This window comes from Protopterus annectens, chromosome 1.part2 (genome assembly GCF_019279795.1).
Source record: "Protopterus annectens isolate FY-2018-M chromosome 1.part2, PAN1.0, whole genome shotgun sequence".
NCBI lineage: Eukaryota > Metazoa > Chordata > Ceratodontiformes > Protopteridae > Protopterus > Protopterus annectens.
The window spans coordinates 10194-154372 of NC_056727.1; positions in this window are offsets into that span (position 1 = coordinate 10194).

The following is a 144179-nucleotide window of genomic DNA, read 5'->3' on the forward strand; positions in this document are numbered from 1 at the left end:
ACCCTACTCTAAAGGTCCGAAGAGTGGGAAAATGTGGTTTCGAAAATCCCAGGGAATTTCGCCTGACACATGGGGAAAATTTTCCCCCAGGGGCAGAGGGGGAAACAATAATGGAAGACGCCGGCCTTGCGGCAGGGTGACAGAGATACATTCTGTGCTAGGCCCTTCCAGCACTCCTGAAGGGAAGCCCAACTGTCCGCCTTTGGAGGCAGTCGGGGGCAAAGTATCATTGTACCCAACAGCCTGGCAAACTATTACGAAAGATGCATGGGTACTGTTAATAATATCCAGGGGTTACAAAATTCCCTTTTCCTAGTTACCCCTCTCAAAAACAAAATGGTCAATCCCAGGCTTTACTCCCAGTCTTTGGGATCCAGCAAACCTAGAAGTACAAAGGTTGCTAGAAAAAGGAGCCATCCAAGAAGTCCCCGCAGACCAAATTGAATCCAGAACTTACTCAAGGTTCTTTTTAATTCCAAAAAAGACAGGGGACTAGAGACCCATCTTGGATCTCAGCAAGCTAAACAAATCAGTAAAAAAAGCAAAGTTCCGGATGGTAACACTGTAGTTCATTCTCCCCTTTTGGGTCGATCTCCAGGATGCATACTACCACATAAAAATGGATAGGCGGTCCAGGAGATTGGAGCCAGTCATTATCAGTTCAGACCTCTGCCCTTTGGTCTCACCACAGCCCCCAGAGTGTTCACCAAGTATATGGCAGTGGTCACGGCTCACCTGAGACATCTAGGATTCCAGGTGTTTCCATATCTAGACGAGTGGCTCCTCAATGCTACCACTAAGCATCAACTGATCAAAGCACAGGACTACACATTTCAAACCTCTTCCCAGCTAGACATCATCATAAACTATGAAAAGTTTGCCTTCTTGCCTTCTCACTGTATTACCTTCATAGGGGCAGACTTAGATACAAGAGCCATGATAGCAAAGCTGCCCCAAGAGAGGGTGTCACCCATTTGTCAGCAAGTTTCATTCCTCATGAAAAAGAAGAGAGTTCAGGCAAGAGAGGTATTGAAAGTCCTGGGCTCAATGGCTGCAGTAATTACTCTAGTCCCTATGGCTTGTTTCCACATGAGAATTCTGCAGTGGGTTCTTTTCGCTCAATGGTCGTTCCAGGATTCAACAATGTCACATATGAGCTCAATCATGAAATCCTGCAAAAAGGACTTAGTATGGTGGCTTGTCTCCCCCCAGGTGACTCTGGGCAGACCCTTCCTAGACCCCCATCCAGTAGCCTCAATGACCACGAATGCCTTGCAGATAGGTGGGACATTATCTGGGACAGACTGTCCAAGGAATGTGGCAGCCACACTGGTAACACTTGCACATCAATGTTCTAGAGATGAGCACAGTGCTTCTGGCGTTGCAAGCACTTCAAGACTCTCTACCTACTGGAACTATTGCAATTCAGGCAGACAATATGTCAGTGGTATGGTACATCAACAAACAAGGCAGGACCAGATCTTACCCCTTGTGTCGGGAGGCCCTTTGAGTATGGCAATGGGCGATGTCTTCCCAACATTTTCTGATTGAGATGCACATTCCCAGGAAATCCAACGTGATAGCGGACAGTCTCCACAGGGCTATCCTCGTGCCTCATGAGTGGTTCCAGAAGCAAGAAGTTGCAGACTTGATTTTTCGCAAATGGGGCCAGCCATGCTCTGATCTTTTTGCCACTCCCCTCAACAACAAATGCAGCAGCTATTTCACCTTAGTTACCCCCACCGGCACAGTCACCCAGGGATTCATTTGTTCACGATTGGCCCCTGGGACTACTTTATGCCTTTCCACCTTTTCCTCTGATCCCCAAGGTACTTCAGAAAGCAAAATCACTGGGTTGCAAGCTTATCCTCATTGCTCTTTACTGGCCTCATCAGATATGGTTCCCGTTTCTCTTCCATCATCTACAAGTGGAGCCTTGGATCCTGGACCCAGTTCCGGACCTCCTGATTCATCAGTCAGGCGTGCTCCACTCCTCCCTCCAAACTCTCAAGCTGACAGCTTGGTTTCTCCACTTCCAGTCTTAGCCAGGCTCCCCAACATTTCTCTGGCAGTACAGCACATCCTGGTTTCTTCTCACAAGCCCACTACCAGAAAGATTTATGCTAGCAAATGGAAGTGGTTCTCTTTTTGGGCAAAGAAAAATGACATTGATCCCTTCACTGCTGCTGTTTCTAAGATTCTTGATTTTCTGGCTGAAACTTTCGAATGAGCAGCAGCTGCAGCTTCCATCAGGGTCCAACTGACTGCCATCTCCAATTTTCATGTGGGAGAGTTGGGCTCTAATATCATGTCTCATAAGCTGTGCAAAGCATTCTTACGAGGTACAACCCTTTTACAGCCCCCGGTAAGAGAAGCCCCCCCCCCCCCCCATGGGATCTAAACTTTGTTTTAGCCTCTCTAGTTCTTCCACCCTGTGAACCAGCATCATCTTGTCCCCTGCCATTTCTGTCTTGGAAAACCCTCTTCTTGATTGCCATCACCTCAGCTAGATGGGTTTCAGGATTACACGGTTTATATATTCGCCCACCGTATCTCATCTTCCACAGAGATAGAGTTTCTCTCAGAACCAATCCCTCCTTCTTGCGAAAGGTGTATTCAGAGTATAATTTAAATCAGTCCATTGAGCTTCCTGTATTCTTCCCCAATTATGGCAACAAGGAAGAGTATAGACTCCACCAATTGGATGTTCATAGACAATTACGCTTTTATTTACACAGGACCAAGGACTTTAGAAAATCATATCAATTGTTTGTATCCTTTGCTGACAATAAGCAAGGTTCTCCATTTTCAAAAATGACCTTATAAAAGTGGCTGTTAGATACAATTATCTATACTTATGATTTGCATAACAAGAAGCTTCCAGGGAAAGCCAGAGGACACTCATCCAGGGCCTTGGCTACCTCTGTTGCCTTCCAAGCCAAATTGCCTTTAGATTCAATCTGTGCAGCAGCAACAGTAACATGGGCAAATCCTCATACCTTTATCACTCATTACAAAGTGGATGTGGTCTCCCAGAACAGGGCATCTTTTGGTTCCACTGTCCTGAAGAGTTTATTCCAGCGAGCCACCCAAGAACCAGGTGCTGTGGACGCGGTCACAACCAGCAAGAACAAAGGTGAGATGGGGACAACATAACATAAAGAGGTTATGTACCATCCATAACATTCCATGTTTGTTGTCCTTCATCTTGCCTTCGTTCTTGTGTCCCCCTCCCTCCTTCCCCTTCCTGGAGGATCGAGAGGAATTCCTTCATTGGTTTCACTGGCTGTTTCCTGTTGACATACCGAGTTAGTTGACCATGCCTTGTTTTTCCTTTTTCCTTCCTAACCTTTGAATGTGTAAGAGCTTAGTCAGTTTTGCATTTGCTATGATTATCTAGTGTGGGCTATCACAAATGAGATCTGGGTAGCTACCGCTAGGCATGTTGGGATAGGGGATTAGCCTCAAGCTAGTATAAGCTCTTGAGCTATAGTAAAACGGCTGATTCAGAGCTGAAGATCGGCTCCATACCCAACCAGCAAAAAGGAAGGCGAGATGAAGGAAAACAAACATGGAATGTTATGGTAGGTACATAACTTCTTTTTTTTTATTGCTATCACTTCTGCTAGAAGGGTTTCAGAGCTACAAGCATTATTGATTAAGCCCCCCTACATGCTTTTCCACAAAGACAGAGTATCCCTCTGAAGGAATCCATTCTTCCTACCAAAAGTATGCTCACAGTCTAGTTTAAATCATTCCATAGAACTGCCAGTGTTCTTCCCCAGCTATGGCAGCAAGGCAGAATATATGCTACACCAGCTAGATGTACACAGACAATTACATTTCTACTTGCATAGGACAAAGGACTTCAGAAAATCAGACCAATTTTTTGTTTCATTTCTGGAAGCAAAGAAAGGTGCTCCTGTATCTAAGATCACACTTTCAAAATGGCTGTCAGATTGTATTACCTTTACATACACATCTAACAACAAAGATCTTCCCTGTAAAGTCAAGAGCCACTCTATGAGAGCCATAGCAGCCTCTTCTGCCTTTAGTGCTTGCTAGACTACCAGTTGATACCATTTGTGCTGCTGCAACATGGGCAAGCCATCATACCTTTATCACTTATTACAAAGTGGATTTGGCCTCCAGGTACAGAGCCTCCTTTGGGTCCACTGATCTGAAGAGTATTCTCTCGTGAGCCACCCAAGAAATATGGTGCTAGGGAAACTGTCCCAACCAGTAAAGAATGAAGGTGAGATAGAACAACATAGCATAAAGAAGTTATGTACTCACCATAATGTTCCGTGTTTGTTGTCCATCTCACCTTCATTCTTACATCCCACCCTCCTTCCCCCAGCCTTTCGTTTTTGGAGGACCGAGTGGTCATATTTTGATATATAATGTTTTTTCATTGTGCTATAAAGTGTCAAATAGTCCATTGGAAAACTGTAGTTATCAGCAAACCAGATCTGAGGAGCTCTCCTAGGGCATGATGGGATAGGGATATAGGCAGGAGTCAGTGGAAGACCTTGAACTTTTGTAAATTGCCGAGTCGGAATTAAGGATCAGTTCCAAACCCAACTAGTAAAGAATGAAGGTGAGATGGGCAACAAACGTGAAACGTTATGGTGAGTACATAACTACTTTTTAGTACCCTATCATCTTTCTTGCTGTCTAATAAACCATTAACTTTCTAAGTTAACACATTCAATATATACTCCATCATCTTTGTTTTCCAACTTCATCCCTCATCCAGCTATTTTTACTTACCCTTATTTTTTACTAACTGTCTTTTAGGGCTTGCCACAGCAGAACTCCGGTCTGCTAATGATCGGCAGTGAGTTTTTACGGTGTCGAGTTGCCAACCTGGTGCCCAACATTCAAGGAAGGCACACCCACACACACATGCACCTACCTGCATGTCTTCAAATTCAGTCAACCGCGGGGAGGACATGCAGACTCCACACAGAAGGCGCTCCAGCAGAGAATCAAACCGGATAGCCTCTCAATAATGTTTCAATAAGGCATTGAAAGTTCTGCTGTTATAAATATTTTCCAAATGTAGACAGCTTTGGTAAGTGTTTCTGCTCTATTATTGATCTGTAGCCATTGAGATCACTTGAACCTCCAATCACTCACAAAATACCTGATCTGATGTTGTCAGTCTTCATGTAATCCTTGACTGTGGGCTCGGTTCTGAGCCACTGAACTGACTCAGACATTTATTTCAGCTCACACCTTTCAAAACTCTTGAGCTAGGCTCTACCCATGATGCTCTCAGATCTCATTTGCTGCTTTGTTGTGTCAGATGCGTCTGATCTATCTCTCGAGCTTTGGCTGTATTTCAGTAAGTGTTTTTCCATATTTCTCACTTTTTTCTATAAAGTTCTCCATACTTCCTTTTCTCTTTTTTTCTACCCACTTCTCTGTCTAGCTTTAAGTGTGCATATGAGTGTCTTTCCTCTTTATTCCTTTCTACTGTTAGGTAGCCTTTTTTCATGCCATTGTTGGTAATTTTCTTTCCCTTTAGTTACCGTTATGGTATTCTTTTAATTACCATTGCTGCTAATTTACTTCCCTTCTCTTTTTTATTTAAAAAAAAAAGAAGAGGAGACCCTTTTTGAGTTACAGTTTTGTGTGTGTGTGTGTGTGTGTGTGTGTGTGTGTGTGTGTGTGTGTGTGTGTGTGTGTGTGTGTGTGTGTGTCTCTGTATGCTTACATGTGCTAGGCCCCTTTTTCTTCCTAACAAGGCTGACAAGACTTCTAAGGGCGCCTCTGGCTTCAAGAGGTGCCAGAAGTGCAAAAGAAACATGCCTAATTCTGATGGGCATGTCTTTTGTGTGTACTGCCTTGGCATGGTCCACCTCCAGGAGGACTGTGCAATCTGTCATGGTTTCTCTGCCAGAACTTTAACTGAGCGGAGAAACAAATTAATCTTAAAAGGTCTTTTGAAAGGAGAGTTTGAAGAGGCCATTTCTGCTCCAAGAACTGAAGCCAGTTCATCATGCTCTTCTTTGTCCTCTTCCAAACCTAAAAAGAGATCTCATTTGGTTCCGAGAAGCTCCTTGGAACTGCCTTCAAAACTAACCAAACAACCCTCTGTGTCAACAGCTTCTTCTGCACCAATAGCCACGGACAATTCCACCTCAGTAAAATCTTCGTAACAGAAATCTGCAGCTTTGGTGCAAGTGGTTTTATTGGTACCAGAGCAGACTACTATTATAACCTTAACAAGGACCACATATTCGTCCTCATTGGATCCTTTTGCTGATAGGCCACCCAGTCCATTCTTGGAAATGAGACCTCCCAGTTCTCCATCTGTTTTGTCCATTTGATACACTAAGAGTCTTTTGGAATTGGACATTATAAGACTGGTTGATCAGCTCCTGACAGCCAGTGGATTGCATCCACCTTTGGTCCCAAACCAACTTGGCACCGGCACCGGTCCTTCATCGACACCAGCACAGATTTCTCCTCCAACTCCTACTGAGTCTTTGGAGCCCCTGGCATTGCTCTACCCATCTCCATCTGTCTCTGTACTGGCTAGAATTTCTTCTCCAGAACTGAGGATCTCCTTGACCTCTACCGGTTTGTTGGAACCAGAGACCTCCCAAGGTCGAGGCTTCATTGCTGGTTTCAAGGGGTAGGGTTTGACGTTGATTCTTTTGGAGCCATCCATGCCCCTCAGTGCTTTCAGCATTCTTTAAATTTGACCCAGGCTTCTGCTTCAGAGGCAGCTTTCTCGGTGTGGGGTGAGATCATGGTTCCAAAGGAGTCTTTTTCGGTTCCGGGCTCCAATCCCTCTATGGGGGGCCAGCCTTTCGAATCACGAAGAAGGCTTTGTCCATTGTGGACACACAGTCCTTGCTACCCCTGTCATGCCAGGTATCATCCTTATCCCCTCAGCAGGAACATCCTCCAGCCTCATCCCTGGGACAGGAGGCACAAAAGCCTTAGGAATGACCCACCTTGGTGGTTTCCTCTTTGGATACTTCCCCAGACCTTCCTGCTGACGACATACCTGTGAAGAAAAAGTGCAAGAGGAAGCACTTCAACTCCCCTGAAGGGTCCTTCATGGAGAACACTGATTTCAATGAAGGGGAAGGATCCCCAAAGTCACCCCTGATGATGTTTCCATGTTAAGTTCTCAATCTCGCCTTCATTCTTGCTGGATGGGTTTGGAGCCGAACCTTGGCTCCGACTCGGCCTAATACTAAAGCTCGAGAGCTATTTTTACCGGCTTGAGGCTATGCTATGTCCCATAATGCTAGGCGTCATATACCCAGATCTCGTTTGCCGCTTCAGCTACGAGGTTGCGTTTTCACCGGCTCCAGGTCGTATTTAAGATTTTTTATATTTATAGTTAGTTTTTGATAGATATTTTTCCCTGAGATCTTTTCTAGTAGTGTTAGTAGTCTCTCGAATAGTCATCCCTCCCTTTATTAATAGTTTTCCTTACTCTTCTCCACCCTTAAGGTGGTTAGGCCTTCACCATCCCCCCTTTTATAGTAGTTTTGTACAGGTTCCATTCGGAGTGTGTGTGTGTGTGTGTGTGTGTGTGTGTGTGTGTGTGTGTGTGTGTGTGTGTGTGTGTGTGTGTGTGGAATTTTGTTTTGTTTTACTGTAGTAAACTTAATTTTTCTTTGAGAGTGTCTTTTCAAGTGTTGTGTGTGTGTTTGTTGCGTCTGGTATACTTGTCTAGACTTTTTTGTCCCATTCCTGTGGTATCATGTCTAAGGATACCAAGATATCGGGATTCAAGAAGTGTGACTCGTGCTGTCAGAAGATGTCTCTGACAGACGGTCACACTTCTTGTGTGTATTGTTTGGGCCCTCTGCACCTGCAGGACTCTTGTTCCATCTGTCATGCTTTTAGCCCAAGAGTCCTGCAGGAACACATAAATAAGCTCATCCTAAGGGGCTTATTAAAGCTCAAAGGTTCTCCTACCAAGCCTCTGTCAGGAAAACCTTCTAAGCCCACCAAACCGTCGGCTCCATGTCTGGAGCCGGCACCGAGCGTACCTTCTTCTGCCTCGTCGGTTCCGGCCGGAACCGATACATCGAAGCCTCAGCCGGCTCCAACCTTGGTGTTGGAGCCATCTCCAAGCCGAAAGCGTTCTCGATCTCCTTCATTGGAGTCGGTCAGGTCGGCTCCGAAGCCCCCTTTGCTGTTGGAGCGGAGCCATAGGTCTCACTCCTCTAGATCTTCCAGGCTTTCGGACCATGACCTCGAGAGGGTAGTCAGTAGGCTTTTGAAGTTCCAGGCGCTCGCCCAGTTATTGCATAGCCCGTCTCAACAGACAGCGGCTTCCCCAACGCCTACTCCAGTTCCTCCTCCAACTATTCCTTCGAGCTCGGAGCCGGAGGCCATCTGGGTTGGTACCATGGGGGTGTCGGAACCGATTCCACCCTTATCGGTTCCTTCGTTGGCTCCGATCCCTTCATTGGCTCTGTCCTTGAAGGGATCCGGGCGCCGGGACTCCCTTGTCGGTTCCGAGGGGGCGAGTGACATCGGACCCTTGTCCGACCCCGTTCTCCCTCTCGGAGCATCGGCGCAGGTGAGTTCGGCCCTGACATCAGCCTCGGAGCCATCCCCCTCGGTGCCAGGTGGAGCTCTCATCTCTTCAGAGCTGGCTCCTTCTCTGCCTGATAGGGGCGCCTTTGAGGTCATGAGGAGCATGCTGACTCCTATACCGGTGCCACGGTCGGCCCCATTGGCCCCTCCTTCCATGGTGCCTGCTTCAGCCTCTGCTTACCCTCCCAAACCCAAGCGTGGAGAACCAGTGCTCCAGGTCACCCCATTGGGTGTATCCTCCTCTTCTGAGGCCTCTCCTGATCCTGCGGGGGAGCCCCCTCGGAAGAGGACATGCAAGAGGAAGCATGTGGACTCCCCGGAGTCAGTGACATCTGACACCGACCTGGATGATTCGGAAGGGTCCCCAAGGTCCCCCTCTGAGGATGCCTCATTTTCTGACATCCTAGAAATCCTTAAACAGAGGGGGAACTGGTCTGCCCTCAACCCTTCCGAGGACGAGTCGGTGTACCTGCATGCATTCGGTTCTCGCCCTTCCACCTCCTGGGTGTCCCCACCTTTTGACCCACTCATGGAGGTGGTGGCTCAGAAGGCGTGGACGGCTCCGGATACTATGGAACCAACTCCCCGGAGGCCCACAAAATTTATTACAGCCCCTTCGGACAAGCAGTTTCTCACTAAGGGCGTCCCCGTTGATGCCATGGTCGTGACGGCGGCCACTAAGAAGGAGTTGGCTGACCCTTCAGTTCCTGTCCATCCTCCTAATAAGGAATCTAGGACTATAGATAGGTACGGCAAGCGGATGTTTTCTTCAGCGATCTTTGCCATGCATTCGCTGAATTATTTGTGCCATTTCACCCATCTTCAGAGAGACCTTCTCAAAGAACTAGGTGATACCTTACAGGACCCATCAGCTGCGGGGCCTCAGGAAAAGATCAACTCCCAGCTGGGGACCCTGAACTCTATTGTAAACTCCTCCATGCGGCTCATTTCCTATGCCACCGATGGAGCGAGTAGGGCTGCAGGCACGGGCGTTACTCTAAGGGGACATGCCTGGATACGGCTTTGCAACTTTACCGATCCCATCAAGGCGTCCTTCACTAACACCCCCTTTGATGGTTCTACCTTGTTTGGACCTCAAGTGAAGGATACATTGACCAGGTGCGAGCAGGAAGGCAAGAATCTCTCTGCCATGGAAGTCCATTTTTCCACTCCTTCTAGACCATACCCTAAGGGTCAAAAGGGTGGAAAAATGTGGTTCCGGATACCCCAGGGAGTACTGCCTGACGCACGTGGCGAGCTTACCTCCAGAGGCAGAGGAGGGAACAATAACAGGCGTCGCCCTAGGGGCAGGGGGTTCTGCAAAATCAGGGTAGCAGAGAATCTGTCTCTGACAAACCCTTCCAGCACCCCTGAGGAGCTGCCCGACTGTCCACCTTCGGAGGCAGTCGGGGGAAGACTATCACTGTACCCAGAAGCCTGGCATTCCCTCACACAAGACAAATGGGTACGGTCAATCATATCCGAGGGTTACAAAATTCCCTTTATTCACACCCCACATCAGCCAAAAGGGCCCCTTCCAGACGTTCCACCCGGTCTGAGAGATCAAGCAGCACTAGAAATTTCAAAGCTGCTAAGAAAAAGGGCCATCCAGCCAGTCCCAGCAGACCAACAAGGATCCGGAATCTACTCCAAGTTCTTTTTGGTACCAAAAAAGACAGGGGACTGGAGACCTATTTTGGATCTCAGCAGGCTGAACAAGTTGGTTCAAAGAACGAAGTTCTAGATGGTCATGCTACAGTCCATTCTACCCTTTCTGGGTCAGGACAATTGGATGTGCTCTATAGACCTTCAGGATGCGTACTACCATATCAAGATGAACAGGCGCTCCAGAAGGTTTCTCCGCTTCCGGCTGGGAGCCAGTCTCTACCAATTCAGAGCCCTGCCCTTTGGCCTCACCACAGCCCCCAGGGTGTTTACCAAATGCATGGCAGTGGTTGCGGCTCACCTGAGGCGACAAGGATTCCAGGTGTTTCCATATTTAGACGACTGGCTCCTCACTGCCACCACCAGGCACCAACTACTCCAATCCAGAGATTATGCTGTACAAACGTGCAACGCGCTAGGTATCTCTATAAATTTTGAAAAGTCTGCATTGTCGCCTTGTCAGTCTATTACCTTCATAGGCGCTGTTTTAAACACAGTGGAGCTTTCAGCAAAACTACCTACACAAAGAGTTTCAGACATTCGCAACCATGTTCAGATCCTATTACAGGAGATCAGAGTCCAAGCCAGATTTGTACTAAAAACACTTGGTCTCATGGTAGCAGCAATCACTTTACACCCCCTAGCATGTTTTCATATGTGGATACTGCAGTGGATGCTATTTTCCCAGTGGTCCTTTCAGCAGCTTCCCATGTCACACACCATTCTAATCACTCAGTCATGCAAAAGACACATTTCTTGGTGGACGGTCTCCCCTCAGGTACTCCAGGGCAGACCTGTGGTCCTTCCTCCTCCTGTTGCCACTGTGACAATGGATGCCTCCCTGATCGGGTGGGGGCATTTTTGGGGCAGGACATTCCAGGGCACATGGCAACCCTTTGAATGCCACTTGCACATAAATGTCTTGGAAATAAGAGTGGTACTTTTAGCGTTGCAGGCCCTTCAGGACTCTCTACATCCCGGGACTATTGCAATTCAAACAGACAATATGTCTGTAGTGTGGTACATCAACAAGCAGGGCGGAACCAGATCCTACCCCCTATGTCGAGAAGCAATCAGACTTTGGCAATGGGCGATCTCTTCTCAACAGTTTCTGGTAGCAACGCATATTCCCGGGAGGTTCAGCGTTATAGCGGACAGACTGAGCAGAGCCATTCTCATGCCTCATGAGTGGTCTCTCAACCAGATAGTAGCGGAAAGAATTTTCAGAAGGTGGGGTCAGCCTTGCTGCGACCTTTTTGCAATCCCTCTAAACAGCAAGTGCCCAGACTTCTTCACCCTCTTCCAGGTCTACCCCCCAGAGATGCTGTAGTTCACGATTGGCCCCAGGGTCTTCTGTATGCATTCCCCCCTTTCTGGCTTTGACAAATTTGGTTTCCGTTCCTGCAATGCCATCTACTGGAGCAGCCCTGGCATCTGGACCCAGTGCCAGATCTTCTGACCCATCAATCGGTTGGGCTGCATCAGTCCCTTCGATCTCTCAACCTCACAGCTTGGTTGCTCCACTTCCAACCCTAGCCAGGCTTCCCCTTATCTCTCAACCAGTTTGCGATATCATCCTCGCTTCTCACAAGTCTACTACCAGAAAGACTTATGCTAGCAAATGGAAGCGTTTCTCTGTCTGGGCAGGGGAAAAACATGTGGACCCCTTTACGGCTCCTGTCCAGACAGTTCTAGAGTTTCTAGCAGATCTCTTTCGATTGGGCTCCTCCTCAGCCACCATCAGAGTTCAACTGGCAGCTATTGCAAATTTCCACATTGGCTTGTCAGAGACCAGCATCATGTCCCACAAACTTTGCAAAGCCTTTTTAAAAGAAACCCTTTTACTTAGACCCCCCGGTTAAGGACCCTCCCCCACCGTGGGACTTAAATTTGGTACTGTCTTCTTTAATTCTTCCTCCCTTTGAGCCGGCGGCTTCGTGTTCATTGAAGATGCTCTCATGGAAAACACTCTTCTTAGTAGCCATCACCTCAGCAAGATGGGTCTCGGAACTTCAAGCCCTTTGCATTCGCCCTCCTTATCTTGTTTTTCACAAAGACAGAGTGTCACTTAGGACTAATCCATCTTTTTTACCCAAAATAATCTCAGAGAAAAATCTGAATTAGACCTAGATCTTCCAGTCTTCTTCCTAAATTATACCAATAGAGCTGAACGAAAGTTACATTGTTTGGACGTTCACCGTCAATTACGCTTCTACCTGGATAGAACTAAGCAGATGAGAAAATCAAACCAGCTCTTCCTGTTTTATGCCGAAGGGAAGCAAGGCCAACCAGTCTCTAAGGTAACCTTGTCCAGGTGGTTGCTCTGTCTTATCATGTTGGTCTACCAGTTGAGGAACAAGGAACTTCCTACTAAGCCTAGAGCCCACTCAACCAGAGCTTTAGCTTCTTCAATAGCCTTTTAGGCAAGATTGCTGATGGATTCCGTTTGCGCAGCGGCCACTTGGGCCTCTCCTCATACCTTCATTTCTCATTACAAGCTCGATATGGCCTCCAGAAGTCGGGCTGATTGTGGTTCCACTGTACTCAAGAGTTTGTTCCATTGAGCCACCCAAGACTTAGGTGCTAGGGACGCTGTCCCATCCAGCAAGAATGAAGGCGAGATTGACAACTTAACATTGAGAAGTTATGTACTTACCATAACGTTCCATGTTAGTTGTCTTCTTCTCGCCTTCTTTCTTGCGTCCCACCCCCCATCCCCCTAGCCTGGGAAGATCTAGAGTACCTTGTGAGTGTTATTGCCACCTCAGTTATATCCCCAGCTAGCTCCCTTGCTCCCTTTTTTCTTTTTTTTGCTAGCTCTTCTAGAGGGGTTTATATATATATATATATATATATATATATATATATATATATATATATATATATACATATACATATATATATCTTTATTTTTGTATCTATGATTAGGTGGATTATTCTCTGTTGTGGTGGGATGTATATGTCCATAGTGTTAGCTATCAAACGAGATCTGGGTATATGACGCCTAGCATTATGGGACATAGCATAGCCTCGAGCCGGTAAAAATAGCTCTCGAGCTTTAGTATTAGGCCGAGTCGGAGCTGAGGTTTGGCTCCGAACCCATCCAGCAAGAAAGAAGGCGAGAAGAAGTCAACTAACATGGAACGTTATGGTAAGTACATAACTTCTCATTCGGAGACATCCATGAAATCCTGAAACAGAGGGGTGGCTGGACCTCCCTTCAGCCTTCCTCAGAGGAATTGGTTTACCTGGAGGCTTTTCGTGCCCAGCCCTCTATCTCTTGGATCTCTCCACCACTGATGAGCTTATTAAACTTATCACTCAGTGAGCCTGGAATATCCTGGACTCCATTGAACCAATTCTCAAGAGACCTGACAGAATTCTATTTGCCCCTAAGGATGATCAAAATTGGGCCAAGGGTATCCCAGTTGATGCCATGGTGATACTGGCAGCCACAAAAAGGAACTTGTGGAAGAAAGTCCTACTATCCATCCTCCTAACAAGGAGTCTAGGACTATGGATAGATTTGGGAACCTCATTTACGCTTCATTGACCTTCGCTCTCAGGTCTTTGAATTACATGGCACACTTCACCAGGTTGCAGAGAGATCTAATTAAAGATCTTTCAGACACTCTCATAGGAGCAGTAGCTGAAGGGGTTCAAGACAAAGTTATTTCTCAGCTTGCCACCCTTGAATTGATTGCCAACTCATCCATGAGGCTTACTGGTCATGCAGCTGAAGGGACGACAAGAGCATTGGGTTCAGGTGTAGCAGTTAGAAGACACACCTGGATGCAATTGTGTCACTTTGTGGAGCAATTTAAATCTTCGTTTGTCAACACTTTGTTTCACGGATCATCCCTGTTTGGACCCAAAGTGAAAGACACACTAGCCAGATGTGAGAAAGATGGGAAGATTATTTCTACCATGGATGTATGCTTCTCTACTTCTCAATGGCCCTACTCTAGAAACCAGAGAAGTGGGAGTCTATGGTTCAAAAAGTCTCAAAGGCCTTTCCAGGACTCATGTGGCAAGGACTTCTCCCAGGGCAGAGGGGGAGGTAACATTGGAAAGACACCATTCTAGAAGCAGAAGTGACCCACAGAACCAGGGGTCCAAAGATTCTTTCTCTGGTAACTCCTACCAGCGCTCTTGAACGGAGGCTCGATTGCCTTCCTCTGGAGGCAGTTGGGGGACGATTATCCCTGCACCAATCTGCCTGGCTACAAATGAATATGGACAAATGGATGCAGGGGATCATTTCCAGAGGTTACATCATTCCCCTTACAACCAACCTGAAAATATAAAAAAATACTTCCAGATGTACCACCCAGTCACAGGGAGGCAACAGTCATAAAAATTCAAAAACTGCTCAACAAAAGAGTCATCCAAGTAGTCCCGCCAAACAAAAAAGGATCTGGATTTTATTCAAGACTCTTTTTAGTGCCCAAAAAAGACAGGGGACAGGAGACCTGTGTTGGATTTCAGCGAGTTCAACAAGTCAGTTCAACAAATCAAGTTCTGGATGGTCTCAGTGCAGTCAATAATTCCATTCTTGGAAAAAGATGATTGGATGTGCCCGATAGATCTTCAGGATGTGTATTATTACATAAAAATAGACAAATGCTCCAGACAATTCCTGCGCTTCTGGCTGGGAGCCAGTCAATATCAGTTCAGAACACTGTCCTTTGGGCTCATCACAGCCCCCAAGGTGTTCACCAAATGCGTGGCAGTGTTAGCAGCTCATTTTGAGTTTTTCCATATCTCGATGACTGGCTCAACTCATAAGAGCAAGAGATTTCACACTTCATCTTTGCACTACCTTAGAAATCACAGTAAATTACGAAAAGTCCCATCTGGAACCCACTCAACAGCTAGAATTTATCGGAGCCCTATTAAACATGGTCTTGGGAATAGCATCAATCCCATTAGAAAGATTCCAGAAAATCAGATCACAAGTAAACCACATTTTTCAGAATAGAAGTGTTCCAGTGATGCTCATTCTGCAGGCACTAGGGCCAATGACGGCCTCCGTTATCTTAGTTCCCCCTAGCCAGATATCACATCCAGATTGTTCAATGGCTTCTAGCCTCACAATGGTCATTACTGAATCACCCAATGTCCCATCACATCTTGATCATCAATCATTGCAAACAAAACCTGTCTTGGTGGCTCCATTCCAATGAAATCCTTTTGGGCCTCCCACTCCTCCTTCCACAGCCCTAAGCCATAGTGACCACAAATGCTTCCCAGATAGGGTAGGGGGGTATTATCTTGGAAGGGCAGTCCAAGGTACAGTGGATATAAAAAGTTTACACACCCCTGTTAAAATGCCGTTTTTTTGTGATATAAAAAAATGAGACCACAACAAATCATTTCAAAACTTTTCCTACCTTTATTGTGACCTATAATCTGTACAATTCAATTAAAAAAGAAATAAATCTGTTAGGGGAAGAAATACAAAAAATAAAAAAGTACAATAAGCCGGTTGCATAAGTGTGCACACCCTTAAACTAATACTTTGTTGAAGCACCCTTTGATTTAATTACAGCAATCAGTCTTCTTGGGTGCACACGTGCCATCAATTAATATCTGTGCTGTTTGGCTGGCTGCTATATACCTACATCAACTGTACTACAAGCAGAGATAAGTGCAAACTTGCAGTATTAAAGATAATACTGCATTTTATTTTTCTGTTTATTTGTTTCATTGAATATTGTGATAAAGATAGTATTGCATTTTATTTTTCTGTTTATTTGTTTCACCGAATACTGTGATCTCTCTGTCTCTCTGCAGTAAGTGGGGGTTATTTTCACTTCATTGATATTCAGCATTGAACTCTTAGCTTAGAGGGTTTCTCTGTGCTTATAAGTGTTAGTCACTTATCTGTGCATTTATTTCTGCTGAATATCTGTGCTGTTTGGCTGGCTGCTTTATACCAACATCAACTGTATTACAAGCTGAGATAAGTACAAACTTGCAGTGTTAAAGATAGTACTTAATTTTATTTTTCTTTTTATTTATTTGTTTTATTGAATATTGTGTTAAAGATAGTACTGCATTTTTATTTTTCTGTTTATTTATCTATTTCACTGAATACTGTGATCTCTCTGTCTCTCTGCAGTAAGTAGGGGTTATTGTTTTCACTTCATTGATATTCAGCATTGAACTCTTAGCCTAGAGGGTTTCTCTGTGCTCATAAGTGTTAGTCACTTATCTGTGAATTTATTTCTGCTGAATATCTGTGCTGTTTGGCTGGCTGCTAATACCTACAATAACCGCATTACAAGCTGAGATAAGTACAAACTTGCAGTGTTAAAGATAATACTGCATTTTATTTTTGTGTTTATTTATTTGTTTCATTGAATATTGTGTTAAAGATAGTACTGCATTTTATTTTTCTGTTTATTTGTTTCACTGAATACTGTGGTCTCTTTGTCACTCTACAGTTAGTTTCCTGCCATCCCTCCCTGTTGCTGTTGTGGTATTAATCTTGGTGGCTTTGGAATTCCCCGCCCCTCCTTTAAATTTGTGTTTGAACACTCCTCCTGGGTCCATCTCATTTGCTTACTCAACTGAGTACAGTGAGGTCATATTTTGATTTCAGACACTCCTACCAGTCCCATCTGTTCAGCTCTATCCCATTCTAGTGTCATTAGCTCATTCTACCTAATACAGAGGGAACATTTGAGAAGGCCAATCCACTTAGGTCCTTAACCTTGAATTATCTTCTGTTTCTCATTTCTTTCTTGCCACTTAACAAAAAAAAAAAAAAAAACTTTGCTAGAATCTCCTTGTGTCCTGACTGAGTGTGTTTCTCAGCTGATAAGTATATTTTTGGCACTTTTTATCTGTTCAGAGTTGAATAACACAATAATTGAATTCAGTTCATAATACAGTTTGAATAAATTGCATTTAATTAAACTGTATTTGCTTTAATATTGCTACACACTCAAATGTGCTAGCTTGCACTGCACTTGAATTGTTTTTAGTGCTGCTTTAGCTGCTTTTCTGTAAAAAAAATTCTAAGCTTGTTTTCTGCCTTTCCTGTAACTAGTATAGTCCAGATACAGATTTGTTGTATCCAGGACTGTTTGTAAGCGTCTGAGAGGTAACAACGTCTGCTCTCAATTTTTCCCTTAGATCTGCTAGTTCTCTCCTCTCCTGAACTTTTACTAGCTTTTTAATCTAGGACTTTACCATACAAGACTTTTTGCAGCAATTATTGTAGCACACAAAAGTGCTGCCAACACTAAAAGTTCTACAAGGAAACAGCTCCAATGCTTATTATTAATGCCCACCCCTCCAGGCATGTCTAAAGGTCAGTTCCCTGTGCTTTCTCCTATTAGCCTGGTGAACTTGGGCATCCTGAGGCAATGTAGCAATTGCCTTATGTACACCGACAACCCTCTCCTCTTACCTCCCAACACTCAGACCTTCAAGAGATGGAAGCCACGCAGTCTCCAGCCAAGACCGGAATAGCTGGTCAAGAGGAGAAGATCAACACTTGCACCACACCACATGGAACACATAGTCCTCCAGAGCACACACCAGCACGTAAAAACACTAACTTCACACCCACCTTCATGGAGGCTCTCAATAAAAATCTACCCAAACAGCAGAGACCTCTAAGGCAGAAACGCACTTGTCCACCACAACACTAATCATGAGACACATAGCTTTCCTAAACAGTGTGCCACTCAACCAAAAGCCCCCTAAGGCAAAACAACATGCTCAGCACACTAGTCATAGGTGACTCGATAGTGAGGCACGCTGATGTCCCACTCACTAAGCTGAATAAGGAGAAAGTAACAGTCAGCTGCCTGTCAGGTGCCAGGATCTATCACATAACACATGCACTCAGGTCCCTCAACAACAGGTACAAATATGACTCTGTCATTGTACATGTGGGTGTGAATGACCTGAGACGTACTTCCCTGTACTACATGAAAAGAGACATGGAGGAGCTCTCGGAATATGTAGCCCAGGTGGCTATGTCTGTAGCCCTGAGCAGCATCGTACCATCACCCAGAATGATACCACAGTACAAGCAGGAAATTGATTGATTTCAACAATTGGCTTATTTTCTGGTGTCATTCTAAGGGGATCCAGTATCAGTCTGCCTGGGATGACATGACTGACAGACCTCGATGCTTTGCCAAAGATGGCCTGCATCTGTCACCTCTGGGATTCTGGATACTGGACAAGGCTCTTGCCACCCCTATAGTGCCTTTTTTAAGGTGGTGTTCCAAAGACCAAATTACCACCATAACAGCTACAAACAAATGCAATCTGAAGGTCATGCTGCTCAACGCTAGAAGTCTAAATCTCAAAATGCACTCAATCAAAGCCTCTTTAAAATGGAGAACATATACATTTGTGCTGTAACAGAGACCTGGTTCAAGGCAGCAGAAAGCACCCCTGCATTACCAGGCTATAACCCATTCCACACCTTTTCGGCCCCAGAACTTGGAACGAAGCTGCAAAGGCAGTGGTGTTTCCATATTCATAAAGGATGCACATACCTCCATACTGGTAGCCCAACATAATGCATCAGAGATACTTCAGGTGCAGCTAACGGGTAAGACAGTGATTCAGGTCGTAGCCTGTTATAGGTCCCTGACCATGTCCCAAGACTCACACTCCACATTCCTAAGCACCCTGGAGTATATTAGGGAACAACCTAACACTCTCATACTGGGTGACTTCAACTACCTCTCCATTAACTGGGAAAACTACTCATGTATCAATACACTTGCCCAATGTTTCCTGGAATTCAGTAATTCCAATGACCTGGACCAGCTCATTCGTACCCCCACTAGAGGTAGCAACATCCTTGACCTGGTCATTACTAACATGGGGACTGTTGCTCTACACCAATAGTCAACTCTTTCCAGGTTAGATCTGAACACAAACTAATTACCTTGAAAATCCACATCCCTCCCAACCACCCCCCACAAAGGTAACTACCATGAAAAACTTCTCCAAAACTAACTTTGGGCTCCTGAAAACAGAGGTGGCTAACTTCATGACACCCATGCAAATGGAGAATAGTTGCATGACCGCCAAATCATACACCAATGCACTGTACGAACACGTACACAAATGTATGGATCTTGCCATACCCAATAGAACCAAGATCCTCTCCTCCAAAAAAGGGAACCAATCTTGTGGTCCCCTGCCATAAACAAACTGTACAACAGAAGGAGGAAACTGATGCGAAATAAGGTGAAGTCCCAAGACTGGAAAAACTCCCTTATCAGCCTCAACAAAAAGTTGAAATACCTCATCAAATCCTCTAAATCTAGCTATGAAAACAGAATTGCAGCAGATAGTAAAGACAACCACAAGGCCTTCTATAGTTATGTAAAGAATCTCCACGTAATACCCAGATTTGCTCTGAACTACTGCATAATGGTGCCTCCTATACTGAGCCAACAGATATTTCCAGTATACTGGCCGACAGATTCAGTGCCAACTTTACCCCACCAAAGGACCAATCACAATGCCAGTAGATTGCCAGGCTCCCAGCATTACTGTTGCACAGGTTGAAACAGCACTGTCCAAGGCCAAGAATACAGCTTTTATGGGACCTGACAATATCCTTGGCTGTATTCTACATGAACTACAGAGTCAACTGGCACCTCACCTGTGTGCCCTGTTCAATCACAGACTCTCCTCAGGCTTTGTCCTTACTGAATGGTGCACTGCTAATGTCATCCCTCTCCACAAAGGAGGAATGACTACAGACCCTGGGAACTATTGCCCCATTAACCTGATGGGTCTGATATGCAAAGCTCTGGAACGCTTCATCATGGACCTAATAAACAAGGATATAGGAAATCTCCAAACTCTGGATCCCACACAGTTTGGTTTTGTGAAGGGCAGATCATGCCTGCTCAACTTGGTCAACTTCTTTGAGTCAGTCAGCTGAGCTATGGATGAAGGCAAGGTGGTTCATACAGCCTTCCTTCATCTGGCCAAGGACTTTGATACCATTCCCCACTCAGGAATCATAGAAAAACTCACTAAGCTAGTCATCAACCCCTATATCACTAGTTGGGTTGCAAACTGGCTCACAGATAGAACCCACAGTGTGAAAGTAGCTGACTCCAAGTCAGACTGCTGACCAGTCACGAGTGGAGTCTGACAGGGATCGGTCCTGGGTTCTCTCCTGTTTGGTATCTACTTCTCAGAAGTCCAGGCCAACACGAAGGGACTCTGGCTGACAAAGTTTGCAGATGATTGCAAGTTGGGAGCCATTATTAACTCCCCAAGTGATGTTCACATCCTACAGAAAGGCCTCACTGAGACCAACGACTGGTGTCAGAACCATGGCCTTAAGCTCAATGGCAAAAAATGTGTCGTCATCCCCTTTGGGAAAAACCCAGTTCCCATAAATTACTACATCGATGGTAGTCCACTGAACACAGAAGGTGTTATAAGAGATCTGGGAACACATGTTGACAGCAACCTCTCTTTTGACCACCACATTGCCCCTGTCGTCAGAAAGTCCTTCTGTGTGGCACATCTCATTACTAAGGGTTTTGCATCCAGGAAAAAAGAGGTCATTGTCTCCCTCTACTCTTTCCTCATTAGGCCAATCATCAAGTACAATGCCCCATTTGGCATGTACCTCACTAGACACCTGCAACAACTGGAGAGGCCACAAAAGTACCTCACAAAGAGGATACTAGGCCTTAAACACTTGTCCTATATGGACAGACTCAAAAATCTCCAACTATTCTCTGTCTCAGAGACGATCTCTGCTTGACTTACAAAGCCATGTCTGACCCAGCTCTGTTATAAATGCTATATCTAAAGAAATCCCAATCCCTCTGCACCACACACTCCAGAGACCTCAACCTCATTACCATAATCAACAGAACATGCTGGAGGGACAGGTTTATAACCCAGAGACTACCCATGCTATTAATTAGACTTCCCATACATGTCAAACGGAGTACCTCACTGGCCCTCTTCAAAATAAATCTTGATGAGTGGATGGGAAATAGAAAATTCACCCCGGGGATCACTCCAGTGGCTCTACTCGATAGAGGCACTGGCAACTAAGGTCGGGTGGCACAATGCCAGGGTAATCCTATGGGCTAGGCTTGTAAAGGCTACAGGGCCATTAGCCTAGTATACACCTATGAACCTATACTCTGATTAACCCCAAATAAAGTTTAGCTGTCCTAGTAGGATTTTCCTGACATCTATTCAGTTGCCAGCTACAGCAAAAGCCATGGTTTTCAGAGAGCTTACAAAGCATCAAAGGGATCTCATTGTTGAAAGTTATCAGTCAGGAGAAGGGTATAAAAAAAATTTCCATAGCATTGGATATTCCATGGAACACAGTGGAGACAGTCATCAAAAAGTGGAGAAAATATGGGACAACAGGGACATTGCAAAGAACTGGACGTACCTTCAAAATTGATGAAAAGACAAGATGAAAACTGGTCAGGGAGGCTGCCAAGAGACCTACAGCAACACTGAAGGAGCTCCAGGAATTTCTGGCAAGTACTAGTTGTGTACTACATGTGACAACAATCTCTTGTATTTTCCATATGTCTGGACTATGGGGTAGGGTTGTAAGATGGAAACCTTTTCTTACACAGAAAAACATCCAGGCCTGGCTAAAATTTGCAAAACAATATATCAAGTCTCCCAAAAGCATGTGCGAAAATGTGCTATGGTCTGATGAGACCAAGGTTGAACTTTTTGGCCACAATTCCAAAAGGTACGTTTGGAGCAAAAACAAACTTCGCATCACCAAAAGAACATCATCCCCATGGTGAAACGTGGTGGTGGCAGTATCATTCTTTGGGGTTGCTTTTCTTCAGCTGGAACTGGGGCTTTAGTCAAGGTGGAGGGAATTATGAACAGTTCCAAATACCAGTCACTTTTGGCCCAAAACCTTCAGGCGTCTGCTAGAAAGCTGAAGATGAAGAGGAATTTCACCTTCCAACATGACAATGACCCCAAGCATACATCCAAATCAACAAATGAATGGCTTCACCAGAAGAAAATTAAACTTTTGGAATGGCCCAACCAGAGCCCAGACCTAAATCCAATAGAAAATCTGTGGAGTGACCAGAAGAGGGCTGTGCACAAGAGATGCCCTTGCAATCTGACAGATTTGGAGTGGTTTTGCAAGGAAGAGTGGGCAAATTTTGCTAAGTCAAGATGAGCCATGCCGATAGACTTCTACCCAAGAAGACTGAATGCTGTAATTAAATCAAAAGGTGCTTCAGCAAAGTATTAGTTTAAGGGTATGCACACTTAAGCAACCAGCTTATTGTATTTTTTTTATTGTTTATATTTTTCCCCTAAAAGATTTATTTGTTTTTCAATTGAATTGTACAGGTTATAGGTCACATTAAAGGTGGGAAAAGTTTTGAAATGATTGATTGTTGTCTCATTTTTTTTATATCACAGAACCTCGCATTTTAATAGGGGTGTATAAACTTTTTATATCCACTGTACGTGGTCCCAAATGGACGCAAATTTGCACATCAGTGTTCTGGAGATGAGGGCGGTGCTCTTAGCGTTGCAAGCATTTCCAGATGCCCTCCCCTTGGGAACAGTGTGAATTCAGATGGACAACATGTCTGTAGTCTAGTATATAAACAAACAAGGGGAAACAAATCTTAGCCCTTAGAGTTTGGTAATGGGTAATTTCTTCCAACTGCTTTCTAACAGCAACACACATTCCAGGCAGTTCCATCGTGATAGCGGACAAGCTGAGCAGAACTATCCTGATGCCTCACGAGTGGTCTCTCAATCTGACAGTGGTGGAAAAGTTTTCCTGGCAATGAGGCTAACATTGCTGCAACCTAAACAACAAGTGCAGCAGTTATTTTGCCCTAATTCCCCCTCAGGGGGAGTCACCCAGAGACACTCTTCTCCATGATTGGGCCCCCTGGTCTTCTATATGTATTTTCTCCCACTCTTCTGATAAGTCAATTTCTAAAGAAAGCCAAGAGGTCAGAGAACGCAATAATCCTCATTGCCCCGTTCTGGCCTTGACAGGTATGGTTTCCTTTCATTTGGCGTCATCTACTTCAGAAACCTTTCATTCTAGACACAGATCCAGATCTGCTATCTCACCCAGAAGGAATGGTTTATCCGAATCTCCAGCATCTCAAGCTCACGGCATGGCTTCTCCAATTCCCATGATTGCTTGGCTTTCTTCTCTTATATCACCGGACTGAAAAATGATTTTAGCTCATCACAAGCCTTCAGCTAGAAAATTGTACCATAGTAAATGGGAAAAATTTGCCAGATGGGCTCTTGACATTAATATTGACCCTTATGCAACTACTGTGGATAAAGTTTTAGAATTTCTGACATGTCTTTATCAGTCTGGCTCTTCAGCTTCCACTATTAGAGTACATCTAGCTGTGATATCCAGCTTTCATATTGGTTTTGATTGGTCTTTTCTGATATTGCAGAAACTGTGTAAGGCCTTTTTGAAAGGAACCCTTATGCTAAGTCCACCCTTTAAGGAACCCAGTGCTTCAGGGGACCTTATCCCCTTTTGAACCATCGGCTACTTGTGAATTAAAAATTTTGACCTGTAAAACTGTGTTTTTAATAGCGATCACTTCAGCCAGAAGGGTATTAGAAATTCAAGCTTTCTCCTGCAGGCCCCCCTATTTAATATTTCATAAGGACAGGGTTTCTCTCAGGACTAATCCTTCCTTTTTGCCGACGATTGTTTCACAATCTAATATCAATCAAACTTTACACCTACCAGTCTTTTTCCCTAATTTCTCCAATACTGGAGAGTACTATCTGCACTTATTAGACGTCCACAGACAATTACATTTTTACTTTCACAGAACAAAAGATTTCAGGAAATCAGACCAATTGTTTGTTGCTTTTTTGTCACTTTCTCTAGGTAACCCAGTTTCTAAGGTTACTTTAGCTAAATGGCTTGGAGACTGTATCGCCTTTATTTAGAATTGAAAGTGACTTCAACCTCCACATTTTGTGAAAGCTCATTCAATGAGAACTGTAGCTGCTTCTGCACTTTTTCATGCCAGAGCTTCTTAAGAGGACATTTGTGCAGCAGCTAAATGGGCATCCTCTTATATTTTTATTACTCATTACAAATTGGACCTGGTCTCTAGGGGACATGCATCATTCAGTTCAATAGTGCTCCAGAATATTCTTCCATAAGACCTCCCAAGACTCTGGTAGCTAGCGACTGTCACACAAACAAGGATTACATGAAGCTTGACAACATCAGATAAAGAAGTTATGTGTTACGATAAAGTTCCATCTGTGTTGTCAATCTTTACTAATCCCTGACATTCCCCCCGTCCTTCCCCCTACTTAAGGCTCTTAGTGGACCGAATATTCCAAAATACTAGCTTCATAATACGGAATCAGATTTGGTCTCTTATTTTTGGCTTTGGTCTGTCTCTATTATGTGCAAAGTCAAAAGGTTCACTGGAGAGATCCAAATAAGGGTCCGAGTCCAAAAGGAATAAACAATTTATTTTGCCACTACAAATGAAAATAATAAAAGAAAGTGTGTAAAGCACCAAAACACAATGCCTGCCTTTTTGTTGTTAACATGTACAAAGTACCCCCCTCCAAGCTCAAATAAATTCTTGATATTTCTGTCTTTTCTATATGTAAATTTTAAAGGGTGTTTATCGTTATGTCTGCTTCCCACCCGCTATCACAACGGAACAGCGCACAGGCTAAGAATGCCACGGGGAACGAATTAAGTGGTTTTTCGAATATTTTAATTACAAATCAGGAAGGTTCAGATGAACAAGAGAAGGAGGTTACAGGAAGTGTCAACAACTCCAAATCAGGTGACTTATTAAGACCTAAAACTGTTTTAGATTTCAGTACTATTTTAGGTAGGAACTATGATTTGAACAACAAGGTTTTTAAAAGCAGCATTGAAACAAAACCTTCTTATTCTTTCTTATGGATAAATACAAAGGGATTGATTGTGATAGTGGGTATTTAAATGAATGTTTAAAGCGGAACATTGTACCCAAAGGTTTGCGTATTTGTAAATACCCCAACAGAGTCAAGGAAGACTCTGAGTTTCATTCTGATTTAATTAAAATATTTGATAAATGTGGCTTAGTTCTTATTAAGACCATTATTGATGAAAATGAGAGAGAAAAGGTTGCTTTATTAAAGGAAATGGAAAGGATTAATGAATGTATTTTAAATTATCTTTTATTTACAGTGGAAACAGAGAAAGCCAAGTATCATGATATTTTTGTTAAAGTTGACAAAAATTGTATTAACAAAGTAAAAAGGAAAGAAGGTAAATTACAAAGGGATATTAAAGAATATAAAGAGGGTGTAGCATACCCTAAACCCAGACCCTTTCATAGTTTTAGGGAACAAGCAACAATGGGATTTGATTACAGGGTTGGCATAGTTGAAACCTTTCAAGGGGCAGATTTGGAGGCTAGGCAGAACATGGATGATAGGGACATCCCTTTAGAATATTCCCCGTTACAAAGATCAGACAGGATAAGGAACAAAGAACAAGTTCATTACAATCATTATGCCTACAGGGGGAATCAAGGGAGGAAAGTGCAGAAATGATCAATCAAAGTCGTGATATTATTATATAACATGACAATACCTATACTTTTAAAGACTACAAAATATTTAATTTCAGTGGTTTATATATCAACATTGAACATTTCAACCTATTTTCAAAAGGTTTCAAATGTATTCCTTCTAGGAAAGCAGATATTTCCAGAGCTATAGTAGATTTCAAACTTTTTATCAGGAAAAAGAATTTAGCCTTTTTTTTTTTGCAAAGAATCAAAGGATAGGCAACCCTTTACACCTCTGAGGAAGAAAATTACCTTTAATCCACCCCTCCACCCCCAACTTAAAAATTTAGAGAACATCCTAGAAAGGGAAATCAGGAAAGAAGTAAACAACCATAAGGTTTAACCTAACCTCTCCAAAGATGAAAGGTATTTATTAGACTCCCTTAAAGCCAACAGAACTGTGAGAATTATGCAACTGGATAAGGGGGGGTAGTACAATTTTGATGGACAGTATTCTTTATGAATCTAAAATGAAGGAACAATTAAGTGACAACAACAAATACTCCAGGGCTTCCATCAATGAGGTGAACATAGCCAATTCTAGAATTAACCTTATGCTCAATGATTTATTACTTGAGGGTTCAATTAATTTGGATACTTTTAACTTTTTAACAAACAAGAACCCCAGGGTTTCATCAGTATTTGGGATCCCAAAAGTCCACAAGGACTGTTTGGACCGACCACTTTGATTAATAGTCTCTTCAGAAGGCTCTGTCACAGCTCATTTAGCAAAATGTGTAGATGTGAAATTAAAAGATTTATCTTTAAAAGGTCCAGTGGTGCTTGAGGACTCTTGGGATTTTCTTAGACAAGTAAAACCCAGCCTTTACACAGAGGAGTTGTTATTTGTCACCTTAGATATTGTGGATCTTTTTGGTTCTGTTCCCCATGATATAGGCTTACAATGGTTGGAAGATTCCATGAGAGAAAATGGAAATCTTAACAATAATGATTTTAGTAATTGCCTGTTATTAATGGAAATAATACTTAAAAATAATTACATGTATTATGAAGGTGAGTTTTACAAGCAGAACAAAGGGGTAGCAATGGGGCAAAATGCGACCCGACCTATGCTAATATTATTTTGGCCTGGTGGGAGAACAGATTTGTTCTTAATAGTGAATTCAGTAGTAGTTGGTCCCTATATAAACATTTTTTGGACGACATCTGCATTTTTTGGATAGACAGTAAGGACAGATTTTTTTGAATGTTTGTCCTACCTAAAGAGTACCACCAACTTCCTGGATTTTACTTACAACACTAATTACCAGGAATTAAGTTATTTAGATGTTAATCTTTCCAAAGGGAATGGCAATTTTGCTTCTAAAGTACATAGAAAAAGTACCTTTTCGAATTCCTATTTCCACTATACTAGTGGTCAGCCTTATTTTCAAAAGAAAAACCTTATAAAAGGTCAGTTGGTAAGGATTATTCGCATGTCATCTCAAGACAAGGATTTCAAGACAGAATGTTGTCTCCTTGGGGACATGTTTAAATAATGGTGATACCCGGAATGTTTAATCCAAAATGTTACCTCAGAAGTTTCTGAAGGTAGAATGAACAGATTTGCCCCAATACTTGGAAAGGACCTACCTATGGATACCCATTTAAGGTTTTTAAATAACAATGGACATCTTATGGACAGAGATGATGCTTATATCATGGACTTTACTGGGGATTCAAGGGTCATTAGGCAAGCCATTAACCAAGAATGGGAAAGATTTAAGGAGTTTTCAGATTTGGACCCTCTGTTTAAACACCCTTTAAAATTTACATATAGAAAAGACAGAAATATCAATAATTTATTTGAGCTTGGAGGGAGGTACTCTGTACATGGTAACAACAAAAAAATAGGCAATGTATTTTCGTGCTTGACACATGTGCTTTTATTATTTTCGTTTGTAGTGGCAAAATAAACTGTTTATTCCTTTCGGACTGGAACCCTTATTTGGATCTGTCCAGCAAACCTTTTGACTTTGGTTCTTGTTTTTGCTGTTCGCTTGCATCTCAGTGGTTGAGTTACTGGTTTTTGTTGATGAGATGGCTGTGTTTCCAGGGGTGGAGACCGAGGAGGAGTACAGAGCTGGAAAAAGAGATGAATTGCAGAAAATGATAGGCCAGCTCTCACAGCTGGTTGAACTCCTGACTCCAGCTTGCCAATCCATTATCACGTTAGTTTCTTATGTACCATGGAACCAGGAAATGAACCAAAATCAATTTAGGAACGTTACCATTATGTCTGCTTCCCACCCACTATCACAACGGAACAACACACAGGCTAAGAATGCTGTGGGGAACAAATTAAGTGGTTTTCCGAATATTTTACTTACAAATCAGGAAGGTTCAGATGACCAAGAGAAAGAGGTTACAGGAAGCATCATCATCTCCAAACCAGGTGACTTATTAAGACCTGAAACTGTTTTAGATTTCTGTACTATTTTAGGTAGGAACTATGATTTTAACAACAAGTTTTTTAAAAGCAGCTTTGAAACAAAACCTTGTACATACAAAGACAATTTGGACAAGTCATTCTTTCTTATGGATAAATACAAAGGGATTGATTGTGATATTGGGTATTTAAATGAATGTTTAAAGTAGAACATTGTACCCAAAGGTTTGCGTATTTGTAAATACGCCACCAGAATCAAGGAAGGCTCTGAATTTCATTCTGATTTAATTAAAATATTTGATAAATGTGGCTTAGATATCATTAAGGCCATTATTGATGAAAATGAACAAGAAAAAGTGGTTTTATTAAAGGAAATGGAAACGATTAATGAATGTATTTTAAATTATCTTTTGTTTACAGTGGAAACAGAGAAAGCCAAGTATCATGATATTTTTGTTAAAGTTGACAAAAATTGTATTAACAATGTAAAAAGGAAAGAAGGTAAATTACAAAGGTATATTAAAGAATATAAAGAGGGTGTAGCATACCCTAAACCCAGACCCTTTCATAGTTTTAGGGATCAAGCAACAATGGGATTTGATTACAGGGTTGGCATAGTTGAAACCTTTCAAGGGGCAGATTTGGAGGCTAGGCAGAACATGGATGATAGAGACATCCCTTTAGAATATACCCCGTTATGAAGATCAGACAGGATAAGGAACAAAGAACAAGTTCATTACAATCATTATGCCTACAGGGGGAATCAAGGGAGGAAAGTGTGGAAATGACCAATCAGCATTGTGATATTATTACAAAACATGACAATACCTATACTTTTAAAGACTACAGAATATTTAATTTCAGTGGTTTAAATATCAACATTGAACATTTCAACTTATTTTCAAAATGTTTCAAATTTATACCTTCTAGGAAAGCAAATATTTCCAGAGCTATAGTAGATTTGAAACTTTTTATCAGGAAAAAGAATTTTGTCTTGCTTTTTTACAAAGAATCTAAGGATAGGCAACCCTTTACACCTCTCAGTAAGAAAAGTACCTTTAATCCACCCCTCCACCCCCAACTTAAAAATTTAGAGAACATCCTAGAAAGGGAAATCAGGAAAGAAGTAAACAACCATAGGGTTTACCCTAACCTCTCCAAAGATGAAAGGTGTTAGACTCCCTTAAAGCCAACAGAACTGTGAGAATTATGCAACCGGATAAGGGGGGGGGGTGGTACAGTTTTGATGGACAGTATTCGTTATGAATCTAAAATGAAGGAACAATTGAGTGACAACAACAAATACTCCAGGGCTTCCATCAATGAGGTGAACATAGCCAATTCTAGAATTAACCTTATGCTCAATGATTTATTACTTGAGGGTTCAATTAATTTGGATTCTTTTAACTTTTTAACAGACAAGAACCCCAGGGATTCATCAGTATTTGGGATCTCAAAAGTCCACAAGGACTGTTTGGACCCACCACTTCGATTAATAGTATCTTCAGAAGGCTCTATCACAGCTCCTTTAGCAAAATTTGTCGATGTGAAATTAAAAGATTTATCTTTAAAAGGTCCAGTGATGCTTAAGGACTCTTGGGATTTTCTTAGACAAGTAAAACCCAGCCTTTACACGGAGGAGTTATTATTTGTCACCTTAGATATTGTGGATCTTTTTGGTTCTATTCCCCGTGATATAGGCTTACAATGGTTGGAAGATTCCATGAGAGAAAACGGAAATCTTAACAATAATGATTTTACTAATTGCCTGTTATTAATGGAAATAATACTTAAAAATAATTACATGTATTATGAAGGAGAGTTACAAGCAGAACAAAGGGGTAGCAATGGAAGCAAAATGCACCCCGACCTATGCCAATATTATTTTGAACTGGTGGGAGAACAGATTTGTGCTTAATAGTGAATTCAGTAGTAGTTGGTCCCTATATAAATGTTTTTTGGATGACATCTGCATTTTTTGGATAGACAGTAAAGACAGATTTTTTGAATCTTTGTCCTACCTAAAGAGTACCACCAACTTCCTGGATTTTACTTACAACACTATATTACCAGGAATTAATTTATTTAGATGTTAATCTTTCCAAAGGGAATGGCAATTTTGCTTCTAAAGTACATAGAAAAAGTACCTTTTCGAATTCCTATCTCCACCTTACTAGTGGACACCCTTATTTTCAAAAGAAAAACCTTATAAAAGGTCAATTGGTAAGGATTATTCGCATGACATCTCAAGACAAGGATTTCAAGACAGAATGTTGTCCCCTTGGGGACATGTTTAAAGAAAGGGGAGACCCGGAATGTTTAATCCGAAAAGTTACCTCAGAAGTTTCTGAAGATAGAATGAACAGATTTGCCCCAATACTTGGAAAGGACCTATCTATGGATACCCATTTAAGGTTTTCAAATAACAATGAACATCTTATGGCTGGAGATGATGCTTATATCATGGCCTTTACTAGGGATTCAGGGGTCATTAGGCAAGCCATTAACCAAGAATGGGAAAGATTTAAGGAGTTTTCAGATTTGGACCTTCTGTTTAAACACCCTTTAAAATTTACATATAGAAAAGACAGAAATATCAAGAATTTATTTGAGCTTGGAGGGGGTACTTTGTACATGGTAACAACAAAAAGGTAGGCAATGTGTTTTGGTGCTTTACACCCGTGCTTTTATTATTTTCATTTGTATTGGCAAAATAAACTGTTTATTCCTTTCGGACTCGCACCCTTATTTGGATCTCTGCAGCGAACCTTTTGACTTTGGTTCTTGTTTTTGATGTTTGCTTGCATCTCAGTGGTTGAGTTACTGGTTTCTACTATGGGCAACCTCAATCTGAGGTAATTTACAGAGGAGCATCATGGGTAGAGCCTAGTTTGAGAGTTGTGGAAGGCGTGAACTGAAATAAATGGCCGAGTCAGTTCCGAGGCTCGGAACTGAGCCCACAGTCAAGGATTAGTGAAGATCAACAACACAGCTGGAACATTATGGTAAGATATAACTTCTTTTTAAATAAGCAAAAAATATATGCAGGTAATCTGCCATACTGCTCGTCTCATTGACTTACAGAAAAATTACAATAATCAAAGCTTCTACAGCACCCTTTATCATGAGCTATCACTCACCTATGGCTGCTGTTTGACTTTGCACAATTGTTTCAACCTCACCACTGTTAACCACCAAGCAGGTTTAAAATGTGCAATTCTATACTTTCTTGAGGAGATATGTCTCCTAGTGTACCAGAGCATGTCCCCTTCATAAAATCTTCCCCTCTCTGTTAATACAGTCTGTGGTTTGTGTTTAAACATATATTTTATTCTTTTTATAGAACCTCACCCTTCTGAAAAAAAAACTTTCATTCAAACAGGTATATCCTATTTAATACTGATTCTTGTAAGAAAAACGTTAGTGCTGATCTGTTTTATCCTTAACACTCTGTTATAGCTGCTACAGTGCTACCTTATAGTGCTACATTCAGTGTTGCTCCAATAAAAAAATAATTTTCCTAGCCATATGAGGCCTGCAGTTGTCCACTCACCCCCTGCCTCCTACTACTAGATAGTACTGATGTCATCTCGATGCCTCCAATCTCATCCAATCAACAGGAAAGCCCTGCATAGAGCCACTCCTTCAATCTGTAGCTTCACCCATATCTTTAAGCTGTCAGTGATCCATTAAACCCCCTCAAAGTGAAAGGAATAACATGTTTAACTTCCTAACAGGGCTCAAAAAGAAACGCTGTAGATGCTAACTAGACCACCTTTCACTGAAGGTTTCCAAATAGAAGAAAAGAAGAAGCTCCCCTTCAAATGTAGAGAGGGATATTTCAGTGAACTAAAAACAAAAAGCTATGTAACACTGAGCAGGTTGTTCAACTGCAAAATACAAGCTTGGTCACCCTGACTGAACACTTTCTCATATTATTTTTGGCAAAGTCAATGAGAACTTGCTTAAAAAAATCTACAGATTTTGGAAGAATTTCACCTCCACCCAGCCAAAGAGGACAGCTCTCTGCAATACTTAAATATAATTTCAAATATTGAATGTTCTCTCAATTTTCAATTCTAATAGGCCAGTGAAGTCAGACAATCAAAAACAAAGTTTAAATCTCTGCACACTATTTATTTACAGTTTTTAGTATTAAAAATGTCCAGGTTTACCAGTTCATGTAGCAGAAACAAACAAACAAAAAACTCTGTATAGTTCCAAGGTTCAGCATGACACCATGCACATCACTTGCTAATCTGATTCTTATCTCCTTCAGCGGATCATTTTGAACAGCTTTTCAGTTTTAAGTAAATATATTAATTTCCTTAGCTTTATCTTGCATATTTTTTGAAAGACCGTGAATGGTTTAGCTCAAAACCACTCTGTAACCAACTGTAGCTTCATCATTGACTTGGGACCATTCTGCATGTGCAGTTTCTAGCTTGGGAATGAGAGCTCATGATCTGAACTACATCTAACCAGTTCATCCAGGGCCTGCTTGTGATCTTGTCTTGGGACCTTGTGGGTAAAATACCCCAAAATTGATGTCGTAGCTTAAAATAGAGGTGCGTTTCTTTGCATTTCTTACTAGCCGGTAGAAAAGCATTTCCCTTCCCATGAGTCAGAATAATCATTGTCCACTATTACTATGCCCAGCTTTGTAGAGTGTTCCTTTCTTCCAAAGTATAGTAAGAATTTTTTTAGGCATATGATGTTTCACTATGTGTCTGAGTTGTCTGCTGCTTACAGGCCAAGATATAGAGATTCTGTGTGCTCTGACCCTGTCTGTGATTATATCATCTAATTGGATCCCCCATCCATTTCCATTCCTGCAGGCACTTCTGCTTAAAAAGTTTACAGTTGTCATTTTTCAAATGCTCCAGGATAACCATAAATGTTAAGTTGTCTATCTCGCCTTCATTCTTGCTGGTTGGGTTCGGAGCCATCTTCAAAAACTCGAGAGCTGCTTACTGGCTCGAGGCCCCCTCCTATATCCCATGATGCCTGGCGCTAGATACCCAGATCTCGTTTGCCGCTTCTGCTACGAGGTTGCATTTACTGGCTCAGGTCGTAATTTTCACTTTGTTCTTATATTTAGGACTTTTTTGTACGTTGTCAGGTATACCTTTATTATTGTAGCTTAGAGTAGAATCTATAGTAGTTTGTTAGTGTTTATCCCCCCTTCAAAACTTGTTTTCTCCTTAGAGAGTTTTTATTTTCCCTCCCCCACCCCCGTTTACCTTTCAAAATAAGCCGTTTTAGTTAGAGGCTTATCATTGTTTTATTTTTAAGGTAGATAAAAGTTTCCTTTTAGTAAATTGTGGTAGCTTGTAGGTCTTATATTATTATAGTGTGTGTGTGTGTGTGCTGTTAGGGTGTGGTAACTTGTGTGAATTGTGTGTAATTTTTTTTCAGTTACCTACTCTCCACATTACTTGTTATTTGTGTTTGATTTTCCTTTACAGGAATGTCTAAAGACACAAAAGTGTCGGGATTCAAGAAGTGTGACTCATGCTGCCAGAAAATGTCTCTGACAGATGGTCACACTTGGCTCCCTATACCTGCAGGACTCTTGCTCAGTGTGTCACGCCTTTAGTCCAAGAGTTCTGCAGGAGCGTAGGAATAAGCTTATCCTGAGGGGTTTGCTTAAACCTGAAGGATCATAGGCCAAGATCAGTCAGTGAAACCTTCTAGGCCATGGAAGCCTTCGGCTCCCAGCTCGGAGCCGTCGCCGGGTATGGCTTCCGCTTCAACTTCGGTTCCGGCTGGAACCGAAGTACCTATCTCTACTTCAACTTCGGCTACAACTGGAGCCAAAGTACCTATCTCTCAGTCGGCTCCGACTCTTCCGTCGGAACCGTCAGGGAGTCGGAAACGCTCCAGGTCACCATCATTGGAGTCGATACACTTGGCTCCAGAGTCACCCTTATTGCAATCTGAGTGGAGTTATCAATCCCACTCTTCTCAGTTGTCTAGGCGGCTATCTGACCATAATTTGGAGAGAGTGGTGAGCAGGCTTTTAAAGTCGCAGGCCCTGGCAAAAATGCTTTCCAGCCCTCCTCACCAGGGTTCAGCTCTACCTGTTTCTCCAATAGTTCCTTCTTCGACTCATCCCTTGAGTTCGGAGCTGGAGCATGCTGTGGCCAGAACCGTGGGTCCGTCGGCACCGATAACTCCCCTTTGGGTGCCGTCGTCGGCTCCGATCTCTTCCATGGTGCCGTCCTTGGAGGGATCTAGGCGCCGGGACTCCCTCGTCGGCTCAGAGGGGGCGAGTGGCATCGGACCCTTGTCCAACTCCGTTCTCCCTCTGTGAGCTTTGACGCAGGTGAGTTTGGCTCCTACATCGGGTTCGGAGCCGTCTCTCTCGGTGCGATTCCGATCTCTTCGGAGCCAGAGCCTTCTTTGGCATCGGGAAGGGGCGCCTTCGAGGTCATGAGGAGTGTGCTGGCATCTGAGTCAGCCTCACGGTCGGCCTCATCGGCTCCTCCCCCCATGGTACCTGCTCCTGCCTCTGCCACTCCTCCAGACCCCAAGCGTGGGGAACAAGCGCTCCAGGGCACCCCATTGGGTGTATCTTCCTCTTCCGAGGCCTCCCCTGTTCATTCAGAGGAGCCCCCTCGAAAGAGGAAATGCAAGAGGAAGCATGTTGACTCCCCTGAGTCTGTCACTTCAGATACCAATTTGGAGGAGTCTGAAGGGTCCCCGAGATCCCCCTCTGAGGACGTCTCCTTCTCAGACATCCTTGAAATCCTTAGGCAGAGGGGGAACTGGACTACCCTTAACCCTTCCGAGGATGAGTCAGTATTCCTGGATGCATTTGGTTCCCGACCCTCCACCTCCTGGGTGTCTCTGCCTTTTGATCCACTGATGTCAGTGGTGGCTCGAAAGGCATGGTCAGCTCCAGACACAATGGAACCAGCTAACAAAAAACATACGAAAGCAAGCAATTCTGCCCAAAAACACACCAACAGTCAAAATGGAACCAGCTCCCTGTAGGCCCACAAAATTCATCACCGCCCCTCAGGACAAGCAATTTCTGACCAAGGGTGTTCCCGTTGATGCCATGGTGGTAGCAGCGGCCACTAAAAAGGAGTTGGCTGAAATGTCTTCATCTGTCTATCCCCCTAATAACGAATCTAGGACGATGGACAGATATGGGAAGCAGATGTTATCCTCAGCGACCTTTTCCATGAGGTCTCTGAACTATTTGTGCCATTTTACCCGCCTTCAAAGGGATCTCCTTAAAGAGTTAGGAGATACCCTTCAAGATCCATCAGCTGTGGGGGCTCAGGCTAAGATTGCCTCCCAGCTGGCGACTCAAAATTCTGTAGTAAACTCCCCCATGCGGCTCATCTCTTATGCAGTCGATGGAGCGAGTAGGGCCGCAGGCACAGGTGTGGCTTTGAGGAGACATGCTTGGTTGTGGTTATGCAACTTTGTGAAACCCTTTAAGGCGTCTTTCACCAACACCCCCTTTGATGGTTTTGCTCTGTTTGGACCACAGGTGAAGGACACCCTTACCAGGTGTGAGCAGGAAGGCAAGACTCTCTCTGCCGTTGGAGTCCGTTTTTCCACTCCTTCAAGACCGTATCCCAAGGGTCAGAAGAGTGGGAAGATGTGGTTCCGGAAATCCTAGGGAGCCATGCCTGACACACGTGGAGAGTTCCCCTCCAGGGGCAGAGGAGGGAACAACAATAGACGCCGCCCTAGGGGTGGGGGGGGGGCTCCGCAAAATCAGGGCCAAAGAGAATCCTTCTCTGACAAGCCCTTCCAGCATCCCTGAAGTGCTGCCCGGCTGTCCACCTTCAGAGGCAGTCGGGGGAAGATTATCACTGTACCCAGAAGACTGGCAAAGTATAACAAAAGACAAATGGGTACTTTCTGTCATATCCGAAGGCTACAAAATCCCCTTCTTTCGCACTCCACTTTCTTCCAGAATATCCCTTCCAGATGTTCCACCCAATCTAAGGGATCAAGCAGTTCAAGAAATTTCAAAACTGCTAAGAAAAAGAGCCATCCAGTCAGTACCAGCAGACCAACAAGGATCTGGAATTTACTCAAGGTTCTTTTTGGTACCAAAAAAGACAGGGGAGTGGAGACCCATTCTGGATCTCAGCAGACTAAACAGTCTGTTCAAAGAACGAAGTTCCGGATGGTCACGCTTCAGTCCATTTTACCCTTTCTGGGTCAGGACAATTGGATGTGCTCCGTAGATCTTCAGGATGTGTACTACCATATCAAAATGCACAGCCGCTCCAGTAGATTCCTCCGCTTCTGGCTGGGAGCCAGTCATTATCAGTTCAGAGTGCTGCCCTTTGGTCTCACCACAGCCCCCAGGGTGTTCACCAAATGTTTGGCAATAGTCACCGCTCACTTGAGACGGCAAGGATTCCAGGTGTTTCCATATTTAGACGACTGGCTCCTTACTGCAACCACCAGACATCACCTGCTGCTAGCCAGAGACTACACCATCCAAACGTGCTCCACTCTAGGCATCACAATAAATTTCGAAAAGTCTGCATTGTGTCGCCTCGTCAATCTATCACCTTTATAGGCGCAAACTTAAACACAAAGGACATGTCAGCGACTCTACCAATAGACAGAGTGTTAGCCATTCGACGACATGTGCAGGTCTTATTAGGATGCAAAAAGATTCAGGCTAGATTTGTCCTAAAATCTTTGGGTCTCATGGCAGCGGCTATATTACTAGTCCCCCCTTGCACGCTTTCATATGAGGATTCTTCAGTGGATGCTGTACACACAATGGTCTTTCCAGCAACTCCCAATGTCTCACAGGATAATGATCACACAGTCATGCAAAAACCAACTTGTTTGGTGGATGGTTTCCCCATCATTACACCAGGGCAGACCATTCGTTCTTCCTCCCCCAGTAGCTAAGGTGGCCACGTACACCTCCCAGATCGGGTGGGGGGGCATTATCAGGGCAGAACAGTCCAAGACACCTGGCAGCCTCACGAGTACCATCTGCATATCAATGTCTTGGAGATGAGAGCTGTGCTTTTAGCGTTGCAAGCTCTTCAGAACTCTCTTCCCACCGGGACCATTGCAATTCAAACAAACAATATGTCAGTGGTATAGTACATCAACAAGCAGGGCGGAACCAAGCCATACCCCTTATTGTCAAGAAGCACTCAGACTTTGGCAGTGGGCAATCTCTTCCCAATGGTTTCTAATAGCAGCGCACATCCCTGGGAAGTCCAACGTTATAGCAGACAAGCTGAGCAGAGCAATTCTCATGCCTCACGAGTGGTCTCTCAATCAGACTGTGGCGAACAGAATCTTCCGCAAATGGGGTCAACCTTGCTGCGACCTTTTTGCCACCCCCTTCAACAGCAAGTGCGACAATTTTTTCTTTCTCCTACCTTTTCCCGGACACCTCCCCAGAGACGATCTAGTTGACGATTGGCCCCAGGGACTTCTTTATGCATTCCCTCCATTCCCCCTGATTCCCAAACTAATTCAGAAAGCTACCACACTGGGATGTAAGATGATCCTCATTGCCCCTTACTGGCCTCGACAAATTTGGTTCCCCTTCCTGCATCATCACCTTCTGGAGCAGCCCTGGACCCTGGACCCAATTCCAGATCTCCTGATCCATCAATCGGGCGGGCTGCACCAATCTCTTCAATCTCTCCAGCTCACTGCTTGGTTTCTCCACTTCCGACTTTAGCCAGTCTTCCCAACATCTCCCATTCGGTGCGTGAAATCGTCTTATCCTCGCATAAGTCGACCACTAGAAAAACTTATGCTAGCAAGTGGAAACGTTTTTCCTTATGGGCAGAGAACAGGAATATAGATCCCTTTTCAGCCCCTGTGCACCATATTTTAGATTTTCTAGCAGAATTTTTTCAAACTGGATCCTCTTCTGCCACGATTAGAGTTCAGCTAGCTGCAATTTCAAACTTTCATACGGGCCTATCTGATTCAAGCATCATGTCCCATAAGCTTTGTAAAGCCTTTCTGAAGGGGACCACTCTACTCAGGCCCCCAGTAAGAGATCCTCCGCCTCCGTGGGATCTGAGTTTGATTTTAGCTTCCCTGATACTGCCCCCCTTTGAACCGGCAGCTTCTTGTTCCTTGAAGTTTCTTTCTTGGAAACCCCTTCTTTTGGTTGCAGTTACGTCGGCCAGAAGAGTTTCTGAACTTTAGGCTCTTTGTGTTCGTCCTCCTTACCTAGTTTTTCACAATGATAGAGTTTCTCTTCAGACTAATCCTTCCTTTCTCCCAAAGGTTACTTCTGATTGTAATTTGAATCAGTCCATTGAACTGCCTGTGTTCTTTCCGAATTATTCCAACAAGGCAGAATACAAATTACATCAGTTGGACGTCCATAGACAATTACGCTTTTACTTGCATAGAACCAAGCAATTCAGAAAATTAGACCAGTTGTTCCTGTCTTACGCTGAAGGAAAACAAGGCATACCGGTGTCAAAAGTCACCTTATCTAGGTGGTTGTCTTCTACTATTACCTTTATATATCAGTTGAGAAACAAGGACCTTCCTGCTAAACCCAAAGGTCACTCCACCAGAGCTTTAGCTACTTCTGTGGCTTTTCAGGCTAGATTGCCAATGGAAACTATTTGTGCAGCAGTTACCTGGGCTAATCCACATACCTTCATTTCACATTATAAGCTGGATGTGGCTTCCATAAGCAGAGCTGATTTTGGTTCCACTGTTCTGAAGAGTCTGTTCCGATGAGCCACCCTAGGATTCAGGTGCTAGGGACGCTGTCCCAACCAGCAAGAATGAAGGCGACATAGACAACTTAACATTAAGAAGTTATGTACCTACCATAATGTTCCATGTTAGTTGTCTTCTTCTCGCCTTCTTTCTTGCGTCCCACCCTCCATCCCCCTATCCTAGTAGACCGAGAAGAGTTCCTCAGGCTTCTTTATCACTGGCTGAGTCTTCTCTGGCTGTTACTGCTGACTGTCAGTCTCTTCAGTAGGTTCCTGTATCCTGATACAGTTACTGAATTATCATGATTATTATTATTATTATTATGTCTGGAGTTAGGTTACCAAACGAGATCTGGGTATCTAGTGCCAGGCATCATGGGATATAGAAGGGGGCCTCGAGCCAGTAAGCAGCTCTCAAGCTGTTGAAGATGGCCGAGTCGGAGCCGAGGATCGGCTCTGAACCCAACCAGCAAGAAAGAAGGCGAGAAGAAGACAACTAACATGGAACGTTATGGTAGGTACATACCTTCTTAATCTAAGCTTCTCTCATCTAGACCAATATTCCAATTTAGTGAGTTTTTGCTGAAGGTCTTTATATTTTAGCTCCGTTTCTAAGCAGTTTATTTCTTATTCCATGTTGATGAGATTGTACTTCAGAAATGTTGTCTTTGTGCTGGGTAATAGCCTCTTGCATATCTTGTTGTGTTTTGCTGTCACTGACTGTATAATCAGACAGTGTACTGCTAATTTTAAATATTTCATTATAAATTTGGTTAGTCTTATTTTCTAGTGAAATCAGAGTGTTGCTTTCTGCTTCATCCATTTCATTATCTCTTTCCTGCTGGAATACCATGTTGTCAGTGCGGATTGTCATTTGAGAGGCTGAGTGTTTAATGAAATCAGTGCTTTTTCTGGAACTTTTTCTGCTAATTGACTTTCCAGAGTAGATAACTTTCAGAGAGTCTGCAATTTCAAAAGAATAAAATACTTTTTTTTTGCAAGTAACCGCAGACTAGCTTGGAGGTTCAGACTCTGTTTTCTGTCCTCTTGCTGCCATACTGGAAATCCCTAGAATTTTTACTGTCTTTTAATAAACTGCTTTCCTAACTTGCCAGTAATTTATTTATTTATCTGTATAACTTATGTAGAAATTTTGGAAAAACAAAAACTTTTGCTTATACATTTAATACTGAAGAAGATTGTTATGGCATGCAGATACACTTTCCTTCCTCTCTGGATTGCAGCAAAAAGGATTCTTGCTCCTAGTTCTCAAATTCAGCACATTGTAATTCCCTTTATAGAAACATCAAATTGTATGTGAGAATTTTTTTAGCTGGCCCGCATGGAATCTCTTTTCTCGTTAGAAAAGGCATAGATGGTATTGCTCTTAGATGCAACCGGGATGGTACTACCTCTGCACTTAAAATTTTAGTACTAGAAGGTATGGCTCCCACATGAAAAGTTAACAGTAATACCACTGTACCAGACATCTAAAGATGTTTCAGAAGCAGTCATTTCCCAATCTCAGTTTGTAGACCTAATGAGGCTGTATAGGTGTCTATAAGATAGAATTTATACAACTCTCTTGAGGCAGGGCCTGCAACTAACTCTTCAACTGTGTCAAACAAGAGAGTGAATGTTTGTATATTGTATTCTACTCTTTGATAAGGATTCTAGGTTAGTAGATAAACAAAAGCTATGCAGGTCTAGTATCTTACATGTCACAGCACTAAACTGTTGAGCTTCCCTACTTCTTATCAAAGCTCCTTTTAGACCAGGCTCAGGAAAATGTGCAGGTTATACTTAGTAGCATGTTACAAAATGAATAGAGAAGTTAGCTTATACACTAAACAAAATAAGAGTACATACATTAAAATGCAATTGTGATACTGTGGATACTTCAACAAGAGCTACCATGTCTATAGTTTGGAGTACACTGGTTTGGCTTACAAAAAAAAATCTTACAGGGAGGATGTTAAATTAAAATTGCTAAATGAATGATGGCAAAAATACTTGTTTGATCACCCATCAGATGATGTTGTTATTTTAGGAAGAAAAAGTAAAACAAGGCCCTCATTTAAAGAAATGCATGTGCCTCATATTGCTCTACATCAAAAGACTCACTACAACTAGAAATAAAATGTTATTGCTTTAAACAAACACATTCTATGCTTTTTCATCAGCAAAGCAGGTTTAAAGAAAAAAGAAAACAAAACCATTTGCAAGGAATGCTGTGATAAGGTCACACAATGGCTATAGCTACAGTAGTCGCTATCAAGAAAGCTGAATATGGCTTTCGTAGAGAAGCCAAATGTCCAGAATTCCCAACCCCTAATAAACAAAAACAAAAATAAATAAATAAATAAACAAGATAAAAACAAAAAAAAGGCTCTTTTCTTACTAAAGCTCTTGCATCAGTACTTGTCTTCTGTGCAGAAGCATTCTCGATTACACCCAGTAACACCTGGCATCTGTGGAGGGGGGCTGACTGGTGCTGTGAAGGCTCTCACTGCAGCTGTTAGCGATGGATAGATGTAAATGACAAATAAAACAAAAGCTGTTTGTATAGCGCTGAAGCAGTTCTTGTGAACAGGACTTTTTTTGTTACATTTTTTTGCGGTTGTGGAGATCACCAGATCTTTTGACTTCTATATGAAAGCCAAATATGGCTATCTTGAGCAGCAACTATTGTAGTTGTGGCTGCTGTGTGTTGCAGGCATTTTGCCCATCACCTTACGAAAGCATTCCTAACTGCAACTCACAATTGATAGGAAGAGGTAACTACAACCAATGATCTTCAGAATGACTTCTGTTATCCTTCTTTTCCTGTCAGTATCCTTAGAATTTTCTGTATTGCAAATGTTAACCACATAGAAATGGGTTTTAGAGAGAGTTCCACAAGGTTATGAAAAAGAATTTGTTCAAAAACATCAAAATCCACTTAATTCATCAGATTCATTCACATCAATTGTAACAAGCCTTGCAATTAAAGGATCAACTAAAGTAAGGTAAAAAGTATATTCCAATATATTCATATCAAAAGGTCACTGAATTCCACAAAGCTTCTAGTACTCGAAAAGGCCAAAAGGTCAAGGCCATTTAGGAAACTTGCCAGATTTTAATAAGTTGCAAGAAGTTTTCTGTAACACCATTAACATTGATAACATTTTTAGGAAAAGTCATAGATACTTTCAGCAGTACTGTATTTCCTACAAAGGACAGAGACTCACATACCCCCTGATAGAATTTTCTCAAAACGACAAAAAAACAAGTTAGTTTATGAGAAATGGTGATGCATAGCTTCATGAATTCCTGTAGTGCCTCGCGCAAGATTACATATAAGAAAGACACAGTGGTGTCTCTGAGATATTTAGAACTAATCTACAGATCCACTGGATATGACCTTGATCACTCAGTCGATAAAGAACTCCTACAATAGACAGAGAGTGTAAAGTTATCATAGCTTCATAGGTTGTTACTAGTCTAATTACCACTAGTGTCCTTACAAGCCTATTTGCGCACCCCAATATATATGGAGGTGAGGGGGCATGCATACCTCTCAACCATACCAATTTCTGAAATACCCTGCTTTTTTTTTTTTATTTTTTTTTCCCAGTCGTTTTTTTGGACAGACGTCATCGTGCGGACTTTCTGGCCAGCCACTGCTCCAGGTAAGGACAAGTAATTTTAGCAACTTCAGCGGTTCTCTTCCGCAAGCACCAGCTTCCACGAGTGATCATTTAGTTGAGTCAATCATGACATATTTTCATTTAAGCACCAGCTTCTATGCGTGAGCATTTAGTTGATGAAGCTTAGCATGAGTTCAGTTTATCATATTTGAATTTAAGCACTAATTTCCACGAGTGAGCATTTAGTTGAGGTACCTTTAGTTGTTCTCTTCTGTGGGAATGTTTAGTTGATGAAGCTTAGCGTTTTTTTCTATTAAGTGTGTGTGTGTGCGCGCCTTCCATTACCACATACTGGGGAAAAAAAAAACAAAAGCTACAGTTATTTGCTTTATAAATCCTGCTTGAAATTGATCTTTCTTTTTCACCCATCCCATAAAAAGTTTAGTTTCACACTTTCAAGTTTATTTTCTGCTTTTAGCTGCAAGTTGCCATACTGCCATCTAAGCAAATCTGTTGCATTTTTTATATAGTTTTGTAGTTCAGCTAAAGAAGAGTTACATATTTCATAATATGTTTTGTACATTTTCTGCATTTTGCAACCCTGCTGCATCATCATTGAATATAAACACAATTATAGGTGTTATACTTATTCTGTACATTTCACAGCTTTGTTGCATTGTATTAAAGCAATGGATAGTTTATATACAACCTTACACATCTTTCTCCCATCCAAACTTCTATCAAGTTTTCCTAAGCCCCAAAGGAGTGGCTTATCATTTTGCCACAGGCCTTGTGTGACCACTTTAAAGGGTTGTTAACTAGGACCACACTAACATTTCTGCTGTACAAGTAGAACTGAAGCTTTGGGAAAACCAAACTATGGAAGATACTCCTGTATTATGGTTGCATAGGACTCCTCCCTGGACTTAAGTGTATGGCTAAGATACAGTGTCAGGTTCTGTTTTCTCTTTAATGAAACCTAAGTGTAGCCCCCAAACCATGGTTTAAATCATCTACCTGCTCAATAAACTATTAATTGTAGATAGGACTGGCTAGTAAAGGAGATACACTCAAGGTCTATTTTTATTAATTTTATCCTGAATGTAGCACATAGCCTACCTTGCTTTATAACTTGATATGTTTATGCTTATGGGCAGCCATTAGTCTTGCTATTTTTATATTTCATAATGCTTCCAATATAGCAGTAGAGATCCCTATGATCAGCATATGGTGTGTTTAATTCTTTATGCCCTGTAAGCATTTGTTATATTGCAATTTACTGTACCAGTTTAAAGATCACTCTGAATACCATGCTGAGGTTACGGATGCTGTTTGTTTTTAAGCATGCAGCCGTACCATCTGCATAAAATGATTTATATGCCATTTATAAGAAGAGCTTACTAAAGAACAGTATTCACAGAAGGAACAAAAACATCTTCTCATGATCTCAGGCTTGACAGAAAGGCTTTTAGTAGTAGCTTTAGTTGCTTTGCAGTTGATATGTTTTCGTATACACACACACACACACACACACACACACACACACACACACACACACACACACACACACACACACACACACACACACAAACACACACACTTTTTTGACTAATTGGTAATACACTGAAGAGGCAGGTCTGGCAATTAAGAGTTAAAAAGCTAAGTGTGGTACAATGAAGGTATACAGAGGCAGTAAAAAAACAATAAGCTTATGAAACCAAAATATGTGCACTGTTGTGGTTGAAGTAATTATCATAACAACTCTGAACCTTCATAAACTGGGTTTTCTCTGACTCTAGGAAGGAATGCTAGTGCTTCAGGGGAAGAGAAGTTTAGTGCTGCTTATGCCAAGTCTGCTTGCATTGTTAGTAGCATAACATGTAGAATATTTGCTTTTGATGCAGAAGGCTGTGGGTTCTACTCCAACAGTATGTATATGCATTGCTGATCCTGTATTGTGTTGTACTTTTAAAGGGGTGGATGCTGCAGTCCTGAGAATGTTCTATTTGGGGGTGATAACTAGTAACTATGAACCTGTTATCAGTTTGCCATCCACATCTCTCCCCTATTGCAATATTACTAGCTTATCATTTTGTTAATGTAACATAGGCAATTTATTCCTCAAGGGCAACAGGCACTTTATTTATAGATGAAACAATGAGATATAAAGTTGTTTGCTAGTGGCAACCTCTTCATTAATTACAGATCTCTTTAATGTGGAATTATTTAGATGACTTTTACTTCTGCAGAGATTGTGCATATTTACTGATACTGGTAGATTGTAGAAGTTTTATGATGGAAATGTTCAGAATTGGGTTTCGCCAGTTTTGTCATTATTGGTTCATGTATTTTGTTTCATTTTGTTTACTGGAAAAATGTTCAAAGCAATAAATTTAAAACACCCTCTAACAGCTGTACTGTATTATACAAGGAATATAATTTAATACAATCAGGAAGGTGTATCAAAGAACATATGTATGTTTCATGTGCAAGGGGCCTATGATTTGAAAATAGTCCAAAGGTAATCTTTATCTGCCACTGGCCAGATGCATTTTCTTTGAATGTGGGTTTTAATGCTGTTTCAATCAATGTGAGTTTCAAGGGCAGAGAAGTTTTAATGCTAAGTCTATTTTCATTGTGAGACTGCATTGTTTTGTTCAGATCTCTATTAGTGTTTGTGCTGTAAAATATAAAAATAAAACTTATAAATGAAATCCAAATCATTGTAGAAGTAAAGCAGTATGCACATTACAGTGTTAATGGTAAATGGGGTGAAATAGCCAAATAATTTGACATTGGAATAGCTGCAGTGGGGAGGGGTGTGTATGGGGAGGCCCCATTTGACCATTATTTTTGTGAGGGGGAAGGGCTGCAAACTCAGACAGCCCCGGGTGGCACAAACTGTAGCTACACCATTGATCAGTAAGCCGTGGAGAATGACTTTTGGAGGTCCTAGGAAACTATAATATTCTTTTGCTAAAATTAGAATATTGCCTGCCATTAAATGCCCTAATTTTACCATAAAACCCACATACTGCAAGTCACCAAAAACAAAATCCTGGGGTTCTTCATCTTCTCCCTTCCCAGTGAACATCATTGCTACACATTTAAAAAAAATGGTTACCATTTACTACAGGGTTTGAGTCTGGGGCCATATTTTGGTTGTCTGTTCATCAGTTTGCATTTAAAAGTTGATATCCCACAATTCCGTCGGAGTGGGTGGGGTCACATAATTATGTATGCAGATTATATGTTAATTAGCATATCGATTTGTACCTATGTTTCATGGGCCTTTGTCCAGATTTTTGATGTTTCCAGGTTGAGAGGTATGGAGGCATGTTAGTAGGGAGGTAACTAAGGAATTATGGAGGAGTGTTAGAATAATGCTTTTCTTATTGACGACCTCTGTCCATAAGTCACATGGGGGCCAGACGAAAGGGTAAAAAAAATATACCTTGCTAATTGCCTTACACATTTTAAGAGAGAAGTAGAGGCCTTGATGAAATTTGAACTCACAACCTGTGATTTACTGGACCAGTGCTCTAACCCCTGAACTACAAATCAATAAAAGGAAAAAAAGCAGAGGACTTGATGAGATTTGAATCTGAACCCATGGCCCCTGATTTACTAAACCAGTGCTCTAACCTCTGAGCTACAAGGCCACTAAAATAAAAACGTAGTAAGCAGCAGGTTCCACTGAGCTTTGAATTCAGATGACTGGATTCAGAGTCCACAGTGCTAACCATTACATGATGGAACCACAATTACCTTGCTTCCATTATTCAGAATCCAGTATCTAACATTAAACTCACAGGCTATGTTCTTAGAGCACATTTTAATTCTACAACCCAGATTTAGGAAAGGGCCTTGTTCAACAGCCTTCAGGTATTAATAACTCATGCTTCAGTTGTACAGAATCAGCTAGCACATGCTTGATTATTGTATAAGTGCCAGTCAGTGCCAGTTAGCACTGACTGATAATTTCTCTGAATTCTAGGGTGTAACTCATAAGAAGTGCACTTTCTGGTGCATGTATCAATGTCAGTTTTCCTAAATATCATCTAATGTTTTATCTGATGTATTATAGTTCTTAAATCAGTGGGTTTTGGAACTATTAATGCTCATATGGAAATAGTGCATAACATAATTTCCATCAACATGTTAGCAATGTCTCTAGCACAATAAAGTATTCATGGAAAATGACACTGTAGATATCCTTCATTAATCGCTGTTGCAGTATTCATTACCAATGGGAAGCATTCTGATAAGGATGCTATACTTTTTGCCATCATACCAAAGCTTGAGTGTCTTTTTCTCATGACATACATCAAAAGTATACCCAAATTGTTGGAATGCAAAGGAGTGCAATACTGAATTCAGGAACAAATCCTCAGAACTTTCTTGCTGCCAACGCAACCAAAAAGTCTTTGCTTTTACTTTGGTCTGTCAGCTGTACAGCCCATGTTAGCTTTCATTCTGTTGAGAAGATAAGTATATCCTATTGGGGTCATCTTCCTCTATTTCTTATTTCTTGACAAATATTTAGATTTCTTGTCAACTAAGAGGAGTAAATGTGACTGTGGCAGGCAGATTTCATACTGAGATAATCACACTTCTTTGTGCTGAAAACCTTGAGAACTTGCTTATCTTTTCTCAAATCATTTATTGAGAATCAGCATCTTAAAGAGCTCATGCACAGTAGGATGGCCTCAAACCTTCCCTGTTGATCAGTCCTCGGATCTCCTGGCATTATCCACTGCTCCTGCTGTGCTGATTTTGTTCAAGGCTGATAAGATGAAGCTTATTAGCATGTCTTGCTTGACTGGTCAGTCCATTTCAGCCATGAAGGGGGAACCTTAACTTGTTACATTGAAGGGATCTTAGTCAGAGACAAGGAACCAGGTACCCTAACTGAGATATGTCAGGGAGTGGATCCTTCCTGTTATGTTCAAGCAGATGTACCTAAGAAAAGCACAAAACTAAACATCTTACTTCCTTTTCTCCTTCTGATTCCAGAGCCCTCAAAAGGATTGGTATGACTTTTCACAGGGACATTTAAGGCAGTCATGCCCTTAAAGCTTGCCCAGTTTTTTTCTTCCTTTTCCACCAGTTCATCACCTCCAAAGAGATAAAGTCATATTTAGAAGAAAAAGATATTGAATTTGAACACGATTCTTTGGATTAGATTTCTCAAATTCATTTCTTTGTTGGATTTGAGTCTGAAGTGAATGATACTTTTTTGGGGGATGTTGTATTAATAATGATGCAGCACTTTCAGTGGGAAGACAGGCAAATCTCTGATATTCAAAAAGATACTGTAGCTGTGGGAGTCCCCAAACCTTTAACTACTCCTCCTGTCTTAAAAGCTTTACAAGATGCATTTTGCTTCTGTTTCACTTAACCCAGAATCTCAGCTCTCCTGGTCCTAAAAAAAATTATAGGATGTTATGTGATCCTATCTCGCCTACATTCTGACTGATGGGTTCGGAGCCGATCCCTCGGCTCCGACTCGGCACGCTTATGCCAAAGAGCGAAGTCTCTTATTGGCTGAGCTTACTATATCCCAGGATGCACCACTACCAGTCCCCCAGATCTCGTTTGCCGCTAACTAGCAAAGACATGGTCTCGAGCTGGCTGAGCTAAGTAGTGTCTTTTCACTAACTTTTTCTGTCAGAAATTTGCTAATTCTTTAACAAAAAGTTGTTTTAACAGCTACTCTGTGTGTTTTGAAAACTTTTTGTAAGAAAAATTGTGTGTGATTGGTGTTTGTTCCGGTACAGGCTCCCTTCTTCCATAGGGCCTTTCCTGTTGGTTAATCCCTTTGAACTTTAGGGGTTCTTGGATTTCGGTATACTTTATTCACTGTTGTATGTCTTCAGTTGGCCTTTATTTTAATTGGCTATCATTGTAAACGGCAAGTTAATCTTGTAGGGTCAGTCTTTCCCAACAAAGTTTTGTCTGTGAGAGAGTACTCAGTTTTCTTATAATGTCTCAGGCCCCTAGGCCTTCGGGCTTCAAAAAATGCACTAAATGTAGTTTTAAAATGTCTATCACGGATGACCACTCTCTGTGTGTATATTGTTTGGGCGCCAAACATTTGCAGGAGTCCTGCAGCGTGTGTTACGCTTTTTCCTCGAGGGTCCTCCAAGAGAGGAAAAATAAGCTTATTTTGAAAGGCCTTATAAAACCCTCTTTTGAAGAAGCTTTAGCATCCTCTCCTTCTCCTGCTAAAAAGAAAAGGGCGTCGGCTCCGACCAGTCCGTCGGACCCGACCGCCAAAAGACATAGGCAGGCTTCTCCTTCGGCTCCAAGGACTTCAGAGCCGAGGGCGGAACGGTCTGCCTCGATGCCTCCAGTCTCGACTCCCCTGGCTTCGGAGCCGATGGCTGGGGCATTGAGAGGCGGGTCACCTTCATCGGCTCCACTGGTCTCGGAGCCAATGAAGGTTGTCCGCTCAGACACTTCCTCCTCGGCGCCTAAGTCCTCCTCGGCACCGATGGAAACTAGTTTGGGTATTCCTTCGGCGCCGATAGTCATCGAGTCGCCTCGGAGCCGGTCCCCTAGCCCCTTGGGGCTGTTGGAGAGGCCAACTCGAACCCGTTCAGTATCCTCTAGGTCATCGAGGATGTCAGATTCGGACATAGACAGGGTGCTCCAAAGACTGTTCCAGTCCCCAGTCTTTCAAAAATTTGTTTCGGCTCCGACCCACTTGGCTTCGGAGCCGACAGCCCATGCCATTGCCATTCCTCCTCCGACCGCTTCGGCTCCGTCGGAGCAGGTGCTGTTGGAGCCGGTGGAGATCCTAGGGTCGGCTCCGACCCTTACTCCAACCCCGGCCTTCGGGTCCGAGTGTGGCACGCGGACTTCTTCGGCCGGACCCGGGGGTGACGTTTCGGGACCTATGTTGTCGGTTCCGAGCCTCCCTCTCGGTGCTTCGGCTGCGGGACTTCCATCTGCTATCATGGCTCCGGGGACCAGACACTCCCAGGATTCTGGGGGTCCGGCTTTCAGAGTTATGAGGAGTGCCTTGGCCAAGTCTTCTTTGGCCATCTCTCCGGCTTTACCGGCACCTTCCCTGGGCGTGGAGACTGGGTCTTTGGCAGTTCCCCTGTCCCTAGGCAGCGGAGCCCCGGGGCCTGAGGTTACCCCCACTGGGGGTTCCCCTCCTCCTGAGGGTTCTTCGGAGTTGTCTTCAGAGGAGCCCCCAAGGAAGAGATCGTGCAAGAGGAAGCACGTGGACTCCCCCGAGTCTCTTACATCGGACACTGATCTTGATGCGGAGGGGTCCCCGAAGTCGTCCTCGGATGATGTCTCATTCGCAGACATTTTAGAGATCCTCAAGCAACGAGGCGGCTGGATATCCAAACCCCCCTCTGCTGATGAGTCAGTGCTTCTCAAGGCCTTTGGGGCTCAGCCCTCCGCCTCCTGGGTGTCTCCGCCCTTCGACGAGCTCCTGGATTTGGTTTGTCGGAGGGCGTGGGAACATCCAGATACTGTGGAACCAGTGCCTTCTCGCCCTAACAAATTTTTGTCGGCCCCACCCGAGAAGGAGTTCTTGACAAAAGGCGTGGCTGTAGATGCCATGGTGGTGGCATCTGCTACACAACAGGACGTGGCAGAGGCTTCAACGTCCGTCCATCCTCCTAATAAGGAGTCTAGGAGCATGGACCAGTACGGGAAGCGCACCCTGACTTCAGCGGCCTTTACACTAAGGTCCCTGAATTATTTGGCACATTTTACCAGGCTACAGAGGGATCTGGTCAAGGAGCTGTCAGATTCCCTCTCAGGTAACCTACCTGAGCAGCTAGCCCAGTCAGTTAGCTCTCAGTTGGCTATCCTTACCTCGATTTCTAACTCATCCATGAGGCTCATTTCATATGCGGCTGAAGGGGCGGGCAGAGCGGCAGGCACAGGCGTGGCTCTACGGAGACAAGCCTGGCTCCGTTTGTGTCATTTTGGAGGCCTTCAAGTCTTCCTTCCGACGCTCCCTTTGATGGGTCCTCTTTGTTTGGACCTAAGGTTAAAGACACTCTTACCCGCTGTGAGCAAGAGGGAAAAACTTTATCTGCCGTAGGTGCACGTTATTCCACTCCCTTTCGGCCTTATCCCAAGGCTAAAGGAGGAGGGAAGATGTGGTTCCGCAAATCACGTAAGTTTTTCCTCAACAGCAGGAAGATTCCCCTTCCAGAGGCAGAGGACGGGAAATTTTTCTGGGAGACGCCGTCCCAGAGGCGGCAGAGGGCCCCGCAATTCTGGAGACCGCGAGTCCTTTCGTGGCTCTTCAGCCTCCCACACTTCATGAGGGATTGCCTGGCTGTGCTGCTCCGGAGCCAGTCGGGTGCCGTTTTGCCAAGCACCTAAAAGCCTGGGAGTCTATCACTCCAGGACAGATGGGTGCTTCGGATTATTGCCGGAGGTTACACCATTCCCTTCACACACTCACCCCCACCGTCCAAAAAAATCCCGGACCCACCACCCAGTCAAAGGGAAATTGCAGCCGCAGAAGCGTCAAAGCTGCTAGAAAAAGGAGTCATCCAACCGGTCCCCACAGACCAGATCGGATCCGGAAATTACTCAAGGTTCTTTTTAGTGCCAAAAAAGACAGGGGACCTGAGACCAATATTGGATCTCAGCAAACTAAACCAATCCGTCATGAAATCCAAATTCCGAATGGTCACTTTACAATCCATTCTCCCATTGTTGGAGAAGGATGTTTGGATGTGCTCCATAGATCTCAAGGACGCCTATTATCACATACCGATACATCAGGCGTCCAGGAGATATCTGCGCTTCAGCCTGGGAGACAGTCATTTCCAATTTCGTGCACTGCCCTTTGGTCTCACCACAGCCCCCAGGGTGTTCACCAAGTGTTTGGCAGTAGTAACTGCTCACCTGAGGAGTCTTGGATTCCAAGTGTTTCCCTATCTGGACGACTGGCTCCTGACTGCCACCACCAGGCATCTACTAATGGACAACCTCAAAGCCACCATCACCCTGGGTGCTACCCTGGGAATTACATTCAATTGGTCAAAGTCTGTCTTGCTGCCTTCTCAGCGCATAAGGTTCATAGGAGCAGAGATAGACTCAAAATTGATGCGCGTCTTTCTTCCTACCGAAAGGATTCAAACTTTACAAGGTCAAGTTCAAGCCCTGCTTTCAAGATCCAAAGCCCCAGCCAGGATGGTCCTGCAACTTTTAGGTTCGATGTCTGCCACGGTTCTCCTAGTTCCACTGGCAGGATTGCACATGAGGATTCTTCAGTGGCTGTTATCGACTCAATGGTCCTTTCAGAATCTCCCCCTCAATCACCCCATTATGATTACAGAAACGTGCAAACGGGACCTCCGCTGGTGGCTTCAGCCATCCAATCTGAATCAGGGAAGACCTTTTGTTATCCCCCCTCCGGTGGCCACCCTGATGACGGATGCCTCCCAGACAGGGTGGGGGGGGCATTGTCTGGGCAGGTTAGTTCAGGGTTCTTGGCTTCCAGATGAAACCTTTCTCCATATCAATGTATTGGAAATGAGGGCTGTACTTCTGTCCCTACAGGCTCTCCACAAGTTTCTCCCTCAAGGCATTATCGCTATCCACACAGACAACATGTCGGTGGTCTGGTATCTAAACAAACAAGGAGGGACCAGATCTTACCCCCTTTGCAGAGAGGCCATGAGGGTGTGGGAATGGGCTGTAGCTACCAACCGTTTCTTGGTAGCGACCCACATTCCAGGGAAATCCAATATATTGGCAGACAGATTAAGCAGGACGATTCTCTCTCCTCACGAGTGGTCCCTGAACGAAACAGTAGCAGCTCAGGTTTTCAGAAAATGGGGGACCCCGTGCTGCGACCTATTTGCAACACCACAAAACGCAAAGTGCAAAGGTTCTTCTCCTTGACTCCACGTCAGGGGGAGGCAGCTATGGATGCTCTGGTCCAACCTTGGCCAACAGGACTACTTTATGCCTTTCCTCCGGTTCCACTTCTCCCAAAGTCATCCAGAAAGCTTCTCAATTGGGGTCCACAATGATACTAATTGCTCCGCACTGGCCTCGTCAGGTATGGTTTCCCTACCTGAAGAAACATGCTGTGGACGATCCTTGGTTTTGGATCTAACTCCGGATCTGCTGATTCATCAGTCGGGACGACAACACCAGTCCCTTCACACTTTGAAATTGACAGCTTGGCTCCTCCACTTCCGACCTTAGTCAGAAATCACACCTTAGACCCGGAAGTTATTCACATTTTATCTTCGGCCCACAAACCCACCACTAAGAAATTGTACCTCAGTAAGTGGAAGAGGTTTGCTATCTGGGCTCAACTCGGGCTTAGACCCTATCACTGCCCCGATACCAGAGGTTTTGAAATTTTTAACATCCTTGTTTAATCAAGGATCTTCAGTCTCTACTATTAAAGTCCAACAAGCAGCTATCTCTAAATTTCACGAATCCATGGATCCACCGTTGATGAGCAGCAGATTATGCAAAACTTTCATTAAAGGTGCTGGGCTGTTAAGACCTCCAGTGTTTCATCCTGCGCCTCCGTGGGATCTTGATTTGGTACTTCGTGCCTTAACATCTTCCCCTTTCGAACCGGCTGCTACATGTGAGTTAAAATATCTGTCTTGGAAAACTGCCTTCTTAGTTGCAATTACCTCTGCAAGAAGAGTTTCAGAGCTTCAAGCCCTATCTATCAAACCACCGTACTTGATTTTTCACAAGGATAGAGTATCACTTAGGCCTAACCCATCTTTTGTCCCAAAGGTTTGTTCTAATCTCTGTCTCCAACAATCTCTAGAGCTACCAGTTTTCTTTCCAAAATTCTCCAACGAAGCGGAGTACACCCTCCATAAATTGGATGTTCACAGGCAATTGCGCTTCTATCTAAACAGGACTCAGCAAATTCAAAAATCAGACCAGTTGTTTGTGTCCTTTTCAGATAATAAATTGGGTAAACCATCACTAAAGCTACTATCTCCAAATGGATTAGAGATTGTATATCTCAGGCTTATTCCTCTTCAAATAAGCAACTTACAACATCTATCAAAGCTCACTCTACCAGAGCTATGGCTACTTCTATTGCTTTTCATTCCAAGCTCGATTTGTGCTGCGGCTACTTGGTCCAACCCGCACACTTTCATTTCCCACTATAAATTGGATGTGGCATCTAAAGGGCGAGCATCATTTGGTTCCACGGTACTCAGGAGTGTTTTCCAGTGAGCCACCCAGGATTCAGGTGCTAGGGACGCTGTCCCATCAGTCAGAATGTAGGCGAGATAGGATCACATAACATCTTTTAGTTATGTACTCACCATAACTTCAGATGTTTGGGATCCATCTTGCCTACATTCCTAATACCCACCCTCCTTCCCCCTGCCTTGGAGATCAGAAGAGATTGAACGGTTTTGAGTTCTACTGTTTTTTATCTTGTTTCATCTGACGATGTTATATAAGCAGCATGTGTGTCTGTGTATGTATGCGGACAAACTAGATCTGGGGGACTGGTAGTGGTGCATCCTGGGATATAGTAAGCTCAGCCAATAAGAGACTTTGCTCTTTGGCATAAGCGTGCCGAGTCGGAGCCGAGGGATCGGCTCCGAACCCATCAGTCAGAATGTAGGCGAGATGGATCCCAAACATCTGAAGTTATGGTGAGTACATAACTAAAAGTTTTGCACTGTGCCTGGTACCCACAAATTTCTTTATTAAAACCCTTTTTAAACCCTACAGTAAACATCTTACTTCGATGGATGGTGCAGTGGTATAGCGGTTGCATTGTCACCTCACAGCAAGAGGTTCTCTGGTTCAATTCTCGGCTGGGTTGCCTTTTGTGCGGAGTTGGTATGTCCTCCCTATGTCCATGTAGGTTTCCTCCTGGTGCTCCGGTTTCCTCCCATGTTACAAAGACATGCATCTGGAGAATTTCTCCATGGGTCTCTGCTGAAAATTGGCTTTGTTCCAAGTCGGACTTTCCCAGTAAACAAATGTTAAATAAATAAATTTCAGCGAAATCTGACAAACCAGCAAAGTTACTCATGTTAAGTTGTCTATCTCGCCTTCGTTCTTGCTGGTTGGGATCGGAGCTGATCCACGGCTCCGACTTGGCCATCTTCAATAGCTCGAGAGCTGTTTACTGGCTCGAGGCTACCCCTTATCCCATCATGCCTAGCGAAAACTACCCAGATCTCGTTTGCCACTTCAGCTGCGAGGTGTCGTTTTTCTGGCTCAGGCTCGTATGAAGTTTCTTGTATAACTTTCTTCACTAGATTTCAACCCTTCTAGTATTTTATTGTTAACGATAGTCTTGTTTTGTGATGGTTAGCTTGTTAGCTTGTAGTATCCCTCCTGTTTCTTGTAGAACTTGTTTAACTTAGAGAGTTCTCCCCCACCCCTCCCCCTACCTCTTCTTGTCAGGTTAGCCATTTAAGTTAGAGGCTTTTCCTTCTACCTTTCTCTTATAGGCTAGCCATTTAAGTTAGAGGCTTTCCTATTCTCTTAAAAAAAAAAACCTTTAGCTATAGTCTTTATAGTAGTGTGTTTTTTGTAGACTGTATTTTGCTTCTGGTTGTTATTGTTATAATTGTTTTTCCTTACTTTCAAGGATGTCAAAGGAATCCGAGGTTTCTGGGTTCAAGAAGTGTGACTCATGCTGTCAAAAAATGTCTCTGACAAATGGGCACACTTCTTGCGTCTATTGTTTAGGTGCTGTGCACCTGCAGGACTCTTGTTCTATCTGCCATGTCTTTATTCCAAGAGTTCTGCAGGAGCGTAAGAATAAGCTTATCCTTAGGGGTCTTTTAAAACCCAGGATTCACCGGCCAAGAGCTCACAGCCTGTGAAATCCCCTAAACCCACTAAGCCGTCGGCTCGAAGTTCGGAGCCATCTTCGGTTCAGGGTTTACCTTCCACATCGGTTCCGGCTGGCACTGACAAGACAATCTCCCCGTCGGCTCCATCAGAGGCTTCAGAGCCATCGCAGAGCCACAAGAGGCTAAGGTCCCCCTCACTTGAATCAGTGCATTCGCCTCCTCGGTCTCCTTTGCTTCCGAGCGAGCACAGTCACCGATCCTCCCACTCTTCTCGGTCCTCTAGGCTATCGGATCACAATGTGGAGAGAGTAGTCAGTAGGTTGCTAAAGTTGCAGGCACTAGCCAAGTTGTTGTCCAGCCCTCCTCAACAGGTATCGGCTCCGTCCACTTCTCTCGATGTTCCTCCTCCGACTCCAATGAGTTCGGAGCCAGAGTTCGTTGGGGTTTGAGTATTGGAACCATCAGCTCTGATGACACTATCTCCTTCTGTTCCGACGTCGACTCCGATTCCCTCAGTGGTACCATCCATCGAGGGATCTGGGCGCCGGGGCTCCATCATCGGCTCCTAGGGGGTGAGTGGCATTGGACCCTTGTCTGACCCCGTTCTCCCTCTCGGAGCTTCGGCGCAGGTGAGCTCGGCTCCTACATCGGCCTCGGAGCCATCTCCCTCGGTGTGGAGAAAGATTCCTATTTCTTCGGAACTGGAGCTTTCTCTGCATCATGGCAGGGACGCCTTCGATGTCATGTGGAGTGTGCTGGCCACTGAGTCAGCTCCACTATCAGCCCCACCAGCTCCATCCCCTGTAGTGCCTGTGCCAACCTCTGCTCCTCCTCCAGACCCCAAGCGTAGGGAACCGATGCTCCAGGACACCCCATTGGGTGTTTCCTCTTCTTCTGAGTCCTTCCCTGATCTCTCAGAGGAGCCCACTTGGAAGAAGAAGTGCAAGAGGAAGCACATTGACTCCCCTGAGTCTGTCACTTCTGATACAGACTTAGATGAATCGGAAGGGTCCCCGAGATCCCCTTCTGAAGATGTTTCCTTTTCGGACATTCTGGAGATGCTCAAGCAGAGGGGAAAATGGAATCCCCTAGCCCCTTCTGAGGATGAGTCTGTATTTCTGGGTGCCTTCGGTTTCCGACCTTCCACCTCCTGGGTGTCTCCGCCTTTCGATCCACTTATGGCAGTGGTGGCTCGAAAGGCTTGGTCAGCTCCGGATACAGTGGAACCAACTCCAAGGAGACCTGGTAAATTTATTACAGCACCCCAGGATAAGCAGTTCCTTATGAAAGGTGTCCCTGTTGATGCTATGGTGGTAGCAGCAGCCGCAAAAAAAGAGTTAGCGGAGACCTCTTTGTCTGGCCATCCCCCTAACAAGGAGTCTAGGACGATGGACAGATATGGGAAGAGAATGTTTGCTTCAGCGACCTTCTCTATGAGGTCACTGAACTACTTGTGTCATTTTACTTGCCTTCAAAGGGATGTCCTTAAAGAGCTTGGAGATACCCTCCAAGATCCAACAGCTGAGGGAGCACAAGCTAAGGTGGCTTCCCAGCTGGCGACGCTTAATTCTGTTGTTAACTCCTCCATGAGGCTCATTTCCTATGCAGCCGATGGGGCGAGTAGAGCAGCTGGTACCAGGGTTTGACAAGGTGTGAGCAAGAAGGCAAGACTCTCTCTGCCATGGGAGTCCGGTTTTCCACTCCCTCTAGACCCTACTCCAAAGGTCAGAAGAGTGGTAAGATGTGGTTCCGTAAATCTCAGGGAGCCTTGCCTGGCACACATAGTGATTTTTCCTTGAGAGGCAGAGGGGGAAACAATAATAATAGACACCTCCTTCGTGGCAGAGGGGGTCCGCAGAACCAGGGCAACAGAGAATCCTTCTCTGATGAGCCCTTTCAGCATCCCTGAAGGGTTGTCCAGCTGCTCATCTCTGGAGATAGTCGGGGGAAGACTTTCGATGTACCCAAAAGCCTGGCAAAGTTTAGCACAAGACAGGTGGGTACGGCCTGTTATATCTGGAGGTTACAAAATTCCCTTCCTTCAGCCCCCCTTGCAGTCAAGAAAGAGCCTTCCAGATGTTCCACTCAATCTGAGGGAGCAAGCAGTAATAGAAGTTTCAAAGCTGCTAAAAAAAAGAGCCATCCAGGAAGTGCCGGCAGACCAGCACGGATCCGGAACTTACTCAAGGTTCTTTTTAGTACCAAAAAAGACAGGGGACTGGAGACCGATTCTGGATCTCAGCAGACTAAACAGGTCTGTACAAAGAACAAAGTTTCAGCTGGTCACGCTACAGTCCATTCTACCCTTTCTGGGTCAGGACAATTGGATGTGCTCTATAGATCTTCAGGATGCGTACTACCATATAAAGATGGACAGGCACTCCAGAAGATGTCTTCGCTTCCGGCTGAGGGCCAGTCATTATCAGTTCAGAGCTCTGCCCTTTGGTCTCACCACAGCCCCCAGGGTGTTCACCAAATGTATGGCAGTGGTCACAGCTCACCTGAGGCGTCAAGGATTCCAGGTGTTTCCGTATCTAGACGACTGGCTCCTTACTGCTACCACCAGGCATCAACTCATACAAGCACGGGACTATACAATCTCAATCTGCTCACAGCTCGGCATCACAATAAATTTTGAAAAATCTGCCTTGTTGCCCTGTCAATCTATCACTTATATAGGAGCAGACTTAGACACAAGGGATATGTTTGCAAGGCTACCACCAGAAAGGGTGTCCGCAATTCATCAGCAGGTACAGGTTCTGAAGCAGAGCAAAAGGATCCAAGTTAGGTATGTCCTTCAAACTCTGGGCTCCATGGCAGCAGCCATTCTCCTAATCCCACTGGTGCACTTTCATATGAGGATTCTTCAGTGGCTTCTGTTCACGCAGTGGTCTTTCCAAGAGCTGCCCATGACGTACGAGATCATGATCATGGACGCATGCAAAAGGCATCTTTCTTGGTGGATGGTCTCCCTACTAGTTACTCAGGGCAGACCTTTCATACAACCCCCTCGAGTAGCCACAGTGATGACAGACGCCTCCCTGATAGGGTGGGGGGGCATTATCTGGGCAGGACAGTCCAAGGCACGTGGCAACCTCATGAGTACCATCTGCATATAAATGTCATGGAAATGAGAGCCGTGCTCCTGGTGTTGCAAGCCCTTCAAGGCGCTCTTCCTCCTGGGACCATTGCTATTCAAACGGACAATATGTCACTGGTGTGGTACATCAACAAGCAGGGCAGAACCAGGTCCTACCCCCTATGTCGAGAAGCACTCAGGCTTTGGCAGTGGGAGATTTTCTCCCAACATTTTCTAATTGCAACACACATCCCTGGGAGTTCCAACGTCATAGCAGAGAGGCTCAGCAGAGCTATTCTAATGCCTATTGCGAATCTTGTTTTTCGCAAATGGGGACAGCCTTGCTGTGATCTCTTTGCCACCCACTTCAACAGCAAATGCAGCAACTACTTCTCCCTTCACCTACTTCCAGGTCACACACCCAGAGACGCTCTAGTTCACGATTGGTCCCTGGGACTTCTTTATGCCTTTCCTCCATTCCCTCTGATATCCAAACTTGAAAGCAATATCGTTAGGTTGCAAAATGATCCTCATTGCTCCCTACTGGCCTCGACAGATATGGTTTCCGTTCCTTCACCATTACCCTCTCGATCAACCCTGGACTCTGGACCGAATTCCAGACCTCCTGGTTCATCAATCAGGCAGGTTGCATCAATCCCTAAAAACCCTCCAGCTCACAGCTTGGTTGCTCCACTTCCAACCTTAGCCAGGCTTCCCAGCATTTCCCCAGCAGTCCGTGACATTATCGTGTCCTCTCACAAGTCTACAACGTGGAAAACTTATGCTAGCAAATGGAAACATTTTTCTTGTTGGGCAGAGACTAGGAATGTGGATCCCTTCTCAGCCCCAGTCTACGAAATCTTGGAATTCCTAGCTCTGCTGTTTCATTCCAGGTCCGCTGCTTCTACGATCAGGGTACAAATGGCAACCATTTCTAATTTTCATGTTGGTTTTTTGAACTCTAACATTATGTCTCATAAGCTATGTAAAGCTTTTTTGAGAGAGGCAACTCTTCTTAGGCCTCCAGCGAGAGATTCCCCCTCCTCCTTGGGACCTTAATTTAGTCCTAACCTCCTTAATTCTGCCCCCTTTTGAACCAGCAGCTTCTTGCTCTATCAAGTTCCTGTCTTGGAAGACACTCTTTCTGGTAGCTATTACTTCAGCCAGACATGTCTCCGAACTTCAGGCGCTATGTGTTCATCCTCCTTACTTGGTTTTTCATAAGGACAGGGTTGCTCTGAGAACTAATCCCTCGTTTCTCCCTAAAGTCTGCTCCGAAAGTAACTTAAACCAATCTATAGATCTTCCTGTGTTTTTCCCTAATCATACCAACAAGGCAGAATACAAACTACACCAATTGGATGTTCATAGGCAATTGAGCTTTTACCTGCACAGAACTAAAGAAGTAAGGAAATCGGACCAACTATTCCTCTCTTACACCTTGGGCAAGCAAGCTCTCCCAGTTTCCAAGGTAACCTTGTCCAGATGGTTGTCACACACTATTACTTTCATTTATCAGTTAAGGAACAAACAGTTACCAACAGTTACCTATTAAACCGAAAGGTCATTCTACTAGGGCTTTGGCCACCTTTGTAGCTTTAGAGTCTAGGTTGCCCATGGATTCTATCTGTGCAGCTGCCACGTGGGCAAACCCTCATAGCTTTATTTTTCATTACAAGTTGAATATGGTCTCCAGGAGCAGAGCTGACTTTGGTTCCACTGTTCTGAAGAGTCTGTTCCACTGAGCCACCCAGGATGTTAGGTGCTAGGGACGCTGTCCCAACCAGCAAGAACGAAGGTGATATAGACAGCTTAACATAAAGAAGGTATGTACCTACCATAGCGTTCCATGTTAGTTGTCTTCATCTCGCCTTCCTTCTTGCGTCCCACCCTCCATCCCCCTGTCCTAGTGGACCGAGAGGAGTTTTTTTGTTCTGTTTCACTGGCTGTGTGTTCTCTTGTGTTCTTCTTTGACCTAAGAGAATATGGCAGGTATAGTCAACTGGTTCTTGACTGAATTATTATGTTGTTATGTCTGGGGTTAGCTATTTCAAACGAGATCTGGGTAGCTATCGCTAGGCATTATGGGATAAGGGGTAGCCTCGAGCCAGTAAACAGCTCTCGAGCTATTGAAGATGGCCGAGTCGGAGCCAAGGATCGGCTCCAATCCCAACCAGCAAGAAGGAAGGCGAAATGAAGACAACTAATATGGAACGTTATGGTAGGTACATGACTTATTTTTATCTGCTAATGCCCTACCCACTGACTAAGACAGTAGGCTATACATGGCAAAAAACTTTACACCTCTACTGTGCTTGGTTTTATGGCTTTATACTATCAAACCCACATGACTTGATATTTTTTGACTATTATGAGTGATGTGATTAAGCTTTTAACAGATATGCCTGAATCAAATTGGACGTGCCCGAATCAGATTGTAAAACATCTTATTTTCCTTTCTTAATTCTGCTTCCCACGTGTCTAGGCATTCTGTCAAATACAATTATGATGCTGCTGACACATTTTCTAGAGCTGCAGCTACAGGTTCAGTTTTAAGAATGTACTCATGACTTCGACTCCAGTCCTTACCTGAGGATGTCAAGGACATGTTATTAGACATTCTTTTTGATAAAAAATTATATTTGGTCCTGATGCCACATATATCTTCAAAACTGTGCAGGAAAAAGGCAAGATTATGCAGAATTTTAAGCAAATCTTTCTGCTGCTCCTATGTTTCAGAGTAACTACCCTTCCAAGGCTGGCCCGTGTTTTTACTAAGAACAGGAACAGCAGCAAAAATTGGTCCCAATACACACCCAAATCAGACTTTAAAGAAGCTATGGGTTTCTAGACAAAGCCACCAGTGTATGACTATTTGTCTATCTTTCCCCTTCTTTTCCCTCCCACCTTGTCCATCCCCACCTTCTTCTTTTGAACAGGTTATCACCTTCCCTCCCTATATGGAAACTGATAACTTCAGACAAATGGATACTTAGCACCAGTCAGAAATGATATAAACTCATTTGGCTCTTCCCACCTCCCAAATATCGTATCCCTCAAGTGTCCCCAAATCAAGGACATCTAATCTTTTCCATTAGGCAACCATAGAACCAGTTGCCATTCACCAGCACAAAAAGGTTTTTATTTAAGACTTTTCTTAGTTCCAAGGAAAATGGAAATTGGATATCTATTCTGGATTTATCAGTTCTCAGCACATTCCTGAGGGACCAAAAATGTTGCTTCTTCAAACTTTGCTTCCGGTGATTCTTCCTCAAGATTTCATTGTTACCCTGGACCTCAAATATGCATACTTCCATATTCTCGTTCATTCAGACCAAAGGAAAAATGTAATACTCTATAACTTACAATTTCATTGCCACTTTTCTGTTTTACTCTTTGGTCTTTTAGTAGCTCCAAGGGTATTTAAAAAAATGTCTAGCACCAGTCATAGAGTTTTGCAGGTGACAGTGTATTCATATATATCCATACCTGTACATTTTTTTTCTCCAAGCTCCACCAACAGACAAACGTCTCCTGGATTTGAAACTCACAACAGACTTTTTCTTCACTTGAGTCTCACAGTAAATCAGAAAAAGTCTATCCTCCCCATCTCAGGATCTGGTATTCCTGGGTTGTAGTTTCAGTGATGGCATTTCATCCCCATTGCAAACTTCAGTTTCAGATTACCTTCTTTTATTGTTTTCTTCCACTAGACTTTACTTCAGCAAAATAGATATTGAGAGATGTGGTATATGATCTCTTCATTTCATATAATGCATTTGCCATGCTCCTCATGAGGAAAATTCAGTGGTACCTCAAGTCTATTTTGGCACAGCACTGTCACCCCCTGAGCTTTCCCTTTCCTTTCCTTTTCTTGCCCTTCATCAAGAAGGAATTGCTATGGCTGACCAGCCAGATCTTGCTCTATCAAGGAGTGCTACTTCTGGTGCCTCCTCCTTGCCAGGATGTCCCTACAGATGCTTCAGATCTAACATGTGGGAAATGTTCTATGATCATAAAGTTACAAAGTGTTTGGTCAGGACTGGACAAGAAAGCACACATAAACATCAAAGAAATGAAAGCTGTGATCCTAGCCCTCTAATTTCTACACCACCTTTGGTCTACACGTTCCCTGTGAATTCTCACAGATAGCATCACTGTAGTATGGTATATCAACAAGCAGCAAGGGACAGAGTCTTAAAAACATTTCAGACTTACACTAGTTGCTTAACCAGTACAAACAAGAGGAACAGCCTCTTTGTTCTAAGTAGTCCACCGCTGTATTCCTGTTGGTATTTTGCAGGCAGACAGCTAACCATTGTAGAATGTACACATTCTCAAAACTAGGCAATGAAAGCATGATGCAAACCTTCTTTGAGCTTTAAGTTGTCTGCTTTATTCAGTGTAATGAGCACTTTCATCCGTCAGACATCATCAGATACAATGTTTCTTCCTTAATTACAATTCTTGTTTAAATAATCTTAAACAAGAGGGCGTGGTGGAAAAACAGCCCTTAAGATTGAAGGTAAAGCTATGGTTTCTGTTTGGCTGATAGTTGGTCCTACTGTTTGGAGGGGAGGTCAAATCCTTAATTATGATATGAGTCATGGGTTGGCTAATATTCAAGCCAGCTGTTTGGAGGCAAGGTCAAGGCCCTATTTAGAATAAGAGTTATGGATCGGCTAATAGTCAGGCCAGCTAATGTGGAGTCCATAATTAAAATATGAGTCATAGTCTGTTTAGATTGCTATTCACCTCTATCTCCTTGTTAAGGAAAAAGATGCATTCACAATGTTGTTATAAAAATGAAAAACTTTCCAGTTTTAAAAGTCTTTTTAACAGAATTTTTTTAGTTAGTGAAAAGTTATTTATTTTTGCAGATTCATTGAATTAATGTGTTTGTTACAGTCAACATTAAAAGTGAATCAAAGATGCCCGCTTTTATGGGGTGTCCATTGTCATCATCTATGTAATGCATCTGTCTGAAATTAAGGTGGAATGAATAAAAACAGTAAAATAGAAGTGCCCTTTTCATGGGGCCAGAGTTGACTAATTGAAAAATCCATCCAGTATTAAAGTAAATGTTCTTAAGCTTCATCAGATTACCAGACCTAGGACATTAGAAAATAAACCTATAACACTCAAAGAATCAAAAATCAAAAATACAATTTGCCATTAAAAAAAACACACTGTGGTGGGTAAGTGTCATCACATGAAACCCAGCATTGCCTAGAGTGGTTCAGCAGATCTTTTCCACTTACCACTTTTTTAATTCTACAAGTCTTTTGAGTTTCTAATACCATGATAAGAATAGACCCCATTCCTAAGTCAAAGTATGATTAAAGTTAATGAAATTAGTATTGTTTCAATCTCTGATGTTACCTAGAAATGCTCTTTGTAGCACCCGCAATGTGCCCAGTTACGACTCCTCCTGCAATTCTAATAGAGTTGCATGTATTGATAACATATCTAAGTACAATTATACATTCTTTTTTATAACACCCATTGCTCCTGCTACTATTGGAATTGTCTGGGTATCCTTCTTCCACATTGCCCTTGGTTCTGCCTGCAAATCCTGGTATTTTATGACTTTATGTCTGTCTGTACATAAGATACTGTATTCACTGGGTATAGCAATTTCAGTGATCAATGCTACTTTTGTCTTCTTTTCAAGGACTACTATATCTGGTTTTCTCACATCTATTTTTTTAACTGTTAGTATTGAGTGATCCCCATGTGATATAAATTTCATAATTTTCTATAATGCTTTGTGGCTCATATTTCCAGTGTTTTTCAGCTACTTCAGTATTATAATGTTTCCACAATCTCCAATGCAACAGTCTTACCACATTATGCCTCTCAGTATACAGTCCTATTGTGATTAGTATATCACAACCAGCAAGAAGATGTGCAACTGTTTCCAATTCTGTTTTACAAAACCTACATTTGTTTATTTCTCCCACATGTTCAATGGACTTTGTAAACTAACGTGTTCATAGTCCACTATCTTGGGTTGCCAATATTAACCTTTTGTCTTTTGGTTTAAATTCACCTCTTCTTAACCATTCCTGCATTTTATCCTGGTCAACATGAGGTTGTTCCAAAAGTTTTCTATACTATACTTACCTTTATGCATTTTCCACATTCCTTGCCTTCTCATCTGATCCTTCACCTTATATTCTTTCTTTTGTTTTATGGCACGTTCAGTTGCTGCCTGATTTTTATCTACTTCTGGTTTGATTTTCATTCCTGCTTGATGCCAATATGTTTCTGCTAAACTAATAAAGGAAGTCATCTTAGACTTACTCTCTTCATATTTCAAAGCTTTTGCCATGAGGCCAGCAGATATATATGCAGTCCCGCAATTGCAGATCTATATATGTAATCCATTTCAATGAGGCCCGTACCTCCTTTAGAACGGGGAGTATATAGTCTTGGTATGCATTGATTTTTATAAATCATTTGATGAGCATGAAGCATCCTTCTTGTTTCTTTATCCAACCTATCCAACACCTTTTGGGCCAGTCAGTCACTCCAAAACTGTAAATTAAGACAGGAAGATCAAATTGGTTTATAGCTTGGACTTTGTTCCTAGATGTTAATGCTATTTTCAGTATTAATTTCAGTCTTCTAAAATATTCCTAAGTTTTATTTGCATTTGTTCATGTTTTATGGTTGATCCTTCATCAATTCCCAAATATTTATAGACTCCCTCTTGGTCAATTTCTTTTATATCACATTCATGTCCCAAACTGATGTTTTCTTGCTGCTGCAGCTTTCCTGCTTTAAATGTTGCTTTTCCATACTTATCAAGACCAAATGACATTCTTATATTATATGAAAAAGTTTTGACCACTTGCAGTTGTGCTTTCAGTTCCTCATCTGATGAACTATACAGTTTTAAATCATCTACAAAAAGAAGATGAGAAGTCTTTACACTTTGTTGTTTTCTGGGACCCAAATTGTAGCCGTGACCTAATCTGTTAAGTAGACAACTTCATGGGTTAAGAGCAAGACAAAAGAGCAGCAGTGACAGAGTCACCCTGGAACATCCCCCTTTGAATATTTTATCCCTGGAATAATAGTTTGTCCTTTATAGTGGCTTAATTGCAAAGTGGTTTGCCACTGTTTGATGGTTGCTATAATGTAATCAATCAATATAGGGTGTATCTTATATATTTTTAAGCACTCTTTTATCCATGAATGTGGGATACTGTCAAATGCTTTTTTGTAGTCTATCCATGCCATACTTAGATTCTTCCCCTTTTTACAGTTCTCCATTATGACCTTATTTAACAAAAATAATCCTTTGTTCCATATGACTTTCTTTTGTTACCCTTTTGTTCTGTTGCCATGATTGAATTTTCTTCTAAATAACTATAAACTATGTTGGCATCAATTCCAGTGTATAGTTTATATATCATGGGAAGGCAAGTTATCGGTTTATAGTTTTTAGGATAGCTTGCAGGTTTCCTCTTAAGTAGGAGTATTGTTTTTCCTGCTGTTAACCAGGTGTCTGTTCAGAGTGCACATATAAATAGTTCTTACTCATGGCTAAATCATTATGTAAAGATGTAAATACATTTTGCCAAAAGTCTGCATTAGGGCCTAGAGTTTTCCAATTAGGAGCTTTTCTTAACTTTGTTTTAATTTCTCTGGCCATTAGTTCATCCCATTTCATATCCATTACATTTGAAATGCTTATTCTTTCTTTTACTTCTATGCATTTAGCATCTTTATTATGTTCCATGGGATCTTCATAGGTATTTCTCCAAAATGTATCTATTTCTTCTTTTTTAGCTGTGTTTCATTTCCCTTTGTCTTGTTTCCCAATTCTCTATAAAACTTTTTTGGGTCATCAGTGAATTGCTTATTTTGTACTTTTCCTTTATATTTATCTATACATCTTCTAAGTTTTTTCTGCCTGTGCTGATATTTTTAATTCATTATTTGTGCTAGTGCACAATAGATTCTGATCTCTTATAATACTTGGTGTTGCTTTTATCACGTCTATCTTTCTGAGTATTCTTGTTGATCTGTTCCCTCTTCTATATTTTTCTAACAGTGACACTTCTTGTCTTAATTGCTTTATAGTTTTCTCTATTTGATACTTCCACAATGGCATTTGATTTCTCCCCTTCCTTTCCCTTACTATCCTGCGTTCTTGTAGTAAGACTTTATCTGTTATTAATTTAGCTGTACAGTAATATATCTTATTTACTTCTGTTATAGCACATGAATCCCTATAGACAATCCTAATTACCATGTTCATTTGTTTTATCAAACTTCTAACTTTTTGATTTTTATTGGCCTTCTGTACCAGTATGTTCATAGGTTCATAGGTTGGTACTAGGCTATCAGCCCTAGGGCCTATACAAGCCTAGCCATAACAATTCCCTGGCTATTTCTTCCCACACTATTTACTTCCCTGGACCCCTGTCTAGCAGGGTGATTGACATGATCCCCGGGGTGAATTTCCTTTCTCCCATCCAATCATCAAGGTTCCTTTTGAAGAGGGCCAAAGAGGCACTCTGCTTGACATGTATGGACAATCTGTTCCAGAGTTTAGGGAGTCTCTGGGTCAGGAACCTATCCCTCCAGCATGTTTTGTTTATAGTGATGACAAGGTTTAGATCCCTGGAGCATGTGGCTCTGAGGGATTGTGATTTCTTTAAGTGTAGCATGTCCAACAGCTCTGGGTTTGACATGGCCTTGTATGTTAAGCAGAGATCGCCTCTGAGTAGACGATATGCGACAAAGTATAGCTGGAGTTTTTTAAGGTAGTCATCGTAGGGCATCTGCTTTAGGCCTGTGATTCTTTTAGTGAGGTATTTCTGCGGCCTTTCCAGTTGTTGCAGATGTCTTGAGAGGTACATACCAAACGGGGCATTGTACTCTATAATGGGTCTAATGAGGGATGAGTACAGTAGGACAATGACCTCCTTTTTTCTGGATGAAAAGCCCTTAGTGATGAGGTGTGCCACATAGAAGGATTTCCTGACTGTTGTGGCAATGTGGTTATCGAAGGTGAGACCACTGTCCACCTGTGTCCCTAAGTCTCTTATCACACTTTTGGTGTTTAGTGTACTGCCACATATATGGTAATTCACGGATACATGTTTTTTTCCCAAAGGGGATAACTATACATTTCTTGGCATTGAGCTTGAGCCCATGGCTCTGGCACCAAGCATCTGTTTCTGTAAGGCCCTTTTGTAGAGTATCCACATAATTTGGGGATTCAATAATGGCTCCCAGTTTGCAGTCATCTGCAAACTTTGTTAGCCAGAGTCCCTTAGTGTTGGCCTGTACTTAAGAGAAGTAGATGCCAAACAAGAGCGGTTCCAGGACTGAACCCTGAGGTACTCCACTTGTCACTTGTCTGGAGCTGGATTTGGAATTGGCTACTTTTATAGTGTGGGTTCTATCAGTAAGCCAGTTAGCAACCCATTGGGTGACATAGGGATTAATGCCCAGCTTAGGAAGTTTATCTATGATTCCAGAGTGGGGGATGGTGTAGAAGGCCCTGGCAAGGTCTAGATAGGCTGTGTGGACCACCTTACCCTTGTCCATGGCTCTGGAGACTGATTTGAAGAAGTCAATCGGGTTCAGGAGACAAGATCAGCCCTTCACGAACCTAAACTGGATGGGGTCCAGTATTTGAAGGTTGCCAGTGTCTTTGTTTATAAGTTCCATGATAATACGCTCCATGGCCTTGCAGATAAGGCTTGTCAGACTGATGGCGGTAGTTTCTGAGATCCAAGGTGGATCCCCCCTTGTGGAGTGGGATAACTGAAGCTCTGCGCCACTCAGTGGGTATGAAACCTGAGGTGAAGCTATGATTAAACATGACACTTAGGTGAGGTGCCAGTTCATATTGTAATTCATGTAGTACACAGCCCGGGATGTCATCTGGTCCCATGGATGCTGTATTCTTAGCTTTGGAGAGTGCGTTTTTTTTTTTTACCTGTGTGGCCTTTATTACCAGAATTTGTCAATCTTCCGGTATTGAGATGGGCCATTTAGGGGGTGAGAGGGGGGTGAAGTTGGCACTGAATCGATCTGCCAGGATATTGGCAATATCCTTGGGATCAGTATATTTAATGCCATTCTGTTTTAGCTCAGAGCAGATCTGAGCATTGCCATTTAGATTCTTGACATAGTTATAGAATGCCTTGTGGTTGTCTTTGGTATCTTTGGCAATTTTATTTTCGTAACTAGCTTTGGAGGATTTTATGAGGGATCTCAGTTTCTTACTGAGGCTGGTAAGGCAGTTTTTTGCATCGTGGGATTTTTCCTCTTTTCTGCAACAGTTTCTTCCTTTTATTGTAAAGTTTGTTTATGGCAGGGGACCACCAGATTGGCTTCCTTTTTTTGGATGAGGGCATCTTGGTTCTATTTGGGATGGCACGATTCATGTATGAGTGGATGTGCTCATACAGTGCCTTAGTGTAGGATTCTGCATGGGTGTCATGAAGTTTGTCACTTCTGACTTGAGTAGCATGAAGTTGGCTTTGGAGAAGTTTTTTATGGAGGTTTCCTTACTGAGGGGTGGGGGTGGGATGTGGATGTTAAGGGTGATTAGCTTATGGTCAGACCTGACTAACGAGGGGGTGACCATAGGTGTGGAGCATCGATTTCCCATGTTGGTAATGACCAGGTCTAGGATATTGGAGCCCCTGGTGGGACTATGGATTAGTTGATCTAGGGCATTGGAATTTATGAATTCCAAGAACTGTTGGGCAAAGGTGTTGGTACATGAGTAGTTTTTCCAGTAAATGGCAGGGTAGTTAAAATCACCCAGTATTAGGGTGTTTGGTTCTATCTAAATATTTTCCAGTATGTTTAGAAAGGTGTAGTGAGAATCTTGGGGTGTGGTGGGGGGATCTGTAGCAAGCTACAATTTGGATTGCAGTCTTACCTAGTGTTAGTTGCATCTGGAGAATTTCAGACGCATTGTGTTGGGCAACTAGCCTGGTGGTGTGAATATCCTTGGTGAATACTGACACTCCTCCACCTTTAGTGTTTCGGTCCTGGTTTGATGGCCAATCTGTCCATCTCTATTAAATCAGGCAACCTTTCTCTTAGATAATTTTCTTCTAAACTGAGGGCACATTCTTTTTTTCCATTTCCTGTGGGCATTCTATAAAAAATTCCAGAGCATCTTCCTGTGCCACATTTTCTTCAGTTTCATCCTGTATTGTCCATTGCTCTTTCATATAGGAACTCACTGGCCTGTCACTCCACAACATTGACTGCATCAGTGTTGCCACAGTTTCCTATTTCTTCCCTTGCTATCCAACTCCAGCTGAACATTTCTACTGATTTCCAGTGGAAGGCTCCAAAGTATCTTCATATATCAACTGATGAAATGCTTCCCGCTCCACTGGTTTCTCATTAATTTGGGTGTCCATTGTTCTATCTTGCTGTTATGTTATCTGAGTTCAATTTTCTACACTAAATCCTTCACTTCGCAAGTAATCCATAACATCAATCTCTGTTTCTTTAACTTCTCCATTACTAATGCTGTTTTCTACTTTTCCTTGTGTTTAAAATGTTCCATGTCTGGATGCCTTTGCCCTTATTTCTCTTCAAATATCTTTGGCACTGCTCTTTTTGTATTGATTAGTTTTGCTTTCTCCTTTGCATAAATATTGCACCATATTAAATCTCTTTTTCTTTTCCATGTCTATGTTTCTTCTTCAGATGTCTCCTGTTCCTCTTGTTTCTCCTTACTTTGAGAACTCATTGTTCTATCATGCTGTGATATAGCCTGTGTTAGACTTTCTACACTAAATCCTTCACTTCACAAGTATTCCATAACTTCAGCTTTTATGTTTTTAACTTCAACTTTACTAATCTTCTGTTCTGTGTTCCCTCTTTTTGATCTTATTTTTATTGACTTTTATTTTGTTATTGATTTTATTTTATTATTAACTTTCTTGGTTAACAAATGATAAATAAAAAAAATAAATATTGTGAAATTTTCCATATCTGGATGCCTTTGCCTGTTTTTCTCTTTGAATATATTTGGGGCTGCCTTTTTTGTGTTGATTAATTTAGCTTTCCCCTATGTATAAATATTGCACCATATCAGATCTCTATTTCTTTCTCATGCCCATATTTCTTTTTTATACCTTTCACAAGTATCCAGTTTTTGTTCTTTATATTTTACACACTTCCTCATTCACTTCTTTTTCCAAACAGTCTGAGATTTCTAGGTCTATGTAGTGTTTTTCATGGATCTGTTGTAGTAATGAACATACATTTGAATTTGAAGCTACTGACAATTTTTTCTTGTGGAAGTATTTTTCTTTCCTCTAATTTCTCTCTTAATCTTTTTGTATAACTTCTGCCTGGAAATTATAGGCTTTTTGCATAATAGTAACAATACATAATTTCTTTCTTATCCTAAATAGTCCACTCTATCATCTGTATGGCTCTTTTTTGGCCTGTCAGTTTTTATGATTTTTGTGGATTGCTACTTCCTTCTACAACGAGGGGGCCATCCTCCCCCTGGGCTTGGTCTAGCCCCATTGTAGGAATGCTTCCATGTCTTGAGGATTCTACACTGTCATTTTTTCCAGTCCTGGCACCAGTGGATCTACCAGGATTGGAATTTTTTTTATCTTGGATCTTGTGCAGTTCGCTATCTTTTTTATTTTTAACCTACTTCTGTCCATGATATATGCTATATAAAATACAGTGTATATGTCAGTGTTGTCTTGGTGAGATTTTGTAAAAAAACAGGGTCCACCTCATGAAGGTACTCACCAAGACTTGAGGATGAATTCAGTTCCGGCAATACTACTCTCCTTTGCTTGCTGATTTATCATCTCTCCATTTGGACCCCTATCAGCTCTCTATTCAGACCCCTATCTTCTCTCCATTCAGATCACCAATATGGTTGGTTTAATTTACCTGTAAAACATTACAAAACCTATTGGTGAGGATCTATTTGAAAAATCTAATGGGCCAGATTCAATGGCACCTACTCTAAGTGTTGCATTTATTCCTGCTTGCTAGTAGCCTGATTAAATTATAACTGTTATTCTAAGCCTGTTGGTTCAAGCACTTGGGCATCAGGCCAGTTCTTTTACATTAGGAAGGTTTGTGGTCTAAATTCTTGTGGCAGGACAGGTAGCTTACATCGTTCTAAGTTGGGAATTGCTGGTTGAAGGCTTAGTGTGTCTGTTATTCTAAAAGTGCCTTAGTTCTGGTTTAAGCACTTGGGTTTCAGGCCAGTTATTTTGCATTAAGAAGATTTGTGGTCTGCACTCTTGTGGGAAAAGAGGGTAGCTTCTGCCCTTCCAAGCTGGGAATTGCTGGTTGAAGGCTTATTGTGCCTGCTTATTTGAAATGTTTTTTTTTCTGAAATCGGTGCACTTTGTTTGCTGTAGTGTAGACTAGATTCAGACTTGCTTAATCTAGTTATGTTTGTATAACTTGAGCACTAAACTAGGCCATATTTTGTTGGAGAGGGTTCCCCTGCACCCTAGTGACAGGAGTGTGCCGTTAGAACTTGTCTGATTGAAGGTTGCTGGAGCAGTACTCAGTCTTGAGCCATTTTATTGGTACATTTATTTAAATCAGTTTGTTCTCATTTGCTACATAAGCAAATCCAAGCCATCTGCTGATCTCTGCAAAACTTAAGTAGAATTTTTCATTGCATATTTCACTTTTGAACTGCATTTTTTTACCAAATCACTGCTTATTTGAACTGTTTTTTTTTTTTTTTGTTCTGAAATTGTTGCACTCTGTTTGCTGTAGCATAGACTAGATTCAGACCTGCTGAATCTAGTTATGTTTGTATAACTTAAGCACTAAACCAGGCCATCTTTTTTTTTGGAGAGGGTTCCCCTGCAACCTAGTTGCAGGAGTGTGCAGTTGTGCATTTAGGACTCATGTGATTGAAGGTTGCTGGATCTGAGCTCAGTTTTGAGCTTTTTTATTGATTAATTTGTTTAGAACAGTTTGTGCTCATTTGCTACATAGCACCACATTTGTGCATCACACACTGCTGAGCAGCAGTGGATACTGTTGGTGGTTGTAGACACAAACACTTCTGCCTGCAGATTTTCCCTTAGTACTTTGCTGGTGCTCCTTTGGTGAGTTCTCATGATTGTCCGTCACTGACAGGTGATGCAGTCAGCAAAGCTCTTGAGATACACAGATCCTACCCACTAGCCCTTCATAGTTTTTGTTCACTTCTCCTGTCCTCTACTTTATCTGTTCCTTCTTGTTGTCTCCCTGTTTTCTGACCACATCAACTTACCTAGCATTATGGATGGATAGAATCCAGGATGTCTTGCTCACCAGCCAGTTCATCTGATTCTAAGCAGGTTGTCAGCATGCAAACCTCACCTTCTGCACCTACCAGACCAACAACACATAAACCTACATATGCAGAGATCCTTACAAGAAGCTTATCTAAACATCAGAGAACTCCCAAACACTAACACAAGCATACTTAACATAATCCATCTTCTGCAGAACATGGTACACATAATATATCACACACCAGTGTCTCACCAGTCAAGCTCCTAAGGCATAACACAAAAACAAACATCTTAGTCATAGGCAACTCAATTGTGAGAAACTAAGATGGTCCTCTCACCAGGTCAGATAAGGAAAAGGTCACAGTCAGCTGTCTGTCAGGTGCCAGGATCTGCCACATCACACACGCACTCAAGTCTCTCAACAGCAGGCACTGTTATGACTGCATCATAGCCCATGTTGGTGTGAATGACAAGACATACTTCATTGGACTATATGAAGAGAGACATGACTGCGCTCTTGGATTATGTGTCTCAGGCAGGTATGCCACTAGCCTTAAGCAGCATTTTATCTTCACCTAGGACGATACCTCAATGCAAACAAAAAATTATTGACTTCAACAATTGGCTTAGTTTCTGGTGTCCTGCAAAGAGGATCCAGTATCTGTCAACCTGGGATGACATGGTCAACAGACCTCAATGCTTTGCCAAGGATGGTCTTATCTATCACCCTTGGGATTACGGTTACTGGCTAAGGCTCTTGCCATCCCCATAGAGCCTTTTTTAGGCAATGTCAAAAGAACAAAATTCCTGATATAAAAATACCTGCTAAAAACAACCTCAAGGTTATGCTGCTAAATGCTAGGAGTACAAACCAGAAACTGCACTCACTGGAAGCAGTTCTCACCCTGAAATATGCTGACATTTGTGCAATCATTGAGACCTTGTTTAAGGCTGAGGAGAGCACCTTTTCTTCCACACTTTCAGAACACAAACTGAAGGGGTGAGAACTAAAGGAGGTGGTGTATCAATATTCATTAAAGGTAAATACACCTCTAGATTGGTTAAACAGCATGATTCCCTTGAATTACTTCAGGTGCAATTGACTGTAGGTAAGATCCCTCTTCAGGTCATTGCCAGCTATTGGACCCCCTCCATGATTCAGGACATCCACTCAGCTGACTTGGATCTACTTGAGTCAATCAAGATGCAACCAAACATCCTGGTTTTAGTTGACTTTAATTACTTGTCCACAGACTGGGTAAATTATACATGTTATAACTCACTTGCCCAAAGGTTCCTGGACTTTGATAACTCTTATGCTCTGGACCAGCTGGTTGACATACCCACAAGGGGCTCAAACCTCTTGGACCTGGTGCTCACCAACATGGGGGGGCCGATGCACCACCCCCAGTGAGTAGCCATTTCTGGTGAGATCTGAGCACAAATCAATCTCTCTAGAAGGAACTGTAACAGAAGACCCCCTCCTTAGCAACAACTAGACTAAAAAACTTGTCCAAGGCCAATTACAACCTCTTACATGATGGCATAAATAGTTTCATAGTCCATCCCTCCACTGATGAACAGACACCTATGCTGAGTTATACACCAATGCTTTATACAAGCACCTGCACAATTGTATTGACTCTGCCATACCTGATAGAACCAAAGCAAGATCTTCAAATCTGCCTGGTGGACAGCTGCCATCAATAGGCTATATAATAAGAGAAAGACGTTGCTGTCTAAGAGTAGGAAGAAACAGCCTCAAAACTGGAAACACTCCTTCCTCCAGTTAAACAACCAAATAAGATTCCTAGTGAAGTCCTGCAAAGCTAACTATTTATCCAAATTAGCTTCCCTAAGTAAAGATAATCATAAGGTGTTCTTTAGTTACATCCATAACCTCAAAGGTAAGGCCCAGATTTGCTCTGAACTCATAATTAATGGTACTACATATGTAGAACCTGTGGATATAGCAAACCTGCTGGCTGGCAGGTTCAGTGAAAACTTCACCCTCTTGTCCGCACCACATTTACACCAAAGCATCCCTGACATCTGTCCCCCACCTAGTATCTCTGAAAAGCAGGTCTTAAGTGCCCTCTCCAAGGCCAAAAACATAGCTTGTACGAGAACAGGTAACATTCCAAAGTGTGTTCTACATGGGTTAAAACAGGAATTAGCATCATCACTGGGCACGCTTTTCAATCACAGCCTAAGAACTGGCTTTGTCCCAGCAGAATGGAAAACAGCTACCATCATCCCTTTGCATAAAGGGGATGCATCCACATACCCTGAGAACTATAGACCCATTAGCCTGACCAGCCATCTGCAAAGCCATGTAACAAATCAACATGTTCCTTATTAAAAAAAATATAGGAAATCTCCAAATGCTTGACCCCTCCCCCCAGTTTTCCTTTGTCAAGGGGAGATCATGCCTGTTAAACTCAGTGGACTTCTTCAAGACAGTCACCAAAGCTGTAGACAGGGCAAAGCTGTGCATACAGCCTACCTAGACTTAGCCAAGGCCTTTGACACAGTCCCCCACTCGGACAACATTGATAAACTCACCCAGCTGGGTATCAATCCATATATTGTCAGGTGGGTTGCAAACTGGCTTACTGCTAGAACTCATACGGTCAAAATAGTGGACTCCACCTCCTCCAGGAGACCTGTAACCAGTGGTGTTCCACAGGGATTGGTTCTGGGACTCCTGCTGTTTGGAAACTACTTATCTAACTAAATTACTAAATAAATAAATAAATAAAAATGCAAAAATAAAAATGCATTATCATTCCCTTCAGCAAGGGTGGTGTCCCTACAAACTACCACATCAATAGCAATACCCTAAGCACACAGTCAGTGGTGAGAGATCTGGGCACACAAGTTGATAGCAACCTTATCTTTGATCACCAAGTACCATCAGTGGTAAGAAGGGCATTTTTTTATTGCTCATCTTATAAGTAAGGTCATTGCCTTTAGAAAAAAACAGGTTATAACCCCCTGTACTCTTCCTTCATTAGGCCAATAATAGAGTATAGCCCTTTCTTTGGTATGTTCCTTTCCAAACACTTGCAGCGATTGGAGAGACCGCAAAGGTTCCTTACAAAGAAAATTCAGGATCCTCAAGATCAGTCGTATACGAACAGACTGAAATCATAGTCACTTTACTCTGTGTCACACAGACTGCTCAGAGGTGACCTGTGCATTGCATATAGCGCAATCTCTGTCTCAGCTTTAATGGAAAAGCTGCACATTCGCAAGTCAAGTAGCACATGGGGTCACTCGCTCTAAGGACCTTAACCTGGTATGTGAGATCAACAGAACTTGCTGGAGAGACAAATTTGTCTCACAGAGGCTGCCCCATCTTTGGAACAAGCTTCCTATTCATGTTAAACAAAGCCCCTCGTTGGCCTTATTTAAGCACAATCTGGATGATTGGGTAGGTAACCAAAAATTCATCCAAGGAGTTTCACCTGTGTCCCTCTTGGACAGGGGCAATAAGTGCTGATTTTAGTGTCTGCTTGAACCAGATATCCTTTGGAACATGGGTTGAACTTGGCTAGGCTTGTAAGGGCCCTGGGATCATTAGCCTAGTAACCCCCTCTGATCCTATGATCTGTATTCAAGAACATCCCTACCACATTTTTTGTGCTTTCTAGTCACTTAGAAAGACTATACTAAGTGTGCATGTAGTCTACACTTTGTGGTAAGCTTTATGAATCCCTCTTAGTATTTAAAGTTATAAGAAAAATCAGTAGGAAAACTAAAATTAGGAGGAAGAAGGTATGAGTTATGCTTGCATTATCTGTTCACTCAAAATGGTGTACACTTAGTGAAGGTGTTAATGAATCCACGGGAAAGTCTGAGCAATGATTGTCCCTGTGGTAGTTGCTTGAGTTAATCTCAAGGGTCTGGTTGTATCTTCATCCCATTTCCATTAACCAGTATACAGTGGTAGTCAATCTCACAATTCTTTGTGCCAGTTGCCTGCTTACCATGCCTGATACTGGTATCTTGTCTGTGGAGGATCCTGTCTTAAATGTCAGGATTTGGGATCAGATCAAACATGTAAGGCAAATCTCAGACCCTGTCCATTTTTATTTGAATTACTAGATGGTCCTACAGTTAATTTTTTTTGAGCTGAAGGACACTCCTGTATGAGCATCCAAAGTTCAAACCTGGTTTATTGTATATATTCAACCTGACGTATTATACCTGCTCTCTTTTTTCTAAGACAGTGTTCTTATTCCCATCCAGTGACAAACCCACATTTTTTAAAACAAAGAACATTTATATTGAATTATCACTTATAACATAGGCAATCATATATTTATATAAATGAAAACAAATCAAATTGACATATTTTCATTTGCAAGCATTATGCTTCACATATAATCTTCTATGCATTCATTCATTGTCAATCGAACATTACATAGCTCATTCAGTTTCTGCCTTTCCTTAAACTTCATTCCTCCTCCATAACATTATTTTGCATGTATTGTTTCCACAATTCCCATTTTTATATGCAACTTGCTCCTATCTTTTTCTAAAGATCCCATTTCCAATTCGTTTATCTCTGTTTCTATATTCACTACTTCTAATATCGTTGGTTTGGACATCGATTTCTATTTTCTAGTAATTGTTTTTTTTCCCAGCCACCAGAATTAAACTCACCAAGGCACTGCTATGTCTAGGCAATTCAGATCCTGTATCATAGCTTAAAAAATTTTCCTTTTTAATTGCTGAAACCTGTCTTCTGAGAGACTGCTTTCCAATCTATCTGCAAATATACAGAGCTGAGTATATTTTTTGGTTTTAGAGTTTGTACTGTTTGTTGTTGCTTAGATCTTTGTTGAAACTGTTTTGTCCCACCCTCCCTATTTTTGGCTTGTAGTTTAAATTTGGTGGCTTTTGCAGTTGCCTGCCTCACTGTAGATTTGATCTGGGACACTCCCCCAGTCCCATCTCTTTACCACATTCTACCTAATAAACTCTTTATGCACTTGTTTGTAGTCCTTTTTAATTTAATTGCATTTTTTAAACTGTGTTTGGTCTAATATTGCTACATACTCAAGTGTGCTAGCTTGCACTGCATGTGAATTGTTTTTACTACTGTTTTTGCTACTTTTCTGTAAATAAAAAAAAATTAAAAAAAAATAAAAAACTGTAAGCCTGTTTCCTTTCCTGTAACTAGTGTTCCCGATACAGATTTGCTGTATCCAGGATTGTATGTAAGCTTCTGAGCCCCCCAAGCCTTTCTGTGTTGGAGGGAAGCCTTCTAGCTGATCAGTGGGAGTGGTAAGCACTAGGTAACCTGTCTACCACATAAGGAGTGGTTCTGGCCCAGAAATTGTAGTTATTGGCCGTTTGGGCAATCTCTTCCATCTCTCTCAACTTTCTGATTTGAAAGCCTGCATTTGCATTTGTTTCTGTCCTGTAACTCGTCTAGTACAGATACAGATTCTTAGTTTTAGCACTTAAATTTGCTTATTCGTGCTCAGCACTTGTTCAGAACTTGTAAGCACTAAATAAGCTACTAATTACTATAGCACTGAGCCTTCCTCATTACCTAGAGGAAAACAGTTTTTGTACTTACTTTTCTCACTTGCTTAGAGAAAAACAGCTCTTGTACTCACTTTCCTCACTTATCTAGAGGAAAATAGTTTTTTATTGTGTCCAAGGGTCAGCTCCCATTGTTCTCTCCTGTCTATCTGATGAATCTGGGCATCTTGAGGCAATGTAGAAATTGCCTCATGTACACAGACAAACCCTCTCCTCCTACCACCCAACACTACAACCTGTGAGAGATGCACTTATCTAGCCAAACTGGAGGTAAAGCTCTCTCCAACCAAGACTGAACTTGACAGTCATGAGGAGAAGGTAAACATTTGCACCACACCAAACTCATCACATAGTCTCACTAAATCTACACCTCCAAAATCCACACATAGTAACACAAAAACATTCGCAGAGGTTCTCAATAATAATCTGTCTAAGCAACAGAGACCTCCAAAGCAGAAACGCAAGCAACCTCCATCCCCCAACACAACCCAAATGACACATAGCCCACAGACTCAGTGTGCCACTCAACCACAGCCAATAAGGCAAAACAACATACCCAACACACTAGTCATAGGTGACTCTATAGTCAGGCACACTGATGTCCCACTCACCAGGCTAAACAAGGAGAAGGTTACTGTCAGCTGCCTCTCGGGTGCCAGGATCTGCCACATAACCCACACACTCAGGTCACTCCACAACAAGTACAAATATGACTCTGTCATTGTCCATGTTGGTGTGAATGACCTGAGATGTACCTCCCTGGACTACATGAAAAGAGACATGGAAGAGCTCTCCGATCTTGTAGCCCAGGCAGGTATGACACTAGCCCTGAGTAGCATTCTGACATCACCCAGAGTGATACCGCAGTACAAGGACAAAATGATTGACTTCAACAATTGGCTAAGCTTCTGGTGTCATTCTAAGGGGATCCAGTATCTGTCTGCTTGGGATGACATGGTCGACAGACCACGATGCTTTGCCACAGATGGCCTTCACCTGTCACCCCTGGGATTCTGGATACTGGCTAAGGCTCTTGCTGTCCCTATAGTGCCTTTTTTAGGCAAGGTTCAAATAACAAATTCACCACCGTAACAGGAACAGGCAAGCAAAAACTGAGGGTAATGCTACTCAATGCTAGAAGTCTAAATCTCAAAATGCACTCACTCGAGGCACTCCTTAAAATGGAGAATATTGATATCTGTGCAGTGACTGAGACCTGGTTCAAGGCTCCAGAGATCACCCCTGCACTACCAGGCTATAACTCATACCACACTTTTCGGCCATGTAAACTGGACCGAAACACCAAAGGTAGAGGTGTGTCCATATTCATTAAGGATAACCACACCTTCAGGCTAGTTGCTCAGCATAATGCATCCGAGGTTATCCAAGTGCAACTAACTCTGGGCAAAACTGCAATCCAAATTGTAGCTTGCTACAGATCCCCCACCATGCCCCAGGATTCCCACTCCTCTTTTCTTGATGTACTGGAAAATATTATGGTTCAACCAAACACCCTAATAATGGGTGACTTCAACGCTTTCTGGAATTCATAAACTCCAATGCCCTGGATCAGCATATCCACACCCCCACCAAGGGCAACAGTATCCTAGACCTAGTCATTACCAACATGAGTGACTGGTGTTCCACACTTGAAGTCAACTCCTCGTTGGTCCGATCTGACCATAAGCTAATCACCCTTGATATCCACATCCCGCCCCCACCCCCTATTAAGGAAACCACGGTAAAACATTTCTCCAAAGCCAACTTCATGCTTCTTAAGACAGAAGTGGTGAACTTCATGACATCCATGCAGATGGACAATACAGTTACAACTACTGAATCCTACACAAATGCACTCTATAAGCACTTACATGAGTGCATGGAATGTGCTATCCCAAACAGAACCAAGACGCTATTGTCCAAAAAAAGGAAGCCAATCTGGTGGTCCCCTGCCATAAACAAACTGTACAACAGAAGGAAGAAACTGTTGCGAAGGAGAGTAAAATCCCATGAGTAGAGGAGTTCCCTGGTCAGCCTCAGTAAGAAGCTGAGATCTCTTATAAGATCCGCCAAAGCTAGCTACGAAAACAAAATCGCTACTAATTTTAAGGACAGCCACAAAGCATTCTATAGCTATGTCAAGAATCTTGATGGCAACACCCAGATCTTCTCTGAGTTACAGCACAATGGCATGAAAATTACAGAACCAACTGATATTACCAATATCCTGGCAGATAGGTTCAGTGCTAACTTTACCCCCCCCCCTCACCCCATAAAGGGCCCATATCTATACAGGAAGAATGCAGAGTCCCTGCAATCACAATTACACAGGTAAAAGCTGCACTCTGTAAAGCCAAAAACACAGCATCCATGGGACTGGTCAACATCCCAGGCTGCATTTTACACGAACTTCAGAACGAACTGCCTCCCCACTTAAGCACCATGTTCAATAATAGCCTCGCATCAGGCTTTGTGCCCACTGAATGGCGCACAGCAACAGTTATCCCACTCCATAAAGGGGGAGCAACCACTGATCCTGGGAACTTTCGACCTATTAGCCTGATGAGCCTGGTCTGCAAGGCCATGGAACGTATCATCATGGAACTCATAAACAAAGACATTGGTAACCTCCAAACTCTGGATCCCACCCAGTTCAGGTTTGTGAAAGGCAGATCATACCTCCTGAACCTGATCGACTTATTTGAGGCAGTCACCAAAGCCGTAGATGAGGGTAAGGTGGTTCACACAGCCTATCTTGACCTCGCCAAGGCTTTCAACACCATTCCCCATTCTGGAATTATACCTAAACTCACTAAACTAGGTATAAATCCCTTCGTCACAAGATGGGTTGCCAGCTGGCTCACTGACAGAACCCACACTGTAAAAGTTGCAGACTCCAAATCTGACCTCAAAGCAGTGACAAGTGGAGTACCACAGGTTCTGTCCTGGGACCTCTCCTGTTTGGTATCTACTTCTCTGAAGTACAGGCTAACACAGAAGGCCTCTGGCTAATGAATTTCGCAGATGACTGCAAACTAGGAGCCATAGTCAAGTTCCCAAATGATGTGGACATCCTACAGAAGGGCCTCGCTGAGACAGATTCATGGTGTCAGAGCCATGGCCTCAAGCTCAGTGCCAAAAAGTGCAGTGTCATCCCCTTTGGTAAAACTCTGTACCCATGAACTACCACATAGGCAGCAATCTACTTAACACTGAATGTGTGATAAGAGACCTTGGGACCCAGGTGGACAGTAGTCTCTCCTTTGATAGTCACATCGCCACAGTAGTGAGGAAGTCCTTCTACGTAGCACACCTCATTATAAAAGGGTTCTTTTCCAGGAAAAAAAAAGAGGTCATTGCAACCCTCTACTTGACACTCATTAGACCCATTATAGAGTACAATGCCCCTTTTGGAATGTACCTCACAAGACATCTGCAGCAGCTGGAAAGGCCACAAAAGTACCTCACAAATAGGATTACTGACCTCAAACAAATGCCCTACACTGACCGCCTCAAAAAACTCCAGCTTTACTCCGTAGCATATTGCCTACTCTGAGGTGATCTCTGCCTAACATATAAAGCTATGTTAAACCCAGAGCTGTTGGACATGCATACACCTAAAGAAATCCCAATCCCTCCGAGCTGCATGTTCTGGGGACCTAAACCTTGTCACCACAATAAACATGACTTGCTGGAGGGATAGATTCCTGTCCCAGAGACTTCCCATACTCTGGAACAGGCTACCCATCTATGTCAAGCAAAGTTCTTCATTAGCACTCTTCAAGAAAAATCTTGATGCGTGGATGGGAAATAGGAAATACACTCAGGGGATCACTTCTGTGTCTGCTTGACAGTGGCACAGGAAAATAACTTTCTTGGGTGGCGTAAGCCAGGGAACCTTGTTGGCTAGGCTTACATAGGCCCTTGGGCCGATAGCCTAGTACCTACCTATGAACCTCTGAACCTTAGTTATACCAATTTGCTCACCTAGTATTTCTGACAGAGTAGTAATTTTAAGTCTGCCAAGTCATTATGCTTCCAAAAATATGTTCCCAATTACCTCTTTCTTCTCCATTACACCTCCAACATTTGGAATCTACCTGAAAAAATATTTGGAGTTTGCTTGGGGTATACAAATGCATATGCAGACACTTCTGAACACAAATTCTAAATCTTCTAGACTTTGTTGCATGTTTGGGAGCCATACATATATCCTCCCATTGTTTGTTTGTGATTTGCTTATCCATTCTCTCTTCTGAATCCTTTCTAACCTCCTCTGATTGATTTCTGTAGTTATCATGCAATATTTTATATGCCCTACTAATTATCTTTCTTTAAACAAAAACTTATGTTCTAGATTAAACTCAAAATTCTACCTATGCTAATCTTTCACTTAGGATCCCCATATATCTTTCTCTTTGCCTTTACTCTGACATGAAACCTTGATAGGGAAGACCGTCTCTAGCCTGCAGTCCAAATGTATTCTTGGCCTTTTCCCATTTTATTACTTTTCGCTAATTATTTGCTCCCAGTACCTTGGTTCCTTTGCCAATTTTCTCTAGTAAATTTTAGCCCCCTCTTGCCTATTGTCTGCACCCCTAATTGCAGCCATCCCTGTCAGTAGAATCTCCTTTCACATTCCCATGTTGGTTTAGTTATCAGAATATTTTTTGCTACTTTATGAATATAATATTCTGATGTCTATTGTTATTCTCCTTAAGGATCTACATCCAAAATCCCAATCTCTCCTTATTTCTTGAACTTCCTCTTGTTTCATCATCATCCCTTTCCACTTTGAATTATAGCTTTCTGTTTGTGCTATGTATATGAGCCATGACTGCATGAAATATTCCTGCAAATCTGGTAACCCCAGACCACTTTGTTCTGTTGGAAGGATAAACTTAACCCCTCTTGACTCTTGCCATCTTCTCTTCTGGTTGATGAAAACATGCCTGACCTGTGTATAAAACTAAAGGGATTTAAAATATTTTCACTGCTTGTATCTTGTTATCCATATCCATAAAACAGAGCTTCCAGTTTCAGTTTTTATATTATCTTTTGTTTAGTCTCTTCCCACATCTCTTTAGCTGCCATTACAGAAGCCTTTTTAACCATACTCCTTAGTGCTTCAAGTTATCATGTTCCCATAAATATGGATATCATTGAACCAATTCATGTGTGGGTACATAGTTTACAGCTATATTCATTAATTTTGTATCCCAAAAAGACATGAAACTGTTTCATAATGATCCACAACACTGAAATTTCCTTTTCTGGTTTTATCAAGTACAAAATAATATCATCTGCAAATAAAGCCAACTTTTCCTGATTACCATACCGATTATATCCTTGAATTTCTGAATTCCTTATTTTCTTTGATAATGGTTCTAAGTATAATGCAAATAAAGGAGAAAGAAAGCAGCTCTTCCTGATTCCTCTTTTCAAACAGAACTTGTCAGGGAGGACACCCCCCACTTTCAGTTATACCTCCAATCCCTCATTTATCCTCTTAACTAACCTTGTTATTGTGTCAGAGAATGCAAATACTTCCATTGCCTACTCATAGAATTCCAGTTTACTCTGTTGAATGCTTCCTCTGCATCACGATCCACAAACATCAGTGCTGATTTCTTACATTCTGCTTCCCGCTGGATCATCATTCTGTTAATGTTGTCAGATGTTTACTTCCCCTCCCACATAACCACATTGATCAACATCTATCAATTCTGGCAAAATCTTTGCCATTATTTTAGCCATTATAGATATGAACACTTTATAATTATGGTTCAAAATTAAAATGGGTTTGTATGAAGCTGGATATAATGGGTCTTTACCATCTTTAAGTATTACAGCCACCACAGCTTTCTTCCATGATGTTGGTGCTTCTCCTCCTTTTAAAATACTGTCCTGATCTTTATCACTTTCTTCTTTCCTAGCATCCAGACTTCCATAGGAATACAATCTATTCCTGGAGACTTTCCTGTAGATTGGTTATACATCACTATTTTTATCTCATCTCCTCCTGTTTTAGTTGTTAATAATTGAGCTTCATCTAATTCTAACCTTGATATATTTAATTCTTTCATAAATATTTCCATTTCTACATTTCTTTGTTTTATAGAGATTTTCAAAAATGTTTTGAAATATTTCTAATGCATCTACAGGACTTCTGGTTATTTTCCTTGCTACAGGCTCCCTAAGCTGGCAACAATCCTTTCTATTTTCTGTTGCCTGAACCATTGTGCCAAAAGCTTTTGTGCTTTTGAGCTTTTATCATAAAGAGTTGGTTATCAGCAATCTTTCTAAACTAATGCATACTATCCTGGTAGTCCCTTACTTTCTCTTTAGCACTCTGCAGTTGCATCTCTTCTTGTTCTGTGGGATTCACCTTATTCTGAAATACTTTAACCTTTGTCAGTCCCTCTAAATATTTCTTGTTACTTCTTAACCATATCTCTTTTTCTTTTATTTCTATCCTATTTTAAAACTCCACTTTCATTTTATCCCACTCCTTAGCTGTATTTTCTGAAGAAATTTCTATCTTTCCTGTTAACTCCTCAATAATTTCTACTATCCATTCCTTAAATTCCACTCTTTTAACAGATAGTTGGGGAAGTGCCAGTGTCTCATTTTTATTTCATTATCTTGCATTTTAATTTACTTATTATTGGCGGGTGATCTGAAATAATTATTGCATGCGTATCAAAAATTTCAGTTAAATGCATGTTACTGTGAAATATAATTTTGTACCTTAGGGAATAATTTGTAAATTATTTCCGAGCAAGTACTACTGAATTCACATCTTTCTTCAAAAATCTACCCTCTTTTGTTATATTGTCACTTCTAGGCCCCCAGATACATCCTCATTGTTGCAAATCAAATTCCAGTCCCTACCTGTAAGTAATATTCCTTGCTGAAAAGCTGATTATTTCTCCCAGGATTTTCTTAAGCACCACTGTAGCATTTAGGTGGAATATAAGTGCATGCCAGCATAATCCTCCTCCCCTGACAGTAGCCCCTTACTACTTCAAATCTACCATGGTTATCTTTTTTTCCTCTTTTATCTCAATTGGAGCTCCTCTAGCAATTAATATAAGTACTCCCCATTTTTATTTGTCCCCAGATATTCCACTGAATGACCAAATTCACATGCTCATTTCTTTCCAAATATATCTCTTGTAGCATATTATTTGCACCTTGCATTTCTTAGTATCGTTCATTACTTTTTCTTTTTTGAATATAACTGTGAGACCATTCCCATTCAAAGACAATAAGGAAAGTGTTGTCATTATAATAAGAAGTTATTATTCCTACCTGTTACATATAGCAGCTTTTGTAATGTCTAATTTCAGTGTTTGTGTAGACAGCTGATCTTTTATACAGTTGTTTCTTGTCATATCCATTTGAACGTATGTCACATCCTACAAGACTTTTTGTTTTAATGAAAACCCTCAAACAAAAAACAAACGCACCCCAGAATCCCCATAACCTACTAACTTAATACAAACACACACAATTGTGTACATTTTCAAATAATGATGTTTAACCCTCCTAACAGAAACAATTATCCCAGACTGACAGCTGTACATGCAGGGTTTAATTGACCTATAAGTGAAGGTTATCCATGCTAAGATGCATGGTATAGCCTGTGCTTCTACTTGCACTAAGTGCTGTCTGTTTTTGTCTTATCTTTATTCCTTTCCCCAAATTAAAAACAACTTGAATGCTTCCAGAAAACATTATATTTTGGTCATTGAAATAAAAAGTATTCTATTTTTATTGCCATCTTATCAACTTGTCTCCATAGAAACATGAAATCCGGTTACATAGTTGCCTTCAGCTACAAGCTTTTCATGCTGCACTGTGAACATTTATTTGCTAAAGAAAAACTTTTCCTTACATTCAGTATTCTCTTATTTACTTGTTTCATCTTAAAATGTGTTATTAATGCAAGCCAATGGCCTTAATCTAGTCATAGCGGGTTACCTCTTTCCTTCCTCTTTCCCTCTCCTGTATGTTCTTTCAAACATTAATGACATGAAGTAGGGAATATGGCTTAGTGTGCCCTGTAAGTTTAACAAAGTCAAAATAGTCCGATATTTCTAGTTTCTCTTGTTCAGCCATATTTCACAAATGTGATTGATGCTTTGTAGTCATACATTTATTCATTAATTTCTGAGTTGCTGGTTTTCTTCCTGTTGATCTCCATCTCCCAACTTCAGTCTCTGGTTCATTTTCAATGTACTCCTGGTTTTTCTAGTCACCTCCTGTGCTTTTCTCTGTCTGTCAAACATTCTTCTTTGGAACATTGGAAAAAGTTTCACTGACAAAATCTCTCTATGAAGAATTTGAAGCAGAGTCCCCTTCTATTTGATAGCTTACTTTTTGTTGTACAGACTTTTGGGTTTCCTATTTAGCATGTTCTGCATCAAAAAATTACTTTGGTCCTCCAGGAAAAAAAGTATTCTGAAGATAGCTAGATACAGCAGCTTCAATCTCACATCTACCACTCACTATTCTCTGATTGCTGAAATAAATTTAATCTGATGTTGTCAATCTTCATTTCCTCCTTAACATACAGGTTCAGTTCCAAATATCAGAACTGACACAGCCATTATTACAGCCCACGAGAACAAAAAAACTCTTGAGAGCTTAAGTCCTCCCCAGAATACTCCTGTCCAACTTACCTCAGATCTCGTTTGCCGCTTTCCTGTGACAGATGCGTCACCAACTAGTTATTGAGCCAAGTGTTATTTTTTCTTTTGTATTTCTAAACTCTGTATTAATATAAGATTTTTCTTCTGTAGTATTGTCGTTGTTGTAATTTCTCTATAGCCTACCCTTTCTTTGATAGCCCGTTATCTCTCCTCTCTGCGTTTCCCTTATACACTTCAGTATTTTCTTACCTACCATTGCTGGTAGCTTTCTGTACCTTTGGATACACTATTCTACCATTGTTGGTAGTCTTTATCTTTAACTCTTTTTCTTGTATCTTAAAAAAAATTAGTATAAGTTCAATTTTCCTAGCCGTATAGTGTGTTAGTGTGTGTGCGTGATTCTCATTGTATGTATCATGGCTGATAAAGGCAAAGGCACCTATGGATTTAAGAAATGTCTTGAGTGTGGCTATAAACTGCCCGGTTCTTGCAGGCATTCTCTTTGTGTTTACTGCCTGGGCCCAGTGCACGTTCAGGAAGACTGTTCCATTTGCCATGGTTTCAGTCACTAGGCTGTGGTGGAAAGGAAGAACAAATTGTTATTAAAGGGGATGATAAAATCTGCCTTTGAGGAGGCCATGTCTGGTCATGGTAATAAAAGTAAAACGGATGATGTGAAGTTGTCCTACCCCTGCCTTCATTCTTTACTGATGAGTTCGGAACCGATCCTCTGTTCTGACTCGGCTGTTTACACAAGCTCGAGGTCTTCAACTAGTCTTCGGCTTATTCTCTATCCCATGATGCTCTAGTGCCTTCCCTAGATCTCATTTGCCACTAAAACAGATTGGGTGATTCTTCTAGCTCTGGCTAAGTTGAATACTTTTTCTTGTACAATTTTGTACTAAATTTTGATATACATAGCTCATGTTAGTGTGTTTTTTGTGCATAGTTAGTTAACTTTGGTTGTACTAGTTAGTGTTTTTTTACCTTTTTCCTGTCCATTTTGTATTTAGGCCTACTTTCCCCCATCCCGTTTACTCGATTAGTATTACTTACTTAAATTGCCTTGAAAGTGGTTAAAACTTGTTAAATATCTGCCTTATATAAAGAAATTGTTACATAGGTTATATTTCTTATTCCTTTACGATAACCTTTTCTCTTTTCTCTGTGTGCTTGTGACTAGACTGTTGGTTCCATTAGTCAGTCGCAGTTGCCTTTTTGTGTATTCTTTAGAAGTGTGCTGTTAGTTGTATAAGTTACCCTTTCCTGTATTGTAGCACCAGATCCGGTTTAAGTTATAGGGCCCCATTTTTTTCTTTGTATGTGTAGAGCCCATTTAAGTTAGAGGGCATTTTTTTTTCTTCTCTGTTAAGAAAAATAATTTTTTGCTTAGTGTTAACATTTATAGGACAAAAATTCTTGATGTGTGTTTCCTTTTTTGGTACTTATCTTTAGATAGTTTTGTATAGCTGAATCCAGCTTGTTTACATTAGAGAGCTTTCAGGACTATATTGTTGTTTCTAGCCAACTGTGATAATGTCTAAGCAAGGTAAAGAAGGTAAACCTTCTGGTTTCAAGAAGTGCCCTAAATGTAACCAAAAGATGTCAATCACAGATGGGCACACAGACTGCATTTACTGCCTTAGGGCAGTCCATTTACAGGAGTCATGTGCCATATGTCACTCCTTCAGCTCAGGGGTACTGCATGAGAGGAAAAGTAAATTGATTTTGAGAGGACTGATAAAATCTTCATTTACAGAAGAACAGGGTCAAAGTTCCCAAAAACAGTCTACTTCTCTTATATCTGACAAGACCAAAAGTGCTAAAAGGTCACCTTCTTCTACCTCAGAAGGATCTGAGCCATTGAAAAAAGTTCCAAGGATGTCTCCGACAGTTTCCAAACCTATTGGTTCCAAGGAACCATCTACCTCGGCGCCACTGGTATCAGAGACATTGGTTTTGCAAGTTAGGAGTTGGTCCACTGCTTTGAAGTCGGTATCTCCTACATTGAGGACACCACTATTGCAAGTTACAACATCCCTAGCTCCTTCATCTCGATCCTCTAGAAGCCTCTCTGATTTGAATGTGGACTGCATGGGGCAGGGACTATTGAGGACACCGGCACTGGCAAAACTTTTATCCGAACCAACCCAGAGGGCCTCAGAACTGACTAGACCTGTACCTTCTACTTCTATTCCTCCTCCGACCCAAGCTGTGGGATCAGAGCCGGAATGTGCTGAGCCGGTTGTGGTGGAACTATTGGAGCCGAGACCTGCTCCAGGATTTTCAGCTCCAACTGCTCCAACTACCTCAGTGCCATCCGAGGAGTCTGGGAGCCGACATTCACTTGTCTGGTCCAGGGAGGGAAGTCGAACCAAGATTTTTTCAGATCCAACTCTTCATCTCGGAGCCTCAGCACATGTGAATTTGGTGCCTACTTCTGTTTTGGAGCCTAATCCTTTGGTGCCAGAGGGACATTCTGGTTCTTCTGAGCTGAGGGTCTCTTCAGATTATGGGGAGGGGTTTTCGAGGCCATGAGGAGAGCTCTGTCCTCAGAGGCAGCCACACTTTCAGGTCCAGCCATTCCCCCCATAGGGGACCGGTGTCTGTCTCTGTGCAACCATCCCACATAGGCATAGAGACCCAGAACCTCAGGATGCTTGAGTGGACGAACCCTTCTCTTATGAAACCTCGCCGGAATACCCCTTTTGAAGAGGTCCCCCAGAAGAGAACATGCAAAAGGAAGCATTTAGACTCCCCACAAGAGTCACTAATGTCAGACACAGACCTTGATGAATCGGAAGGGTCCCCACGTTCACCCTCTGAGGATGTCTCTTTTTCTGACATCCTAGAAATGCGTAAACAGAGAGGCGGCTGGAAATCCATCACCCCTTCTGATGAGGAGTCTGTTTACCTGAAGGCTTTCAGGTCTCGACCTTCCATCACTTAGGTGTCTCCTCCTTTCGATGAGCTTATGGATTTAGTTTGTCGGAAGGCATGGGAGTCTCCAGGCACAGTGGAACCTGTCCCTAGGAGGTCAAGTAAATTTATCACTTCTCCTGAAGACAAAGCTTTTTTGACACAAGGTGTCCTGGTAGATGCTATGGCAGTGGCGGCAGCCACCAAGAAGGAGTTGTCAAAAACATCCACTTCTGTTCATCCTCCGAACAAAGATTCACACATGATGGACAGATATGGAAGGCACATGTTTTCTTCAGTGACCTTTACTCTGAGGTCTCTGAATTATCTAACTCACTTCACTAGATTACAGAGAAATCTCCTTAAAGAGCTTGGAGATACTCTCCAGGGTTCAGTAGCTGAGGGGATAGCAGATAAGGTATCATCCCAGCTCTCCACCCTTACTTCCATGGTGAACGCATCTATGAGACTAATTTCTTATGCCGCTGATGGAATTAGCAGATCAGCGGGTTCAGAAATTGCCCTTAGGAGACATTCCTGGATGTGCTTGTGTAATTTCATGGAACACTTCAAGTCATCTTTTATTAACACCCCTTTCGATGGCTCATCTCTCTTCGGGCCTAAGGTTAAAGAGACACTAACCAGGTGTGAACAGGAAGGAAAAACTCTCTCTGCCATTGGAGTCCATTTTTCCATCCCTTCTAGACCCTATCCCAAGGGTCAAAAGGGAGGAAAGAAGTGGTTTCGGAAATATAAAGGAGAGTTTTTCAAGACACACATGGTGAACCTTCCTCCAGGGACAGAGGAGGAGGTAATAATGGAATACACCAGCCACAAGGCAGAGGGGGTCTGCAGAATCAGGGTGACTAGGAATCCTTTTTCGGTAAGCCCTGTCAGCACTCCTGAAAGGTAGCACTCCTGAAAGATGGCCTGCCTGTCCCACTCTGGAGGCAGTCGGGGGTCACTTATTTTTGCACCCAGATGCTTGGCTAAAAATAACAAAAGACAGTGGGTACAAAACATTATATCCAGAGGCTATTAAATACCCTTTTCCATGCCACCCCCAAAAGGCAAAAGGATCCCGGATGTTCCTCCCAGTCACAGAGATCAAGCAACTATAGAAATTCAAAAACACAATAAACATCCTTCTGAGAGTGAGAGGATGACTCAAGGATCAGTCCATAAGTGTAACCAGACAAGTTTATTTACGAACCCAAATTGCAGCAAAAGGCAACAAACAGCAATTTCAGTAAGTGCTTTTGTCCGAATAAACATAGGACTTTATCAAAACTAAAGTGCTTACTTAGATGCAAGATTTATAAAGTATCTGGTGCCATCAGTTAACTTCCAGCCATAATAAACCATTTAAAGCAACATTACAAAATCTAGTAACAATATGTTTATATTAATGTTAAAAAATTAAATAAAACATTTGTAAATACAGAAAAGAATACTGGTTAAAATACCTTAAAAATATTTGTAACCAAATGTTACAAAACTAATGCTCTTTCTTTTAAAATTGGAATCAGGGAAAGGTGTTCATTCATATCAGAGGGGCTGTAATTGCCTCCTCTGATATTTTTACCAATAATTTCCACTATACCAAACTTAAACCCCTTGTATGTTGAACATGATTGCGTGTGTCTGTATAGGGCATTATTGGCATTCTTAGTCTCTATAGCATAAAGATGTTCATAGATTCATTTACATAGGGTCCTTTCGGTTTTGCCTATGTAAAACCCATTACAGCTCTGACAAACACTCACATAAATTAAACCCTTACTGTCACAATAGCCCCCAGCAAGTTTGACCAATTGGGGGGGGGGGGGGTCTGCCTAACAAAATCTGGATCTCATTCATCATATAAGGGCAATACTTACACGCCCCACATCTCCTAGTTCCTTTCATAGAATTCCTTTTTGGAAGTGGGTGTTCTAATAAATATGTAATATTGTGAATTGTAGCATGACCCAATTCTTACCCACTATGTCCCACACGTTGTGGCCAAAAGAACCAAATGAAGTAACCATAGAGTGGAAAACATTACAGCTGCTTTTTTTTAACTATTTTGTTCTCCACTCAATTGTGTCCTAACAAGGGGACAAATCTAGTCTCCCATCCTTCTAAAACTTTCAAACTAATCTGTTGTACCCATTCTTCAGGGTAACCTCTAGCTACAAACATGTGTAATAAGGTACCTAGTGGAACACATTTTGGCCCCTCTAATCATCTATCTTGCATTTGTTCAGTCGAAAGTGCTTACCGAGTAAAGATTACCTTTGGGCTGTTTTCAAATCATGGACCCCTTGTACACAAAATAAGAAACATACATGCGTTCTTTGATAAATCTTCCTGACTTTATTAAAATATATTCCTTGTATAAAACAGCACACGTTAGACCTAGATATATATATATATATATATATATATATATATATATATATATATATATATATATATATATATATATATATACATATATATAGAATGACAGTAGTGTAAGCCATAGGCATATTGCACAGCTTCTTGCACTTATTTTCAATTTCAGTTTGTTTTTTTTTTTGTTTTTTTTTGGGGGGGGGGCAGAAGGCCAAAAATCAGGGACACATTTTAAACATTGCTACATTGCTTGTATAATTTTGGAAAATTGCTAGAACAAAATGTGTTACCACCATGCACTTCACTGCCAAGTCTTGAACCCAGGACCCTGTACACTACAGTCAGAGCAACATACCACTATGCCAAATCAGCAGTTTCCTGAAAGACAGGAAGACTGAAACTTAAATGGCTATCATTTACTGAATTCAGTTCTCACTTCTCACCATAGCTGTCAACTTGTTAGCACAAAAAACCTGGACAAAGCTAATAATGGGGGAATACAGGATTCAGTTCTCACTTCTCACCATAGTTCACAACGTCTTAGCACAAAAAACCTAGACAAAGCCAATAATGGCAGAATACACCTCCAAAATGGGGACAAATTTCAAATACTGATTTTATAAACTTAGAAAATTGCTAGAATAAAAGGTTTTGTGTTACCAATTATTTTCTGACGATTATGAAGTCTGAAATTCAAATGCCTGTCATTATTTAGTGAATTCAATCCTTCAGTGATTTGTCACAAAAATCCTGAAGACCACAGATTGAATGAGGAGTAAAACAAAAATATGAGGCATAAATTCACAAGTGGTGGCTAGGGACTTTAGGCTTTTACCTATACCCAGGGTACGGGTTTTGAGCCTGAGTACCTCTAGCCACCAGGTGTATTCCCTTGGGGGCATTTACACACGCACACACACACACACACACACACACACACACACACACACACACACACACACACACACACTGTGCAGATATACATTAAGCAAAGCTCTGTGGACATGACAAATACCTTAAGCAAAGCTCCGTGCATTACAAATTCCTTAAGCAAAGCTCCATGCAGATATACATTAAGCAAAGCTCCCTGGACATGATAAGTACCTTAAGCAAAGCTCCCTGGACATGATAAGTACCTTAAGCAAAGCTCCATGCATGACAAATACCTTAAGCAAAGCTCTGTGCAGATATACATTAAGCAACGCTCTGTGGACATGACAAATACCTTAAGCAAAGCTCCGTGCATGACAAATACCTTAAGCAAATCTCTGTGCAGATATACATTAAGCAAAGCTCTGTGGACATGACAGATACCTTATACATAAGCCAAGCTCCATGCAGAAACTCTGCAGCAGCAAAAACAACTAACAGATACCTTAAACTGACAAAGCTCGGTGCAGATATACCTTAAGCCCAACCATTAAGCAAAGTTCCGTGCAGATGACAAATACCTTAAACATAGCTCCATGCAGATACTCTGCAGCAGCAAAATCCACCATCGAAATAACAGATGCCTTAAACTAACAAAGTTCCATGCAGCTATACCTTAAGCTCCATGCAGATGACAAATAGCTTAAACATAGCTCTGTGCAGATATTCTGCAGCAGCAAAATCCACCATCGAAATAACAAATACCTTAAACTGACAAAGCTCTGTGCAGATGACAGATACCATAAACATAGCTCTGTGCAGATACTTTGCAGCAGCAAAAGCAACTAATGCTCTGGATAACAATAAAACATCAAACCCCACTGCTAAAATACAGATAATGAAACTCCAGCTCCATTTGTTTCCACGCTCAAACAGCCAGCTGGAAATGGATGCATGTGAGCCCTTGAGCTCAATTCCAACAGGCTGATGGAGCTGATGTCATCATGCATGTGATGACATCAGCTCAAAAAAACGTGAAAAGAAAAAAAAATTAAAAAATCAGAAATGAAGGGATGTCACTGGGGAATCGTGGCATCCCATTATTTGGACCCCAAAACTCGGTAAAAAACGAGTAATTCGGTATGGTTGGGAAGTTTGGCTTGATCTACTTTTTTGATGAACAGTTGCATAATTCTTCCCAGCCAGTATGTTCTCCTCACCTTTTGTGGCTGATTTTCTTTCAGGTTCTCTAAATTTCTTCTTTGCTGGCATCCAGGCAGTCTACTTACTAGTCAGTAGCTGAAATTTACCCAAAAAAGACAAATTGACTATCTCTTTTTCTGAATTTCTGTTTTCACATTGGGAGAGATGAAATTAAGCTGTTACTCAATTTGCAGCTGTCTTGGAAGTGCAAGCCCACAATTTTGTCAAGGATATGAAATTTAAACCTAGAGTGATCTGCCATCTCAGTGGAATGTTTTGCTAGAGCATTTCTACTGTTCCTTTGTCTATCAATAAATGGTGTGTCATATGTATTTTTAGTCTGTTAATGTTTTTCCCAACATGAAATGCTTCACATTTTGGGCACTGAGCTCTGTAAATAACAATTTCTATGTTACAATCAGATTTACACCTGCTGCAATATTTGTTTATCAGTACTTGGACAAGTGAAATAATTTGTCTTGCTCATGTATTCGCAGAAGGAACATTTTGAGCTTCACATTTGAAAATTTTATTTTCTGTGTCCATGATATAGTCCCTAATACTTCTGTTTTTTTTTTTTTTTTTGAAAATAAACCTAGGTCCTGGTTCTAAGAGTTTGGCAATTTGTTTGCTATTGTTGATAATGACCCAGTTTTCCTTCATAATTATGCAGATAGATAAGTGATGAAGAGCAAAGTTAAAGGCCATACTATATTTTTTGCTTCATTTTTGGGTTTTTGTAAAGGTTGGCAAAGCCCCGGTGGTCTATTAATATGTTTAAATGCAAGATTATTGATAAGATACTGAAAAGTGTTGGTCCTAGAAATGATTCCTGAGGGACACTGACTATGTTGTTCTTCTTCTTTCAGCTTTTCCCGGTTAGGGGCCGCCACAGTGGAACTCCGGTCTACTAATGATTGTGAGTAGATTTTTACATTGCTGAGGTGCCAGCCCTGACGCCCAACCTTCAACAAAGGCACGCCCATTCATGCATGTCTTTAGAACGCGACTGTGACTATTAGGAAATCAGAATAGTCTTGTTGCCATTTCACAGCTTGTTTCTTATTTGGATAAGTAGCTGTGAAACCAAGTTAGTGATGGGGATATTGAGGCTTAGAGAGGCTAGTTTCTCAAGGAGTTTCTGGTGTGAGACAGTATCGAATCCTTTGGATACGTCTAGGAAGACTGTCGAGACTAGGTTACTATTGTTTTGAAGTTGATTAACTGTGTTTGTAAAGTTTAAAAGGGTAGTAGTGGTGCTCTGATTAAGCTGAAAGCCATGTTCAGTCAAAGATAGTAGGTTATGGTTGGTGAGGTATTTGAGCAACTGGGTGTGGATACATTTTCTAATATCTTGGATAGAGGTGGGAGGATGGCTATTGGATGGTAGTTGGTTAGGTTGGTAGGATTTCTACCTTTTTGTAGGGGTATGATGTATGTTATTTTCCAGATACTGGGGTCATGGTTTTCTTTTATGGATCTGCTGATAAGTATGGAAACTGGGGATGCTATAGCTTCTGCTCTTATTTTGAGGCACTTTGCTTGTAATTTGTCAGCTGCCAAGGTGGTTGGTTTCATTTGTAGTAGGTATCTTTTTATTGTTGAGGTGGATACACTATCAAGTTTAAAGAGTACATGTTAAGTTGTCAATCTCGCCTTCATTCTTGCTTGATGGGTTCGGAGCCGATCCCTCGGCTCCGACTCGGCACTTGCTAAGCTCGAGAGTCACTTTTACCAGCTCGAGGCAGCCCCATATCCCATGATGCAAGGCGGTAAGTACCCAGATCTCGTTTGCCGCTTCGCTTAGGAGGTCTTCTTTTTACCAGCTCCTGGTAAGTTGTTCACTTTTGTGATATTTAAGCCCCTTTTTAGTCAAAAACCCTTTATTGATAGTTTTAAAGTTTAATTTGTACCTTTACTGACAGAAATTCCCTGTCTCCTTTAATTTTTTGTTAGTCAATCTTTTCCCTATCCCATCCCCCCCCTGTTAGGGTGTGTGTGTTGGTTTATAGAATACCTTTTGGTATTTTATTTAACTTAATTTTGACTGGTGTGTGTGTGTGTGTTATTCGGCACCATGTCAAAGGAGAGGGTCTCAGGTTTTAAGAAGTGTGACTCGTGCTGTCAGAAGATGTCTCTGACAGACGGTCACACTTCTTGCCTGTATTGTCTGGGCCCTCTTCACCTGCAGGACTCCTGTGCTATTTGTCACTCCTTCAGCCAGAGAGTCCTGCAGGAGAGACGGAATAAACTGATTCTTAGGGGCCTTCTTAAGCCGGAGGGCTCTCCGGCTAAGTCGGCTCCACCAAAATCAGTAAAACCTTCCAAGGCCCAGGCTTCTGTATCTATTTATTATTTATTTATTTATTTATTAGCAGTTGGTTTACCAGGATAGTCCATTGGGCCAATAAGAACCCGTTTTCAATGGAGTCCTGGGGAGAAAAGCTCCAAAACAAAGGTTACAAAAGAGATTACATCAGTTTACAATTTGCAATTACAATCATTTGTAAGTGAAAGACAAAGCTTTAAAATATTGGTAAACAAAAAGATTACAGTAGTTTACAATTGTGGAAATTTGAGGGTTCAAGATAAAGCAAAGATTAAGCATTTACATAATATATTTGTGGTTTTTTTTTTTTTTTTTTTTTTTTTTTTTTTTTAATGTTACGGTTACATTAAATTATTGCTGCAGTACATATATAGTTTCTTGAGTGAAATAATAGAATAAAATAATTATAAGATGTCATTACAGTTGGCTTATTATTCGGTGTCTGGTAATATATGGTAAAGCTGCCCATAAGAAGTGAAGAACAGGCTAGGAGGGGTGGGAGCAGGAGCATTCCCATGAGGATGTTAGATGTGAGTGCAGTGATTTTTTAAAAGTAGGGAGGTTGGTGGTGATACGGATGGAGGGAGGAAGGGAGTTCCATAGGCGTGCCAGGGCAAAGGACAGGAGGTTTTGTCCTGGAGAGTGACGGGGCTTGTACAGTTCTATTAGGTTTTGGTTATTAGATCTTAGGAGTCTTTGTGGCAGGTGCATTTTAAAGGTAGAGCTGAGAGAGGGACAGAGGGAGGGCTGAAAAATTAGTTTATGAGCAAAGGTAAGCTGAGTGTAGGAGAGATGGTTGGGAAGCTCTAGCCAGTTAAGTTTGTGGAGAGAGACACAGTGATGGGTAGATGATTTGTGGCTAGTTGCAAATTTGGCAATTTTATTATAACAAGAGGACAGTTTTGTTTTGAGAGAGGATTGTAGGTTTGTTAGCAGAGGGGCACCATAAAGGAGGGAAGGGATGAGAAATGTAGTAGCAAGAGTGAGCTTAGTAGATCTAGTGAGGAATCGATTGTGTTGATAGAGCATACCAAGTTTTTGGTGGGTTTTTTTTATGTTTAGTTGTAGGTGGTTACTGAATTTAAGCTGGTCATCAATCAGGACTCCTAGTAGTTTAGTTTCAGATACCAGTTCAAGAGGTGTGTTATTCTGACTAGTGATGGAAATTATTTTTCTATCAATGGTGTTGGTTTTAGAGGGGGTAAATACCATAAGTTTGGTTTTTGATGCATTGAGTGCTAGATGATTGTCCATCATCCACTGTTCTGTGGTAGAAAAGGCGTCTTGAGTCAGTTTTAAGAGAGCAGGGATGGATGTGGCTGAACAGATAATTGTGGAATCATCTGCATATTGAATAAGTTTAGCATGGGGTAATGAGTGGAAGAAATCATTTATAAATATATTGAAGAGGAGAGGACCCAAAATGGAACCTTGGGGGACGCCAGTGGGTGTGTTAAGGAAAGAGGAGATGGCTTTTTTCCACTTGACAGCTTGTTGCCTGTTGGAGAGATAGCTGGTGAACCAATTGAGAGAGGAAAGGGATAGGTTTAGGTTGGATAGTTTAGTTAGGAGAAGGTTATGAGAGATGGTATCAAAGGCCTTAGAGAGGTCAAGAAAGAGTGTAGATACAGTAGAGCCAGAATCTAAGCCTGCGGCCTCGGCTCCGACTCGTACTGAGTCGAGATCGGCTCCGGCTGGAGCCGATTCTAGCTTGACAAAGCCTTCGGTACCGATGGCTATCGGTGCCGAATCTGTACTGACCACTTCGATGTCGGCTCCGATCGGCTCCGACACCCATGTGGCACAGGCATCGGTGTCGGCTTCGATCGGCTCCGACACCGTTACTTTGGTGGCTGTATCGGCTCCGGCTGGAGCCGATACATCGAGGCTTCCTGTCGGCTCCGAGAGGTCGGCTCCGACAGGATCTATTGTATCGGCTCCGATGGCTCATTCCAGGAAGAGGTCGAGGTCTCCTTCCTTGGAGCCGATACTTTCGGCTCCGGCTTCACCTCTTCTATCGGAACGGAGCCATCGGAGCCGATCTTCAAGGTCATCCAGGTTGTCAGATCATGACCTAGAGAGAGTGGTCAGTAGATTACTCAAGTCACAGGTACTGGCCCAAATGTTACACAGTCCGTCTCAACAGGCGACTGTTGGTCCACACCCGTTACAGTTCCTCCTTCAACTCTACCCCAGAGCTTGGAGTTGGAGTCTTCGGAATGGTTACTGCTACGGCTGGAGGACGGATACCCCTTCTGTTCCTTCAGCCTCTACTCTTATCTCCTCTTGAGACCTTCCTTAGAGGGATTCGTGGTCGGGCTTCCATGGTCTCCTCCGAGGGGTGAGTGGCATCGGACCCTTGTCCGAACCCGCTCTTCCCCTTGGAGCCTCGGCCTTGGTGAGCTCGGCTCCGACATCTGCCTCGGAGACTTCCCTTCGGTGGTCCCTGGAGTTCCTAGCTCTTGGAGCGGGTTCTCTCGGACCTGCCTGGGAGGGGAGCATTCGAGGTGATGAAGAGTGTACTGGCCACTGGTATCAGTCAGCAGTCTGTTCCCGTAGCTCCTCCCTCTATAGTACCTGTTGACATCTCTGCCACTTCTCTTGCTACAGGACCCAGAGATCCTCCGCCTCAGGTTTCCCCATTGGGAATTTCCCCCTCTTCCGAGGATTCTCCTGATGTTTCGGGAGAACCTCCTAGGAAGAGGACTTGTAAGAGGAAGCATGTAGACTCCCCCGAGTCTGTCACTTCGGATACTGACTTTGATGAGTCAGAGGGATCCCCTAGATCCCCCTCTGAGGATGTCTCCTTCTCAGACATCCTAGAACTTCTGAAACAGAGGGGAAACTGGCCCACCAACAATCCCTCTGAGGATGAGTCAGTATACCTAGAGGCGTTTGGATCTCGGCCCTCCACCTCCTGGGTATCTCCGCCTTTCGACCCCCTTATGCAGGTGATTGCTCGAAAGGCGTGGGCAGCTCCTGACTCTGTAGAGCCAGTCCCTAGGAGGCCTTCAAAATTTATCACTGCCCCGAGTGACAAACAATTCCTTACTAAGGGTGTCCCCGCTGATGCCATGGTGGTGGCTGCGGCCACCAAAAAGGAACTTGCAGATCCTTCCGTGCCCGTCCATCCTCCTAATAAGGACTCTAGGACCATGGATAGGTACGGTAAGCGGATGTTTTCCTCAGCGACCTTTGCTATGCGTTCGCTGAATTACCTATGTCACTTCACCAGACTCCAAAGGGATATCCTGAAGGAGCTGGGAGAAGTAGTTCAGGATCCTACAGCTGCAGGGCTCAAGAAAAAATTGCTTCTCAGCTAGGAACCCTCAATTCCATTGCAAACTCCTCCATGCGGCTAATATCTTATGCTGCGGATGGAGCCAGTAGAGCCGCAGGCACACGTGTGGCTCTTAGACGCCAAGCCTGGATCCAGCTATGTGATTTTATGGATCCCTTTAAGGCGTCCTTCACAAATTCTCCCTTTGATGGGTCAGCTTTGTTTGGCCCTCAGGTGAAGGAAACCTTGACCAGGTGCGAGCAGGATGGCAAGACTCTTTCTGCTGTTGGAGTCCGTTTTCCACCCCTTCTAGGCCTTATCCCAAAGGACAGAAGGGTGGGAAGATGTGGTTCCGTAAATCCCAAGGAGTCACGCCGGATTCACGTGGTCAGTTTACCCCTAGAGGCAGAGGGGGTAACAATAACAGACGCCGCTCTAGAGGCAGAGGGGTCCGAAGAACCAGGGAAACAGGGAGCCTCTCTCTGACAAGCCCTTTCAGCATCCCTGAGGTGTTGCCCGGCTGTCCCTCCTTGGAGGCAGTCGGGGGAAGATTATCACTGTACCCAGAAGCCTGGCATTCCCTCACTCAAGACAGATGGGTACAGTCGATCATATCCAAGGGTTACATAATTCCTTTCGAGGAAAGTCCTTTCCCCTCAAATTCCCTTCCAGATGTACCACCCGGTCTAAGGGACATTGCAGAGTTAGAAATCGCAAAACTACTGCAAAAAAGAGCCATTCAGCCAGTTACAATAGACCATTCAGAGCCCGGAATCTACTCAAGGTTCTTTTTGGTCCCCAAAAAGACGGGAGACTGGAGACCAATATTGGATCTCAGCAGACTCAACAAGTCTGTCAGGAAGACAAGATTCGAATGGTCACTCTTCAGTCAATTCTGCCCTTCTTACAGAAGGACAACTGGATGTGCTCAATAGATCTTCAGGATGCGTACTATCACATCAAAATTCACAGACGCTCCAGGAGATTTCTCCGCTCGGCTGGGGTCCAGTCATTTCCAGTTCAGAGCCCTGCCCTTTGGTCTCACTACAGCCCCCAGAGTGTTCACCAAATGCATGGCAGTGGTCACGGCTCACCTGAGACGTCAAGGATTCCAGGTGTTTCCGTATCTCGACGACTGGCTCCTGTCAGCCACCACCAGGCATCAGCTTATACAAGCCAGGGATTACACAATAGACCTTTGTTCTCATTTGGGCATCTCAATCAACTTCGAAAAGTCATCCTTATCGCCCTGCCAGTCTATTACCTTCATAGGCGCAAACTTAAACACTGTTCGGATGTCAGCTACCCTTACAGAACAAAGAGTTTCAGACATTCAGACTCATGTCAGGATCATTCTGGCCAGCAAGAAAATACAGGCCAGAATGGTTCTAAAGGTATTAGGTCTCATGGCTGCGGCCATTACTCTTCTTCCCTGGCTCAATTCTACATGCGCCTTCTTCAGTGGATGCTGTTCACACAGTGGTCATACCAGCAACTTCCAATGCGTCACCAGATTCTGGTGACACAGACATGCAAAGAGCATCTTGCTTGGTGGATCACATCGTCTCAGGTTCACCAAGGCAGGTGCTTTGTACCTCCGTCCTCGATAGCCACTGTCACCACGGATGCCTCCCTGATCGGGTGGGGGTCATTATCAGGGCAGGATGGTTCATGGGACGTGGCAACCGTTCGAGTACCATCTGCACATAAATGTCCTGGAGATGAGAGCAGTGCTTTTAACGTTGCAAGCCCTCAACGACTTTCTTCCCGTAGGGACAATTGCAGTCCACACAGACAACATGTCTGTAGTTTGGTATATCAACAAACAGGGTGGAACCAAGTCCTACCCCTTGTGTCGAAGCTCAGACTCTGGCAATGGGCGATCTCCTCTCATCGGTTTCTGGTAGCAACGCATATCCCTGGGAAAACCAACATTATAGCGGACAGATTGAGCAGAGCTATCCTCATGCCTCACGAGTGGTCTCTCAAGCAATCTATAGCGGAAGAGATTTTTCTGGAATGGGGTCGCCCATGTTGCGATCTTTTGCTACTCCCCAAAACAGCAAATGTCCAGACTTCTTCAGCCTCTTCCCTCTATCAGGCCATCCCCAGAGACGCTCTGACCCAGGATTGGCCCCAGGGACTTCTTTATGCCTTCCCTCCATTTCCTCTGATCCCTCAGGTGATCCAGAAAGCTACCGCTTTGAGAGCCAAATTGATTCTCATTGCCCCTTACTGGCCTCGACAAGTTTGGGTTCCGTTCCTCCATCATCACCTTTTGGTGCAGCCGTGGCATCTGGACCCAGTGCCAGATCTTCTGATTCACCAATCCGGTCAGCTGCACCGGTCAATCCCTTCTCTCAACCTCACAGCATGGTTGCTCCACTTCCTTCCTTAGCCAGGCTTCCTTTGATCTCTAACCCAGTTAGAGACATCATAGTAGCTTCACTAAAATCCTCTACCAGGAGGATTTACACAAGCAAATGGAAACGTTTCTCTTATTGGGCTAAGGCCCAAAATATTGATCCTTTTACTGCCCCTGTTCAGGCAGTTCTGGACTTCTTAGCAGAGATTTTTCATGCAGGCTCCTCTTCTTCCACAGTCAGAGTTCAATTGGCTGCTATTTCCAATTTTCATGTCGGGATAGCAGATCATAATATTATGTCCCATAGGCTCTGCAGGGCCTTCTTGAAAGGAATTTTCCTACTAAAACCTCCAATCAGGAATCCTCCTCCTCAGTGGGATCTAAATTTAGTGCTGACATCCTTGATTCTTCCCCCCTTCGAGCCAGCTGTTTCTTGTTCCCTGAAATATCTTTCTTGGAAAACGTTATTTCTAGTGGCTATTACATCTGCCAGGAGGGTGTCTGAACTTCAGGCTCTTTCGGTTCGACCCCCCTATTTGGTTTTTCACAAAGACAGAGTATCTTTGAGAACTAACCCAACCTTTTTACCTAAGGTCGCTTCAAAGAACAATTTGAATCAATCCATTGATCTCCCGGTATTTTTCCCAAACTATTCAGACAGAGCTGAACAAAAGCTACATTATCTTGATGTCCATCGTCAACTTAGATATTATTTGGACAGAACAAAAAAATTTAGAAAATCTGATCAACTTTTTGTTTCCTATGCGGATAATAAAAAAGGCCTTCCTGTTTCTAAAGTGACTTTGTCTAGATGGCTTTCTTCGGTCATCACTGAAATTTATACGCTCAGGGGAAAACAGCTGTGCTCAAAACCTAAAGCACATTCAACTAGGAGTTTAGCTACTTCTACAGCTTTTCAAGCTAGACTTCCTTTGGACACTATTTGTGCAGCGCCACTTGGGCCACTCCTCACACTTTTGTTTCCCATTACAAATTGGACTTGGCCTCCAGGGACAGAGCCAGTTTTGGCTCTACAGTCCTCAAGAGTTTGTTCCATTGAGCCACCCAGGATAGAGGTGCTAGGGACGCGGTCCCATCAAGCAAGAATGAAGGCGAGATTGACAACTTAACATTAAGAAGTTATGTACCTACCATAACGTTCCATGTTAGTTGTCTTCTCTCGCCTTCTTGCGACCCTCCCTCCTTCCCCCTGGCCTGGACAGACCTTGTTTAAGAAACTATTATGCTAAAGACCATTCAGACCAGGTCCTTTTTTCCATCTGTAAGTTTCTTCTTCCTTTGGGAAGTATTTCATGCTTGGTGTTATTGCCCTTTGTCAACAAACGAGATCTGGGTACTTACCGCCTTGCATCATGGGATATGGGGCTGCCTCGAGCTGGTAAAAGTGACTCTCGAGCTTAGCAAGTGCCGAGTCGGAGCCGAGGGATCGGCTCCGAACCCATCAAGCAAGAAAGAAGGCGAGAGAAGACAACTAACATGGAACGTTATGGTAGGTACATAACTTCTTATTTGTTGTTGGTAGGGAGATGTGGAATAATAGAGGGTGAGGTGTATTTTTTTTTGGTTGGTTAGTGTAAGACAGAAATTACAAAGTCGGTGTTGAACTAAGTTGCTATATTACCTTTGTATTTAGAGGATGTGGTGTATTGTGGTGTTGGGGGTTCCTGAGAGTTGAGAAGTGAATTTAAAGGCTGCCAGAACAGTTTGGGATTACTTTGGTAGGTATTTTTTAGGCTTGTAAAATATTCATTCTTGTCATTAAGCATTTGTTTTTTGGTGATATTACGGGTCTATATTATATCCTCGAACGCTTAAAAAAGCGAACGCTGATTGATCGAACTTATTTTCACGAAACTGCAAAATATCGAAGCAGCAGAAACTCAAATTTTTTCCTAGGGAAAGAATTTGGTTGTCCATTTCTGTTGCTTCGGTATTTTCAGTGTTATGGTGGAAAGTTACCGGTCGGATTCAGGTAAGTGTGCGATTGTGTGGATGTGAGTGTTAGGGTGATTTAGGTGAGTTAGGGTTAGGGCTCGGGTTAGGTGTGTGTGCGATTGAGTGGACATGAGGGTTAGGGTGGATTTAAGTGAGTTAGGGTTAGGGAGCGGGTTAGGTGAATGTGCGATAGTGATGGACTTTAGGGTTAGGGTTTGGGTTAAGGTAAGTGGGTAGTTAGTGGTGTGTGCATAGTTTAGTGTAGGGTTAGGTATCAGATTTTAGGTGTATGTGTGTGGATTTCTGTTTGTTTGGTGTGCTTGTGTTGTGTGTATGTGTTTTGGATAAGTGATTTTTTTCCCTGGGAAAAAAATCTCTGGTCTGACAGTTCGAGATTGTAAGCTTTCGCTTAAATTAGGTCGATCAATCAGCGTCTGCTTTTTTAAGCGTTCGATGATATAATATAGACCTGATATTTCTGAGATACCTATAATCCTGTAGTGTTAACTGAGTTTTGTTTTTTGTATATATTTTCCAGGCTCAATCTCTATTTAGTAGTAATTGCTTAGTAGTCTTTGTTAACCAGAGTGCTTTAATGGATTTGACTCTTTTGTTTCTGAGTGAGGCCTGCTTATTTAGGATGGTTAGGAATGTATGATTAATCATAGTTTAAATGTTCTTTTCCACTGGAGGGTGGATTCCTTCCTATTTGTGTGAGCTTCTCAGTTTAGGTCTAGCATATTCTTCTAATGAGGCCCATTTATCAGCTATATCCACCTGTTTATCTTTTAAAATACCATTTCTTCACATTTTGAGGTCAAACAATTTCTAAGAAGCATCCTTCATATCAGGCCACCAAGAAAATATTTTCCCTCACATACCTTGGGACTTGAATTATGTACTGGAGAAGCTGGCAATTCCTTCCTTTGAGCCTGCTTATACTTCCTTGAAATTCTGTACTTGTAAAGCAGTTCTACTAGTAGCACTTACTTCAGCTAAAAAGTTTTCAGTGTTACCAGGTTTTGTGGCATCTCCACCTTTCCTAGTTTTTCACAAAGATAGGGTGTCTCTTAGGACTAACCCTTATTTCATGCCTTATGTGGTCAAAGAAATGCCCTTTAACCAGTCAACAGACTTTATTTATTTCACTATCCTCAAAACTAAAGGAGAAGGTTGTATCAGTTCTATAGATGTCAACAGGCATTTCTGGTTCTGTCATGACAAGTTAAAATCTGCCAGAAAAAAGCTGAAGAAGTTTCCAGGCAAACAATTTCTAATTGGATTTCCATGGCTATTTCCTTTTATTATTCTTTCTTTGGAAAATCTCTTTTAGGTAAGATTAAAGTCTATTCCACCAAAGTAGTGGGATTCTCAGTCACATTTTTCGATGGTCTGACTCTGGATGTATTTTAGAAGCAGCTAAATGGTCACCTGTCTATACCTTTATTAGTCACTATATGATTAATGATTTTTCTATATCTAGGGCTGGTTTCACTAGATCAGTCCTTCATGAAATTCTGGATTCCATTTCCTCTGCCTTTCCCCCCTTCCATTTCTTCTAATAAGCTTTGGCAATCTTCCCATCGGTGTGAATACTGCAACAGTTATTAATGAAGGACATAGTCCAATTATGTAAGAACTTACCATAATAGTAGAGGTCTGATTGAATCCATATGAACTCCTACCCTCCTTTCCCCATTTTATTTTATGTACATATAATTGACTCCTTGTTCCTTGCTGCGGTGGGTCCCTTTTGTATTCCCTCTCTATATGTTTTCACTTTATCTTATTCCTTTGGCTGTTATCCCTTTGGTCTGGGACAAGAAAGTCCTGAGGATTTTTGTGTCTGTACATCCCTTATGTGTCTTTTAGTATTCCTGTGCTTTGTGCACATATCTAATGTTTGGTGTGAGAGGAAGACATCCAAGCTTTGGTATGCTGGCTAGATGTATAGTATCCAAGGCAGGACACTTCTCATTGGTAATGAATACTGCAACAGAGTTTTAATCAGACATCTGCTGTTATGATAAGCTCTTACAGAGCCATATTTTTTCTCTTTCCCATTCTGGCATTTTACACTATGGATCTCAGTAACATGTAGCACACTTGGTTATGAAAACAGGAATCCAAATCCTAAAATACAAATAACAATAGAGAAGTAGCGGTTAATACCTTAACTGCAGTGCATTCTAAAGTAATAATCTAAGTGTCATTTTATTTCTTGCATTTTGCCTTTTGGTATGCTGTCAGTAATTAAGCTGCAAGTCATTTAATTAAGGAAGTCATAAGGAACTATTGATGTTAAATGTAAAAAGGCGCTATAGGTGTACACATTAAATTTAAACAAAAAGGCAACATTGAAATCCAAGCCTTTCTTTAATCCAAAATGGTGTGATAGGATCATAGGAAATGCAAGGCAAATTAGTTTAGTGGCCATGTACACATTGCCAGTATCAACTATTAAATCTTGCTTCCCTTTTTACGTAGGGCTAGGCCAGTTAAAGCAAGAGTGAATTTGTGAATACCCATCCAATCAGTAATTCTTACTTGAATTAATATATCATACTACTTAATGTACAGTGGAAGTCTGTTCCTGTCAGGGGAAGGTGTGTAATGAATGTCTTTCTGCCATGTTCTGTTTATTTGCTAACGTGGGTTTAGATCTCAGGTCCTGGTTTGACTTATGGAAGTATAACAGATCCTGGACTACTAGGTTCCTAATGGCATGGAAGGCAAGGCACAGATCACCCAAAGTAGACTGCAGGACACTGAGTAAATGAACAGTGCTTCTAGTCTTTTCTGGTGGCTTAAGGTTCTTAAGGCAATGACTTTTTTAGTTAGGAATTTTTGGGGTCTTTCCAGTTGTTAATATGTCTAATGAGGTGCATCTCAAAGGGTGCATTATATTCTATTATTAGAGTTCATAGGTTAGTACTAGGCTACCTGCCCTTTCAAGCCATTTTAAGCCTAGCCAGTTACCCCATGTGAGAATCAAACCCTGCACATTGTGTCTGTAAGGTAAACACCTTAACCATTAGGCCAATCTCCCACCCTTAATCTAATTAATGCAGAATATAAGAGGTAATAAGATCATTAAATCTGGATGATATTCCTTTTGAGATCAGCTGCACTTAGTAGAAGGTCTTCTTGACCACTATTAGCAATATGAAGGTCAAGGAAGAGAGAATTATCAACCCATGTTTCAAGATCTTTAATTGCATTCCTTTTCTGGTGTGATTTTTGTGTATACTATAAAAAAAAATTTTGAATGGGGGGGGGGGCAAAGAATGAGACAATAATGCACTTATTTTGCATTTAATTTGAGCCCGTTAGTTGTACACCAGGTTGACACTTATAAGCTCACGCCAGAGGGCCTGGCTATCAGATGGAGTATTGAGAATGACACACAATCCTCCTCAAACTTGGTTAACCAGAGGTCTTGATTCATGATCTGGAGATTGAAAAAAAAGATGTCAAACAACAGAGGTCCCAGTACTAAGCCCTGCAGAACACCACTGGTCACCTTCATACTCTCTGAACAAGCACTTGCTACCTTCACTGTGTACTCTCTATCTTTTAGCAAATCTGGTATCCATCTTATATTCAAAGTGTATTGAGCTTATTATGGTAACATTTGAAATGGCATCCAATGCCTTGACCAAGTCAAGGTACACTTTGTGTGCAGCATAACCACTGTCAACAGCTTGTGTTACCATTTCAAAGAAGTTAACCAGATTCATTAGACATTATCTACCCTTAAGAAAGTCAAACTACTGCAGCTCTTGCCTGATAAGATTTTTTTTAATATCATAATTAATTAGGTCAGAGTCAAATTTCTTACTGAACTAGTCAGCTTAACTGCTGGTATTTTACTCTCTGTAACAAAATATTCTAGAGCATTTGATGTTAAGTTGTCTATCTCGCCTTCATTCTTGCTGGATGGGTTCGGAGCCGACCTCGGCTCCGACTCGGCCACTCTAAAAGCTCGAGAGTTGGTTCCACCGGCTCGAGGCTCCCCTTATATCCCACAATGCTAGGCGAGAGTTACCCCAGATCTCGTTTGCCGCTACAGCTTCGAGGTTGGTTGTTTCTACCGGTTCCTGGTGAGTGTTAATTTTTCTTGTAAAATTACTCTTTAAAAACCCCTTTTAAGTTAATATTTTTTCTTAGTTAGTGTAGATTAGAAAACTTTATTCCCGACCCTAAATTTTTCCGTTTTCTTTCCCAAAGAACCTTTGGTTCTTCCATTGGGCCCTTAGGCCTTCCCTTCCCTAGTGGAGTGTTTGTGTTTCTTGTAGTTTATTCTAGTTTAGTGTACTTTAAATACTAGTATTACTACTAAATTTATTGTGTTTTCCTGACAGGGTATAACTTGTGTGTTTGGGTGAGTGTTTGTGTACACCTGTCAGTCAAGAAAATGTCTAAAGAAGCAAAGGTCTCCGGATTCAAGAAGTGTGATGCGTGCTGTCAGAAAATGTCTCTGACAGACGCTCACACTTCTTGTGTCTATTGTCTGGGGCCTTTGCACCTGCAGGACTCCTGTGCTGTGTGCCATGGCTTCAGCCCCAGGGTCCTGCAGGAAAGAAAAACAAATTAATTCTTAGAGGCTTACTGAAGCCAGAGGATTCCCTGTCAGTTTCAACAGGGAAGCCCTCTAAGGCATCGAGGTCTTCGGCTCCGGCTTCTGAGCCGAGACCTCAGGTTGCTCAACCTTTGCCTTTATCGGCTCCGGCTGGAGCCGATAAGTCTCAGTCCACAGTTTCTGTGGCTCCCTCGGCTCCGGCCGGAGCCGAGGTTATTGAGGTTCCCGTGTCGGCTCCGACCAGACCTTCGGTAACACCGTTTGATAATTCGGACAATGATGATTTAATATTCAAAGACCGCTGGCTCACAGCGGCTCACAATTGTGCTATGGAGTGGGTCAAGATCCTTGTAGAAAGGGAACAGCTTCTTTTGTTAAAGTTACAAGAACAATTACATGCAATGCATGCTAAATTATTGGCTGATATTGGCATGTCTAAGGTGAATGATGTTTTTGCTAGTTTGAGTGAAAATTTACATAAGTATGAAACTGAGCAGATACAGTATAAATCTGTGAAAATAAAGAGAGACATTAGAGATTATGATAATGGGCGAGCGTTTCTTTGGAAACGCAAAAAAGTTTTTCATCCTTCAAAAAAACAAGCTAATGTTAAATATAATAACAAAAAACAACTCTCAGTATCTTTTGCTTCCTCTGATGGTTATGGTTTAACCACGGACTCAGATACTGACTTTCCACCTCTTCCAGCTGCTAATGATTCGGTGGGGCACCAGCAGCGGTTTCGGAGCGATAGTAACAATTCCAGACGAGGACGCAAAAAGAAAGATTTTGCTACGGGTTCTTCTCCGGGTGAAGGGCAATCTAGACAAACATTCAAGAGGGGTAGATGGACTTGATTTTTCTAACCCTGTTTCATTTAGTGATAATAATGTTGTTAACATTTCTGGTTGTAATATCTCTAATGAAGAACTAACTGTACTGCAATATGGTCTTAAATTTGTTCCCACTGTTTTTCCTAGACACCATTTATTGAAACAAGAGCTCTTTAAATTTATTAGAAAACTTCATTTGAGATATTTTTTCTCTAATGACAGAAAAATATATGGTTATCATGAGCCAGTTTCTAATGTGATACATAGTGATAGTGATGGTGATTCTAGTTTAGATAGTTATTACTCTTGTTTTTCTGATGATATTTCTTTTTCTTTATATTCTTCAGCTTATTCTATGCTTAACACTAAAGGTATTAATTTTCACAGCAAGTTTATTCCCCCATATAATAATTGTAATATTACACATTTTTCTGAAATGATTCATTTTTCATTGCAAGAATTGCTAAATGTATGTAGAAATGATCAAAAATTGTGTAATATGACTAAAAATGAATGGTTGGCTATGAAAAATCTTTCAAGTAGACATGATATTGTCATTAAAAAATCTGACAAGGGTAACAAAATTGTTATTTTGAATAATAAGCAGTATTTAGACATGTGTATGGAACATTTAAATGATTCATTAACTTATGAAATTAGTGATTATGATAAATATACAACAGCTATCAAAGAATGTACTACTTTACTAGATAAGGGGGTTAGACTTGGATATATTTCTAAGGATGATTTTGATAAAAAATTTTGTTTAGAGAATTGTAGTTTAGCTACGTTTTATTGCCTGCCTAAGCTCCATAAAAATATGACTAAACCACCTGGACGTCCTATCGTTTCAGCTAGTAATTATTTTTGTCAAAATATCGGCATAATTGTTCATAATTATCTGTCATCTTATGTATTTAAGTTAGAATCCTATATTAGAGATTCTTTTGACTTTATTGATAAATTAAGTCATATCATCTGGACAGATAATATGTTTTGGATTAGTGTAGACGTTGTCAGTCTTTACACTAACATTAAACATTCTGATGGCTTACAGGCATTATTTTATTTTTTGGGAGATAATCCTACAACCCATTATATCATGGACTTGACTTCATTTTGTTTATCCAATAACTTCTTTAGTTTTAACCAATCCATTTACCATCAACTGAAGGGCACTGCTATGGGGGCATCTTTTGCCCCCATGTATGCCAACCTCTTCATGGGTAAATTTGAGTTAGAATATGTATATACCAACAAATTTTATAAACATCATGTCTTGTGTTACTACCGCTACATAGATGATTTAATTTTTCTTTGTGGCGGGGGTATTGAACATGTTAATGAGTTTTTTTCAGACCTTAATAATAATAAATACAATTTACGGTTTGATAGTTTACAATTTGGTGGTCAAGTCCATTTTCTAGATATTTTGTTAACTGGTATATTGGGTGATCAAATTCATACTACTGTATATCGTAAATTTATGGACGGTCATCAGTTTCTTTATGGCACCAGTTGCCATCCCCCCCATACTTTATCTGCTATTCCTTATGGAGAAATTATAAGATTATCTAGATTGTGTAATAATGAAATTGATTTAGAACAGAATATATATGATAGTATTATTATGTTCTTGAAAAGAGGATATAAAATTGATATATTAGATTTTTGTATTAATAAGTTAATGAATAAAACTAGTTCCATTAATGATGATAAATTGATTATTAGGAAAAATATGGAAATGAATAATTATTTGCCTTTCATTCATGAGGTTAGTTCTAATAGTAATTATAATATAAGTTCAAGGAGTTTTACGCATGAAGTGCAAGATGTTTATTTTGTCACTACATATAACTTATGTAGTGGCAGAATTTGGAATATTATTAAATATTTTTGGAAATTTTTAATTTCGGATAAAAATCTTTATAAAATTTTCCCTATTGTTCCTAAAATATCTTACAAGAGAGGCCAAAATTTATCTGATAAATTAATTAATACTTATTATATTTCTCCATTAAATAATATATATAGAAATTTGATTACAGTGGGTACTAATCCTTGCGGCCAGTGTAATATATGTAAATTTATTAAACCATATTTTGATAATATTAATGGTATTTCATTTATTCCTACTAATAATTTTTCATGCAATTCTGTAGGGGTTATTTATTGTATAAGATGTCCATGTAAATTATATTATATTGGTGAGACAAAAAGAAAATTTAAAACTAGAATGCAGGAGCATGTTAGAGATATTAAAAAAAGAGTATTAACTAGCCCTATTGCTGTACATTTTATGGAATGTCATAACAGTAATACAGAAATGTTTGAATGTTGTGTCTTAGAAAATATTTTCATTAGAACTGGAGATGATAAACTAATTAAAAATATTTTATTATTTAAAGAAACCATTTATATTCTGAAGTATAATACTATGTCTCCTAATGGTTTGAATTTGGAAGTCAATTTAAAATGCTTATTATAAATTTGTGTGACTAGCATTGCATCTTTCTTGTAACTTAGATATTTCCCTTTTAAATGCTATATTATATATATTTTTATTGGTCAATTGATTTAATTGTTTGATTAATTATGATATATAATGGAGTGGGTGTGTGTTTGTAATTATGCTCATTGAAGGCTACTATGCCGAAGCGCTAAGCTGCAATAAATTTCTTCCTTGAACTGGCGTTGTTTTTTAGGCTGTTGCCTATACTTTTTTTCGTTGTTTTTGTGAAGCCAGAGGATTCCCTGTCAGTTTCAACAGGGAAGCCCTCTAAGGCATCGAGGTCTTCGGCTCCGGCTTCTGAGCCGAGACCTCAGGTTGCTCAACCTTTGCCTTTATCGGCTCCGGCTGGAGCCGATAAGTCTCAGTCCACAGTTTCTGTGGCTCCCTCGGCCGGAGCCGAGGTTATTGAGGTTCCGGTGTCGGCTCCGACCAGACCTTCGGAGCCGACAACTAGGAAGAGGTCTAGGTCACCATCTCTTGGCTCCGTTCATTCGGCTCCAGGATCTCCCCTGCTGTCTGAACGGAGCCAAAGGTCTCATTCCTCTAGGTCATCGAGGCTGTCCGATCATGACCTTCAGAGGGTAGTGAGTCGACTACTTAAGTCCGAGGCACTAGCCCAGATGCTTCAGAGCCCGACTCATCAGTCGATGCCTGCCCCGGTCCATCAACATTTTCCTCCTTCGACTCTCTTGAGTTCGAGCCGGGTCGCCGGAACCGAGACTGTGATTACCGAGCCGAGACAATTGTCTTCGCCCGCTGTCGGCTCCGCTTTCTTCTTTGGAAGAATCTCGGCGCCGGACTTCCTCGTCGGCTCCGAGGGGTGAGTGGCATCGGACCCTTGTCCGACCCCTCTCCTCTCGGGCTTCGGGCGCTGGTGAGTTCGGCTCGACATCGGCCTCGAGCCATCACTGTCGGTGCCGAGGGGGTTCTTAGCTCCTCGGAGCGGGGACCTCTGGCTCTGCCTGACAGGGGTGCATTCGAGGTCATGCGGAGTGTGTTAGAGCCTGGCTCTACTCCACAGTCGGCTCCGTCCGCCTCCCTCTATGCTGCCTCAGGGTAAGTCGACTCACTCCCTCATCCCGGACCGCAGAGAGCCAGCTCCTCAGGAGCCCCTGTGGGATTTCATCCTCTTCCGAGGCCTCTCCTGATTTGGCAGAAGAGCCCCTCGGAAGAGGAAGTGCAAGAGGAAACACATTGACTCACCTGAGTCTATCACGCCAGACACAGATTTGGATGATTCTGAGGGTTCCCCGTTCCCCTTCTGAAGATGTCTCATTTGCAGACATTCTGGAGATCCTGAAACAGAGGGGAAATTGGCCAGCCCTCAACCCTTCGGAGGACGAATCTGTGTATCTTGAGGCGTTTGGCTCTCATCCTTCCACCTCCTGGGTGTCCCTCCCTTGACCCCCTCATGCAGGTGGTTGCTAAGAAGGCATGGACGGCTCCTGATTCAGTGGACCCCACTCCCAGGAGACCCTCTAAGTTCATCACAGCTCCATCAGACAAGCAATTTTTATCAAAAGGAGTTTCTGTGGATGCTATGGTGGTAGCTGCTGCCACAAAGAAGGAACTGGCTGATCCTTCAGTACTTGTCCATCCACCTAACAAGGAATCTAGGTCCATGGATAGGTACGGGAAGCGGATGTTCTCCTCAGCGACATTTACCATGCGTTCGCTGAACTACCTGTGCCATTTCACTCGTCTTCAAAGGGACTTGATCAAGGAAGCGAGTGAAATGTTAAAGGATCCTACAGCTGCGGGTTTCCAAGAAAAGATGAACACACAGCTGGCTACCCTTAATTCCATATCCAACTCCTCCATGCGCCTCCTCTCTTACGCGGCCGATGGAGCGAGCAGAGCCGCAGGGACAGGTGTAGCCTTACGTAGGCACGCCTGGATGCGGCTATGCAATTTTGCGGACCCTTTCAAGACGTCTTTCACGAACTCCCCTTTTGATGGATCATCTCTCTTTGGTCCACAAGTGAAAGAAACCCTGACTAGGTGCGAGACTGATGGCAAGACCCTTTCTGCCGTCGGAGTCCATTTTTCGACTCCTTCTAGGCCTTACCCCAAAGGCCAGAAGGGTGGAAAGATGTGGTTCCGTAAACAATCTCAAGGGACTTCGCCTGATGCACAGAGTCGTTTTCCTACCAAAGGCAGAGGTGGGAATAACAATGGTAGACGTCACCCTAGGGGCAGGGGGGGTCCGCAGAACCAGGGCAATCGGGAAGCCTTTCCTGACAAGCCCTTTCAGCATCCCTGAGGTGTTGCCCGACTGCCCATCTTCGGAGGCAGTCGGGGGAAGATTGTCACTGTACCCAGAAGCCTGGCTATCCCTGACTCAAGACAAATGGGTACAGTCCATCATTTCAAGGCTATTCTATCCCCTTTCTTCGCTTTTCCAAATCAGTCAAAAATCCCTTCCAGATGTTCCACCGCTCAAAGGGATATAGCAGCTTTGGAAATTTCAAAACTGCTTGCAAAAGAGCAATTCAGCCAGTGCCAGCAGACCAACAAGGATCCGGAATCTACTCAAGGTTCTTTTTAGTTCCAAAGAAAACAGGGACTGGAGACCGATTTTGGATCTCAGTGTCTTGAACAAATCAGTCAAGAAAACAAGATTTCGATGGTCACGCTGCAATCCATTCTTCCCCTTTTGGGCAAAGGAAACTGGATGTGCTCTATAGACCTTCGGGATGCGTACTATCACATAAAATGAACAGACGCCCAGAAGATTCCTCCGCTTCAGGCTGGGAACCAGTCATTTTCAGTTCAGGGCCCTGCCCTTTGGTCTCACCACTGCCCCCCGGGTGTTTACCAAATGCATGGCAGTGGTAGCTTCTCACCTGAGACGACAAGGATTCCAGGTGTTTCCATATTTGGACGACTGGCTTCTCACAGCTCCCACCAAGCATCTCCTTCTGATGGCCAGAGATTATACTTTTCGCGTTTGTCAAAAACTGGGTATTTCAATAAATTGCGAAAAGTCTGTTTTGTCGCCTTGTCATACTATTACCTACATAGGCACAAATCTAGATACTATAAACATGTCTGCAAGGCTAACTCACCAAAGGATATCAGACATTCACAAATTGGTGTCACTTCTTCTCAACAACAACAGAGTCAAAGCCAGGTTAGTTCTAAAGGTGTTGGGAATCATGGCAGCGGCCATACCTCTCCTTCCATTGGCCAGATACCACATGCGGATCCTTCAGTGGATGCTTTTTACTCAATGGTCATACCAGGAACTTCCAATGTCTCACACCATTATGATCACGCAAGCGTGCAAAAGCATCTCATGTGGTGGATGTCTTCCCCAGCTCCTGTCGGAAGACCATTTGTTCCACCTCCTCCGGTTGCTACTCTGACAACGGATGCCTCCCTGATCGGGTGGGGGCATTATCAGGGCAGGACAGTCCAGGGCACATGGCAACCAAACGAATGCCACTTGCACATAAATGTTCTGGAGATGAGAGCAGTGCTTTTAGCGTTGCAAGCCCTTCAAGACTCTCTTCCCTTGGGAACAATTGCAATCCAGACAGACAATATGTCTGTAGTGTGGTACATCAACAAACAAGGCGGAACCAGATCATACCCCTGTGTCGAGAAGCACTCAGACTGTGGCAATGGGCGATTTCTTCTCAGCGTTTTCTGATAGCAACGCACATCCCGGAAGTCCAATCACATTGCGGACAAGTTGAGCAGAGCTATACTCATGCCTCACGAGTGGTCTCTGAAAGACTCTGTAGTGAGAGAAATTTTTCTCAAGTGGGGTCAGCCTTGCTGCGATCTTTTTGCTACGCCCCAAAACAGCAAGTGCAGAGAATATTTCACTCTATTCCCTTTACCAGGCCAACCCAGCAGAGACGCTCTAGTCCAAGTTTGGCCCCGGGACTTCTGTATGCATTTCCTCCTTTCCCACTGATCTCTCAAGTAATACAGAAAGCTATCGCTCAGAAGGCCTCATTGATCCTCATTGCTCCTTACTGGCCTCGACAAGTGTGGTTCCCCTTTCTACATCGATTTCTTTTGAGCGACCGTGGAATCTGGACCTAGTTCCAGATCTTTTGATCCATCAGTCGGGTCAGTTTCATCGCTCCCTCCCTCTCTGAACCTCACTGCTTGGTTCCTCCAGTTCCAACCGTAGCCAGGCTTCCTCAATTATCTCACTCTGTTAGAGATATATTGATAGCTTCCCGTAAATCTTCCACTCGAAAGATTTATTTGAGTAAGTGGAAACGCTTCTCATATTGGGCACAAGGAAAGGACATAGATCCTTTCACCGCTTCCATCCAACTAGTCCTTGATTTTCTAGCTGAACTCTTCCATGCAGGTTCATCTCCATCTACACTTAAGGTTCAATTGGCAGCTATTTCTAACTTCCATGTGGGTATTTCTGAATCTGCCCTAATGTCCCACAAACTTTGCAAAGCCTTTTTGAAAGGAGTTTTTCTTCTCAGACCTCCTATAAGAAATCCTCCTTCTCCTTGGGACCTAAATTTAGTTCTTGCTTCTTTGATTCTTTCCCCCTTCGAACCTGCAGCTTCATGTTCCTTGAAATTATTATCATGGAAAACTCTCTTTCTGGTGGCTATTACATCAGCTAGAAGAGTTTCAGAACTTCAAGCACTCAGTTGTCGTCCTCCTTATCTTTTGTTCCATAAGGACAGAGTATCCTTACGAACTAACCCGTCCTTTTGCCTAAGGTGGTTTCAACATCAAATCTAAACCAAAGCATTGACCTCCTGTCTTTTTCCAGAGTATTCCAATAGGTCTGAACAAAATTACACTGCCTGGATGTTCATCGTCAATTAAGGTACTACTTGGATAGAACAAAACAATTCAGAAAATCTGATCAACTGTTTGTCTCCTATGCGAAAGCAGAAAGGGACTTTCAGTTTCAAAGGTATCATTATCCAGATGGCTAACATCTTTGATTTCCCTGGTATATGAAATTAGACAACAAAAATTGCCTAATAAACCTAAAGCCCATTCCACCAGAGCTTTGGCTACTTCTTTAGCCTTCCAAGACAGACTGCCTATTGACACCATTTGTGCAGCGGCTACTTGGGCTACTCCTCACACTTTTATTTCTCATTATAAGTTGGATTTAGCTTCTAGGCATAGAGCTAACTTTGGTTCCACTGTTCTCAGGAGTCTGTTCCGTTAGGCCACCCGGGACAAGGTGCTAGGGACACGGTCCCATCCAGCAAGAATGAAGGCGAGATAGACAACTTAACATATAGAAGTTATGTTCTTACCATAACGCTCCATGTTAGTTGTCTTCTTCGCCTTCTTCTTGCCCCACCCTCCTTCCCCTGGCCTGGACAGACCTAGAGGAGTTGTGATCGTGACCTCTCTTTCTACCCCCTCTTTCTTAGTCATATGCTATTATGCATATTTCTTGGTTCAGGATGTAGGTCACCCTTCTTTCTTCCTGTTGTTAGAGGTGGATTCTGTTTTACAGTTATACTGTTACTGTTATAAGCTGGGGTTAGCTTACAAACGAGATCTGAGGTAACTCTCGCCTAGCATTGTGGGATATAAGGGGAGCCTCGAGCCGGTGGAACCAACTCTCGAGCTTTTAGAGTGGCCGAGTCGGAGCCGAGGTCGGCTCCGAACCCATCCAGCAAGAAGAAGGCGAGAAGAAGACAACTAACATGGAACGTTATGGTAAGAACATAACTTCTATTTCTATACCATTACAGTCAGCTGAGATGTTGTATTAGAAAGATTCATTCTTTCAGAAAGTTTAGTTACATTTGTATCTCATATAAAAAAGGTAAGGAAAAGAAAGGAATATCTCACAAAACAGGCACAAAGTGCCTGGTCTATAGTTTTGCCTTTTGTTATGACAAATACAGTAAACACTTCAAGGTCTTTGTGGCACTGCTAGCCCAGCTATCTGGAATTTTGTAAATGATTCTACGTCATTTGTGAATGTGAATATGAATATGATTTATACAGAACTGTAATGTACTGAACTTCAAGAATGTAACCACAACATACCCTGCTGGAACATAGAAGATTAACTTACAAAACGTCAAGAAAATAAGTTGAAATTAAGTGCTTTACAATGTGCTATAAAAGTTAGTTTCATTGCAGCAAGAAGACAGGATGTTTAGAGCTAGAAGTTTTTGTATTGTTGTGAAACAGAAATACTACGTTTCAAATGTAAAAGCATTTTATTATTTTACGACTTCCAAGTTCTGCAAACTTCTGAGAGATATGCACTTCCCACACAGATATGTTAAAATTCTGTAGTATCTGTTTAGCCTGGGAACTGAAGTCAGGTGACAAAGAGTGATGTCAGCCAAGCTAACCCAGCAGTAATATTTGATATTGATTTAAGAACTCTCGCATTTTGTATTTTGCCTTGGACCCAAGAAGAACATCCTCTCATCATCATCTGCACTTGCCTTGCTAATCGTAAGTAACCAGGGTACAGTAATTTCTTTTAGATATAGATAGGAATATAGTAAAGATTAGCTTAGATATTTTGAAACTGTCTTGCAATGTTGTTTTAAAATGTTTCCTGTGATTTTTGAACTCTCAGGTAACTGTGTTTTCTGAGTATTATCTTGTTCTTGTATTATTTATTATTAAATATATTTAAACCTATCTTTGTGGCTGATATTTGTGAGACATATTTAAGCTCTTATTTATTCATTTATTCTAAATGTATTTGGTGACACTGTACAGGCCACTCCCAAATAGCCTTGCAAGTCTTGGTCACACTTACCATTTGGATAATAGTAACATTACACAGTAGGATTGCTCACCCTTTGGGAAGGGCCTTAAAGTAACTGATAAGGGGTTCTGGTGGCAGTGATAACTACTTTATGGTCTGGGCAGAAGGGTCATAGCTAGTAAACCATTGCCAGCCTTTCCCAGGGGTGTTAGAGGATAAATCAGAGTGTGTGTGTGTGTGTGTGTGTGTGTGTGTGTGTGTGTGTGTGTGTGTGTGTGTGTGTGTGTGTGTGCGTGCGTCTGTGTGTGTGTGTGTGTGTGTGTGTGTGTGTGTGTGTGTGTGTGTGTGTGTGTGTGTGTGTGTGTGTGTGTGTGTCACCTACTTGGGCAAGGACACAAAGCACTGGAGAGAGTGTTGGGAGGACTTGGCTTGGAACCCTGGCTAAGGACTCAACTCCACAGCTGTGCCAGTGGGAAGTCTTATTGGGGATCTGGAGAAAGAGGGAGAAACCAGCCCCAGATTGACTGATATCTCTGTGTGCTGTTAAGGGAAATTGTACTTTACTCTGTGTGTACTTGTCATCCTCCCATTGTGTACTTCCCTCACTGTTGCCAGTGGTGAAGATTGAGGCTCCTTGATTACTAGGACAGTGTAGGGGTATCACAGTCCTGATTGGACTTATTGTACAATGACTGCAGTAATGTCTGGAGTATACTTTAGAAATGTTTCTCCCTCAGGACATATTGAATGGAGTAATATAGACTACCATTAATATATTTATTAAACATTATTAAGTTAGATGCTTATTCTATGAATAGTGCTGATTGTAGCATGACTGTGCTTCATGAGATCTTTTAAATCACACCCCAGAGGTAACCTTCCACTACCTGCGATTTTAAACACTATGATTTATTGTTAAATTACCCTTCCAGAAGTATGATAATACAGTCTTGTAAAGTAGCTACCATGACAACAGAGGTCACTGTAGCACTAAAGCTGCATTCTTCCTATTTTCTCGATTTGCACTAATGGTTAGACTTCTTGGATGTTTTTACACCAATGATATATACATTTATACATTTTGTTTTGTATTTTTCCTTTGCTGACTGGGTTAGTCCCACTATCCTAGTGACCTCTTTTTAGGAAAGACCAGGGGTAGTATTTATATCACTAGGGGAAATTTGAACAGGGCATCAAGAAACTTCCTATACTCTTTTTGATAGGTGCTCTGGTTTTTTTTTTTTTTTTACATCTAACTGAGCTACCAACTCAAGAAAAAGAGACATAATTTTAACATTTCAGCAAAAGGATGACACTCCCCTAATGCTGCACTGTAGTGTCAGTCATGCAGTAAGCCGAAGTGTGAATACAGCCCACAACCTTTTGGTCTTCTAGCACCAATGGCAAGTGTGCTATCTTTTGCACCTGTGACACTGTTCATAAGTCAGTTTTTAAGTTATTCATTTGTCTCCATATATAGAAAATAATTTTACTACCACAAGCACAGAATTGTGCTGATGTTTTTTAGCCTCAAAGAACTGAAGAGAGTGCATACCAGTGCATCATTTACATGGAACCTTTGTGCCATCTGATATTAGTACCTGTGCTGACATGAGACCAGCACTGGCCTTCACATCACCTTCAAAGGGAATAGGACAGCTAATGGAAAAAAATGTACACATAAACAAGGTTTTGCTAAGGTGTAAACTCAAATGTTTATTTATCTCTATTTTGACCTCTATTCAAAGATTACTGCTGATGAGTGTATTTGTGAAGAGTGTGCCTACATGACTGTACTTTGAACAGATTGCTAAAATTATGTAATCCGCATTTTGAAACATTTGATTGCAATGTACACATTAATTTTTATGTGCTTTCACTTTATTGATTATATTGGGAACAATCAGTGTGTTGAAAATATGGAAGTCAGAACAGCAAATGTAGAGTGAGTATTAACATGGATGGCATGCAATCTTGTTTGAAGATTATGTGTTTAAACTTGCACAGATTTAGAACTGAAACATCAAATCTAAATTATGTATTCATTTTGGCTAACATTTGTATTTCAGGTATTATTGGCACTGGATACTTTCATCCATGTAGAGGTTTCAAAACTGAAATTTGCGACATGGTAAAAAAACTTGTTTCTGCAAGCAGAACACTTTGGCAGTTGACTAAGGTATACTACATGAATCTTTTTTTTTTTGTATTTATAGTTTAGCTAAATGATTATTCTGTAAATATTATGCTGCTGTTCTACAGCTATATGTGTAGCTCCCACTATATTTCACTGTATGGTTAACAGACTGTAGATTTCTGATACACCACAAGGTGGAGTTCCTTTCCATTATATATCAAAAAAGAGAAACAAAAGTGAAAGGGAGGAGACTGAAACACACGGTGAACGAATAAGGGGCCTTGCATTAAAACCAGATTTTTCTAGTGTCTGGATCAAGGAAGTGAAGTTGCAGAATGCGTTTTCCCTCCTCTGAAAACCTGGTTGATGGTGATCTGTGGAATCAAGAGACAAGTCTGGAACCAGTAGTCCCACGCCTGTATCTGATCAGCAAGGACATGAATACTGTCGGGCCTATTATAAAGAAGCCATTTTTGATTATGGCTGTTGGGTGATCTCTACACTTCTCATCAGTGGAACTGCGGTGTCTGACATCCAGAATATTATCGACTGAGTGGTGAGAGGCTTCGGCCACCATTTTATACTTTCATAGGTTTGTGCTATAGCTTCAAATGGAACTGTGGGACTAGGCTTTTCCCTTTTTCCTTTTCTGAACTGAAACTGTTTAGCTTTATCTCGAAATAGTACTGGCTGTCATTTTGTGGATCTCATGTTACTCACCCCTCAGTGTGGATTTTCCCTTAAATGCTTTGTGGATTACAAATACCCGGGTTACATATGAGCTGCAACCAAGGGAGCCCGCAGGATTTTTTGCAGGGGGGTGCAAACCCAGAGCCCCGCCCACACAGCCCCGCCCCCACCCCCTCTGCCCATGTAGCCCCACCCCCTCCACCCACACAGCCCCCCCCACCCACGCAGCCATTCCAGTGCCCCATTGCTTGGATATTTCTCCCCATTTGTCAGTGACACTGTTCAAATCTCTGTGTGCGTACTGTTTTATGCTTTACTTCTTCAATGATTACAGATATTTGGATTTCATTTATAACTTATTTCAAATTTTATAGAACAAACACTGATAGACATTTACTAAACCTAAACAAAGCAATAGTCTTACAATGAAAACAGACTCAGCATTAAAACTTATCTACCTTTGAAACCCACATTCACTGAAACAGCATTGAAACTCACATTCAAAGAAAATGCATCTGGTCAGTGGCAGGGTAAGTTTACCTTTGGGCTGTTTTCAAATCATAGGCTCCTAGCACACATTTTTAGAACCATGCAAAAGTTCTTTGATTCACCTTCCTGACTGTATTAATTATACTATATAATAATTGAATTATATCCCTTGTATAATACAGCACCACTTGTTAAGAGTGGGTTTTAAATTTATAGTTCTGAAAATTTTTCCATTAAGCAATGAAACAAATCATATGAACCAATAATAACAACCTACCCAATTCAGAACATTTCAACCATAAAGGGCCACTCAAACTTCTGTCATACACATTAAAGAGATCTGAAACCAATAAAGAGGTTGTTGCTAGAAAACAAATATGTCAGTGTTTCATTTACAAATTCAGTGCCTGTTGCCCTTGAAGAATACATTGCCTATGTTACATTAAAAGAAATGGTAAGCTGGTATATTGCAATAAGGAATGGGTGGCAAGCTGAAAAACAGGTTCATAGTTATTAGGTGTCTCATCCAAAGGAGGACATACTAAGGACTGCAGTACCATACCCCCTTAAAATACAAATGTACATGCTGTAGGAATAGAACCTACACCCCTTTGTATCAAGATGTAAAAATGCTACCTGCTGTGCTAACACTGCTTTAAAATTCTATACCACAATAATGATACTATTTGCTAAACAAAACAATTGCACATTTTAAGCAGACTTAGCATGAGCAGCAGTAACCTTTGCTTCCCTTGAAGCTCACAATTCCTTGAAAATGCACTTGAAAATAAATTCCACCTGCTAGATCTACCGGGTTTATATTGTAACATTGAAGTCTCAAAACTTAGAATGCTACAATTTCAAAACCACTACATCAAAAGCGGAAAATAGCGAAGCCGCAGAACATCGAAATTTTGCCTAAGGCAAGATTTCGGTGGGCCGTTCCGTGGCTTCACTATTTCCTCCACTGTGGTGTGATAGTTATGGAACTTAGGGTTAGGGAGCAGGTTAAGGTAAGTGGATAAATAGTACTGTATGTATGGTTTATTGTAGGGTTAGAAGTAGGGTTTTGTAAAGTGTATGTGTGTGGTTTATTTATTTTTGGTGTGCTTGTGTTGTGTGTGATAAGATCTATGACTGATAAGATCAAATCTCCTACTAGAGTCTATGACGTGACAGTGCTGGTAAACAAAGAGCAGCTGCAGCAGAGGAAACAGTTTTAAAAGCTCTCAGCATGTCTCTCAGTTATCCCTGTTCTTGTAGAATGTAATTTAGCTTCATATTTTTGCACTGTCATTTAAAAAATACTTGATTTTACATTAAATATTAGAGCAACACAGTCAGTCAATAATGCCATTCATTATAGTTTATCATATCTTATTGCTCAGAAAATGTATGCTGGTTTAGCAAATTTGCTCTCTCTGCCTTTTAAAGTAAATTAAACTAATATAAAAAAAATGTGTGCAATATGTAGCCTGATTTAAGCTTCCTGGTGTTGCTTTGGTGCTAAACTTGTTTTAAAGTTGTGCCTTACAAATTTCTTATTTTTGGCAGTATCCTTCCTGCCCAGACATGGGTCCACTTAAAACTGATCAAAACACGAAACATGCTGTCAGAAATTAGCTATTTAAGGGTCTGAAGGCTATGGTATAGTAGTCTGCTTGGTATTATCAATTACTTCAGTGGCATTTTGCCTCTTTCTGAATTTCCAAGCATCAGAGCTGTAAGACAGTCACATTGTTAGAGGATTGTAAGGGAGATTTAACATGCCTGCGTCTGCTGCAACTTTTCTGAGTGAGGATGACACCATGCACCTTTTTCCTACAGAATAAGCTTGATCATTTGCTGCAAGAGGTGAGTGCGTCTTCCAGTTCTTTAACTACTTCCACCCACACATGCAAAGAGAGAGGCCAAGCTGCTGACCAACTAGTTTATAAATAAGTCTCTGGCTGGCGAAAGTTCAGTTCCCTGTTATTGTTGGGTCACAGTTCTCTGCGGGCAGGACCGGCCTTAGCCGAAATGGCGCCCCTTAAGCCCCACCCACACCACAGTCACGAAACACCCCTATTTGAGCCACACCCACAGGGTCACTCCCCAAGAAAGCCAATCCAGTCATTTCCTTAAATTATTTAAATGCATAGGAAGAATAGCTACATTCCAAGGTGTCTTTATCTGCAACTACTTCTGCATAATATTTTCTACTTTAAATACCAGAGCCAGATCACGGTCAAACAGAGCCCTAGGCAGGCTAATAGACTGCCCCCCCCCCCCCCAGAGCAGCTGCTCCTGCAGCAAACCACTCCCCCCAGCAGCACCCTCCTCCTCTGCCATTTCACTGTTCCATTATTTGGTTATTTCTCACCAGTTGCCACGCGTACTATTCTCTTATTTGATTCTACAGTCATTACAGATATTTAAATAAAATAGCACAAACACAGGTAGCCATTTGCTAAACAATACAGTCTCGCAATGAAAACATACTTAGCATAAGCAATAAACTTCTCTGCCCTTGAAACTCACATTCATTGAAATGGAAAAATTCATATTCATTGAAACAGCATGAAAACCCACATTCATAGAAAATGCATCTGGCCAGTGAAGAATTAAGTTTACCTTTGGGCTGTTTTCAAAACAGACTCCTTTCACACATTTTTTAGGGCCATGCATACATGTATTTGTTCTTTGACTCACCTTCTTGATTGCATTGAATTATATTCCTTGTATAATATAGCACCACTTGTTAGAAAGTGTTTTAAATTTGTAGTTTTAAACATTATTTTTATAAGCAGTGAAAAAATGTACGAACCAATAACTATCCATTTCAGAAATGTTCAACCATAAAAGGCCACTCAAGACTTTTGTCATTATAATCCACCAATATTACTCCATACTCACAAGCTCTGCAGATGTAAAATCATCTGAATTCCACACTAAAGAAATCCATACCTAATGAAGAGGTTGCTACCAGCAAAACAACTTCACATATCAATGTTTTATCTACAAATTCAGTGCCTGCTTTCCCTGAAGAACTAAATTGCCTACATCACATTAAAAATTGGTAAGTTGGTAATACTGCAGTAGTAAATGACCAACAAGTTCATAGTCACTAGGCATCTCATACAAAGGACATACTCAGGAGTGTAGAACCCCTAGCACCCCTTATAATGTACCAAATAATCAATAATCATATGGGCACTGCAATACCAGCACTCCATCTAGATGGTGTGGGAGTAGAATCCACAGCCTTCTGCACCAAAGGCAATTATGCTAACACTGCTTTCAGATTTTACAACACAATGTGCCATTTGATAAACAAAAAACAGCTAGTTTCACATAGAAACATTTACACTTGTTAGAGTAGGTTATACATTTGTAGTTTTGAACATTTTTCCAGTAAGCAATGAAACAAAATGTATGAACCAATAATGATAAACCTACCCATTTCAGAACATTTAACCATAAAAGGCTCCTCAAACATCTGTCATTACAACTCTTGCCTTCAACCTGTACCTCCCTCATAACTCTGTATTTGAACAACATTTTTTTCTGAATTACTTAGACTTCCTTTAGACATTACATTAGTCTGTTAAGTTGCAAATTACTGTCCACTGACTGTAAGAAATTTAAGAGCTGCAAAATATAATAGCTGCCACCTATCAGTTCTCTACACCTAGCAGTTCTAAATCACAGGATCATAATATCATAGGAAGTTACTAGGCTAATAAGCCTAGGGCCCTTACAAGACTAACAAGTTCTGACCTTGTTTCCATGATCAGCACCTATTGCTCGTGTATCCAGCAGAGACACAGGTGGAACCCCCAGGGTGAATTTACGGTTACCCATTCAATCATCCAGACTGTGCTTGAAGAGGGCCAAAGAGGTTCCCTGCTTTACATGAATTGAGAGTCTGTTCCATAGGTGTGGTAACCTCTGGGAGACAAAATCCACCCCTCCAGCAGGTTCTAAAATTGTCTTCAGATTGATCATACACTCACTCAACTACTTTGAGATACGAACCCCTAAAAATCTAGTTACACAAACTTGAGAACACAATATTTAATGCTAGTGCCACAGCACAATCACTCAGTGATGTTACTCTTTCTGACCTGTTTAGATTTATTTAGCATTCAAATCCATTCATTTTAAATATGTATCACCTGGCTTATTTGTAAGCTGCAACTATTAAGGTCTGCAGTAAGGCTTAGGAAATGTAATGTTTTCTGTTTACATTCTCTTTTTGTAAACTGTGATTGTAGGCAACTGTTAACCTTTTGTACATTCTTTGTAAATCTTTGTAAAATTATCTTTTTGTACTACTGTTATGGAGCTTTTTTCCTCGAGTCTCCAGTGAAAACTGGCTACTTGCCCAGCCAGACACTATCTGGTTAAAAAATGTAAAATAAAATAAATAAATACAATTAACTTAGAACTTCCCCCTTTGCTGCTTGAAGGTGTGGCTCAAACACACTGTTCAATACAGTAATTATTCTAGGTCTCATTACTGCTTAATATTTGTGTGGGATTAATTAATTCTCACTGCAGTACTTTGAACATTGGTACCATTGTGTTGCACCCTTTGCAAAGATCTCTTGTATGTGAGTAACTATTGTTAAAATCTACTGCCAATCATTAGCGGACCAGAGTTCTGCTGCGGCGACCCCTAACCGAGAAAAGCCGAAGACCTAGTATCAGAGTCGCAGCTCAAGAGAGTCCTTGAGCAACCAACATAAAATGTTTTCTTAAGGTTAGGTGTCTGCCCATGTTTCTTCCGCTTCCCTTAGAACTACATTTTCCCACTGGTTGCCTTAATCCCATATCTTGATAATTGCTGCCAACAATTTCAGTGAGGAAAGAGTGTTGTGGCTGTAGGAAAGACCTCTCTAATTAATCCCAAAGCATCCACAGCTTCAGTACCTTGATATACTACCATTTTAATAAATACAGACTGGACAGGAAAGCAAGAATGGGAAATCCATATCCTGTGTTGTTTTATTCTTGACATAATTGGTATACTTCAGAAAGACATGCTACTGAAGAATTATTAGACATAGTCTGAGCCCAATAAAATACTTGTCTAAAGGTATAGTAACATCTAAATATATACATGAAATTCCAGTGCTACTGGAACATTTATTTAGTCATAAGCTCCCATAACTTTTATAGTACCTCTCCTGTACAGTCTGCAGATGGTAGCATATAAAGAAGTGCACAGACTATAGTAGTTACTGCATCTCTTTGTCAGAGAGAGACAGCGACCCTAAGACAAACAGATTTTACCAGGATTATACAACTCAGTTGGAATAACTTAGTCAGTGTGCACTTTGTTGTATTCAGTATAAATATGACTGCAGAAGTATAAGTTTCCCTTATTTTTATTGTTTTAAAATAGTGCCTCAAACTCTTGATAACCCTCCGGAAGGACAGGAAAAAAATAAATAAAACAAAAGCACCTGTTTGCCTGCTGTTGCTATTTAATCACTGTGGTTATTCAAGCTGGCAGGGTTCTTTCAGTCATCGTTTAGCAGCACCTGCCAAGTTCTTGCATTTATGTTATATCGTCATGTCTCTGTGAAAGCATCCTTTCTCTCTCTCTCTCTTTCTGTCTCGCTGTCTCTGTGGCATGATAAACTAGAACAACCTAGTGTATGTCATATTTTAACACCAATTCCAATGAGAATCAGTTTTGTTTGAATTTCCTAATGCAGTACAGCTTATTCGAGCTGTATTAACATCTCTCACCATCTGCAAAATATTTTGGCAGTTCAGTCTACCTTAATTTCTCCAAAATTACTGGAATCTTGTACAAAATATTGTACTATTCTAACATGTATAACATTAATGTTAATGGATACTTACTTTTAAGGGGGTTTTGAAACTGATACCGACAGCCTAATTCCTAAACGTGCACATACGTACACATGGAGTGAATTTCCGCGTTTGGCGTGCGTGGATGTGACGCATGCATGCATGTTCCTACTTAAAGGAGAAGACTCCACTACTACGGAGTGAAGGTTTTTTTTTTTTGTTAATTCTTGAATCCATCCAGTCCTGCCAACCAGCAGCTGTAAAAGTGGGAGGGGCGTTCACTTCCCCCTACGATTCTGGCGCCCTATGATTTATTTATTTTAATTAATTTACTTTTCTTATTAAGAAAAGTAAATTAATTAAAATAAATAGATAAACACAAATTGCGCCCTTTACGGGGCCAGCCTGTACGGCGCCCTAGGTGGTCGCCTAGTTCGCCTATGCCTAAGGCCGGCCGTGTCTGCGGGTAAGACACTAATTCTAAGCAATGCAAAATGCCATATATGTGTCTGGGAATGGGGGCTTACTTCAACTGAATCACAATATATATTTTCAACAGCAACTAAAATTCTTCGTATTTGTTCAGCCTCACATGTACACTATTAACTTTTTGCTCAGGCACAAATGTTTCTTTTCAAAGGTTACCTCAGAGCAATGTCTGACAAACTGATTTCGTTCAACCATACGTTAAGCAGAGACTGAGGGAATCAAACCAAAATTGTGTCTTAGCAAGGCAATGCTGAATTATACTCAATAAATAATGCTGGCAGCTTATAACACAATCCCCCAGCAACAACAAATAACACAATCCCCACAAGCAGCATATATCTGAACACGTTCCTCAATTCCAACATCTCCTTACCTGAAAGCTGTGCCTGACCAGAAACATGACCTCTGAAGTAGCAGCATCATCTGTCCAAAACAGCTTGCCTGACATGCACTCTACTTCAGGTAAGCAGGCAACAGGCAGCCTGCAAAATATAGTCCAAGGTTTGATTCCTGCAGCCTCCATTTCCCTCTTTTGTGATTCTGAATAAGTCATTTAGCTAGACAGTAGTCCTGAGCTTTAGCTTAGTCAACAAAACATAAAAATCAAACACATCACATGATTCAAAAGAAAACTGCATGCTGTGCTTAGGAATGTTTATGTGCGCTACAGCGGACGTCCCCTAGGCAGATGTATACAACTTCAAGTTATAAAACATACATCACTTATTTTGTCACAGACATATTTCACTGAAAGTACTTCTACCCAAAAGAAAATCCCTAAAAGTGTTGATACTGAAATGAAAAAAGGCCTTCGAATTTGCAGCTGTGGAAAACGTTGCTTCTTATAGGGATGAATCTCCAACTCTCTCATGTGAGAAGCCGCAGTACAGCACATGTATCTTTTGCTGACATTTGTAACCAATTCCAAAGTCCTACTATTCAAGGAACAAAATATCTAGGGCTTCTGGTGAACTCCGACTGAAACTGCCGTTTTCATGACATTTAAATAACTGTGCTTGTCAGAGCTCAGACTGGGTTCTTACGCATTAATGAGTAAATTTGCAGCCCTTTCTTCAACAGGCAGTTGCTACTTTATCCATGTTAAAAAACAAAGCATCAATACATCACTAAAGACCTTCATTTTAAGACATTAGACTACATCACCTTGAAGTCCCTTCACCTCTGATCCTTTATTCACAGACAAGCCAGATTCATCTTTGAAATCTACCAGGGCTCAGTCACATATGGTTGCAAACCTACCTTCCTGGGCAGAAAAGGAGTATATCACTCTGTATTATATCATCCCATGACCACCCTTTCCAGCAGCCCCCATCTATCTCTAAATCTGTGCTTCAGCAAAGCACATAAGCAGCATGTCGATTCATCATCAGGCTGACTCACTCAATGCATCAATCGTACTCCCAGCTTGAAGATTTTGGCCTGAATGTGATACACATTAACTACTCAGAAATGTCATCTCTTCTATGAAAAAATATTAAGATCACCAAAATTAATATACTGCTGTTATAGACATAATGTATCTCTAATCCACAAAATGCATAAACTGGCAAATCAACACCTCAGTGTTATTAAAATGTAATGTAAATTCTACAGGTAAACTGAGATATTTCACTTAAGAAGTCTTGCTTAACTTTCAGATAGTAAGTAAATTTCTAACTAAACTAATTTATGGCGTGAATTTCGTAACATCACTCTTTGTCTGTTTGGACTGTAATAGCTGAGAAGAATTGTATAATTTCTGCTGTCAGACAGACAATAGAACAACACTAAGGGGAATCTGGGTCTAAAAAGTCTTCAAATATTCAGATGACAATTAACTACCCTGGGAACAAAAGTATGAACTCCTTTCAGCAGCTCTTGTACCTTCCAGTAACTGCATTTGTAAACACATAATATTTTATACAAATAAGTGCTGTCAACAACATTCATATGCAAGCCACACAGTCTGAATATATTCAGCAGATGCTTGGTAACTGGTGAGATGTTGCTGCATAAAAAATGTTTTCGTTTCTGAGATTAGTTACTCATTAGAATGAATAAAGTGCTATAGTTATCAAAATACAAGTCCTGCTGTCTGTTCAGTACATAAAAAATAAACTCTTGTTCCGGAGATTTTAAAATAAGTTTTAAACAACAACAGAAGATATTATCCATCCGTGTATCTGACAAAGAATGCAGACACATCTTTTTTCTAGCACTCTGTTGCAAAAACATTGGGTACAAATTCAAACAGATTTATTCCCAGTGTAAATCAGTTATTCCATGGGTAATACCATTTTTTCAATAAGCATTACAGAGGAGTAAATCACTTATATTGACTTTTAATTCTTTTCTAAGGAGCAGCTTACTAATAATGTAAAAATTATTCATTTGTGTGACTGCAATAGGAATATTAACTTACTTTTCCTCTGCATTTGCTTTTATTGATAATTTTCAAGGCATATTCTGTACCTGTTGTCTGTCGACCTGTGAAAAGAAGACAGCTGCTAGAAAAATCACTCAGGCTGGGTGGCATTATCTTTTTCACAGAGTGTGAGAGAGGAAATGTTCTTTATGGCCAATATAATTCGCGCCTAACTTGCGTTTGGCATAAATACATGATGCAGACGCACGCAAGGCTTCCGGTCCTCCTAGACGATGAGTTTTTGTTTTTCCGCTGTCCTCAGGGACTAGACTAGACAAGACAAAAAGTACTCCCTCCCCCTTGCTCAGTGGTTCCAGCGCCCTTGCTTACCTGTTATTTGTACCTTCTTCGTCTGCAGTCCAAACGACTTCCGGAATTCAAATTCCCCACGCGAGCGGAAGATGACGATGTAAACTGGATGCAAAGGGCATTCTTAAAGAAGAACGCGCAAAAAAAAATTTTTTTTTAAATTAAGAGAAAATTACTCTCTTGGTCAGCCGGTTCCAGGGGGGTGCAAGTGCACCCCCTTGCACCTGCCTGCGGGCGCCCTTGGCTGCAACTTCGGGCCCCATCATGCCGGCATTAAGAAAGTAAGTAGTCACTGGCCAGTGAACAGGGTATAACAGAGTGGTTCACAGTTTGGTTTGATTAGAACTGATCAAGATTATAGCTGCTGTTAGTATTGTTGCATTATAGAACCTTTACTGCTTAATGACATTGCATTTTTGCTCATATTTGAATGACAAGACCTCTCATTGAGTTCTGGAAGGTGTGATTTTACTGTATGTATACCTTATATTGCCTTATTGTTAAACTTTGCGCTACTGCAATAATTTGTTTGCTACTGTGCTATTGCCTGTTAAGTCTACAGCTTTCATCTAGAATAAAATCTGTTATTATTTGCAACCTTGGTGTGTTGGGTGTAAATAGGGGTGTCATCAGAGTCAGGTAGGAAGGAATCCGTACACTATTCGGCTACACCTGCGGGTGCGCTACATTTAGGGGCTCATCTGGGATTGCCTGTACTGCCTAGAACTCCGCCCTATTCCCCTGAATGTGTGTAAAGCAACACCAGCAGCAAGATGAACCCAGAAGTAGCCGCTAAGTGGTGCAAACAGCACAATGCTCAGTCAGAGCACTACTTAGTTCTAGTGTTGCCAGGTGTCACATGAACTGACATGCAAATACATCAAATCACAGAATCCTTACCAGTTGTAGGCTGTGGATTTTTATTAGACAGCACCATGAACACTACAGAACAGAGCACATTGGTCCTATTAGAATGGAAAACTCCTCTAGTATATGAGCATATACCTTTGAGTGTATTAGTTTCAGGCAAGAATGCAGTCCATGTGGTAATACCCCAGCAACAGAACAAATACCTGTGGAAGCTATCCAAGCAGCTCAGAACCTTACACCAGAAATGGATGTTTCACTGCCCACAAATACTGTAGGGCCTGAAGTTTTGAATGCTTTGGGAAGTCTTGTAGAAAAATGCTTAAGACCTACACAGACATTCACTGGGTTTGGGTACCGCAAATTACGTTTCTTCTCTGGCAAACAACCCATACCTCAGGGAGAGGAAGATTTTGAATCTTGGAGGGATCAGGCTTCACAAGCCCTAGAGGAGTGGGATATCCCATAAACTCAGAATAAGCAGCGGATAGCTGAATGTTTAAAGGGATTAGCTGCGGATACCATATGCAGCCTAAGGATGAGTAAGCAAGATTGCACAGCCAAGGGCTATGTAGGAGTACTGCAGGATGTGTTTGAAAGAACAGAGAGGGATGCTGACCTATTGTATCAGTTTGAAGATACATACCAAGAAGTTGGTGAGAAACTATCTGACTACATTAAACAATTAGATAAAATGCTCCACCAGATCATCCTAAAGAAGGGGGTGGTTCAGAAAGTAGCTGACCAAGTACGAATCAGTCAAATTTTACAAGGAGCTCAAGCTATGGATCCCATTATGTAGAAACTGAGGATGAGAGATAGGAAAGAGACTCTAAACTATTCTCAATTGGTTAAAGAAGTGAGGGAAGAGGAAGCCCTGTTGGAAGCCAAATCTCAGTGTTCAGCATCAACTAAAGCAGTGAGGGAACACAAGCAGGAGTCTACAGCAGTGCTTACTACTCAAACAGGAGTCATGGTCCAGAGTGTCTACAATGAAGAGGTGTCATAGTTGCAGGTGCAGGTGTCTTCCCTAACCCACGCCATAGCTCAGATTACCAAGACAGTTGCAGAATTACAGAAAGCAGTGGTAAATTTAGCTGAAGGGAGGAATACATCTGCTAGAACCTCCACGAAGGGACTCAGGGAAGAAACAAACAAGCTGATGTTCAGATTTCCTACTGGATTTTATTTTCACTGTGGAGATGCAGGGCATATCAAGCGACAGTGTCCAAATGCAGAAAACTTTGAAAAAGTGAACAAGCTATTACTGGCAAGTACGATGCAGGGAAATTTCAAAGGGCCTCAGTGAAGGAGCCAGCTGAGTGCCCAGTTACCAAGAGATCCATGAAATCTAACATCAAGAGAAGTCTCCCTGGATCTCACTTCCCAACCACTCCTTGCAAGAGAGAAGGGAAACTACCCTCTGTGCCCACTTCTAGCTCATCTGAAATGAACAACCAAATTGGATAGCCATCTCAGAAAAAGTCTCAGCATCCAAAACCACAAAGGATTACTAAGAAAGAGTTCCATCCTTTAAAATGGCGAAGCCAACTGACTGTACCTCAACAACATGCTGACTGCCGTACAGCTGAATAACCCCAGGAAACAGAAAGTACCCGTTGGCCTAGTGGGACCATCCCCTATCATGGCAGTGAAGATAGAGGGTGTGTACAGTAAAGCATTGTTGGATACTGGTGCACAAATCACCATTCTTTTCAGAGACTTCTACCAGAAATACTTAAAGCATTTGCCACTTGGAAAGTTAGAAGACTTGGAGATCTGGATGCTAAGTGACACGAAGTTCCCCTATGATGATTATGTCTCACTCGAGTTAGAATTTTCCACCTCAGTTGTTGGGTTAGCAGAAGTTTTTGAAACTCTCACTGTTGCGTGCCCCAGACCAAAAGGAAAGGATTCAGCATCTATTTTAGTGGGGACAAATACTGACCTTGTCAGAAGAATGCTGACACCTCAGTTGACCTGGGAACACCCAACATTACATCCACTCCTGAGACCAGCCTTTTGTGCCCTTCGGAAGGAGAAGGATAGTAAGAAAGATGAAATTGGTCATGTATGGATGCTTTCTGGGAAAGAACATATAATTCATCCTGGTCAGGTCACCTGCTTGAGGGCCAAAGTGAGGATGTGTGGATAAACAGTTTCCTCTCATATCATGATGGAAATGGATCCAGAAATACATTTGCCACTGGGGCTGGAATTAGTCCTCGAAGTTTGGCCTGCTGACAAGCTGAAGCATCCTTATGATACTTTGCCTGTGGGGTTGAAGAATAAAGGAAGTACTCCCATTGTCCTGTATTCACAAGTGCATTTGGGAAATGTTTATGCTGCTACTCCCTTACCTGCTTCTGTTTTGACAAGAAATGAGAGCAGTGTCAACGAGCTGAAGCTGGAAGATATTGATTTAGGAGGTGGTCTTCTGTCCCCTGAGTGGATAACCAGAGCTAAAGAGCTGTTGATAAAGAAGAAAAATTGTTATTGTACAAGTGAGCTGGATGTGGGTTGTGCAAAAAGTCCAAAATACTGAATAAGATTAAAAGAAGACCGGCCTTTCAGATAACGTTCCAGAAGGGTAGCCCCAGGAGATCTGGAGGACTTGAGAAAACATCTGGAAGAACTTAAAGCTGCAGGGATATTCAAGAGTCAAGAAGCCCATATGCCTCTCCCATTGTTGTTGTCAGGAAGAAGAATGGGTCAGTTTGCATGTGTGTTGACTATAGTACTCTGAATCAGCAAACCATTACAGACCAGTACACAACGCCCCGGATTGAAGATGCTCTAAATTGCCTGGTGGGCAGTAAGTGGTTCAGTGTGCTAGACTTAAGGAGTGGATACTATCAAATCCCTATGCACCCAGAAGATAAAGAGAAGTCTGCCTTCATCACTCCTTTGGGATTTTTCAAGTTTGATCACCTACCTCAAGGTTTATTGAATGCACCGGCAACTTTCCAGAGAATCATGGAAAGGACAGTTGGAGACATGCATCTCCTGGAAGTCTTAGTCTACCTTGATGACATCATTGTCTTTGGGAAGACCTTTTTGGAGCATGAAGAAAGACTGACGAAAGTATCGGACAGAATTGAGAAGGAAGGGCTGAAGTTGTGACTGGATGAATGCAAATTTTTCCAACCTTCAGTGACCTATGTGGGACATGTAGTGTCTAAAAATGGAATATCCACAGACCCCAGCAAAGTTGAAGCTGTGACATCTTGGCCCAGACCCAGAACCGTCACAGAGCTGCAATCTTTCCTTGGGTTCTGCAGTTACTATAGAAGGTTTGTGGAAGGATTTTCAAAGGTAGCAAGACCACTCAATCAATTGCTCTGAAATGATTAGGAAGCAGATGAAACAGATGAAGACATCCTTCTGAAGAAGCCAAAGGGACCGAGAGTCTCTAAAGAATTCATCAAGAGTCGTTGGACTCCTGAGTGCGAAGAGGCATTTGAACAGCTTAAGTATTGTATCACACATGCCCCGGTGCTGGCATATTCTGACTCAACAAAGCCGTACACATTACATGTGGATGCTAGCAGAGATTGTTTAGGAGGAGCCCTTTACCAGGAGCATGACAAGAAACTTGAGACTTGTGACTTTTATCAGTCAGTTTATCTCCAACAGAAAGGAACTATCCTGCACACAAGTTGGAATTCAGTGCTTTAAAGTGGGCTGTAGTAGACAAGTTGCATGACTACCTCTATGGGGCTGAATTCGAAGTTCAGACTGACAACACCCCTCTGACATAGATCCAGACCACTGCTAAGCTAGATGTTACTGGACACAGATGGATGGCAGCTTTATCCAGTTACAGCTTCAGTTTAAAATATCACCCATTTCATGAAAATGGAGATGCTGATGGTCTGTCCAAAGGACCACATGGGGATTTACACCCCGATGATGAATGGGTGGAAATTCCAGCACCAGGAGTGAGAGCTATATGCCATATTGCAACCTGATACCAACAAACTGAATGTTGGGCCCAGACGTTTGGTCTGTCTGCGAAAAGCATACCACAAGCTTACTGTAATCTGGACACTTTATAGGCTTCATCGTTACCAGCTTTGAGTAACAGTGACCTCAGGAGAGATCAAAGAGAAGACCCCTTAGGTCAGCTAGTGGTATCTGCTTTAGAGAAGAAACAAGCTGATTTGCTTCACACAGATATTCATCCACTGGCAAGACTTTTGTCTAAAGAATGAGACAGACTCCAGATACGAAATGGACTAGTGTATAGGAGATCTCCTAGTGCATTTGGTAGTGAAAAATTGCGGTTTTTGCTTCCTCAAAGGTATTGAGAAGTAGTACTTCAGTCATTGCACGATGAACATGGTCATCTTGGTTATGACAGAACTCTGGGACTTGTACGAGACAGATTCTGCTGGCCATGTATGAAACAAGATGTTGAAGATTATTATCGTACATGTCTTCGCTGCATTCAGAGAAAGACTCTGCCCACCAGAGCCACCTCATTGGACCAAATGGAGAGTAGTGGACCCATGAAACTGGTCTGTATAGATTTCCTTTTCTATTGAACTGGACGAAAGTGGGATCAGTAATGTGCTGGTGGTGACAGACTACTATACCAGATACGCTAAAGTATTTCCAACTCATGATCAGATAGCTATTACAGTGGTAAAACTACTTGTTGAGAAGTTCTTTGTACAAAACGGCCTGCCAAAAAGGATACACTCTGATCAAGGGCATGACTTTGAGAGCAAGCTTGTCCATAAACTACTCACTCTTTTGGGAGTTTAGATAGGTCGCACCACTCCCTGTCATCCTCAAGAGGATCCTCAGCCTGAGCGTTTCAACATAACTTTACTAGACATGTTGGGAACACGTATCTGCTGAGAAGAAGAGTCAGTGGAGTAGACATGTAGCCACAGTGGTGCATGCATACAACAGTACTAAAAATGATGCTACAGGATTCTCACCTAGGATTACTTCCTAATGTTTGGAAGACAAGTTTGTCTTCTTGTTGATTTAACCTTTGGAGTCACAGCTGATGATACACCAGTGCAATTTCATGACAGTTATGTGGAGAGATTCAAGAAGCACCTCAGACAGGCCTATTAGCTAGCTGAACAATCAGCAGGACAAAGACATCAGCGAAACAAGGCTCACTATGACAAGAAAGTGAAGATACATGACTTGCAACCAGGGGACAGAGTTCTCTCGAGAAACTTGGACCTGCAAAGAAAGCACAAACTAGCTGACCATTGTGGACCTGAGATTTACATAATTTGTTCTCAGCTATCCAACATCCCTGTCTACCAAGTCTGTCCTGAGGGGAAAGAAGGACCCATCAAAACCTAGCACCGCAACAACTTAATGCCTTTGGCAGAATCAGTGAGACTTATGAATCCGGAACTCAAAATGGCTTAGCAAAAACCTAACTCAAGGTGATCCAGAAGACTAAAGTGGAGAGGAAATATCCTCCCAAATGTTCAAGAGCCTATGATTCCTCCTGCTGAAGGAGAGGAGGACAGTGATGATGACTGGGGTTTCAGTAGATTTTTCTGTGATGATGTTCGAGACCCAGTGGATGGCAATTTCAGTGTAAATGCACCAGAAATTGTCCCTTGTCACTTTGAGCAGTCCAGCACCAACAATAGACTGAGTGATGTTTCTGTGCCTCTTGCAGAACCTGATGCTGCTGGAGGTCCTGCTATGCAAACTTCAGATAATGGTGCTGAGGACAGTTGTACAGTTATGGAGAAATAAAGTGAAGTTATACAAGAGGAAATCTTAGAAGTAGACAATATGCCTACTGAGGAACTGGACATTGAGTGTGATGTAAATGACCAATCCTCAGAGCAGAATTCCCCAGTTGTCTCTTTTGAACCAAAGCCTCAGAGACTGATTCGGCCCCCACAGAGGCTTACATATGACAGTTTGGGATATAGTACACAGGAGCCTGTGACCACTGCTCATTAGGGAGTCTAAGCCCATGATCCCTATGCCTTCTGCTCAGTTGGTGACACCCCATCCCAAGCTAAGCATAATGTTGATCACCCTTGGTGGGATGTACCTTTTGAATGCAGAAATACTGTTCAGTTGATGGTGCATTAGTGTTTGTATATATATTGCTGCTAATCTACCTTTGACTTGGGAGGAACCAAGTTTTCAAGTGGTGGGAGAGTGTAGGTCCCACTGTATTTCACTGTATGGTTAACATACTGTAGTTTTCCGATACACCACAAGGTGGAGCTCCTTTTCATTATATATAAAAAGAAAGAAACAAAAGTAAAGGGAGGAGACTGAAACACAGGGTGAAGGCATACCTCTCAACCTGTTAGACCAAGAAATCTGGACAAAGCCATAATTAAAAGGGGACAAAGGCCCAAAAATAGGGACATTTTTTAAACATTGCTCTTACAAACTTAGAAAGTTGATAGAATAACAGGTTTTGCATTGGCATGTGTTTTCTGAAGGGTATGAAGTCTGAAACAAAATGTCTGTCATTATTTTCTAACTTCAATTTGTAATGATTTGCCACTAATGTGCCAGAAAATCACAATTTTATTGAAAAACGGATGAAAAACGTGAGGCAAAAACTGGGCATTCTCTGAAAATCTGTACAGTTGAGAGGTAAGGGTGAAGTAATAAGGGGCCTTGCATTAAAACCAGATTTTTCTAGTGTCTGGGACTGGGAAGTGAAGTTGCAGATCGTGTTTTCCCTCCTCTGAAAACCTGGTTGATGGTGATCTGTGGAATCAGGAGAGAAGTCTGGAACCAGTAGTCCCACGCCTGCGTCTGATCAGCAAGGATAGGAATACTGTTGGTCCTATTATAAAGAAGCCATTTTCGATTACCAGACGGCTGTTTGGTGATCTCTACACTTCTCATCAGTGGAACTGCGGTGCCTGACATCCAGAATATTATCAACAGAGTGGTGAGAGGCTTCGGCCACCATTTTATACTTTCATAGGATTGTGCTATAGCTTTGACTGGAACTGTGGGCCTAGGCTTTTCCCTTTTTCCTTTCCTGAACTGAAACTGTTTAGCTTTATCTCGAAATAGTACAGGCTGTCTTTTTGTGGATCTCATGTTACTCAACCCTCAGTGTGGATTTCCCCCTTAAATGCTTTGTGGATTACAAATACCTGGGTTTCATATGGTTTCAGAGCTGTTGGATCCAAAGATTCAGGAGTTGTCCACATAGGATCTGAAGATACTGGTATGTTTCACTGCAGTAGCATCTCTGAGTGTCCCAGCACCAAGCACTTTGGAGCCAGATGACTCTCAGAGCCATAGCATTAGCATCAGATCTGGGGTGTTGGAGTTGACTCCAAAGCTGTCTGAGCCATCCATGCCCATTAGATCCTAGGTGCTAGATAATTCGACTCCAACTCCCACTTTGAGTTGTCAACCTTTGGGGCAGAGTGTACCTATGGTCCGTAAGCATGTCTTGCTGAAGCCATTGGTTTTCTTCTCTCCAAGGCATTCTGTATTTGAGGTAGTGTTGAGAGCTTTCTCTTTTACAGGAGTTTGGACTTTTCTCCCCTCTTTGGCTCTGACTACCCAGCTCCATTTGACTCTGCATCTAGAGCCTCAAGCAACTGTGCCACTGGGACAGCCAACCCAAACTAGCTTCCAGAACACCCAGCAGGGCATACTAATCTCTTCTGACTCTTCTCATAAGCATCTTACCAAAGAAGTTCCCAGGAAATGAAAGTGTAAAAGGAGGCACTTGGACTCTCCACAAAAGTCTGTCACAGAAGATACTGACTTTGACGAGGGGAAGGGTCCTCAAGATCACCACCCGATGATGTCTCATTTAGGGACATCCTAGAACACCTAAAGCAAAAGGGTGGTTGGTCCCCTGACAACCTTTACTAAGAGGAGTCAGTATTCTGGGAGGCTTTTGAAGCTGACCTGTCTACCTCCTGGGTGACTCCACCCACCAATGAGCTAATTATTTTGGTCTCTTGATGGGCATGGAAGGAACCTGATACCATAGAGCCTATACCTATGAGACCAGAAGGATCCTGGCACCACTAAAAGATAGAACATATTAGAGCAAGGGATTACTAGTTGATGCCATGGTCATAGTGGTAGCCATGAAGAAGGCACTAGGGGATCAAGGTTCCACTGTCCACCCCACTAACAGGGAGTCTAGAGAACTGGACAGATTTGGGAAGTGAGTGTATGCTTCAGTGACCTTTGCCCTTTGATTGCTGAATTATTTGGCACACTTCATGAAATTCCAGAGTGATTTGATTAAGGAACTTTACAAATCCCTCACTGAGAAAATATCCTCCGAGGCAGAAAATGCTATTGCATTGCAGTTGGCTACCCTTCAGTCCATGTCATACTTGTCCATAAGGCTTATCTTCCATACATCTCAAAGTACCTCACAGAAGATGGGGTCAGGCATTTCCATTAGAAGATATGCCTGGATACACTTGTGCAACTTCGTGGAACACTTCAAATCTTCCTTTGTCAATGCTCCTTTTAACAGAATTCCTTATGTGGCGCTAAAGTAAAAGACACGCTCTCTTAGATGTAAGCAGAAATAATGTCTGCTGTGGGCATACATTATTCAACCCCTCAACAGACCTTTTCTAGGAACCAGTGAGGAGGATAAAAAATGTGGTTAAAAAAATCTTGGTGTCCTTTCCATGATCTCCTTGGAGACAATTTCCCCAGGGCCAGAGGGGGAACTCTAATGGAAGACACCAGCCATGTGGCAGAGGTGGTCTGCATAACCTGGGATCTAGAGATACCTTCTCTGACAGATCCTATCAGCGCTCCTGAACGCAGGCCCAACTATCCATCTCTGGAGGTAGTCGAGGGTCATTTATCCCTGCACCAGAGAGCCTAAAAATTACAAAAGATTCATGGGTGCAGAGGATAATATCCAGAGGTTATATCATACCATTTTCCCATCCACCCCTGCTGGTTGTAAACAAAATCTCTGATGTTCCACCCAGTCAGAGGGAAGCAGCAGCACTAGAAAAAAACAAGCTTCTAGAAAAAGAGCCATCCAAGAAGTCCCCCACACCAGAAAGAGTCTGGAAGCTAGTCAGGATTCCTTTTAGTGCCAAAGAAAACAGGAGACTAGAAACCAGTTTTGGATCTCAGCAATCTAAATCAGTCATTTTGGTACAGAAAAGTTCCAGATGGTCACAGCTCAGTCCATTCTGCCTTTTCTGCACAAGCATGACTGGATATGCTTGACAGAGTTTAAGGATGTGTAATACCATAGCAAAATGAACAGATGATCCAGGAGGTATCTACATTTCCAGCTGGGAGATATTCATTACCAATTCAGATCTCTGCCCTTTAGTCTCACCGCAGCCCCCAGGGTGTTTACCAAGTATATGGCAGTAGTAGCAGCAGCTCACTTGAGACTGCAGGGATTCTGGGTGTTTTCATATCTGGACAACTGGCTCGTAACCACTCCAACCAAGCATCATCTGATTCTAACTTGAAACCATTTACTTGTGTTATGCTGTCATCTGAGGATTTCAGTCATCACAAGAAATATAATCTCAAACCAACACAAATATTGGAATTCATTGGAGCCTTGCTCAATGTGATTACTCAGACTTCCTATCTCTTTCTGTCAAGAGTTCAAACTATTCATTTCAAGGTCAGGAAGATTATTCAGAGTTTATCTCTTTCAGCTCAACTGATCCTCCAAGCTTTGGGATCCATGTCAGTGGCAATCATTCTGGTACCATTGGCAGGGTACCATATGAGGATTCTTCATTGGACACTAGCAACTTAGTGGTCCATTCTCCATCAACCATTATTCAGTCAGATCAAAATAACATAGGCTTGCAAAAATTATCTTCTATGGTGGATACACTCCATTCAAGTACACCACTGCTTTGTTCTCCCCCAACCCAGGGCCATAGTGACCATGGACCTCTCCCAGATTGGGTGAGGGGGCACTTCTTGGAAAGACAGTCCAAGGCACACACATGGTGCCCTGAAGAGGCCAGCATGCTATCCTCCTAGTGTTGCAGGCTTTTCAAGACACTCTCCCCACCAGGACTATTGCAACCCAGATGGACAATATGTCAGTGGTCTGGTACATTAACAAACAAGGGAAAACAAAATCTTACCCCCTTTGTTGTGAAGCTATGAGTGTGTGACAGTGGGCAATCTCATCCAATGGATTTTTGATAGCAATGCACATTCTGGGGAAATCCAGTGTCATTGCAGATAGGTTAAGCAGGTCTATTCTAATGCCACTTGAGTAGTCCATCAACATAAAGGTTCTGGAAAGGATTTTCCATCATTGGGGACAGCCATGCTGTGACTGTTTTGCATATCCCCTTAACAATAAGTGCAGCAGGTTCTTTGCCCTGATCCCATGGAAGTCACTGAAGGATGCTGTACTTAATGACTGCCCCCCCCCCCCCACGGTCTCCTTCACACCTACCCCTATTGCATCTAATTCCTAAATTTCTTCAAAAAAAATCTCAATTGAAGAGTGCAGTTATCTTCTTTGTCCCTTACTGATCTCGTCATATTTGTTTTCCCTTTCTTTGGCCTCATCTCCTTTGTCCTTCATGGATTCTGGATCCAACTCCAGACCTATTGTCTCACCCAACAGACATGACACATCCGGACACTCTTTGCCTAAAATTGACTACAAGGTTTCTCCAATTCCATTGATCATTAGACAGCCCAGGCTCACCGCCCCGACCATCACATTCTATTATCATCCAACAAAGCTTCTATTAGGAAACTTTACAGAAATAAATTGGAAAAGATTTGTCATTTGGGCACAGCAAAGGTATCTGGATCCCTTTTCAGCACTAGTTCCTAAAGGTCTTGAAATTTTAGCTACAATTTTCAGTGAATGTACTAGCTCTTCTACAACTAGCTGCCATTTCCAATTTTCATATAGGAGTAAATATCTCATCTTTAGCATCTTCCACACTTTATAAAGCCTTTCTAAGGGAAACTTTCCTACTCTGACCCCCATTAAAAGATCCCCCTCCTCCTTGGGATTTGAACATTGTTTTGCTAACTTTAACACAGTCTCTGTTTGAATCATCAGCTAAGTGTGAACTAAAATTCTTGACCTGGAAAACTATCTTTTTAGTGGCCACTACCTCTGCCAGAAGAGTATCAAAATTATGGGCCCAGTCATCCAAACTTCCTTATTTGATTTTTCGTAAGGATAGAGTGTCCTTATGTACTAATCCTTCATTTCTTCCTAAGGTGTTGTCAGAATATAGTATTAATCAAACTGTCAAAAATTAAGGAGAGTATATGATACACCTTCTGGATGTTCACAGACAATTATTGTTTTATATACATAGAACCAAAAATTTCAGGAAATCAGAAAAATTATTTGTCTCTTTTTTTGGAATAAAAAATAGGCAAACCAGTTTCTAAAGTGACTTTAGCCCAGTGGTTAACTTGATTGTATTACCTTTGTTTACTACAAACTGAGCTTGTCTTTACCAAACCACCAAAAAGACAGTCCATCAGATCTATGGTAACTTCTTCAGCCCTTTTATCTAGCTCTTCATTGGATGATATCTGTGCAGCTGCAACTTGGGCTAATCCTTATATTTTTATTGCTCATTACAAATTGCATCTCGTCTCTAGGGGAAGAGCAGCCTTTGGTTCAGCGGTACTCATGAATATCCTTTCTCAGAGTTCTCCTGGGATTTAAGTATCTGGGGACTCTGTCCCAACAGGTGAAGAATGAATAAAAATGACAACATCAGATAAAAAAAAAAAAGTTATGTACTCACCATAATATTCCATCTCTGCTGTCCATTTTCATTCTTTCCCAAATTCCCTCCCTCCAACACCCCCTCCTTTTTGACTTTTGGAAGGACTAAAAGATTCTGGAGGAATTCCTTTAAAAGACAAAACAAACAGTGTTTCTTCCTAACAGATAAGGTACTGAAGAAGGCACAGAAGGAAGTTTCTAATGAAAATCCCCAAAAGAAAGGAGCCTTTCTGAAAAAGGGTCAGTTGCCATCCTCAGAATGATTATGCCTAAAGCCAAGTACCTTCCCTTCACCCCCACCCCACCGTATCTTTCCCTTTCAAATAAACTGTCTCTAATTGTTCCCTTTTTGCAATATTTTATTTCAAACAAATGGGTTCTGAAT